This window comes from Ixodes scapularis, unplaced genomic scaffold (genome assembly GCF_016920785.2).
Source record: "Ixodes scapularis isolate PalLabHiFi unplaced genomic scaffold, ASM1692078v2 PGA_scaffold7__128_contigs__length_106722199, whole genome shotgun sequence".
NCBI lineage: Eukaryota > Metazoa > Arthropoda > Arachnida > Ixodida > Ixodidae > Ixodes > Ixodes scapularis.
Genome location: NW_024609882.1, coordinates 13,785,030 through 13,907,410, shown reverse-complemented (window position 1 = coordinate 13,907,410; position 122,381 = coordinate 13,785,030). Strand labels below are relative to the sequence as shown.

The following is a 122,381-nucleotide window of genomic DNA, read 5'->3' as shown; positions in this document are numbered from 1 at the left end:
TGTTGCGATAAGCGCGAGAAAAAAATTTTTAAGACAGCCATTATTCATTTTTAGTAGGGTACATTCTACAATATGTTAAATATAAAAAAAAAGAAATGAACGTCTGGGAGCTCGGCCATGTTTTCTATCAAGATTACAAATGATTCACCCAATAATCGACAAAATATTAAAAAATTGAATCAACGTCGCAAGATATTCGTTTCTTGAACTCAAAGATGAAGCCTTCGGGAGAATGACCCTAATTACAAATACGGCCATAGCCCCGAAATGTTACGCACAGTGCATTGAACAATATGCCATGCTACTCTCTCTCTTATATCCTCTACCGCTATTCGTATGCCAAAATTTCTAGATGATGATTTGTAAACTGCAGGGTTTTCAGTGGAATAATTTTTTTTGTGTACTGCCATTGCGGAGAGTATCTAAGTTAACCGAAGCCTCCGGCCTTGGGCATAAAAAAAGCTCGTTAGGATTGTGTAAATTAAATTCAGTCCCTCTCCAATAGTATGGCGAATTCTGTAGTGTCTGATACCCTAGCTACACTAGCGCCCTTAACTGTCGTTAAGCACACGACACTTGACTCAGACGCGATCGGCCGGAGTTACATGGCGGCGCCAGCTGTCATTGAGCCGCTAACTGAGGGGGTTTCGCCCCAATTGAGCTAAAGATGGCACCGTCCACGGCCAGCGCCAGCGAAGCACTTACTACTGTGAAAGATCGGGGAGGTATCTTGAAAGTCGTAGCAGCAAATATTGTCGGAAGAGAACAGGATTCGGGGCAAGAGCTGCCGTTAGAACGATCATGGCACGTCGCAGAAGCCAGAGCATGCCGAGGGCGGCCATTCTGATGTCGGTGCCGATAAGACTCGCTATGCCTCTCATGCTGGAATCCGCGTAAAACTCATTAATTTTCTTTTTTTAAGGGGATTGGGGGGGGGGGGGGGGGGGGGAGCTGGAATGTTTTTTTCACTTTATGCAAGCTTACTGGCACTACTGGGACCCAAGTAATGTCGCACGCAACGCCACTGACCGAAATGCTTCTTTGTCGCCGCGTAATGCCTGATTCACATGGTGCGAATTTGCCTGCGATTTCGCAATTGCGACGCCGTTCTTGCGGCACAACGCAGTTGCGGTGCGAATTCGACTAATTCGCAACTCCGTATTTTGCCAATCTTTCCTTGCGAACGGCCGCTCTTGCGAAGGGGACGGACAGCCAATCAAACGCGGCTCGTGAAAGACGTCACGGTGGTCATAGCAACGTGGGAATCAAAAATACGAAAAATGCGTCACCTACGTCGTCGTCTTCGAAATTCGCTGCGGGGATGGGGCGGCGGATGTGCTTCTTCCATGTGAATATTTTTCGCCGGGGGATGTAAGCTTCAGTACGGCATTAAAACGAACTGGCGTTTGCGTACCCCGAGAGGGTTGTGGTTGCTTCCTTTGTAAAATTGCAGGCGATAACAATTGACGCTTCTGTTCGATCACTTTGCGTAAGGGACTCGTGGCATAGAAGAAAGATCTTTTCTTCAAATCTGTTGCGAAGGTCTGTCTAGAAACTGAGAAACGCTGAACAGAACCTTGTTATTAAAGCCATTTGATAAAAATCGAGCTTCACATTTTTACGTATAGTGAAAATAACTAATTGATATGTAAACGCGCTGGACGCGTGCTACGCGAGCGACACGCGTGTAAAATGGCTTTAATTACAAAGTGCCGATCAGCGATTCTCTGTTTCTGGACAGACCTTCGTGTCAGATCCCCAAACAGATTTCAAGAAAGGGTCTTTCTACTATTCAATGAGTCCCCTACGCAAATGTCACACGTGCCACGCGTGACATTTGTCATAGAAATCTTGTGACAATTTGGTTTTGTGCATAGTTTGCGATTATTTCACCAACATGATTGTTTTGGCTTTTTTTTTTTTTTTTTGTTTTTTTTTTATTTATATTGTTTCCTTTATCTTCAGTGTTTTTGTCATGTTCGCAATCGCTAATATTGTTTTGAATAAAAAAAAAGCTTAATATTTACGTTAGCTTGTTCGTGCTGACCTACACTGAGGAAGTACAGAATGTGTTTTGCACGTCCAGCGTGTCGTTCATTTCATGAAAGTCGGCCAATAAAACGAATTCTGTGTTTGGTAAAGACCCGATTGGGCAGCGTAGGTCCAACGAAAACAGTAAAATAGCACCTTACCCTGTGGGGAATCAGCCAGTACTCTGTCGATCTACTTTGGGCTATACCTGCTACAAAAAGTGTCCGCCAGTTTGTTCATAAAAGGGGCAAAGACCACAACCAATTTTCTAAAAAAAAATTGACTGATTTGCAGGCAACAGGTCCGGGGTGGAAATGAACTAGAGAGATGACATGATGCAGGGGTGATTCAGAAATCAATTTTTTATTGCTGGCTTTAAATGTTGAAAGATAACAACTAACAAAAGACAAAAAAGATGCACTTACAAAAGAAAAAAAAAATCAAGTACAGGCACACCTTTTTGGCAGACATCAAATATAAATAAAGAGGAACATAACATGTTGCTGGAGTCATGGGGTGCACCGGCGCCAAAAGGCAAATATTTGCATTGTGCGCCGGTGTTGCAAGGCCGCCCACTCGTCTACGCACGCCACCGACGATTCGAGTACCCCTTTTCAATGGCCAGACGAAATCGACCCCTACGTGAAACGGAAGCTACAACGCAAGGCACGACGAGAAGGAAACTCGCCGTGCCTTCTGTTATAGTTTCGTCGTAACCACATAACCCACTACAGCCCACTCCACACTGCAGAGAGGGCAGATGCTACGCTTTTCCAGCGTGTACAAACACACTCCCTCTCAACACTACACTGCCTTCAGCACGTTGCAGATTTACCTGAACTACCTAAATGCACATACTTCCGGAGACTACTCAAATAACTCTCACACACCAAGTTCAAAGGAAGCTGAAGCGGTTTTGTATTTGAGGAAACACACTTAAGTCGGCTTCATTTCACCTCCAGGATCTCGAATATCGAAATTATTTCTTTTATAATTTGGGGCATGGAGGTTGCAGAAAATCATTTTCAGAGTACCACCGAAGGCCCTCCTTCCAGGAGCGTATCGCCATAAAAGGAGTTCTCGGAATCTTCCTTCCAGCAGCGTCCACCACAGCTATGCACGCGTACTCTTGCTATTTTTTTTTTAAGAAGGGCATAAAAAGATGTCAACACTTGTGCCAGTACGGGGGAATACACCTGGCAAGCTAGGGGTTGCATGCGCGGCCCTCGAGTGACACGAGCTTTGCGGCCGAAAGGCCCTCTCATGACGCCACGACGGGTCGGGTGTTTTTCGTGTTTTCTCGCGTTAAGTTACATCTTCGGGGAAAACGAACGCGATATTCATATCCACGGGATAAAACTACGCTAGAATCAAGCTCTATCTCTTTTTGTTTTAAGAAGTGTTCCGGCTTCCCTTTAAGGACTGCGCCTCAGCTCAGGCTCTTGCAGAACCTGCACTGAAAACACTCGTCCCACTTATCCAACCAAGGATCTCAGAGGACTGTGTCACTCCCCCACGGGCGGCAGAGTATAACGTACGTCCACCCCTAGTTAAGCACATTAATAGCGTACATGAACAGGGAGAGTCCCTAATTTCATCCCCCTCCAGTAGCACCGGTCTTGGTACAATACAAATGTTTCACTTTCTCTGTTCAAAGTCCTAGTGGGCCTCACACGGGAGCCGTCTCTCACCAGAGCGCCCGTTCAAAAGTAGCGAACTCGCAGCGGCAGAATATTGTTGTAATGGTGGCCTCAGCTCCCTGTTCCACCGGAAATAGGTCAGACGATCCTCACACACAAAAACTTGAAAACTTCGTGATTTGTCACCATACCGCTGACACTACTTAGGATTTCAGTCCAGCGCGGTTCCTTTGCCATGACACTGCAGCTTCCTTTACCAAGTACCTGCGGTACAGGTCTCTCACTGCGGTGGCCACTATGTTGCATTTTCGGACAGATTGGTCGACGTGCCGCGATCTCAGCCTCGGTAGGTGAAGCAACGCGTTTGTCTGTTGAGAGACCTCCTTGCGCCATTGGCCATCAACGATGTTGCCGAAGTGGTCGACTTCAATCAGCATTGGCATTTAGCATGTGCAACTTGTCGTCTTGTAGGTAGTTGTGCAGTACACAAGCTGCGCGGACGACTCCAGTGGCGTGGTCTGGGAGGAGGTCGATTGGCCTGCGGAAGATGCAAAATCTAGTAGCCAAAATTTCGAATGCGTTCTGGACGCACCTTCTGGAAATGAGACAAAGACAACACTGTGATTTTTGTTATTATAGTGCAAGTGCAACAATTCTAAAGGTTACCTCGCTCTACACAGTCGATAGTTGAATATTTTTAGATAATCGCTGAGGTATCAACCAGGACAGGGCCTCAGAAAGTCCGACCTCAGTTGAAATGCCTCGTCTCCAGTCAAGACGGACGCGGCGATAACATGGGAAGGTGGCAGCAGATTTGGTGGTGGACAATTCAAGGCAGCTTGACTGAGGCACTGTCCTATCCTTGATGCCTTGAAGACTCCACCATCACTTTGGTGGCCATACGCTCCAGCGTCTGTGGCCAGAAACCTCGACTTGCTGTCCACGACGGCCATCAGCACTACAGAGTAGGTTACCCTGAAAAGCCGAATGTTACGTCACTTCATGGGCTCTTCCAAAACATGAAATGTGTTAAAGTAGATTTGTAGACCCATAAACAGCACCTTCTAGTTATAGTACAGGCTTCAAGAATCGGCAAGGGCTTCGATATGTCCGTGTTTTCCGTCAACGTTCCCCACACAATGAGGAAAATTCCGCCCTGTCTCAAAGCCCTTGGCAATTTCCCTTGGTCTGTGATTCTTGATGGGAGCTAGAAGTACAGCACAAAGTTCACACATGGTTTTACGTTGTTATTTAAAAGCCGTTCATGTAATCTTTACCTATAGCAATACTGGTAATAAATGCATCCTCAAATATGAGAAATACTTGTTGACGCTTAACAATTGCGAATATTTTTGTAACTGGATCTGAAAAGCTGTGTGTCTGTCTTTTTTTTTCTCCCTCGCTCCTTTTTTTCTACGTTCAGCTGGAAACTTTCAGAAGCATGTTTAGCCAACTAGCCCAGCTCCAGGCACACACCACTTACTTTTGTAAGCTATCATATTATGCCCAAGTCAGGCCGGTGTCAGACTGCTTATACAAAAGACAAAAAACAGTCTGCAGACATCGATCGAACGCGACTCACTGACGCATCTGTTTCATAAGCCGCGTGACAGGCTGCTCCTTTCATTGGTTACCGTGCGACATAAAAAAGCAGGGAGGCTGCGGTGCCTCAAATTACTATTTGTCCACAGACTGTATTCGTAGGATGCGTAATGTGTGACCCCGTCTTTCGAAGGTGGCGCAGTAATAGCATTGGGGCCCTCAACATCCTCAGGTCTGCAGCCCTTTCTTCCCAAGTTCGTCCCTAGAATCATAAATCAATGGCTCTCTGTTGTGTAAACTTTTTGAGAAACCATTTTTGACAGTACAGCTTTCAACATGATTCATTTAGATATTTCGGCTGCGAATAGTTAGGAGCAGCTGCAAAGGACGAGTTAGCTGCAGTGATTTATACACCCGACTCCCATAATTATCTCCAGGTGGGGTGTGACACACCCCCCCCCCCCCCCCCCCCCCCCCAGGATGTCTTAAGCAATGTATATAAACTTAAAGCCAGCCCCTTCTAACACCCCCTTATTTATCTCCAGGTTGGGGGCGACACCCCTCAGAATTTCTTGACCAATGCATCTAGACCTAAGGCCACCACCTCCCAACAGCCCCCCCCCCCCCCCCGAATAATTGCAACACCCCCTGATTTAGAATTCTGGATGATTACGTGGTTTGGTAGTGTGTAGAAAGAGCACACCGGGCGGGGGGGGGGGGGGGGGGGGAACTTGAATTCATCAATTTCCCAAGACCACCACTGTGAGTCTTGTTGTTCGTCATGATCTACATCTTTAAAGGCGGTATTTAGTGGACGCCGTATTGGCGCGCATTGTTCGCAGCTAGAACTCAAAAAGAACTGCTACGTACTGCTGGCAAAGATAAACAATCTTGACGGTGTGAAATATACGTTGCAGAAGCGTTGTGCAAATCCACTAACAGCACGTGCTCTCAACAGCAACCGGCGCAAGCTATGGCCCCCAGTGAATACCACACGACCGGAATACCACCTCCATTTTCAAGTGTTTTTTTCATTACGAGACGCCAGCGACTCTTTCACAGCATGCACGCGACACTAAGGATACGGTTGGTTTTGGATGAGGCGCGTTTTTATTGGCTGTCTTTTGGAACCGTCGCAGCGGCGCTGGTGACGTCTCGAAAGATGTTTGACAATTGACGCAGCTCCGATTATTTCATAATCGCATTGAACCTGCCTGTTTGCCGCAACAGCGCCGTCGCAACTGCGAAATCGCAACTAAAATCGCTCCATGTGAAACCGTCCTCTTTTCCACAAGTTACCAAAAACGAAATCAGATTTCTTTGCTTACCTTCATGTGTTTTGGGTGAAGCACCTTCCATATATGCGGACATCTCTCATGCACGATGGATGCCACTGTTGACACTCCAACCTTGAATTGCAGTGCAAGATCCTGCATTGACGTTTCCGATGACAGGTACCTGAATAAAAACAAAACATTGCTGTGTACATCAATGTCTGGAAGCCGAGAAACTAGTAATGAGTTCGCCATATAAACCAGTTTAATTGCACCTCGTATTCACTCCAAACAGTGAAGTTTAAAGAGAATACCATTTTACCTCAAAGTGATAGCAAGCCGCACCCGCGACGAAATGGGCTCTCTGACGACATATTGCTTCGTAAGCTTTGTTTCCAGGCGAGTGTGGAATCTTTCAAAGGCGTTCCGCATTATCCGGTAATATCTTCGAAACTGCTCCGGGTCGCTGTGCAGCATGAAAAGGGTCTGCAGAGAAAAAGTATTCCAGAAACCTGCTCGCAGAAAAGCACAAGTCGACTTACCAATGAGTAAAACTCCGATTCTTTGGCTCTGTTTTGCCAGCACGGCCTGACCCGCCATCACCGCGGGCTGCCGTCTAGGAGCAGGAGTTTCTTTTCCGCAGAAGTAGGTATTCCTTTTTACACAGCAGTCTGAACTCGTCGTCATCAGCGGCCATTATGCTCTATGAAAGTCAGGACGCGCTGCTACTTGCCATCTTTCAATATGGAACATCGTCCACGTGACGAAGCCACCGGGACAACTGTTCGCCTTGCGCGACATGCCAAGCAACGCAACAACTAGCTTGCTCAAGCAGTTATGAGCTGTGACTCTCCCGGTGTCCTTGTCGCGTTCGTCGTACTCGTTGTTTTCGTCGTTTTCGTTGATGCGAATGCAGTCGATGCAAACGTCTGAATCGGCCCTAAATATAAGTATACGGCGTACTTTTTACCAGAAGCTAATAAATAAATCTGAAAATTTTATAATTTTGTTAAATATCGAAATTAGTATCGCCAAACGAATTCAAGGGTTCCAACCATGTGCTTCGCAAGTGCGAAAAATCGCATATGTTCTCAATCAATGTGAAAGGAAGCGCGAAATTTCGCATGTGCGGTTCATCGCTTCACCGATTTCGCAGGAGAAAATCGCACCATGTGAATCAGGCTTTAGCCATAACGAAATGGGACACGGCACTTTGAGCTGGATGCAATGAAGACACGTTGCAATGAAGCTATGGTGGGCTTGTGAAGCCACTCGATGTACTTGTTTCACGTTTCCTGTAGTGCATGCAGGGTGGCACTGCATCCACTTATCGATGGGTCTCCGCCCCGCTATAACCAGCTCCGCCTGCTGAATCACTGAGTCACTTTCGCAAGCGCGATCGTCACGCCTTCCCCTTCTAGCCTATACCATAACCAGAGTCTATACTCGTTTTTCTGTGGAATTTCCAAAGAGGGAAAGAGAGCAGGCGTGAGCAGCTTTGATGAGTGCTCGAGCGCGCTCTGCCGTACCTTTGATTGCAGCTGCGCTGTAGCACAGCTCCCGGCCGCCCAGTGGCGCTTAGAGCCTACGATGTGCTAGTGCCGCTTCGGAAACATAGGTGGTATCATGCCTCACTGGACAGGTCGTAATACAGTGAGCGCGTATCCACTCCGGCAGTGCCCGAGTTCTACCACAAAGCTGCCAAAGTTTATGCCGCCAATGTTTATAGTTTATCTTTCCCAATGCGCGAAGATAAAGAGCGCGTGTTTCATTGGTTTTTAATGTCAAAAATTATAATTCTAAGCTGTATTTATCGAAACTACGAAAATTCTTGCAGAGCCGCGCCGAATGGGGAAGAAATTTTTAATGGGAACGAGGCGGACGCGTAGATTCGTCGGCGTATAGCTTTCTGGCTCCCGCATTACCGGCAGGTTTTCCTGGCGTCGCCCGCCATTACAAAGCCGAGCATGGAACCGTCGAGCTTCTGCATCTTCTTTTTACTCTTGACCGATGCGTCGTTGCTCGACCCAGCCTTGCCCGGATCGAAGAAGGCCGCCGGGCTTTTCCAGCCGGTCAGTTCCTTCCACCTGAACCTCCGCCGAATGAACTCCTGAGAGAACCTCTTCACGTCGTCGTCTTCACCCAGGTGCATCTTGACGTACTCTTGGATCTCTTCGCTCGAGTCCACGTCCCTGAGCAGCTCAAAGAGTGTCGGTACGTGCACGTACGACGGCAAAGCCTTGAGCGACTCGTAGCTCCAACGAGTAAACTCCTGATCGGCTGCGCTGCGCCTCTCCCAAAGGCTCTTCTGCTGTTGGACACAATCGGCCTTGCCTTCCAACGACGGGAAGCTGGTCATGTTCTCGATGACGATCGGCTGCTCCCAGGATTCCACGGGTTCTACCGGAAGCTTCTGGCAGACGCCGGCCCACGTTGAAGGCTGCGGACTCGGTGGCAGCCGGGTTGATACAACGGTCGGCTGAGGTATGGGTCGCCGTTGGGACGATGTATTTTCGTAGCCTCCCCAAGCGCCCTCTCTGGGCGACCTGGGCTCGACCGTGGCCGCCGCTTGGCACATCTTTGGATACTCTTGCGGGCCGTCTCCGAGGAAGAGATACGTCGACTTCTGGGCAGAGATTCGTTGGAAAGCAGACTGTGGTTTCGAAGCCTCACGCTGGTCGTGGCGGCCGCCGTGACTTCGTTCTTTTGGTGGTGGCAGCGGCTTCAACACGGCTTTGAAGGGGGCTTCGCATTCTGGAGAGCAGGGTAGTACGGGGCGACGGCCCGGGACTTGGGAAGCTGTGATTGGGCGGCCGGGGGGAAGCCGCGGTTGCTTTCTCTGGTTCTTGGATGGCTTTTGGACCAACCAGTTGTCCACCACATCCCCGCTGCTGGTGGCTTGTCCCTGGCTCTTGAAGGGAAAGCGGCCCCAGTTTTTTATTACTTGTCCGAGCATCTGAAACTCCTGGTCGCAAGTTCGTCTAACGCTGAGGGACATCTTCAGGTCCCCGGATTCAAACCAGGAGGCCATCTTGTCTTCGGGGTAGGGTCCGTGGACAAGTCCTTGGTCATCCCTGAAGAGCCAGAGGTAGCGGCCATCGTTGCCTCCAATCGAGCTTACTACGATCGGTTTGGGAGCTTGTGGAAGAAATTGATGTTGGCGTGACTGCGGTGGCTGCTGATGTGGGCCACCAGTTGTGCCATGCGTCCCTTGGCGGCGCGGTTGGGAGGACCAGGGCGATATGTACTTGGATTCGAATCTCGTATTGCTTTCGTCGATATCCTCCGCAATCGCCTGGGGCACCGATTCGTAGTCTGCGAAGGCGGTTTCGTGGCTCGTGTCCGTGGGGGGCGGCAAGGCGTCCAGGACCGCTTTCTTCAACATTCGTCACACAGGCTGTCGTTCGGGCTCTCGGCTGTGCTGGCTCATGGAAGCTGCTCGCCGAGTTTCTGCTCATCCGAGCTTTTAAGGAAGAGGAAGAAATCAGCGATTCTTTGGTTCGTCCACGAGGGTTCTTGCGGGTTATTACTGGGGATACAGACAAGGCCAGTGCGTGCAGCGCGTGTGCTGCGTATACGAGTGTACGTTCTCCTTGGTACGTGCTCGTTCTAGTGCGTGCAGAATTTGGCAACGTAGCATACGAAACACGACTGGACGCCATATTTGAAGGCGCTTTTCAGAGTTCATGCTCAGAATGAGCTCACATTAATAGGCTGCTAAGACTGTAATCTTGATGGTGTGGAATGCACGTTGCAAAGGAAATGTGAAAGCTCGCCGTCAGCCCGCGCTCAGCAGCCGCGCACTCAGCTGTGGCCGCCAGCGAATACATAAACCTTCCCAGGAAACAGCTTCAGGCCGGTGGCATTTTCAGCGTTCGTCCGTATGACGCGTGATTTGCTCGCTTTCCGAAGCGACAAACATGTGCGTGCTGAACTATGGAGATCCCACGCTGGACTGTGGACTTGTAAACATCAGAATGGTGTATACTTGGGGACAATTTTTCTTTTCACTTGCACGTCATCTTCCTACACAACTGAACACAGCCCCCTGTTTTAGTTTGTAGTTTTAGGTTTACCCAAGTCATAAATTTAATATTAGTCACTTGAATTATAATTATTGTAACCTGCGTGTTAGCCTTGGACATAATAAAAGATTTAAATAAACACTCTGGTGAAGAAGGAAGACCAGCGGAGCTGTACAGTGGAAAGTAATGGCCGGTCGCAAGTCGGCAAGCCAGAGTGGAAAGGCTGCCGCCATCTATGAGCGACGGCGACAACCAGATACGTGGCTTAGTTAGTTAGTCAGTTAGTCAGATGGACCAAAACCCTTTTGAAACAGGACGGGCGCTCCTAGAAGGAGTGCCTCTGGTACCATAAATAAAATAAAAATAGTCACTTCTGATGTGCACTGTTGAGGTTGTTCAGGCGTTCCGCTCTAGGCAGGAGTTTCGCAGTGCGACAAAGTCGCTCCCACGCCACCAGACGGCGTTTTGTTGCGTCCGTCGAATAGATGGACCAAAAGCCTTTTGAAACAGGGCGGGCGCTTCTAGAAGGAGTGCCTCTGGTACCATAAATAAAATAAAAATAGTCACTTCTGATGTGCACTGTTGAGGTTGTTCAGGCGTTCCGCCCTAGGCAGGAGTTTCGCGGTGCGACAAAGTCGCTCCCACGCCACCAGACGGCGTTTTGTTGCGTCCGTCGAATGCGTGCGGTTTTTACGGTCACCGTCGTCACCGCTGCCCTCCTCGGCCTCTTCTCCGTAGCCAAGGGCCTTTTCTACACCGCACTGCAACGCGTTTTGCCCTTTCTGGTCGATGCCACTGCATTGTCCCAAGATGTGTTCGACAGTCCCCTCGTCGCCGCCACAGAGCCCACAGTTTGGGTCCTCTCCATAGAGCTCAAATCTGCGTCTCTGGGTCAGTAGGGAGCCCGTTCGAGCCTGGAACAGCAGCGCGCTGGCTCGGTCTCCCCGGTAGTGTGGATAGGGTGCTGGTTCCTTCTTGTGTTTCCTGTACAGTTGGAGGCTCTGTTTCTTCTGCATTGTCCTTCTCCAGTCCTCTATTCCGGCCCGTGTCACCTCTGTCCGTATTGTCCTCGCCCACTCCCGTTCCGTCGTCGCCAGATGCCTTGTTGTGCCCCCACCGTACTTAGAATCTATGGTCTTTATTCTCTTCATCCAGCCTGTCTTGGACCCCTGATATCGGATGTGGTAGTACATCCTTCCTCTTTTCACTCAAAGCAACCGACGGCTGGCTAACGAGCGATCGCTGCGTTAGCCAGCCGTCGGTTGCTTTGAGCGAAAAAGAAGTTGCCTTCTTGCGATCATTTGACTGCGGGTGATCTGTTTCCCCCTGGTGACGTTGTCCCCTGTAAAAAATAGTGCTTCATCTTTCTCTTCTTCACTTAATATACTAGAGTTGTGAGTGCGCGCCTGTCTGTGTTCTGTGTTCCTTCCTCGTTTGTCCTCGTCTCTTTGTGCGCGATTTTAACCATGTTTAAGGGCAACAGAAATGCAGCTGTAATGAAAAATAGAGCACTTTGGAATTACAACAGGTATGAGGTGGTGAGAGAGATTTGGAAAGGGGTCATGGTGCCTGGGCTTGACTTTTGGAAACGCAGTGCTATGCATGGAATCCGAAGTGCTTGCAGCACTAGAAATAAAACAGCGCGGAGTAGGTAGGCTGGCTTTGGGGGCACATTGCAGAACGCCAAACCAGAGGGTACAAGGAGACATGGGATGGGCGTCATTTAAGAGCAGAGAAGCTGTGAGCAAGATAGAATTGGAGGATCGGTCGAGGCAAATGGATGGGGAGCAATGGGCACGAAAGGTTTTCAGCTATTTATACATGAGGAGTGTAGACACAAAGTGGAGACAGCGCACTAGGAAATTAAGAGGAAAGTTTTTGGGCTATAGCGAAGATACGGAAGAGCAAGTCTCAGTTAAGAAGAAAGTTAAGGCCACAGAAAGAGATCGGTGGCTAGAGGGAATGCAGACAAAGACGGCTCTGGAAAGGTATAGATTAAACAAAACAGTCATTGCCAAAGAATGCATTTATGACAATTCTAGGAGAAGCTCATTGTTGTTTGAGGCGAGGCTCCCTATGTCGAACGGGAGTGCGCAGCTAGGGTTGAGGAGGTCAAGCAGGAGCTTAAAGTAGAGCGAGAGAAACGGGTGGTCCTGAAGAATCAGGTCGAAGTGTTAGCTAAAGGGGAGCAACTCACGGTAGAGTTTCAGGAGCTCATCAGTGAATGGGAAAGAAATTGGAGCGCATGGCAGACGAGGGAGCGGGAGAAGCGGGTGGCGCTTGATTTGGAGAGACAGGTGGAGGAGCTCAAGAAGAGGGAAACATTGAAGGCTGGGTCAGGCGAATGTAAAGGGGAGTGCGGGGACAGGGTGGAGAGCATGGGAAGCGATCTATACTCTTGTATGTTTATGTCAAAGACCGGCATTAAATAGAGAAGAAAAACGGATCGGTGGACGAGTGGGCTAGGGCACACCAGCTAGGAGCACGTGGAGCGAAAGCTCGCGCTGCGGCACCCAGGGATACCCCTGGCCGTTTCAATCTGGATGAGCATCGTACCGGCGTGCGGTCGTGTATTCCTACTGCGTGGTGCACGTTAAAGACCCTGAACTAGCAGTCGGACTGCACTATCTAAATTGCTCATCGACAGTAGGTGACAATATCACCATGTTCTGACAGACTAAACTCCTGCTCTAAAACCGACTAGCGACTAATTTGTTTTGTTCTATGTGAAAAGGAAATGTTTTCTTAGAACATTTCCCGCATGACGAGACTTTGTAAACCTACAGTCGGTCACTGTATCAAAATACCGGTTATTCTTTATTGGACGTATACGGCACAGAATAAACGTTCCCCCAAAAAAGAAAACTTCGCTTTTTTTGCAAAATATGTATGCCGCGAGACAAATTTCGAGGTAGGACAGATTCGGAAACTCCTATTTCGTGGTCGACGTCTTAAAATCGACAGACCACCCAGGAAGTGTTTTCTTTTATTATTTAATTCCTTTTTCGGTTTCTGAGCGAAAGTCTGCGTAGGCCGTTATGAAGACGCATCGCTGAAGTATTCCGCTAATGTGCACAACATTTGGTGTAAGACGGCGCCTGTGTGGTGTCCAGGTGCGCTGTCGATGCCTCAGTGGCCCGGCCCGTGTGGCGCTAGCTCCTGCGGCCCCTCGTCGAGCAAGTCCCATCGCCAGGCAAAGGACGATCCCGGGGGCGAGTCACACGACCAGAACTTCCTCACCACCTGCGTGGGGAGCCTCTCGGAACTGGGTGAGTGCCGGAATGAGAACGGAAGGGCGTGCACACGCTCCTTCTATCGTGCTGCGCGTTCGCGCTCGAGGCTCGCGAGACTCTGAAGCATCATCGAAGGTGGCAAGCTCGCGCTAGAGGAATGCCTGCCATTCTAATCGTGTCATTGACAAATTGGGTTCCCATATTTCATTTCATATCATTTATTTTAGCTCAAAGGCGTTTTCGAGGACGTATTACCTCAAAGGCGATGCGTGCATTCGTAACAACACAATCCCACAATTTTCCAATCACAGTCGATATACTATAACAAAGTAACAAAATAAGCGCAATCAGCGCCAACACAGTTCACCAAAGAGAAGTGACATCGCACGTGCTCAAAGCACTTAATTTTCAACTGCAAGTAACTATATCTACAAAACAATAATTGCAATACGGGGAAACAGGAAGTAACTATGAAAACAAGACGTAAGCACGTGCTGTACTATTCTTACCATAGGCGCTGGCACATTGCTTTAATTTCTACGGGATTTGTGGTAGTAACCATCTCGCCTGGCAAGTTATTCCATTCTGTAATCAATAATATTAAGGGTGGAAACAGAAAGGAATTTGTGTGTGACTGGTATTACTGTACCTTGCAGGAATTGCCGGTTCGAGAAGAAATATAATGTGCGGAATGACAATATGTGTTTTTAAAGCACTAGTTACTGTAGTATAAGTAAAGCCCCTTCATAAAGGTGTTTTCACAAGTACCGCCAACCATTGTTGTGGAAATGCGCAAGACACGTGCCACGAGCGGGTGCTCCGCCGCCATTCGCTTCCAAGGGCCGCACATTTCAGTGCTGCGCCGCCATTTGCTTCCAAGGGCCGCTCGAGACCTGAGCCACGTGCTCTCGCGCATTTGGCGCTACTTGCAAAGACAAACGAAAGCATATCGAGGGGCTTTAAGTATAAGTCATGAAAGAGACATATTCGGTTAATTTTGCTCCGCGCCAACGATGAAGTGAGACCAAAGTTTGCTTTTAAAGCTGGGACACTAGTTCGAGGCTAAAAGTCGTTTGACAGGAACCGGGCTGCTTTACTTTAGACATATTCTAATTTAGAAGAAAGATAATTTTGATGTGGGATGCCATATGATACTTGCATATTCTAGTTTTGAGAGAATAACTGTTTTATATGCTAGCAATTTTGTTGGAGTGGGGGCCAAGTGTTGGGTGCGCCTTAGAATGAATAGCTTTTGCTGAAAAAAATAAATGAATAGCTTTTGCTGACAAAAAAAAATAAGTCATGCATGAAAATTGTTTTTGCGTTGCTTTACGATTTTCTAAGTGCCGTTGGGTGGCCCGGTCGCGTAGAGTGTCCAACTCTTTTTTTCTTCCACGGGAACATTTTAGTTGGCGGAGAAGTGGCCCCAAGCGCCAAAACTGTCCAAACGTACTGCGGAAAAAGCGAGCTTGCGGAGTACCGAACTTTGGGTGGAACAGATTTTTCGCTTAGCATTCGCGAAGTGTCGAAGTGTAAATCCTGACCAGCTCGAATCTTCTTCGTTGTGTCTTCCATCTGGGTATAATGCCAGCGAGTTTTGAAAGCGTCCGTCGGAAAGCGAGCAGACGGCGTGGGCGACGACGGGTGCGTACGGTCCCGAAAAGGGCGCTTGCAGTCAAAGGGCAGCGAACCTCTCTCCTTTACTGTGTTCACAAGTGGACAGGATGTGACATGTCCTTCGAAGGAAACATTTCTCTTAGTGTGTAATTACCCTAAAGTAGCGAGTAAGCGCCCAGCTAAAATTAGTAGATAACCGTGAGATGGGGCGCGGTTCAAGAGTAGAGGCCACGTGACAAGGTAGGCTTTACCGCACCTGATTGCTCGGAGAAGCGGCTGACGAGGAGGACCGGTTAGCGAGACGGGGTGGCTGGGCGCTTGATGTGTCCCTTGCCGCGAAGCGCTTCAAAAGTAGCGGGTGGCCACGTATCCTGACATGGACTCGGCTCTTGGGCCTTATGATGAGCGTGGTCTTCCACGTACATCCTCATTCTGACTTGTGCCCCGTTTCTGCAGGGGAGCTCCTGAGCGGCATGGTGCAGCTGTACAGGCGCAAGACAGGCGCGCCCAGGGCGCCGCTCACCTGGTGCTCAGGGGCGCTCCACGCGCTCTTCCACTACATGCGCTGTTCACAGCTGGAGCACTCGGAGCACGGATCGTCCCGCAGGGCCATGGGGCCGGAGCTCATCTACGAGAGGTCGGCTGGAGTCCTAGCACGCATTTTCTCTGCGAAGCCGTGGAAAAAAAAAAAGAGTCGTTTTCACGCTTCAATGTTCTGCGAACAAATTGTCGATAAACAGGCCGTGAAGATCCATCAAGTGGCCGGAAGAGCCCTTAGACGGCGTGCTGTCTAACACGCGTATTTGTAACGTCCAAGGAAAAGAGATGATCTCGAAAGAATAGCCATTTGACCCGCGGGGGCGAGAGGGATTAAAAAGCAGGAGGTCGTCTTGCTTTCGGTGTGCGAGCCAACCTAAGACAAAAATCCTCTCCTTGATCCGTTCCTGCCTGTGCCATAGACCAGATCGACCGCGAGTGTCACGTTGGTCTAGATTTGGAATTATGTTTGTTCAGTCAATTTCTAAGTTGACAAAGCACAGCTGCTGTTGTCGTCAAAGTTCGTGTAGTCTACTCCATTTCTAGGGCTGGACCACCTTTGGAAATTTTATTCTAAGGTTCGAGGCATGGTTGCACGTTGAGTTTTGTCGAACGTATTGCATTTGCTGCGTCATTAGGAACTCCAGTGCAGTGCCCAGTGTCTAGGAGGAAACCTTGCGCACTCATTCATTCCAAGTGTTTTCTCGCCACAGGCCCTACCAGGTGCTGCCCCCTCTGGTAGAATGGGTCCGCGTGGCACACGCGCATGCGGAACACCGGCGCTCGCCCATCGTGGACCAAGACGACGTGATGCAGGCTGCCAGGTTACTCTTGCCAGGCGTCGACTGCCCCGTGCGAGCCTTCGGGTAGGTTCTGCGCTTCTTTCCAGCCTTGGGCCAGGAAGAAACGGGATATCAAGAAGGAGGACGAGATTTCATTTGAGTTTGTGTGTGAATTGACGCGATAAATCATCATTCGCATCACCAAAACAGAATCACTATTTATTGGTACTGATTCCGCATATACAACTCTACTATACGTAACATTACGGAAAGAACTCGCACGAACAGGCAAACAGTTAGAGGACCACGGAAGAAAGCGCACCTATGGGATAGGTAGTTCTCTTTCCTTGCTTAGGCCTTCAGGTTTCTGGGCATGAATGTAACGCGAAAGTGAGCAATACCACGATTGCAGTGTCTCCATTTGTGTGAATATAGTTAAAATAAATCCTGGACAGTTCAGTCAGGTTCGCAATGCTCAATACTTTTACTTAGTGCTGGGCGTCGATTAAACTGCTTAAACCGAAAAATCGCCACCTTTTAACCCATTAATCGGACTCGTTTATTTACATGCGTAGTACTTTTTCTAAAACGGAGCTGTTAAGGGCTAGTTTCCCCAGTTTCGTAACCGTGGACACGTAAATCTCCACACAACCCTCTGGACAGCTACCGCCATCTATGAGCGAGGGCGGCAACCAGATAATCGGCTTGCCGGTTGTCTGTCTGCCGCCGTCGCTCATAGATGGCGGCGCACACTAGAGCTACGCTGCTCTTCCTTCTTCACCAGAGTAAAAGAGCTACATTTTTAATTTTTTTCTTTTTTTTTTTTTTTTGCTGAGTGTGTTATTAACGGCGCAACATAAAATCTTGATTATGAATAAGCCTCGAAGGTTAGTGGAGAAGAGTTTAAAGGCACAATCACACTCACAGCTTATTACTTCAGCTGCATGAGGCAGGTTCGTTGACACTCTCCGGCAAGAGCGACCTCTGCTGATCCAAACGGGCACTCGCACCTTCTGCGCTTGTCTGCGGTTGCGAATCTCGCCCCTACGGTTCACTTTGGGTTCAGGCTTTACCTAAAGTTTGCCCTTGCTGCAGGTGTCCACGTCTGCGAGGTGCAACCGTTTATTTTTACTTTCTTTTGGTTCGCAAATGTTTACTGATTAATCGGTTAAAAGAATTAATCGCGAATAAAGAAGTAATCGATTAATTGGCAGGTTAAGCGATCAGTTTCCCAGCCCTACTTACTACCGATTCTTCGAAATATTGTTGAGCCGTACAGATGTTTTAGGGAATGTGAAATATTTGTTGAAAGATACATCCTAAAAACCAAAGGCTTCGGAAGTGTTTGGGAGATTGAGGGGGGGGGGGGGGGGAGCGGGGGGAGGAGGGGGGAAGAGGGGGGAATAGAGTTAGCAATAGCAGGGCTTGGAAAAAAAAAATTTTTTAAACAACTTTTTCCCGTTTTGCTGGCGAACCTGCGCTCCGCATAGGCTGCTAAGACCGGTAATCTTGAAGGTGTCGAATGCACGTTGCAAAAGAACTATGGAAGCTCGCCGTGAGCACGCTCTCAGCAGTGGCACACATAGCTACGGATGCCAGTGAATATTCCCTTTACCCTAATAAACTTTTTAGTCCATAAATAGAAAAAGAAACGGTGCAGTGACGGAGAAAAGGAGACAATTCCTCCCATTTTCATTGTAGAGAAATATTTGAAGCGCTCATTATCTCCGGTTCGGCAGACCGCTGCGTCAGCCAGCCCTTTATTAGCTTAACTGACGAGGACATTTCTTTTTTAAAGAGTTGCGAATATGGTTGAAGTTGTTACTGCACCCCTCGTGCTGGTGATTTTTCTCCCGGGCTTTCGTGTCTTACTTCATCCTCTTAAGACTGGTGAATGCGTTTGATCAGAGCCGTGCGTTTGATTAAAACGTTCGATGTCCCTGCTGCGCCAGTATTCTTTTCCTCGTGCATGCCGCACACTCCTGCACCTTTCTTCTTTTCACGTACGTTACATTGGAGTTGTGAGTTAGCGCTTGTCTGTCTTCTGTGTTCCGTTCCTGTCTTTGTCCTCTGCTTTTTGTGAGCTATGTTTTGATGATGTTCAACCGGTGCCAACTCGCCCAGCTTACCACCTTACTACTACATACAAGATATTTTTTTTCGAGCGTACATTGCTCGCGAAAAAGGCCCCTTTTCATTGGTTAACAGTTTTGCCGTTCCGCCGACCGTTTTGCGCTAGCAGACGATCCGGAAGTGCAGAGGGGTGCAACGACCGCTGGAGACGCCATGTCCCCTCCGCAAAGCGCCTTTATACTTCCCGGAGCAGTCGACACGGGGAAACTGAGAGTGCCGCGGCCCACGCGGAGCTGTGCTCGCACTTATGTTAAACGTCATACTTTTCTATAATATGCCATCAAATTCATATTCATTATTTAGTTTTCTCTGTCCGGAGAATGGAGACTAAGAAAGAAAAGCGACTCTGTTGTTGCTTGACGAGCCTCCGCCTTCCCGCAGCAGCATAGAGGAGAGCTAATCGATGGACCCAGACTTTCAAGATTCACAAATTCCACGGGACACTCCCTCGCAAACAAAGAATGAACATTCTGCCGGGATTCTCTCAACACTTCAATACTCAGTCTAACGATTCAAAGAAACGTGGCACAGTGCATTTCAAAATCTGATTACGGTAGTTCGTTCTAGAGTGCGGCACTACCCCCGGCTACACAGTGACCTAAAGAATGTTGAGGGAGTTTGCCTACCTACATCCTTAATGGACGACCCTAAATTCATCATAAGTGACGAACAGTGACTGCAAGTTAACCGTTACAGTAAACTAGGGTGCCTACACGTTTCCGCTCGGAGCGGCGGAAACATGTAGGCACCCTATAGTAACCCAACCCAATGCAGTGTTTAGTACGACAAAGAGTGTATTGTCATTGCCGGACGCGTACTCGAAATCTGCTAAATTGAGGAAAGCTCCGACATATCTTTAAAAATAACATAAGGTAATAGCACTACCACAAAAACTAGCGAGGAAACTCGTGCCGTGGCATGATGCATGTCAGTATATTTCGAAAGATTGCCGGACTACTCTTATTAAGATGAATTCTAAAATGTTTCCATAATTTCAGGGAAAAACTTGTTATTCTTGTTTGCTTTTTTAGCCTGTAGAATTTCCAGAAATTGATTCCTTCCCTAGCCATAAGGTTCATTAAGGGGGAAGGGGGGCGGGGAGGGCGGTAGTGGGAAACGGGGATTTTCGCCCTTCCCCTGAACGTTTACATAAAAGTATCTAAAATGTCCGGGGGGGGGGGGGGGGGAGGGGGGAGGACATCACTGTAGAGAAAATAGGTCAAACACAGATTTATCGAATCCAAAGTGGTGCGTAAAACAGTTCGATATATCGATAATTCGATAGCAAAACTATGTTATCTGAAGCTTCAGCTGAAATTTCGCGATTCTCCGCCGGTGCCGGAGATTGTGCCGTATTTCTGAGTTCGGGCTAACATGAAAAAGACAGAATAAATAAAGGTCCCCTTTGTCCGCTCCCGCCTCGAGGACACTGCAGACTTAAAGCCAGGCAAAAATAAGCGAATTTGATCCTTGGGATCATAAGGGAATTTCATCAAAAAGCCAATGGGTAAAGGCAAGAAAATACTGGGTCTCGCCAAAAGAACGACCAAGGAGGAAATCGACCGGGAGAAAGGACCCCTCCGAGCCCGACACCAGCCCAACCCTGCAAAGGCGAACAGAAGGGCGACACTTGTGGGTCGACGATGGTCGAGGGCAACGCGTGAGCCGAACAACCACCGCGGTAGTGATATTCGCTTTTCCCCTCCTCTCAAGGAAGAACCTCGTGACAAGCGGGAGGTTACCAAATGGAACATCCAAAAACCGCTACATACAGTAGAATCTTGTTAATGCGTATAGTTGGTGGGAACCGCGGGCGCCATCGCTAGCGCGCGCACCTCGCGAGCGATGAAAAGGGGCGCCGCGCGGCAGTTTCCATAGCAACTTGCGCAGGTGCTGTGGCGTGACTGCATGGCACAAAGCAGAGCGCCAGTATCATAGCAACCGGGGCTGGCGTCCCTACGTCACTTCCGCGCGGCTTCGCGGCGTTCGGATCTGGGGCCCTAGTCTAGACCAGTGGTCTCAAACTCATTTGAGCGTGGGGGCCAGATAGCACGCAATGGGAAGGCCGAGGGCCAACGTTAGACAAGGGGGGTCAAATGATTTGAAAGAGAAGGGACCTCGTGCTCTATGCTTTCTGTAAACTCAGTTTCGCCAGTGACGTTTTTAGATATTCTTTGTTTACATGACTACTTTGGACCCTGTCTTGATGCGATGACAATAATTAAAATGACATTGCCCCGCCAACGTGCTTGCATTTTTAAGAGAACAAAAGAGCAAGTACACTTTCGTTCCCGTTGCTCAGTTTACTCAAGAAATAACCAAGCTCAACGTGTCTTCAAAGAACGATTAGATAATTTGGCAGTTCTTGCTTTCCTGGCGATTTCTATTACAACACCCATACTTGTTTTTTTTAATGCTGATATTTTTTAAGGCGAGAATCCCGAGCTGGTGGCTTTATTTTCGGCAGTTGCTCCGGCTGATCGAGAGTTCGCGCAGCCGAGATGCATCCTTCAGCAAAGCTCGCGCTTGCAGCCTAGTAGCGGAATTGTTGTACATTGCAAAAAGCTGCAAAGCAATAATGTGAATACGTTAAGAGAGCGGAGCTACTTTTTGAGCCAGTATAATCGGCGAGATGAGATCACGATGGCGCATGCCATTTCTAGCGCTCGAGACATGGGAACCGGGACTCGTGGCCTGTTACATGCGGGCCGCGTGTTTGAGACCCCTGATCTAGACACTTGGCGAAAAGGTCGGCGACAAATCCGGCGGCTCTAATTGGCCGGCGCCAAGGTCAAGTGCGGAGTTTGCCAATCACGGCCGATTGGCAGATTGGGAACTCTGGTCGATACAGATAAAGCCGCGCGGTGCACCCAGCGGCGAGCGGCAAGTGCAACAGGGGACAGATGAGCGATGAAAACGGGCGCCGCGCGGCAGTATCATAGCAACCGGTGCTGGTCGGTACTGACAAAGTCGCGCGGTCCGCCTGTGGCGCGCCTAGCGGCGAACGGCGCGCGGCACCAACTTTTGTCCGCTTATGTGTTTCGGCTTTAAACCGAATGTAGACGATTTAGCGAGCGATGAGACGAGCGACAGCGACGAGAGTCAGCGACGAGCGACGGAGATATCTCACTGCCACCCGTCGCACGTCGCTCGGTTTTTGGATTTGTAGAAAACGTCGCTCACCGCCTTGGTCGCCCGCTCCCGTCGCTTTTATGCGGTCTGCCTCATTGCGCGACTGACCGAGCGACAGCGAAGCGGGTCGCCATCGCTTGTCTCGTCGCTCGCCAAATCGTTTAGATGCGGTCGATACTTGACGCGCACGCGTGGTCACGAGCACGACAGCACGAGCGACGCAACACAAAAAGAAAAAGTAAGAAAAACAAAAACTGAAAGAGCGGGACGCGTAAAAAAGAACTCTTCATCCGTAGATAAGAGTCAAGCCACCAACAAAAAAGAACGGACCTAATCTCGGAGCAAGAAAAGAACAAAAAAGGCAAAACAAGACCGGCGGAAGGGAAAGGAAAATAAAGATAAAGAAGACGTTCAGAACGTGATTGCAGACGCTTTGTTGACACACTCGAATAGCCAAATAGTTTTCTTATTTTTTGCTTTTGTATTTGGGGGGAGTTGAGGCGGAGCGTTGTTTTTCTCTTTTTTCGCGCCTTTCGCTGGCAACGGAAATAAACAGCGCGCAAAAAATACACAAGGACGAAAGGAAGGTGCGAACGACACAAGCGCTGAACTCACAACTAAACATTTATTGAAAAAACACCAACGAAGTAAACCGCACTATCGCTTCAGCACGTGTCAAGATAAGCAATTTCTTTTTTGTGAAGAAAAAACGATGTTTGGCTGACGCATGCCTCGCTGGCCATGGCCAGAGTCGTTTACTCTCGCAGAGCGTCCAAACCGCGCAGCGACCAGTGTTCGGGCAACACCTCACCGCCAGGGGCGCGGTACGCGGTTCGATATATCGAATGCCCTTGGTGGCGTAGTTCGATACAGACGCACAATGTGCCTTTTACGCGAGATTTTCGAGGGTATGTTTTGGCAGTTCGAAATAGACGATATTTCGACATATACGGATCCGATATAATCAGGCTCGCTTCGAAATACTCGGGTTCGATATATATAGGCTCGACTGTATTAGATTTTTCTCATTTTCTTAAATTGGAGAGGATTGGCTGCTTCCTCGGAAGAACCGATTGCCTCAAAGCATTTCCGATAGGTCTTTTTAAATTGGAGGCACCTGGCCAATGCACCGTCTATGCTCCGTTGAGCCCCGAACTGCAATGGAAGCTTGTTGGGACCAGTGGAACCCGTATATTTTGCCACGCGATCACACTCCCCACGCGGAGGGTCACTGGATAGAAGGATGGCGTAGACCGTCGCGGTGAACGAAGTCTAGGTGAGCAATGCGAGACGTTTGGGACTGGGCGCAGGCACCAGCAGGAGGAGCGCCTGCTGGGCAAGCGCCTGGAGGAGGCCGACTGGGCGCGGCTGGTGCAGACGGAGCTGGCGTTGCGGCTGCTGTCCCTGTGCGGCCAGGGTGGCCAGCTGCTGGCCCAGGCCCTGCCCCTGCTGCCAGCCAGCAGCCGGCTGGACACCCGGGACGAGCGGGGGCTCACGCCCCTCATGCTCGCCTGCGCCCGCGGGGACGAGCCGGCCGCCCGCCTGCTCGTCCAGGCCGGCGCTGACGTGCACGCTGAGGCGAGTCCGGCCTCTGCTCGCTAAGACCGGTCCGTTTAACCTGCTCATACCTGGTACGAAAAGGTATCTACGGACATGCCCCGACTCGAAGACATGCTTCGAACATGTCTGCGGACAGTTTTTCTAGGACCAATGTGGACCGTCGGTCTGCGGACTGTCGTGTTGTATGGATATTTGAGGGTGCTTCCAACCGCTACTTTATTCGTACGTACTTTATTTAACCTTTGTTAAGATCATGATGATAATGCAATGGTGCAAGCGAGCTGGACAGGAATAACGATAATAGACCATTCTCCAGGGATCGCTTTTTTAAGGTCATTTTTAGGCCGTTTTGTTACGGTCGCACCGAGATGTGAACGAAGTAAATGAATTTGGGTCACCTGGCTTTTCTAGGAGTTTCAAACTGGAGGGGGGGGTTTAACAGGTTTCTGGGCTCTGGGGTTGTGTGCACCGTAGGTCTGCATACTTTATGTAGGAAATTCTGGAAAAAGGGGGAGGGGGGGAGGGGGAGAGGAGTATCATCCCTGACGAGGGCCTGCGTGCGCACGGGCAACTAATCTGTGCGAGAAATGTCCGCCATTAAATTGCGCCTGCTCTCCGTGCTTTAGGTTGCTCCTTTTCTTCAATCTCCACTGCGTTTAGCATCCCTGAAGTGGTCAAGAAGTACGCGTACGTCGCAGGATGTGTGTCTGGTCACTATCCTGGCGATCAGTGGCGTAGCCAGGATTTTATTTCGGGAGGGGTTCAACGGCATCTCCTCCCCCCCCCCTCCCTCCCTCCCTCCCCCCCCCCCCCTTCCCCCCGTCAATGACGGAGGGTGAGCTTGCCGACATGGACGCTCAGGCAAAGATTAGGGAGACGCTGTTGAAATAAAACGGGTAACGCTGCATTGTCATTTTTAAAAACGGAGCAGGCTTCATTTACAGGAATACGGGCGGGGGGCTCACTGTTCTACTGTCGTCGTAATTGCGGCCCACCAACTTTAAACGCTTTCTCACAACACAAAACTCCCTTCGCTTTTCCAAGTAGCACCGCAATACCAACGCGTGAAGGTTAGAGAAAACACCAAAAATAGGTATACTTTCACACACACACAAAAACAAATTAAACAGCAAAAAAAAAAAAACTTTTTTCGACACTGAAAATTTGAAGTAACCGGCCACGCACAAACACCAGGGGCCCATATTTAGGGCGAAGGTAATTCTGAACAATCACAATACCAAGATCTATTATCTATTAAAGGTTTAACAAATTCGTGCTACAGAACCAGATGCCGAAGGAAAGAGTGTTCCCTTCGCTAGGCCGTTTTATCTTGCAGCATGGTCCAAAGGCAGCAGCAGCATATCCTCAGGGTGAGGAGAAGTCATCAGTCCGAACTCGTCGTTCCGTCACTCGGAGAAATGACATGACGCTCCACAAAGAAAATACACGCCAAACGTAGAAAGGAATTTGACTAGCCTTGCGCTGCGCCTATGCGTAGTGAAAATATGAAGGTTTGTCTCTTCGGAGTTTCTGATGTTCCGTGCTACGAAGAGATTAAGCTAATAGCAATAAGGAATTGCATTGCATGCCACCTTGACATACAAAGCAGAAAGCAAGACGGACTTCACTTCTCATCCGGGAGCGACGATTTTCGCAAAGTGAGGGAAACTTCACCAAAAATAGGGAAATTTTAGGCGTCCAATGCAAGAGGGAGAAACGTGAAGCGCCCATCACATCTGCGGTATACAGGTGGTCGCCCTCTGTCTGGAGGCACTATTTCAGAACGTCCATCGCCTCCTCAAGATTCTAGTTGCTCTGCCCTTAAGAACGGCGGAAGCTGAGCGCTCGTTGTCTTAACTAAGACGGTTGAAAACATACCTGAGAGCGTCCACTTCGAGTGAGCGACTGCTCGGTCTGTGCTTCGTTTCAGCTTAATTCCAGACGTAGCCGATGCTACAGGCGCGAGCATGTGGCCCTGACCGGTGCTTGCACTGCACGAGCGCGCGTGCTTGGCAGGGACGCTGAAAGCCCGGAGCTCGCGCTTGTAGCATCGGCTGCGTCTGGACCTGAGCTGAAACGAAGTAGAGCGTTTTTGAATGTTCACCGCGACATTAAAGTTCAAGCGGAGGACGTAGGGGATATTTTTTTCCGCGACCGCAGGCGGCTTCATTGTAATGTGTAGGCGCTTGGCAAAAATGAGATGATAAAGAGAACCTGTAAATTTCATTCTAATATCACTAGTCATGGTTACCTATTTATTCGTGCTAATTTCTAGTCGAAAGCACGTAATTCTGATCACAAAAGGTGTACGTGAGTGCAGCGCCACCCGTTGCTTACAGTGCGATTGTTTTTTTTTTTATATTCATTTATTTTTCCTTACATTACTGACATTGGTTTCATATTATCACCGCGTGTTCATTTTATTATGTTCACATTGGTTTGATTGAACTGTGTATTACAGTGAGGAGAGTTTGTCATGTTTTGCGCTGAAATTGCCATCCTTCACCCCACAAATGTTTCGAAATATCCGTTCTCTATATATCTGAGATCAAGTTCCGCATCCCGTCGAATTAACATGAATTAAGCAATATTGCATATTTTATTAATATGAGCATTTTCTACCCCACAAACAATTTTTCCGAAAGCCTGTAAGTTGGAGATGGCCCGTGCTCCCCCGTTGCTCCGTGCCTCGTACAAAACCGACTGCGTGAGGAGGGCAGCGAGCGGGCCCCGCTGGGGAGGAGGGAAGGGGGGGGGGGGGGGTAGCTTTGGCATTTCGGGAGGGGTTTCGACCCCCCAAACCCCCCCCTCTGCCTACGCCACTGCTGGCGATTGGCCGTCGACAAAAAGGGAGACACATCACTCGTGTCGGTGTCCCGTGGCTTCGACCATTTGCTCGGTCTCCACCGCTGTTCCACTGCCTGTACCACGGCGGCATTACGTAGTAGTGACGTCACCAGCAAGGGGAACAAAAGAAACCAGGCAAAAGATCCACGTGTCATTTTTTTTAGGGTCCCTAACCTGATCTTAAAATTTTGATTTTCCTGTAAGTGCGACGCTTTAAAAAAAACCACGAAGCGGTCTTCTGGCGGATAAACCTTTTACGCCCACGAAAAGTGATGGTTAAGTGTAGGTTTTGGTCTACGCATCTCTTTAACCTTCAACAATATTCAGAATCAGACTCTTTTTTTCCTTTTTCTGAATTTTTATTCTTAGGCCGGACACAGCATTTGCGTCTGCTGCTCCTCCAAATACCAAGTTGCATGTTAATGATGTTTATCTCACTCTCTGACAGCTTCCTGGGCGTTTGCTTTCCCTTACAGGCGCCCCTCTGCAGCGCACAGTGCCCACTGGCAGTACCCGAAACTCAAAGCTGGACTGCACTCACTTTCGCAACAACTCAGGGCATAATATCAACAGTGCGGGTACGTTCATTATGGGAGACGTCGCATTTGGAGTAAGCTATAGTTTAAGCTCTAACGAGCAAGCATACCGGCTACCTCAACTTTTATGCCAGTTTAACAACTCAGGCTATCAATGAGCTGTGAAAGTTGATGCTCGAGTATATTTTTTCGGTTACTTTACTATGTAATGGGAAAATGTCTCGCAGATTTCGGGAGCAGACGGGGCTAAGGCTGTGTGCAAGTGCTGGTTGAAAAAAAGGCGTATTTCTTTGTTCAAACTGAACTTGAGATCTTCAAATGCAGTTTTGGGAAGTATTGTTGTGGACAGAAAGGAATGTGCCTAAGTTTTCAGTACTGGACTTTGACTGGTTCGAAAATAGGTATCAAGTTGTCTGCAATGAACATAACCCCTGCTGCATTTGTATTGTAAGTGCATGTCTGCTTTTGGTTTCCAGCTCCTTCTCGAGAAGGGTGCGAATGTTGAAGGAAGTGCTGCTCCAAACGAAGAAAAGATCACAGAAACCCCACTGCAGCTTGCTGTGGCTTTCAGTGAGTATTAAACGCGCATTGATTTGCTTTATGTCCACTACTGTCACGCAAGGGTGTTTATTTCTCAAAGCTTTATGATGAACACAATATTTTCTCTCGCCAGTGACACTGAAAAAGATACCCGTATGTGTAGCGTGTTTTGCTACTGTTGGGTACATACATCTTCCCGCATGAAACGTCTGCTGCTTATTGGTGGATCCTTGAGTTATCGGAACATAAAAAATACATCGTGCCCCCCCCCCCCCCCCCCCACCAAAAAAATAAATATATATATATATAAAAGAAATTAAAACTTTTATCGGTAAATATAAACTATGCATTGCCGAACGCTCATTGTCCGTCCAAATGAAGCGCCTGTGGTCCGAACCTGGTGCCAATGTTTTAGGACTAGCCGTTATCTTAATCAAAAGTTATAACTCATTTTCTGAAAATTTCCATGGGAAAATGGGGCCCATTTTCGTGCGTTTTCGGTAACGCGAGGAGCTCCATGAATGTGAGAGCTCTGTCGACCGACATCTTCCCATTAAAAATTTAAGAAAATTAGTTACAACTTTTGAATGAGATCCCGGTTAGTTCTGAAACTTTAGTATCTGGTTTGGACTGCTAGTGCTACACTTGAGAATAAGCGTTCGACGATGCGTAGTTTATGTTTGCGGTGAAAAAAAAAAAAAAAAAACCTGTCCCTTTTTTTAGACATCCTGTACATACAAGGCTCGGAAAGTCGGTTACAAAGTTAAACGGAAATGAGGGCTTAGATCTAAGGTGATCATCGCATTGTCACTTTGGGAAATTGTAAATTTGCTCTGGTTGTCAATTTTTTTTCGTCGTTTTGGCCGTAATTCTTAGCCTCTAAAGCCAAAATTGTGTCCTTCAACGTGTATAAACCGGTATATTAGAAAAAGCTTTTCTAATTTGAGATCTTACATTTCGATTATCCAAAAGGGACCGGCCCACAAGGGGAAACTAACAAACCACCGCAATATCTTGAAAGCTTAGCTTTAAGAGCGTGTGGAGTGTAGCCGTCTGTTCGTATTGCCCGCAGGTCAACTAGAGCTGATGGCTTTGCTGCTGTCGTACGGCGCCAATCCGTTCTTCTCGACTCCGTTCCGCGACGCTCAGAGCTACGGCGGCGCCCAACCCCGAGGCTGCTACGGCGCGGCGGCCGTGGCCGCGGCTCACGGCCGGCGTGGGGCGCTGCGCACGCTGCTCGCCCACCGGTCGCCGCCGGACACTCGCGACGCAGACGTGCTCTCGCTGCACGAGATCCTGGCAGAGGGCGTGGCTGGCACCACCGACCGCAGGAGACCCAAGGTGCGATTGGAAGCGGCGGCTGGAAGCCGATACCGAAACTGCTGAGAAGTTGCAGACTTTTGAGTCGGATACATTGGATCCTGCATTTGAGACGTTAAAGTTGAGGCTTGGGCTAGTTGGTGACCATATCTGAGAATTAAAACAGCGCAAAGGACGGGTGACCTAATGAAGAAAGGCAGAGCACTAGTCTTGATGTCTTTGCTTGAAACCTTCGAGTTTCTGTTTAAGAAGAGGGATCACGTGGGGCGCTCTCGGTTCTGCAATAGGTTCCAAGCCCCACCGGGGAGCCGGACTCCGTGGACGGGTCGATGTGCAAGTCCAACCGGCTGAGCAAGGCGCACGTCAAGGCTCTCCAGGAGGCCATGTACCAGAGTGCCGAAAACGGGTACCTCGAGATCACGCTCGACTTGAGGAACATTGGTGAGCATTTCGACATGGTTGAAGAATCACATTAGCCGTGCCGAAGCACGGTATAGAACCCGCAGCATAAAGTAACCGAATGACCAGTTTGTGGTAAACCCATTAGGAAATGTCTCTCAAGACTAATCAATTGAAAGTATTCTGATTCACTTCTAGTACTCCCCGAAAGTTGTTGTTTCAAACAAATGTTTTTAACATGCAATCTCGCTAGACATCTGCTGCTAATGCTCAAAAGGTTTGAAGCTGTGGGCTACGTTCTTCCGGTTGTCTTCTACTCAGCCTGGTTCTACTAGGGTGCCTCAATGTCCTTCTGTCTAGGGTGATGCCACCCTTTGTAGTACCACATGGCGACAGGACGCGCTCACGGGAAAAATACAAAGAATTCAACGAAAACAAAATGTCGCCATAGCACAGTTAGCGCCACAAGCGCGTGCAGGGACACTCTATTTCACGCGCTTCTGAACAAAAAATAAAAATAAACGTGTGTGACAAAATGGCGAGATGCCACCACCCTAAGCAGAGCGAACATGAAGGCACCCTAGGTTCTACTATTTGTAGAGCCTTTTCACAAGTGCGCTCCACTTAGAATTATCCGAGTCTGCCATTCTGTTGGACACGAGGGCCACGTTGGCGTTCAGCGAGCACTCGGTTCCAATCCCCAAGAAATGGCCACCGCCTATCTTGCTCGTTGAGCTTTTGAAAATGCTTCATTGAAGGCTGAAGGCAGCAGGACAGATCTGTGTGCCTTCGTCGCTTCACACGCTCTCCCCTTCGTGCTGCAGGCGTCCCTTGGACGCTGCACTGCTGGATGCAGACGCTGACGACGGCGCACGAGCAGCAGCTGGAGAACACCATTGACGAGCTGCTGCAGGACTTTCTGCACGTCTGGCCCGAAGACTGCAGCGCCCAGTTCGTGGACGACTGTCTGCCGCTGCTCTTCTCCATCTTCAGGCACAGCAAGGTGCGCCCGTCTCAACGTTACTAAAACACTCAGTTGCGAAACTCACCCTTGAAACCCCGACCGCTCGCGTCCACCTAGACCAAACTGGATACGATCACAGCGTCGCCCTTTAGCGACCTGTCAAAACGTGAAGGTTGATTTATATAGCTACTGCGAGATGGCGCCACCGGCCCTTGCGCGGCTCGACCTGAACCAATACGTGCATCCGTGCAGTTTCCGGAGTGGCCGCTGCGGGAGAATCAGCGGCGTTGCGATCGCCTTTAGTTCGGTTCTCGAGTACGGATCGGAGCCGCCACTTCAGAGCAGGCTCCATGGCGGTTTTCCAACTGAGTTGTTCTAATAAGGTTCGCCCGTCTCCAGCAGCTTTGTTCTGCTACTCTAGTATAGACATTCTGACTCTGGTTCTCTATAGTCTCTGCAGGTTAAAGAAGCACTGAAAGGAAATATATATATATAAAAAAGCATAAATGAAACGAGCATCTTTTTTTTTTTTTCTACGAAAACAAAATTAGCGCAAAATTTTCGTTATTATACGCAATTTAGGTAAATGTATCCCCCCGCCCTTTAGTGAAATAATTGTAGCTAGTTACGCTCCTTTTCTCGACTCTCATTGGTTGGAGAGAGGACTGACATGTGGAATGTTTGCCGTAAACTTGTTTATTCTTGACGCGGTAGTGTTTTATTCGACCTATATATATATATTTTTTTTTATGTATGAGACACAAACTATTTGGATAGGGTCAATATTGTTTTAAGAAACACCAGGAGATTGTATTTTTCGCTTCGGTTTCAAACAGTAACAAACGTGGCTGCCGGCCTCTCCGCCATTGAGTTAGTCTAATATTCTAGAGCAGTGGTTCTCAAACGTGGGTCCGCGGACTTTTTGGGGTCCGCGAAGGCATTCTGGGGGTCCGCGAAGCCTCACCTCAGCAGTCAAGCCCGTAAATAAAAGTTGTCTTTTATCCGATTGTATAGAAATATTGTAATTCTCGGGTGAGTTTTCTCGTGTATATGTCAAAAACAGAAGTCTACTTCACACTAGCCCATACTTATATTCATTTATTAAATCCCTATCATAATTAACCTATACTTTTCCTTCCCCTCACCATGAATGGGGTCCTCCACCTACTACGCCGATTCACAAGGGGTCCGCGAAACATCGGTGGCTGAGAACCACTGTTTTAGAGGGAGAGGTCCTGTCCATTGGGGCCGCTTGGGAATGGCGAGTCATAGACGCGGACATCGGCGGTCCGAGTTGGCGGTCCCGATGGGCCCTTATCGCTGCCGACGCAAGACCATGCCTTGGCCTTCAAATGTTGGCCGGTAGTGTCTTCAAAATAAATAAATAGGATGCCAAACTTTCAGAACTTTGAAAACATGGTCGCGCTTATAGACATGGACAAGAGGAAGGAGCAAGAAAACACAAGGCGCTACTTTCTTCTTTATTACTCTTGTCCGCGTCTATAAACGCAACAATGTTTTCAAAGATTCAGCTCCAACTTGCCCGACATTCAGAATTTTTCAGAATTTATCGTTATTATTCGACTCAAAAAAATGGACTCGATTTTCCGAATATTTGCAGCGCAGAGATCGCAACCGATGAAGCTTGCAAGCATTTTGATATGAATATAGAATCTGCTTCCACATATGAACACCATTTGCTGATTTTCTGGGATTTTTCAGAACGAAGGTACGACGCTTCTGATGGCCGACATCTTCTCGGTTTGCTACGGGGAAGACAGCATCAAGGAGATCAGAGATGTCTCCCTCTCCGGTGGTGCGAGGATTGGTGAGTGCCGCTTCAAAGTCAGAAATCAGGCCATGTCTATCGGTTTTCAAAGTACAAGTCCGAGATAAAGTAGCCCTGTGCTTTGCTAGTTCATTCTGTGCACAATAGGCCTACACAGTGACTACTGAAAGAGGCCAACGTAAACACAAACAAAGAGATCTTTAACATAAATGAGAGAATGGGCTTCCAAAGAGTTGTGAATATCTCGCAATTTTAAGTAGCCATTGATATGACCTTTCGATTTAGCATATGTGCGGTTCTTCCGAAAGCATGAGCAACTGTTCTTTCCAGCTGATCAATAGAGGTGTGTGCATGTTGACGTAAATGTTTCTGTCTTCCTCTCACGACATGGACACGTGCCCGTCGTGTCAAGTGTCTGCGTGCCTGGTTTTTGAGATGCACTGCTGTATTTTGTATTTATGTCTTTCGCCAACAGATCCCAAGTATGTGAACAACCCGGAGATGTCCGACGTGCAGTTCCGGGTGGAGGGGCGAGTCTTCTACGCCCACAAGATCATTCTGGTGAACGCCTCGCCGCGCTTCAAGTCCATGCTTTCCAGCAAGTCTGCGGAGGGCAGCCCGCCCGTCGTACAGATCAACGACATTCGCTACGACGTCTTTCAGGTGCTGCCATACTCCTAAAAAGGCTCGGAGACTCGGACGACGTAGCTTAGTGCGGCGTTAGTAACACGATCGTATTTCTGTGCGTGCAGTTGGTGATGCAGTATTTGTACAAGGGTGGCTGCGAAGACTTTGACATTGACCAGAGCGACGTTCTCGAGGTGAGTTTTATACGCACCTTCTTCGATAGGCTGTGTCCTAAGAATGACACGGACCGCAAAACTATCAGGATTCAATGCCTGTAAAATATATTTGTAGTTTAGAGGAAAAGAAAACGACAGTGCTGGTGTTTGTTTGTTCCTTCTACCTGTCCCTGTGATTTTAGTGCATGCAGTTTTACTTTCTTTTAGAAGTCAATTGAATAGACATCGTAGAATGTTAAATACTATAGTACTTCGCATTTTAACGTATCGATATTTATGCTTGCTCGCCTTTCTACATCTACATTCACCGCAAATCTCTTGTGAACGCCTTCCCCTAAAAGATTGCCCATCACTTTTTTTTCTTCTTTTCTTTTTTTTTTTTTGCTAAATGTTTATAACACCTAAGCATGGCCGACCCCCTGATTCCCGTCGGACATTGCCCGACGGGAATCACATGAACCGCGCGATCTGTGGTGCGAGCCTTGCAGCGGGTTCCGGCGTTTTTGTCCGCGCGATATCGGGTCCCGTGAAGTCGTTCCCGCGTGTGTATTTCGTCGTAAAATGCAAATCTGCTGCGTCTGCGATCGTCGGTATCCATTCCCGCGAGACGCGAGTTCCCGGCCGGTTCCCGCGTGCCCCTCACACCACGCGAATCTGCTGCTAATTCCAGCGTTTTTATCGCATCGTGTAACGTGAGTTTGCCGAGATCTGCGGTGTCATCTCCCGTGCCACGTGGCGCACGTGCCCCATGTTTATCACTGAAGGCTCGTTCACACACTTGCAACCGAGTACGACCATCTGATACAAGACCGGTTTTTAAGCCTCTTGCGACTTGTTAGGACCTGATGCGCTGCTGCGGAGCTGGCCCTAAGACGTCGCAAGAGGCTAAAAAGCCGGTCTTGTCTCTCTCTGTCCTACTCGGTTGCAAGTGTGTGAACGGCGCTTAAATTGAATGCGATAGAATTCTTTAGCTACTTGACCCGGTTTTCGCGATGCGGGATCTGGACTCAAATGCGTCGTGCGTATGCGCGGCGGACGTATCCGGTGCACCATAGACGCACTCCTTCACATTCGCACCCACTTCGAAGGACCTGACGTCCTTGACGTCGTTCTAGGAGTCATCTTTGAGGTCGTCCTAGAGGTCGCCCTAGAGGTCGCCCTAGAGGTCGTCTTAGAGGTCGTCCTGGAGGTCGTCTTTGACGTGACGTCGTTCAGCTAGCAGATAAACCCACGACGCGCAAACACGGAACGCCAGTACGCACACATTCACATTTGTGCCCAAGCAATTATCGCTTTGAGTTGAGCTAGTTGGTACATGGCCAACAGCTTGAACATTAAACGATCGTACAGAGATAGGACAAGACACACACGAAGCTGTAACGATGGTAGTGAAACAGGTTGAACAATTTAAACGGTTACGGAGAGACAGAAGATGAAACGATTACACAGACACAAAGCAATCATTCAATTTCGAAGTGGCGCGCTGCAGTCGCGCTGACGTCAATGATTGCGTCGTAAACCATTAATAAAAGTAAGTGTTTACTGAAAATTTGCGTCGTCGTATTCACATTGAGCTCCGCCGTGAGTCTCATGACGACTGCTATCGCAATTCATAAACAACCAACAAAAGCGGTTTCTGCAACCAATGTTTTTTTTTTTATAAAGCTTTGCCTTTGCATCTCCAAGGATAGCCGATAGCCCCCCCATGTCTTTCACCATTTATATCTCGGATGGGCTTTCCTAGGGATTTTTATTTTAGATTCATATCTTTTACGTCGCATATTTCATTAGCCCACGTTGAAAAAGCCATTATTTGTCTGGTTATCATCTCAAATGCAGCCAGAGTTAAAATTACTACTCAATGCAAGATCGCGCTAGTAAAAAAGCTTATATAAATGACAGATTTCTTGGTCCAATAAACGCATAGGATCAAATAAGATCATACAAGAACCTTATAAGAACATATAAGAACAGTATAATATTATATATGCAGTTAAAAGAAACTCCTAAGAAGTTTCTTATAACTTTTTAGATAATCTTATATTGTTCTTACATGTTATCTGTTCCTGTATGCTCTTATATGATCTTATTTAATCATATGCACTTATTGGACTGAGAAATTTCTTATGCATATAAGATTTCTTACTAGGGCGCGTGGCTCCACGAACATATTTTGTCAACTGATTAGGCAGAATGGGCGACCGTGAGCCTGTAATGCCAGGCATTACGAGTGCCAAGCTGCACTAACGGCGCGCACGGTGCCTCGCAGCTTATGACAGCGGCCACTTTCTTCCAACTGGACGGGCTGGTGCGCTTCTGCGAAGCCCGCTGCTCGAAAAGCGTGGACCTGGACAACGTGGTGGCCACGTACGTGCACGCCAAGGTGTACAACGCGGTGCAGCTGCTCGAGTACTGCCAGGGGTTCCTGCTCCAGAACCTGGTGGCGCTGCTCACCTACGACGACGGGGTGCGCAAGCTGCTCTTCGGAAAGCGACTCCACAACCACGACGTGCTCAGCGGGCTCCTGCTGACGCTCCAGGCGAGGGTCAAGCAGCGAGGCGCCCACAGCAAGGCTCTGCACAAGCGCAAGTCCGCCAAGGACAAGATCCTCGCGCATTCCGCCATCGCTGCCAAGTAGTCGTCCGATCCTCGTCGTGTACTGCGACGTGGCCGCTTCTTCTAGCGGACGTTTGACGAGAATAGGGGCTCTCGGTTCCTTAACGCCGTGCGGACATTTGTAGAATTGCACTTAGCGCGAGCGCGTGGCTTTGGTAAAGGCTGCGGGTGAACCGAACGTCAATTGGGACATAGTGGACTTGAAAGGAGCGAGCCTGTTTCGCCGCGCCTTCCACAGCAGTGCACGACGCTCCGCTCCTCAACGTGCGTGATGACCGGCTGGAATCTCAGGTATTCATCGGAGATTCGGTCCAAGTTGGGAACAGTGCTTCGTCTGTGTGGACTTCCGGACTATTGCGCCGCCATCGCCGGAACGTTATCGCGCCATCCGCATCGCGTACCGTGAAACGGGCCTTACGAACGTCCCGTGTCCGTAGTGCGTCGAAGCACCGTGGGATCACGTCTCAACTGGATTCCCTGACGTCATAATTGCCAAAACTGTTGTTTACACTGGCCAGAAAACTGGAGTCAGACGTCATGGTTGCGTATGTAGCCCGCTGAATTCTCACTTTTTTCCATCTTAAGGGATGCACATTTTAATGACTTGGTGGGTGTCACTCACCCAAGAGCTAGGCTCTTCTCCTCCGAATTATCTCGATGTAGTTACTCTTGGCACGGTGCGAGAGTTTGTTACCAGTATTTGTTTATCGTCGTCGCCCGAAATTTGGTGATGAAAAGTCTGAGTGTTTTACGAAGCGCACATATGCATTTGCTTTTCATGTTTTGGCCTCTCGAAATGGCAGAGCCCTTCTCTGTAATTATGTTTTGCATCCTGACAGTACGACGGTGTTCGAACCGATATCTCAAAAGACACACTTTTGGCCTGGGGACCAAGGTTAATTGTGCCATCTGTTTGTCACCTTGGAAGGGGCATCAAGTGCTGTAGATAGATTCAGTTTGCCGTCCCTGTTAAGGGATGTTTTAACAGAAGGGTTGTTTGCTGCAGTGCAACGTGCGTCATCAAGTTGCGCACCATGTCACTGCCTATCCGCCTAAAGCCCCTCTGATGACGTGGCCACTGTATCATTCCCCTCTAGACCTAGCTTAGATGGCAAAGTTAAAAAAAAATGGGGCCACTAAAATCTTGTTGCTTCATTTTGATTTGTTAATATTTACTAAAACCTCATATCGGAGACTTTTTTTTTTTCAGGTCGCAGCTACAGTGAAAGGCACATTTGCCTTTCATTTCCACTCAACCAACAGTCTTTAAGCTGCGCTGTCATTGAAGAATTTTGAAAAAGTATTATTAAGGGATACAACAATTATTTTAGTGAGAGAAGAAATCTTTTTTTTCAACAGACTTTTTAACACATAGGGTATTTTTTAACCCTCACTTAAATGTCTTATTTTTGCTACTTTACGAGGTGCCAAATACGCACGAATTATTATTAAACATTGTTCGACATTCCTCAGATTTTACACGGCAGCTTAGGAATCAGGAAGTAATCGACCAATTCTTTAACCCTCAGCATGTTTTGCTGGTTTTTCCACGTTCAACTTTGGCTCACCGGCTTTGAGGTCATCGCCGCACAAACTACCTCAACATTTATTCCCTCCCCTTAAACTACTGTGAATCTAGGAATTGTACATATTCTGATCATATATCCCACCGAAGTAGCCGATTATATTTAATTATGTGCATGTATGTTTGTATACACATAATTGTCACATTTTGCATTGGTTTCATTTTTTTTCAGACAGGCTTAACGCACATGTCCCCGCAGTTGTCATCCTTAATTTCCGAAATTATTTAAGTAATATGCCCACCATTGCATTCATCTTTTAAGCAAGATGGTGGCCAATAAAACAAACTAATTTTAACTTGCGTGAGTCTTAGTTTGTTCTTGCTTGCCAGAAGCACATCTCTCCAAAACGCAATGCATTTTGCTTCCGCCCTAGTGATTATGACTTGTAAGTATATTTTTGCTGTATTTCATTTTTATTGTTATAACCTAACATTTCGTGAATGTGAATGATGCAATAGTGCCATTTCATGAAGGGATTTCAAGGTTATCGCTCTCTTTTGAAGTGTAAACAGCCGAAACCGAAGTCAGGTGAACTTCCAGGCTGTTGTAAATAGTTTTCATTTGTTTGCAGTTTTTTTTTTTTCTTTCTTTTTTTTTTTTTCCAGGTTGAGCGAGTAGTGTTTGGCGAGTGTGGCGTCGGAAGTGTTAAAGTCGATCAGCTAAAACGTTTACATTAAAGTTAATTTTAATGCGGTTTTATTTTTCTAAGACTTTTGTAAGTGCAGCCAAACGAAGTACTTTGGTTTCACGTAAGCCTACAAGGAGAAAGGGAAAGTTTTACAGAGTGTTTTGCAGTTCGTTTCGGAAAGGAAAAGTTGCAGCGCAGGTGAATTGCGCAACAAGCGTTTGGTAGGCTTGACACTAACTTCAGAGAGCATGCAGATTCCTTGTGATGTAAGGGGGGCGGCCGTTTAATAAAACTCGTTGTTGAGTCCATTTCTCGCTTGTGACTTAAGTATAAGAAATTAAAAACTTTTCTGTTAAATTCAAAGATGTTTGTACTCGTTTTCACCTCAAGAACCCTAGTAAAAAAAAAAAGTCCGACTGCTAGCGGAGCATTACTCATTTCCTCCTTTATGGGGAAAATTAAAAGAGCCATGAAAGATGTTTTATTTTCGCTAAATACTACGTAGAATCACTTCCTAACGTTAATAACTCAACAAACTTGCCTCAGATTTATTTTCTAGGCAATGGTAGACGCAAAACGAAATAGAGAAATAAGAGCAAATACTTTACTTGTAAAGTATTGGAATGTTCCTTCGAGGCTTACAGGGATACTGAACCAAAGAATTTAGTGGCCATAATAAGTGGCGCACGTTCTTTCCACGAGCCAGCAGCCGCCGGTGTGCGCGAGCACACTTAACCAAAATGACGTCAGAGACCTCCATTCGCGCTTAAGAGGACAGTGAAATGCATGGGCTTTGATTTGGGCCAAAGGAGAATAAAGACAGGCTTTTCATCTCTACAAGTGAAAGCTACGTGCTTGTTAGACCAATTAATCGCTTACCTTTTACACCAGTCACCACTGTGTAGATGAAGAACTTGACTTTGAAAAAATCGTAAGGGTGCAGGCGAGCTGGTGAATATTAACCATGTTGAAATAACCTGAGACTAGAATAGAGAAGAAGCATGAAATCGTAGAAGGGACAGAAAATAGACAGGACGACGTCTCAAACTCAAGCTGAGTTTGAGACGTCGTCCTGTCTATTTTCTGTCCCTTCTACGATTTCATGCTTCTTCTCTACTCCAGTATCAGGTTATTTCAACATTGTTAACTTGACTTTATTCTCCTTTGGCCCGAAGCCCATACATTTCACTGTCCTCTTAACCGCGGATGGAGGTCTGTGACGTCATTTTTGTTGCGTGTGCTCGCGCACACCGGCGGCTGCTGGCTCGTGGAAAGAATGTGCGCCACTTATTATGGACACTACATTCCTTGGTTCAGTATCCCTTTAAATATTCGGTGAAGTTGGAAGGAAAAAGAAGAAGAGAAAATAATATTTTCCTCAATTGGGGGCTCGTAATAGAAGAGGAGGAAAAAGAAAAGTCAGTTGTTAGTCGAGCGGTGTGTATGGTGTTTTCCTTGTGTGTATGTTTATTATAGTTCAGCTGGCCTTACCTGAAGTAGTGGCTCTACTTTATGTTATCCCAAAGAGGCCAAAAAAGTCGCTTTGAATGTTTTAGGAGCCTGGCTGGGGGAGGGCGGCAAATCAGTCACCCTAAAGACCGTCGTTAATAAAACAACGAAATTGACAAATGTAAGTGAACGGGCTCTATTCAAGTGGATGGCCAAGTACAAGGAAAATGGCAACGTTACGGCTCCACTGTCCATGTTTCGAGGTGGAAAGAATGGTAACCGGGAGAAGAAACTGGATGACTTTGACCTCGGAGCGCTTAGAAGAATTGTGCATGGGTTCTACCTGAGAAAGAAGGTCCTTGCTGTTGCGAAACTGCAGAAGTACATTGACCTGGGGTGCTATGTTGCGCATTTTGCACTCCCAGGAGACTTGGAAGAGGGAAGTGACGTCAACGACTAGAGCAAATGCAGATTGGATGTTGACAGAAGAAAACAAAATCAACATCCAATCTGCATTTGCTGCGTTGTTGACGTCACTTCCCTCTCCCTAGTCTCCTGGGAGTGCAAAAAGCGCAACATAGCCCCCCAGAACCTACCCAGTGTATCGCTCTCGACGCTGCATCGCATGCTAGAGAAGATCGGCTCAGTCAGGTACGGTAAACAGTCGATAAATTCCCATCGAGTGTCAAGTGATCGGGTGATCAAGTACGCCCGCCTCTTCACGGCTTTTTTTTAAAGTTGTTTTTGAATGGCAAATAACGCTTAGAGCTAGCAAAGTACTGGTGACGTCATCCGGATTTTACACTTTCTGTCTGAAGCTAGAGCCTAGAACCTAGAGTGGGCTTCTACAAAGCTCCTTGTGTGCCTATTATGGCTAAACTTTGGCTCCCAAGCCCGGTCTAATAAAGCGTTTCTGCTATCTCCTTCCGAATGCGCCCATTCTTTTAATCTCGGAATCCCCCAACCCAGTGTTACGTCAGGTGGAGCCAAGGATTGAACGCGGTTTCGTGAACACTCTCTTCTGCTACTTACGTTTCCCTCGTGATCTTCTTAGGATTTTTATTGACAGCTTGAAGGTACAGGTGCCCCTCCTCACCCTTTTGATTTTTTTTTATTCTTATATTGCCAACTTGCAAGCTACTTGCCGAGTATCTTCGAAAGTAGTTCAATTACTTTACCAAAGCATTTGTACTCTACTCAAGATTGTCCGTTGTGAAAGTAACTTAAATGCTACTCTCACTACATTTTCAAGTGAGTATTTAGTATCCTAAATACTTTTGTTGAGTATTTGGCACAACACTGGTCGAGGCAGGGAACCGCAGCCCGTGTGCGTCCACAGGTCTCCAAAGCCGGTGGCTTGGAGCTTCCGAGGGTGTCAAAAGCGCGCATCCGCACCCCGCCCGCCATCTGTCGGCTCTTGCAGAAGGTGTTTCCCAGCCAGTTTCCACAGCCTTAGAGGCACAGATGATGATGATGATGCGGCTATTTCCCTTTGAATCGGGAGGACTTAAACAAGGTTTGTTTCGTGCCCAAGCCTGGGAGCGTAAATATATTAATGCTTCCTGACGTGGATCTTCTGCCAGTAGTCCTCCAGTCTCCTTTTCGTGTCTGCAACAAGCCTGTTTGTGTCGTTGGAAGCTACCTTCAGCCCCGAAGCTGGGCAGCAGGCTGCTGTGAATTATCCGATTTCACTGCCAGTGAAGCCCAACGCTTGAGCGAGCGCTAAGGGTTTCGGAAGTCGTGGGCCGAGATGGCTCGAGTCTCGCACAGTCTAGCACAATGTGCTCCACCGTTTCGTCGTTTACCCCAAACACCTTACACGTTGTTGAAGCAACAGTGGTGTCGAAACGACGCCTATAAGACAGCGTCCAGAGGGCTCCGGCACGTGCCTCGAACAAGAAGAGGCTACCCAGGCTGTTGTCATACAGCCGGACTTCCGAGGTTATGTTCGTTTTGTTGGTGAGGCACACCCCCAGCGTCGACTTCGTTTAGGCGTCCTGGAGTCATTGTTGGGTCTCGCAGTCTCGAACCCTCTTCCTAACTTCCGACGTCCACTCCGTCGCCGTCGACGCATCAAGAGGCTCCGAAAAGAAGCCGTACTTGTGTTGAAGTTGGCAGAGGCGCTTCTGGCCCTACCAATTGATAGATGGCGCCACAGCCAGTGCTGCTGTGACGCCGTCCCGTGGCGACGTTGCGAAGTTTGGTTAGTCCAAACCAGTCCCAGGTCAGCGCATGTACCGGGGCACTAAAGCGAACGGATTAAAACGTGCCGAGATAACGTTCAGCCAGCAGGCGCAGGGTTTTTCGGCGTTGGTGCGATCGCGTGACGAGCAGAAAGTTTCGATATGCCGCCGACCAAGTGCCGACGCGAATGGCGGTCGTGTCGGCAAAACAGGCTTCAGTACGCGCCCCACTAGCTTCATACGCGAGCGTCTCTAGGAGCCGCTCGTAGTAAAATTGTTGCGATTTCGCAAAGTACTAGTAAACGACGCAATGTTACCTTGGCGCGGACGGCAAAAGCCGATGCGGCGGCGTCTCGTCGAGCGTGCAATCGGGGGCCACCGCCGACCGATCGCAGCATGGTCGGACTCGCGACACGCTCGCCCGTACTCGGCAATCAAGCCCCGAGGAGGCTCTCGAAGCGTGGAAACGACGTGATGAAGAGGCAAAGGGCGTCCATATCACGAACAGACAAGGCCGGTTGAAACGCGTGCACGAACATAACGTTAGAAAAGTGCTGTCACTCGCCGCTACGAACACGGTGCGGCCGCATCCCTTCCACCTTACTTTTTCGAACTCGACGGCTACGTTGTAGCGGGGCATGCCCATCAAACGATCGTCGGGATACGTAGCAGCTGCATCGAGCCTAACGCAGTTTATCGAGGCTCTCGCTCCGAATGGCCGTCGACTCAACCTCCATGCTAGTTGCCGGTGTTCAACGTCATCATGAAGTGCAAGGCAGAGATTGTTCGCGTTGTAGTGACTGGGCTAAATCAACTGGTTCCGCGGACTACAACACAAAAATTATAGACGCAGTGATGCGATTGCTGCGTCCTCCAAACCGCTTTCCCTTTTACATTTCAGTAAAATGTGATAAATTTGCGACTACATGCGCCGTAAGTTGATTTCTTTGTATCGACACGATAGCCCAGGCGTCGCTTCGCTGATGAATCGTTGGTAGACTCGGGCGGATTTTCGAAAGTTCCAACTAACCCTCGGAATAAAGTGCTATCGAATTTGATCTTCGTATTGAACACTGACAGTCAGTCCTTGGGTGCAATAGTCCTCGTCTTTGGCGCATGTTTGGGTGGTTTCGTTAGCTCCCTCGAGTGCGCTTCCCACTGTGCGTTGCTGCACTGCGAAAAAGCAACGCCAGTAGATGTCCTGCGTTTGCTTGTCGTGCATTGACGCAGCGCGACGAATTTCCACTCCACGTTTCTCCGATTGGACACCTCCGAAAAGTTTGCGAGCGCGCCCGCTTGGCTGGCACTGGTCACGTGAGCGGCAGTGTCGCGCAGTTTTCGAGCAACCATGGAGCGCGCCGAGAGGCGCTTCGGAGAACCGCGAAAGTTGGAGCTTGGATGCTCTTTTTTTCTTCCTTCGCATCCAGTTCCACCGGCACCACTGAGAGATACACGTGAAATATTTTGCGCTATTGGCGCTTCGGTAAGCTAGCAATTATTTACGGTGAAGAGACAAGGTTCTGACGTGTTGCGGTTTTACTCACGCACGTAGAAAAAGCGCAGGATCTTTCACTACGTGGTTGGTTCAGCCGGTCAGAGCAGATGCTCTAAGATTCTACTTTTTGCGCTGTGTGATTGGTTCCCTCAGATGTCGTGCGGATCGTTCACTTGCGGTGACGTCAGAACCTCCGACTGGCTTTGATTGGAAGGATCGTGGGTAAATCCTAAAGCTATAAGCCTCGAGGTCTAGACTCCTTTCGAAATACTGCCATTTGTCGGCAGTTGTGGACTCCCTGCACAATGGCGGACAGAAACCACAAGGTCACGGCACACTTTTTTTGCGTTTGGTTGAATTAGAAGGCACAGACTCGGCTCACAAAAAAGGTGATGATCGCAATTTACGTTGCATTTCCAACGCTGTTTGATAGACTCGTCGGCTCTGAAGTTCCTAGATAAAAGCTTGCTACAAGTAGCGACATTCTTTGAAGCGCCGACTGCGTGACTGTGCAGGTTTTAGGAAGCGAGTGGCGGCGCACACCAGGAGATTGAACTAAATGACGCCATTTTGTTCCAGCGGAATGTGCTTTGTCATTTATATTGATTTTCGTTACTTGTAAAAAAGAGTATTGAGGAACTTTAGTCGGCTTCGTTCGCTGCGCTACGACGTTCGCAATCTTAAGGAATCTCTAGCACGTTCCACGATGTCAGTTGTTCCGCCGTTGTGCGCTGGTTTTGACCTTCTAATAATCGCCAGGTGACTTTGAAGAGCTCGGTATTCTGACATCAGGGCAACCCCTGCGCAAGAAGTAGGCAACCTTGCGTTCTGCATGGCCTTAGTTGAGGTTGAATGTGAAATGCAGCACATTGGATTGCACAACAAGTCCGAGCGCCGCCGAGGCTGCGTCACGGAGCGAGTGTATCACCGGCTTAACCAATGACGCAGATAAAAAAATCATATTCGGTGTGCGTGGTTGGTCTAGCTGGCAAAAGTCGACGAGCGATATGCGGCTTTGGCGCTGCTTGACTGCGTCGGTCGACTGGATGGTCACACCGTTGACTACTTGCTGTCAGTCTTGGGTAAGTTACTTTTCAAAAGTAATTCGTTACAGTTACAGTTACTTTCAGAAAGAAAGTAGCGAAATTACCGTTACAGTTACCGCAACAAAAGAGTAACTCGTTACAGTTACTTTTAAGAAGTAACGAAGTTATTTTTCAGTTACTTTTTTGCAGCACAAAAAATTAGTAAAATTAGGAAAAACTAGAAAACGCCCGTCCTTAAGTTCTGTTTCATAGAATATAAAGGTACGCTTTTTACGCTTTTGTATGCAACCACCTTCAACAAAGCAAAATACTCTTGTACGTCGGCCATGATAGTTCTTTGTTGTTATCCTATCCTTGATAGCACTGACCCATTGCTGGCTCGTTGACGGTTGCGCTGAGTTCACAGAGTGCCGGGACATATTTCAGCTCGTACCCGCCAAGCCAGAAACAAACCCCGCGCAAACAGCAGTACATTTTGCCTCGACTGTTGACACCACGCAGGTGTACTGGCGTAAATCAAAATACACCACTAATCCGGCGCCCCGCGTGCCCTCCGCGTGTATTGTTGTTTCACGGTTGATTGACCCGATTAAAAAGCTTTTGCGCAGAAAAAAAGAAAAACCGCAACATAGATAGTGCTCCAAGATACTAAGATGTAAGTGTTGAGTCACAAAGCACAATCCAGTTTGTAAAAATAGCTAGATTTTTGTTTTCTCAAATTTACACGTGGCTATATTCGAGTCGTGACTCGCGAGAAAGAACGTATACGGAAGCTTGTGCAAGGCCAACTTGACGTTCGAGATGCAGGAACAGACAATTTGGAAAGTGCAAGGAACAGCTAGATTGTACGCGTTCAATGATATATTATCTTAAAGAAACTTCGAAATAACGACAAAAGTAACGTCGTTACTTTCATCGTTACCTGAGAAAAAGTAATAGAACTGCAGTTACAAGTTATATTTTTAAAAAGTAACTCGTTACAGTTAGAAGTTACCAAAAAAGTAACGAAGCTACAGTAACGCGTAGACTGCTTGTTGTCCGAGGAAAACCCAAGACTGCTTGTTGTCCGAGGAAAACAATGCGCCAGGTTACTTACACCGTGACTCCTGTGTCTCAGACATGTCAGGGTGGAGACGTGCACCCTGACAAAAACATTGCGCCACCATCACCCGACGTGAGGCGTTTAGACAGCGTCGGCTTTGCGCTTACTCGACGATATGACGCTGACGATCGATTGACATTCGTCGATACGTTGCTGATGAATAAACTGTTTTAAGGACGTCGCGTGTATTCCTGACAAATTTAGCGGGGAAACTGAATCGGTGGATAGCTCACGTGACGTCAATTTTTCCGCTGAATTGAGCCGAAAAACTTTTTGTTTACACTCATGCCGTCGAGAAACCGGGGAACCAACAGCTCACACGCTCTAAAACAATTACCGCTGGCGCGTGCCGACGAAAACATGAATGAACTCTGGGAGGTCATGATTAAAAAGCGCTACCGGACAACGGACACAGACACAGACACAGCGCTACTTACAACTGAACTTTATTTCCGCTGCAGCTCGGTATATATGACCGGCAACAACACAAACAAGTTAGGAAGATATAAAATACACATCGTAAAAATCTTAAAACACAACATAAAAAGGCTCAAATTCTTGCATCACTCATCGGCACCCAGCCGAAACTATAGTCACGCTTGGTCAAGAAACTGCAATTCTTTTTCGGATAACGATAAAGGGGGTGCGCTGACACGTTGCAGCCCTAATCTAGCAATTTCTCGAGCCTCGAGTATTTCCCTCGTGGTTTTGTTTCCGTTTTTGTTTAGTGCTGTACAATCTGTGAACGTCGGAGTACAACCACAATCCCGGCAATGCACACCGAGGTGTCCTGATATGACGGCATCAACGTTGTAACGCTGTTCCCTCAAAATTTCATTTAGGCAGCGACCAGTCTGCCCCACATAACGACGCCCGCACGATAATGGCACGGAGTACACAATCTCTTCTGTACACTCAACAAAGCAAGTTTCGTGCTTTTTCGTGCAGCCGGGTCTGCTTATGATGTTCGAGGTGGAATTTACCTTTTTACATAAACTCGTCCGTAAAAGAACGGAGATGACACCCAGATGTCGCCACCAGTGCGTATGCACGAAGGTGCTCTACGCTACTGCGCTAGAACGTTTATTCTCTTTTATTTACCGATATCTTCTTGCGAGCAAATCTGTGCACTCAGCGAGTAAAGCCTTCGTTCAGTTAGAGCACAAGCGTCATCCAGTTACAGTACGCTATGCAGGCTACGCCGGGTCACCGGGCATTTTATCCAACGGCGTTTCATCGAATTGTTCGTTATAATGCGGTAATCCAACTGCGTAAGATGCACGCATTGAACTTCGACCTTCCAAACACTTATTATGTGAACCGCGACGTTGTAATTTCTTCCAGAAAGCTACGCTTGCGTCCTCGTGTTCACTGCTCAAAGGAACATTGGCGTAGGCAGAGGGGTGGTTTGGGGGGTCAATTTTCCCCGAAATCATGACCTTCTTCTTTTTTTTTTTTTTTAGCGAAGGAAGAAAAAATTTGAATGACTACCGAAATGTTTCAGCCAGCCGGAGGGTTGAGGACGGCCGTGTCCGTACCCTTGAATTGCACAGATACATCGACTACTACACGCGAGAATGGGGCAAAACACCCCCCCCCCCCCCCCCCCCCCGAAAATTATTCCTGACTATACTCCGCTCTAAGCTGAGACCAGAAGCTCCGCCTTCAGCGCTAGCTCGCTGGCTTCCGCAGCGCTTTGGTTGCGCGTGCCTGCGCGTTCCCACTTGTGTTAGCAAGGGAAGAAAGTTCGCGCTGAAGGCGGAGCTTCTCGTCTCAGCCTAAGTGTGAACGGAGTACACGCTACTGCAAAGGAACACGTGGTACTGTAAGGGACCCGACCAGGAGCAATGCAGCCTTATATTATCGAGACTAGCATAAGACGCCTCTTAGCAAACCTCATCATAAATAGGACGCAGGATTTATTGCGTATACGGCGATGATTTGACCGAAACTATAAAGCGAGGTCATTGCATCAGACGAATGCCGTCTCCCTGCGCAATAAAACGACGGACTTCCTCTTTTTTTTTCATCTCACGGCATGTGATGGAATTTTGGGTTGATGAAATGATATCCGATGAAATGTCCGGACCCAGTGGCAGCGCGAACTCTAAAACTGATCGTCCCCAGACGAGCAACTAAAGGGCGGCAGCAGCAAATAAACTATACTCCCTTTTATTAGGAACCCCGAGCGGGTGCTCAAAGAGCACGAGTCGCACCTCGCGGGCCACTAACCGTATACACAGACGTGAGGGACGCGGAACAATCGAACGCTCCCGCTGACATAATCGCTAACAAGCACGCACTCCTTCCCCAAATATACGAGCATCTGTGCGGAATAATTACAGTCTGTTACCGCATAATATCTGCAGACCTCCAGCGCGAGCTGGAAAAGGAGACGTGTTATCCGGAGTGTTCGATAACACCGCGGCGCACGCTCAGCCAAAGCATGGTCAACGAGCACGCGCGGGACAGATTGTGCTGCACATCTTGTATTGCTCCGCTCCACGGCCCCCAGTCTGCGCGTTTGTATTTTTCTTAGAAATCTTGTTTTCGGAATAATAGCACAAAATGTGATCTCCTCGGACAGTGCTGCAGCTGCGCACTGCTGCGCGACCACGTGGCTTCGCAGCGCGTCTCTTTCGCGCACACGTTCGAGCAAAGAGATTTGACAGCACTGCAGAGAATACCTCCACAGCACAAGGAAGTGGACGCTGAGTAGCGAGTGCTTGATGAACACTATACTCTGTTTCATACTTAGTGTGCAACGGTGTCAAAGCTACTGGCGCCAGCGCGTGGCTTTATCTATGGTTTTGTTTGCGCGAGAACTCGTGCGAATGATCAACGAGATCAAGCACCATGCTCGCGCCAGTAGCTTTGACACCGCTGCACGCTAAGTATGAAACAGAGTATACGGAAGCTTTTAAAGCATAAAATGCGAGTCGTAACGCTACCCCCAATCCCAAAATGTTTTCTGTCCCTCCACGCATTTCCCGCTAAATTTAGCGGGGAAATCTATTTTACGCTACCTATGCACGAACTCAGTTTCCCCGCTAAATTTAGCGGGAAATTTGATGTCACGAGGCCTGACGTTATGGGACTTACAGACCATCTAAGTTTCCCCGCTAAATTTAGCGGAAAAGTGGACGTCGCATGACCTATATACCAATTTAATTTTCCCCTAAATTTAACGGGAAATTTGATATCACGTGACCTGACGTCACGGGACCTATAGAACAAATCAGTTTCCCAGCTAAGTTTAGCGGAAAAATTGACGTCACATGATTTATACGCCAACTCCGTTTCCCCGCTAAATTGGCGGGGAAACTGATGACACGTAAATGACGTCACGTGACCTATACACCAGTGTAGTTTCCCTGCTAAATTTAGCGGGAAAATATATGTAACGTGGCCCCAAATCACCTGACCTTCACTTTTTATATATATAGCATATACATTGATGCAATGTCACCTATACTATAGAAGGTGGCTTAACATGATCACTTCTTAAATACTTCCTTTCATTCATTCCAGAACGTTGAAGGTTTAAGGACGCTCCCAATTTTTGAATATGCAGTCTTAGATTGAGCTTGCTCTATGAAGCTAACCTGCGGTGTACAACCAGAAGCTTCGCCCGGCGGCAGGTTCAGTTTGCGCTCGGTGCAACAGCGACTCTACCGCCATGCGCAGAGCAAATAATTCACAGGACAAAATTCAACTTTTGTCTCCCTCCATGGAAAACAGTCGGCACCTTATCGTTTCATCGAAGGAGAACAAGAGACCCCAGCCCCGAACATTTTGTGCGCCTCAGAGTCCAACGTAAAGGTACTCGTACCTCACTATCAAACTAGGGTTCGCCTGTAGCGCCAGATCGCTGATGTCACTATCAGCCACCACGATGTACTTGAGGCTGCTGCAAGCCGCCAGAAAGGTCAGCAGGCCGTCCCTCAGCGAAGGCGTAGGCTGCTGGCAGTACATTCCCACCAGCTGCAGTCTCGAAAAACTGTTCACAGACAGCAGTCTTTCCACTAGAAACAGGAAATTATCCGTAACCACGTCAGCAACGAACGATGTCAGGTCATAACAGGAGCACAGCAGACAGACGAGGTCGTCCTCGGCTTGAATATCCGGGTACTCCGCCGGAGGGATGAATCGGAGTTTCGAAAGCTTCGAAAAAGGTTCCGACACTGGTCCATGGTTTGCGACTGTCCTGCATTGAATCAAGCCGAATGCCTCCAAGGAAGGACAGAGAGACGTTACGGCGTTTAGGTCGACCTTCACGAAGGAGTGAAGGCAAAGTTCGAGCAGCTGGCAGCCGACTTCGTGCAAGAGACTCAGCGTACTCGTTTCGAAGCATCCTGCTACCTTGGAGTTGACCCACATGATCTTGAGGTACTGGAGATGGGAGAACTCGGTCAAGGAGAGGATGGAGTCATGGCTGTCCACGTAGATGTCCAAGTCCACCAGTAGCGGACACGTCGTGGTCGCTATCTGGACACAGAGGGGTGAAGGGCCGGCGGCGTCCTCCTTGGTGCCGTAGATGTAGGACCCCAAAACCGTCTTCTGCAAGCGGTACCTGGTGTCCAGACGACCGTCACGGTGGAACTGCTTCTCGTGGATGGCGAGCAGGGCCCCCGCGGCGTCGGCCCTGAGGTCAACGAGGAGGGGACAGTGCTGCAGCAGGTGCGCGACGGTGCGGCTGGAGGCCGACGAGAAATAGTCTCCGTAGTAGAACGACCTAAGCCTTGGCAAGAGCACGCCTCCCGTCCTCTCCCACAGAGTAACAACCTCGTCCAGTTCCACGTGACAGTCATAGGTGAGCGAAAGCTCCTCGAGATCGGACAGCTGGAGCAGGTCTACGAGAGACCGCGAGCTTAGCCCGAGCTTGAGAACTTGGAGCTGTCGCGCGGAGCGCAGGAGGCGTCCGATGTTCTCGAAGCTCCGCAGTATGGTCTCTGGTCTCTTACCGCGCACGTAGACCCCGTCGATTTCGATCTCACGCAGAAGTCCGCTGTGGTTCGCCATCTGCTTCAGTGCACTCGAAAAGTCCCGGCTGTGCATCTCCACGTCCCAGAGTGAAAAGTGGCGAAGGCGTCCGCTACATAGAAGGACGTGCAGGTCCTCCGCACAAACGTCAGGGGTCAGCTTGTCCCTGGCTTTGGGGGACAACTGGATCACGGTCTCGACGAGTTCCTCAACCAGGTTGCTGGGGAAGCGACAAAACGGGTTGTGCCCGTTGCCGTCCCTCGTCGGGTTTCCCATCATCAGCAGTTGCGCAACTTTCTTCAGGCAGCGAGACTTGAGCGACACCTTGTTTTCCAGACGCCTGAAACATCTGGTGCCCGAAAATAAAACGGGATTAGCCGAAAATATTGATGATCGAGGTACATGGCCCAAGTTACTAAGCTATTATGATCAGTGATTAACGCCAAAATAGACTAAAAGCCGGAATGTCACGATTGATTCAAATAAGGACATCGCCTTCACGTAGCGGGAAAAAAAAAACTTCAATAGACTTTTCGCTTTCAATACGGGGGGCATCATCAGTTTTCGTCACCTCATCAATAGACCTATTGCTAAATTCCACAAGCATCAAGGATAATGCAGGGATTGGTGTTCCATGCGCCACACGCGCACGCCTTCCCCGTATAAAAGATTCCAAGTAAATAACTAAAATAAGGCGTTGATGAACGCTCGTGCAAGATGTCATTTGTTTTAGGTATTTGCTTTAGAAAAGTTGCTACTGCTGAGGCCAGCACGTGCGGCGCGTAGAACACCAATCCTTGCATTCTCCTTGATGCTTGGGTAATTTAGAAAAAGGTTTATTATCATTAGTGACAATAATCTGTTGATTGTTGCTACAAGGCTGGTAAACTTGTATTGCTTACCTTGTTTCGAACATGATGTTTAAAACCCGAGACTGTGGTGAGCGAAAAAATAGGAGACATTGAAGTCGAAAGACACAGGAGAAGACGCCTCAAACGTAGCTATATCGTTTATTTTCACTCGCTCCTTATATTGCCCCGATGGATTCAATTTGGCGTTTGAAACGCCTTTTCTTGTGTCTTTTTCGTTGAATTCGTAGTTTTCTATTTGTTCCCTCAACACAGTATCGGGCTTTAAACATCATGATTAACTATCACCAGCTCGCCTGCATACTAACTCTCTTTTCATTAACGTTTTGAAGTTGCTCAGTACTGGCTCTTGTTAAATATTTATTCCGGTGATGTCATATTTTACAAAACGTCGCGTGTCATCCCGAGGCTCCGAAATTCGAAATGAGACCAGTCACTTTGAGGCACCGTCATGGTATTGTGCGAGTCTTGGACATTGTGTCGCTGAAGAAACACGCACGCCACTCGACCACGGTTTGCTCAGCGGGAAAATGACCATATACAGTGCGGCCTGCTAATTAACGACGACGTTCTCACCGTAGTGTCGTGTCCCTCATGGCTGTAGATATGGCCCGGAACGGCGACTTGTTGACTCGATACTGGTGCAGTGTCACGAGCGAGCGTCGTTCTCGGCTCGTTCCCCAGGGCAACCGGTGTTCTCCAGTCTACGCCGCCCACCCCTGGTCCCGGCGACTTCGATTCGGAAAGGGTATATTTTTCGCCCGTCATCGATCGCCCACACCACGGTCGGTGTTCGGGCACGCTACCCAAACAAAGAGCTCGTGCTGCGTGTCTTTGTCAAGCTTTCGTCTCGGCAGTTGTCCGTTCAAGAGACACCATTCGGTTGCTTTCAACCTATAGGGTGCTATGATAGAGTTGAAGAGGGGAACGGAATCTTCATGGTTGTTTTAAACTCATACAGGTTGATCTCGCTGCCGTCGTGTCAAGGCGGTCACTGTAAAACGGAGCATGCGAGAAAAAAAAAAAAAGGCGGTCACTGTAAAACGGAGCATGCGCAGGGATTTAATTCACTCCAGGCGAAATGAGACGCAGTTGTGTTGTTCACCGCAGCGCCAGCCAAGTCTCACAGCCTGCTGGACTGACTGAAGACAAGAATGTAAACGTATCATTTCACCAATGCACCGACAAACCTTCAATGGGTGCCATTCAGAGTGATCCAAGTTCCACAGGAAACTGGTCCAATGAAAATGTCGGCTAAGTTTGCTTGGGAGATCTAGCTCTTGTGTTCAAGGAGGCGACTTTGATGGCGAGGCAACGGCGACGACGACGAGCTTGCCTAAGCCCTAGTGTCACTGAATACTGTGTCAGCTAGTACCCATTCCCATTCTTTAGTGCTTCGCCTACAACAGAATCACTCTAGCCGTGTATGTTTTGATTTCCTGCGGCATCGCTGGACAGCAGCAGTCACGTGTGCCGTCACCATCATTAGCACTGTTTCGAACACAACCTACTGTAATCCTGACTTGCTCACAGAATGGCTCCCTATACCCTCAGGGCAATCAAGTTTGGTGTGAGATGTTGCGCCATCCGTAGCTCATCATATTTGCAACACTGGCTCTTTCGCCAGCCTGCCTGCTCGGGGGGCTGTTCACGGGTCAATTTGAAGGTGTTAATTCGTGCGTCTTTTTTATTTTATTTTATTCCTAGCATTGCTATCAGATGTCGCAGAAGACCAAACGTCGAAGCTCTAGGCACTGTTGCGCACCGGACTGTCGCAAGCCCGCAAGCTCAGCAGCCGTGAAGCTTTACAGGTTCCCGTTGAGGCCGTGGAAAATACAACGCCGTCGCAGATGAATGAATGCCGTAAATCGTGTGAAACAAGCATTCTGTTCGCAATGACTGACTTGATATGGATTTCTAAATGCGCTATTTGACTCGATATTTGGAATTAACGCGGTCGAAGCCCGGCGTTGTCTTTGGATTCGATGCGATGACTCTAAAGTCAGATCAGTCCTTTGACACGCTCACTGCTCTCTGCACCGCGGACACATCTTGATCGAACGACGTTTTGTGAACGTTTGATCGTAGTTACCGAAAACCGAAAGGACCGTTTTCTCCGCTTCGCCGCTTCCAGAGCGGACTGTTGCTTGCACCATTAGCATGATCGCGTAGCTGCCCAAAATGGTTGCTCTATTTCGACCAGACTTGTGCCTATCTCAAATACTCTACTCAAGATACTGTATTTCAAATACTTTTTGAAGTTTCTTGGTATCTTGCAAATAGCTTCTATTTAGAGCATTTGATACTGTGCTTTAATTACATTTCTGAGTATCTTGTACTCATTATCTCAAGTACATTTTTGACATTCCGCCATTTTCCGAGCTTTTTGGTATGAAGCAGCGTGGGCGTGAGACGAGCAAACGTGAACATTGTTTCGAACAACCAAATCCTGTTGCTAGCTCCGATAAGCTACGATGACTTAGATTAAGTTCGTGAAAACATCACTTTTGTGCCGATTGTGACTCGTATTTCACCCGAAAGCTCGTACAACGAAGGTATTCCCCTCGTCTTCCCAAAGGCGCCTTTTTATTTTCCTAGAATTTCTCCCCCAAAATCCCCAAACAGAAGGGGTGGTTTTAGGCAAGTAAAGATAGCCACACTGAGGCGCAACGCAGATCGGGAAACGACCCACGAAAACAATGCAGACTTCAGTGTCAAGAAAATAACAAATAGAACAAAATGAGAAGTGGACACAAAAAGACGCTTTTTTTTATTTGCTTGCATATTTGACCCCAAGTTTTTTTGTTTTTTTTTTCTTTTAGTCCTTTTGTTGTCAATTAGGCACTTTTTTCTCTCGCGAACAGCAGAGAACAGGACAGGAAACAAATTACGAGCAGGATGACCTCTCAAAATGCCAACAAAGCGCCCCCCCAACGTTGAGTGCCTTTCTGAACGCAACCTACTTGAAGAGGGTGCGACCAGTGCTGTGGCTATTATGTGGGCTTTCTTTGTTATCCATTTCCGTATCCCAAGTTCGTTTATAATGAACTCCCGATATAGAGAATGTGGACTGTAGTTAAACGATGCGTCTAAAATGCACCGCTGGACGTGATATTCAGTGATGTCATTATAACTGCAATTTTCTTTATTTTTTGTCCAAGAAATGTTTTTTTTTAACTTGTATCAGTGATATCTTGCTCCTTATAGTTGGACTGCATAGAATGACCCTACTATGTTTTCTTTATTGTTCCTTTTTGCAATTTTATGCTGTTGCGTGCTATAAACCATTCTGTTAAACCAGATTTGCTCAACTGTATAGTTGTGTTTGTCACTGACATCGATACAAATTACGCAGTGCGGAAGTATATTCAAAAGTAATTGAATTACATTTCTAAGTATTTGTACTCTACTCAAGATATTTTACAGTGGAAGTAACTTGAGTATATTTTAAATACCTTATGAGGCAGGTATTTAGCTACTTAAATACTTTTATCGAGTGTTTTGTCGAACACTGACTTCGACCCGTGTCTATGTGGCTCTAACGAGAAATCAGTCTACTTAATATTTTAAAAATGTACTTACCCCACGAGACAAGGTTAAACAAGCAGCGTTTATTTTGTTCTAAGTAGAAGTGAACAGCATATTCAATCGACGAGAACGAGCATCAGTTTGCGACGGGCAACTGCGTATGACACCGTGCAAAGCTTGCAGGCAAAACACGCTCCTCGGACATCATAAACGTCTTCAATATGATGACGAAGGGACCGGAAACAAACTGATACCCAAAGTGAGGTCAAATATTTATGCAAGAGTTCACATGAAAAAAAAATGGTGGGCGAGGGTGAGAGGGAAAGGGGGGGCAATTTCAGTTACGCTTTTGGAGGGAGGGAAGCTCGACGAAGTCTTCGCTTTTGTAATTTTGAGGCGTGCACAAGCAACGTAAGAAGAAAAAAGAAAATTGTGCATGTCTAGTTGCTTTTACTTATATTTGGCCGTAATATCAGAACGTTCAATATGCCGATTTTAGAAGTCCCACTGTTTCCTCACTTGGCCACGGTGGCGCTGATGATCAACCGACGGAGGCGCTCTCTGGAAGCCTGCCCAGCGCCTCAAATGAAGTGCCTCGCTCTGCCTTGGGGGGCGCTCATCGTAGGCTTTTTTTTTTGCTTTTCTGGGGTCGCCCATTTTGGAGGTACAATGGGGTCCGGAGGGCGGAGCTATGACGTTACGAAGCCACGTGACCTGTGTCATGTGACACATGACGCCACTGCTTAGTCGCTCAGCGGCTGAACCAATCAGCGGCGACTCGAAAGTGACGTGAGGTGCGCCTCGCATTTGTTTACATCATTGTTGGACAAAATAGTCGATAAAAGTATTTACGTTAAGTTACAAATACCTGCTTCATAAAGTATTTAAAATACAACTCAAGTTACTTTCACAGTAAGGTATCTTGAGTGGAGTAGAAATACTTAGAAATGTAATTCAATTACTTTTGAAGATACTTCCGCATTGCGTAATTTGTATCGATGTCAGTGACAAACACAATTATACAGTTGCGCAAATCTGGTTCACCAGAATGGTTTATTAGCACGCAACAACACAAAACGGAAGACAAACAAACATCGTAGGGCTATTTTATGCCGTCCAACCATAAGGAGCAAAATATCACTGATACATAAAAAAAAATAGTTTTGAGACAAAAAAAAAAGAGGTTGCTTTAGCTATTCGCAACCTTAACGACGTATAAGAGGCGCGCTGGTGCCTATCAAAATGGCTGTCATCTGGATGATCGCCGCAGAACAGCAGTAAAGCAACTACTGTTGCTTTATACGAGCACCCTTACTTTATTTTTTTTTTCGATCATCCAGGAGCCAGGGAGCGCGATTCTCACACCGCGGTACCACCACTGCTGAATATCACGTCCTGCGGCGCTCCTTAGACGCATCGTTTAACTACAATTCATATTCCTTAAATGGGGTCTTCACTATAAACGAACTTAGGATACGGAAATCAGTGAATGGATAAGAAAGGGAGCCCACATAATAGCCACGGCACCCGTCACACCTTTCTCAAGTAGGTTGCGTTCAGAAAGGCAGTCAACGTTGGGGGACGCTTTGTTTGCATTTTGAGAGGTCATCGTGCTCGTAGTTAGTTTCCTGTCTTGTTCTCTGCTTATCAATGTTCGCTTACAAACAGTGTTCGCGAGAGTAATAAGTGCCGGACTGACGACACAAAGAAAAGAAACAAGAAAAACTTCGACGTTTTGCAGTAGCGTTGTCAAATATACGACAAGCAAAAACAAAAGTGTGTTATTTTTGTGTCCACTTATCATTTTCTTATATTTGTTATTTTCTTGACACTGAAGTCTGCATTGTTGTCTTGGGTCGTTTCCCGTTCTGCGTTGCGCCTCAGTGTGGCAATCTTTACTTCGGTAAAAACCCCCTTGAGAATTTTCGGGAGGAAACTCTACAGAAAAAAAGGCCTTTTGGAAGGCGCTTTTGTAAGAACTTTGGTGTGAAATATGAGTCACAATCGGTACAAAAGCGATGTTATCACGGTCTCAATCTAAGTCATCGGAGCTTATTGAATCTAGCAAAAGGATTTGGTTGCTCGAGACAATGTTCACGTTTGCCCGTGCCACGCGCACGCCGCTTCATTCCAGAAAACTCTGAAAATGGCGGAATGTCAAAAATGTATTCGAGATAATGAGTGCAAGATACTCAGAAATGTAATTAAAATACAGTGTCAAATACTCCCGATGAAAAGTATTTGCAAGATAACAAGACAATTCTAAAAGTATTTGAAATGCAGTATCTTGAGAAGAGTATTTGAGATAGGCACAAGTCTGGTTTACATCCGTCACGTCGAAATACTGTGGTAAAAGCAACCGACATGTGCATTCAACGCCTCGGTTCGCGGTAGCGGCCGTGGATACATGACCACGCAGTCACTAAGCCAACGGGCTGTTGGTAAAAAACACTTGGCTTCAATTTGCAGAAGCACCTTTCTGTTGTTCGCCTTCACCAGCCATTCAGGGTTTACAACTCCGTTGAATTGATATCACGCATCAGTCCCCTACACTCCTCTACCAGTCCATTCGCCATGTTTACGCTAGACATAAAAGACATGTACTATAGCTTAGACCCAAAATTACTTCTAGAATGTTTCTGGTGCTATTTACGAGCATGGGACTTCTGATTTCCAGAACTCATCAGGTGTTTGAGTGACAGGTTTCGTGGACTCAACAGCCATTTACCTTCAATCCACCCTGGTAGAATGTGCAGGGAAGATCTTCAGACAGGATAAAGGAGTCTGCATTGGGTCCTGCTTAGCCCTTACTTCCAGTGAGGTTTACCTTTCGTTTGTTGATAAAGTCATAAAACAGCGACTCTTCCTGCTTGAAATTATGCTGCTCGTGATGTTTCGATTATGATCATGCAAAAAGATGTTAGAATCGAATGTTCCGCTCGAACTCTGTTTTGCTCGGATGGAGTTTGACCGCTTGGACGGTAGAATTCGGGCCCTCGGCAACAGGCGTACGGATTACGTCGATTGTTCTACTAGATATTTATTTTGCATGAGCGTGATCGAAAAATCACGTGCACCATATTTTAAGTCACCAAGAGTTAATCCGACACACTTATTAATTTTGTTTCTCGCGACCGCCACCAGGGTATTATTCGCGGCTTCTGGCTGTCCAGACTCGAGTTTGTGGAGACGCCCTACAAAACGCCCAGCCCGCTTTCGACCACTGGCGTCTCCTTTATTTGCTTCCTATACTTCCCAATGTATGGCCAAACTCTCTCTATACACGGCTCTGCTCGTGCTTATATATCTTCAGCTTCGCACGCACAGAACGTGAAACAATTATTTATATTTTTTATAGCTTGATACTGCGCGGGTGTATGCCTTCCCTTCTTCTGTGTTTATTAGCCTTACCTTCGCCTTTACTACTTCTACAAACACGCTCCCTTTCAATCTCTTGCTGTTCACGTTTATTTCATTTTTTTTACTAGTTCTAAAAATTTTATTTGTGGGGCTTCGCAAGCGTCTTTTTCGAACGCTCTCGAAACGCTCTTACGCTGAAGAAAAACGGTCGACTAAAACACATTTCTGGACCTCCGTTCTACGTTCCGGAGTAGCGGGCTGCGCTACGCTGGAAAAAAAAAATCCCATACAAAGATGAAGACAATAAAATATCTATTGATACAAGGCAAAATATTGCACAATTGTCACCATCTGGAATAGTCGCCTTTTCAAGGAACACTCCTGTTCAACTAGAAAGACATCCGTAATAAAATTTGCTACTGCACATTTCTTACCATATACCTCGATCCTACACACAAAAAAGATCCTAATCTTTTTTGACCAGGATGTCGTCACAAATCATACTCATTTGCTGTGTCTGGGGATCCGAAACAATCGTTTCTTCGATCACGCAAACCTATACAAAAACAGCGGTGCATGACGTGGTGAGCTAGAAATTTTGATGAATTAAAGTAAAACCAGGTCACTCAACTGGCAAAGATTTGTAGAGAAAAAAAATATATTAAGTGTGTCTTATTGACAACAATCCAAGATATATCTATACAATGGTTCAAAGCTTATGCTCCAAGCTTTAATAAAACAAACGCAACGCAACAGCTCATATTAAATCAGATGTCTTACCATAAAAAGTTTTCTTCGTCCTGTTGTTTTTTTTTTGGGGGGGGGAAGAAAGTGGAAAGCGTTCTGTTTTTTTTTTTTTTTTTTTTTTTTTTGGAAGAGGTCGGTGTAAAAAAATGGAAGGAGCTGGATATGGCTTGAGTTTCTTGAGGCCAGTCTTTGCCAAGATCACTGGCTCAAACTGATCGTTCGTGAAGTGATCCTGAAAAATGAATGCAGCATCGCATATTTTTAGTTGCCATTTGTGAAGCACCGATCGTAGAAATATGCTCTACAAACAAAAACGCGAGCTGCTCGATCGTTGGTGACTCGCCATTCACTGACGCAATATGCTCGCGGTGACACTGCAACCCTCTTTATTTTAGTGGCACCCCAGTCTCTCACGCGTCGTTCTCAACTCGGCCGACTCAAGGCAAGCGAGCTAAGAGCGAGCGAGTCAGTTTCTATGATCATATACGCGTGAAAAGACGTGTCAAAGTTCTTCGTGCCGGTAATTTAGCTTCGTGTTTGTCCCGTCTCATGATCGTACTAAGCGATCTACGTTGGCGAGATCAGAAGAGAAAGGTAATACGACTCAGAGTTTTACAATGACTTACCTCGCAAAGTCTCCTTCGGAGTCAGTCGAAACTTTTCCGACTGAACCGGTGGAGCCATTGTCTTCGCCGCTGAAGGTTTTCTCCTCCCATCGAATCGGGGTGGCAAAAAGCTTTTTCCCTTTCGCAACGCTGTCTGTACAATCCACGGCGCAGCATGATGGCATCGCGTTGCCACCGAGGTCGCGATAAAAAATTTAAAAAAAATCTCCCGTAGAATATTGCGCATCCGCCCATTCCCCATTAAGCGCCCATTACCAAACTCGTAAGATCTGAGAAAATATGCCCAATACATTTATATGTAAAATTGACGACCGGACAAGCGCCCATCCCCCATTTTTAGCGATTATCTCCAAAGTTTGAGTGGGCGCTTGCCCGGTATTTTACGGTACGGCCGGGCCGTAAGCAACGGAGCCACCGCTACGCCTCGCCCAGTGATGGCGTTGGTTTCTACTTTTTAGCAGACCACCGAATCACGAGAGGGGGGGGGGGGGGGGGCGGGGGGGGGGGGGGGAGGGGTTTGGTTTGCCATTCTACTCAAAAAGCAAGTTGGTACGCCGCTGTCGACAGAGATCTGTCTGGTTGGGTTAAATTATTAAACTGATAGAGAATTCTCCAACTACAAAACTGTAAAAAGAGGTCCCCATGTTTCGAAGCCCGCTTGACTCCTCCTTTAGGGGTCGAGATGTTTCGGTGGCGCCCTATTATGGTGTCCATCCATGACGTCACGACCAGAATTTGCCTCGCCGTGACGTCACGAGTTGTTACCCTGGCTACTTACCATCAGTTGCGACGACAAGTTAGATGGTGTGCTTAAAAAGCACAGTGGAAGCTAGGAGCCATCGCATTCCAAAACTACCACCGTCGAAGTTGACAGTCTGACAATGCTCTTATGCCCGCCAGCTGTGCTGTACCCGTTCCGAAGTGAATAGATAAATACTTGAAGGTAGACATCTTCGACAGAGATTTGTCTGGTTGGGTGAAACGATTAAATCATAAGAGAATCCTCCAACCACAAAACCGTGACTGCCCTATACGACCTATAGATAAAGCCCCTCTATTCTGTAAAAAGTGGCGCCATTCATTGTTGTAGAAATGCTCGAGACACGTGCCGCGCGCCACTTCTGGGAAGAACATGGCGTCTGAAATCTAGCTTAGTGCGGCTAAAGTAGTGCGGCGCTGTGCCGCCATGATCTTCCCAAGTGCTGCACGTTGCACGTGCCTTGTGCATCGACGCACCTTGCACTACTTTTGAAACATGAGCCAAGTAGGCTTCGAAGCGTCGGTACTTCTTTTTACGGTGTTGTGGTTGGAGAACTCACTTTTAATTTAAAATGAAAAAGGTCTACTAAAACTCTCTACAAAGCGAGTTCGTACATTGTGAAATATTCGCGCCTTTCGTGGAGTATGCGCCGCACCGTGGGAGGTCAGCGCAAAACTCAGTGGCTTGTGGTCAGTCGGGACGAAATCATTTCGTCCCCGAACGAGGTGACGAAAGTGCTTCATGGCAAGGGCCAGGAGCTCCCTTCCAAAGGTTTTCTATCGGACTTCTCTTGGAGACAGTTCCCTCGAGAAAAATGACAGCGGATGCCAGTCACTTTCGATTTGCTGCTGTAGAGAAGCTCCCACTGCGCTATCCATTCCGAGTTGGAGTCAGTCCCATTTAGAAACAGCATGGTCAGATATACATATATTCTGCTTTGGATGACTATTTTTGTCTATATTGTTTGTATCTTGCGTATCGGTGTTTTTGCATGTGCTTCGTTAACTTTTCTTATTTTTTCTCGTTTTTCCAAGTTTATTTTAATGACCACTTCAATGAAATTCCTTAGCATGGGACTAATAAAATGTCCAATAAATAAAAATATAAAAATGAAAGAAGTACTGAGTTCCTACTGACCTTCAGGACGCCCTTCAGCGAACTCCATTATTCATACCTTTTTCTCTCTCCAAAGATAAGGAAGGTTGGCTTACAACACGCTTTGTTTCTTTCAAAGGATCACTCTATCAAACAACCAACCTCATTATCCTTAGATGGGAAACGTTTTCCAAGTATGGATCATTAAGCTCGTTCAGGGGCTCCAGGAGTTCAGTACTTTGCTGGTTGCTGTTTGTAATATTGGGGTTTCAGTTTGGGGTCATTCAGGGCAGCTTGCAGGCCCATTTCTTCATTATAGAGAGTTGTCGTTGACATAAAAGTGACTTTGTGATTAAAAATAGCGTCTCGCTAGTATGCACACGTCCGTTCCCCTCAAAACTCGTCCAAATTTAGAATTCCTTTTATTCGAACGAGCGTTCAGGAAAATGGGACAAAAGGCGACTCATGTCGCCTGACCCCATCCCCATGTACAGTTGAGCGGCACAGCAGCAGTAAAAAAAAGCGTAACTGAGTATAAATGTTAACAGATATGAAATTCTATTTCACATTGTACAAACTAATATAACTGTTATAATTATGCACAATAATACGCACCATATAAAACCATTTAAATCGTAAAAAAAGATATTTCAACATTTCATGCTGTACCTAAAAGATATGTTCTTGATATAGTTTTTAATTTGGGTATTGTTTCGGAGCTATGAATCATTGCTATTACTTCTATTATGGGCTGGTGTTTAATATTTGCGAAAATTGATGAGCTTTGGGCTTTGACCTAACCAATTCCATCGTTTCTATATTGTAAACTAAGCGCTCGATCAATATTATTATTTTTTGCCCTAAATGTGATTTTTTTCGATGTTTAATTCTAACGTGTTACACACTAGCCAAGTACTTAGCTGTGTCATCCATTCGTTTGCCAACATATTGAGCTTATCTATGTTTTTAGTACACACAATTAGCGCGACAGGGGACGAACACAGGAAAGAAAGAGAAGAATTTCGCTGCAGTTATGTATGTTTGTTCCGGAAAAAAACATAATTTGAGCCTTTTGCATAAAGTAAGATCTCAGGTGTAAGTGTTATTATGTTCACGATATAATTAATGTACATTATGCGAGTCGTCTATATCGAGACCGAAAAAACATGTATCTACTTAGTTTGTCTCCGAAATTTTGAAACTTCGTGTGTAATTGTCCTTTTTTCTTGTCTCAGGAGTATTATGGGGCGTTGAATACCCAGAGTTTGTGGCAGGCATCTCCCGTAGGAGTGCGATGTCATCCTGTATCGAACTTCTTCCCATGAGCCAGGTTGTAGCGAAGGAGTGTTCAGCCCCGCCCTCTCGACCTTCACCGTGTTGCAACGGTTGAAACGAGCCCATCCTGGAAGCGGCGGGGCGCACATACACCGGTTGAAGAGCGAAGCAAGTCGGAGTGGGTGTTTCACACCAAGACGCCAGCTTAGAGAAACGCCTCTCATTGCAGGCCGGCTGCTGCGTGACTCTGGTAGCGTCTCGTTATAACTCATGAGCAGACGTAAGCCGTCATAACTAGGATTCCGTGTTTTCGGAGCTTATTTCTCGTCCAATTCGGAAGGTGTTTTTCGGAGTTTATTTTTTGTCGAAAATTCCGAGTTTATTGAAATTTATTTTTGTTCATTCCCAATTCTCCGAAATCCGGAGTTTAATTGCGCGGTGTTTTCTATTAAAAATAAATAAATATTATCCGGATGTAAATGTACGCTAGATTAAAACTAAATAAAATAAAGCCCGCTCGTGTTAATTAATATTTCTTTCAGCTGGATTTGGCATTGGTGCCATTGCCATTGGCAATTCTAATTTGTCCCGAGACAAACGTTGCACACGAATGATGCTTGGATAAACGTCGATACCTTATGATCAATAAACTCCCAGAGGTAGCTGAAAAGCTCGTATTCATCCCATCCCATTCCATCAACCTACCCCGCGGCTGCGCTACGTGGATTGGTAAATGATGTACAATAGAGAAGTTTCAACTGCCCCTCTTCCCCATTTTAGAGAATCTCTATGGTCTATAGCTTTCACGGCTACAAAAACACAACCTCTCCTTCCTCTGAAGCACAAATTGTATGGCTCAAACTGCAGAAACCAAAGCAGTGGCTTTTGTCACGACCCGAAAGTACAGTGACCCGGAGTCCTGAATGCACCTTGACGAGAAAAGCGGTAAGACCCCGTTTAACAATGGTTCGTGAATTGAAAGATAGCTGGAGTGGCATTTTCCCCGGACCATTGACCCTGGGCGCTGATCAAACTTCGTTGCAAAATGGGGGGGAGGGGGGGGGGGGGGGGGGGAAGGGAAGGGGGTGTTGACAGATTATTATTCAGAGTTTTATCAAAATATAAATCCGAACGAATAAAAATTTTACCGGCGGATGATTTTCGGAGTTTTTCGGATTTAGCCGCGGCTCTTAGACCGGGTGAGCCTGGCCACCCCTGCCCTAAAGAATAACTCTTCCGAATAATGGTGAACAGTATACGCAAACATTTGTTCCTCTTGCTGCCAAAGAACGTACATGGAAGAGAGCAGGAATGCGCAAAACTCATCTAGCAAAAGGTAAGGTTGGTTTTGTACGATCCAAACGAGGAGCTCAATAACCCCCGGACCCTTTTCTCCCGACTATAAAGACCTGGTATTAAAGAGTCCGTCGCCAAATGAGTGGCTGGAACTTGTGGTACTCCAGTGCCTCCGTCCGTGTCTCGAAGAGCCCTCGTAACAACCGATAGGGGACCTTTAAATCATTATCGGGAGGCCTATCGGCGAGGCGACGATAAAGCACCGTAGTTCCGTTCGGTCTTAGAAGGAATAGAGATGCGATAAAGCTCCCGACCTGTGCGGACACTTCCACGCGAGCGCGCACCGGCCCATTTTGGAACGTCCCGGAAAGGGCAAGGATACCAAAATGTCAACCCGCGGAGTCGCCGCCCGGTGAGCAGGATTTCTGTCGTTTCGACCTTCCAGCAATCGCGAGCGCTATTCGGAATGTCGCGTATACATGTACGAACATTAGCGCGGACTGATTAAACTCACCGTAGGCAAGCCTTCGATGCTGGTCCCACTGGGGAGCGGAATAAGATATTAGGGACCTTTAGCATACCGTTGCCGTGTTCCGCGTACCGCACTACCGGAGCCTTTGAAGCACGCTTTAAGCGCGCGCCCCGCGGTCCCGGTACCGGTAGTAAGGTACGCGGAGCACGGCAACGGTTTGCTAAACGTTCCTATTAAATTCACTAATCGCTGTTCAAATACTGCGCAGGCGAGCAGGTACCAGATCAAAGAAACAGACGAAAGGGACATTGCTGATTTGCAGCAGTTTTCTTATCCTTTTATTTTTAACATGGAGTCACAAACTGAGTCATTAAATAATGGTTATCGCGCAGGCGAGCTGGTACATGTCGTAACACTAAAAAAAACAGAAAAACCAAAACAGACGAGATACTCAAAGAACGAACAATCCAACACCGCCTCAAGCACTGCTGACTTTATTTTCAACAACCTCTTTTCTCTCGGACATAGAGTCCCACATCGAGATAGTAGCTGAAATAATAGTTACCGCGCCGACGAGCCAGTACGTGATCACTTAAAATAAACAAGAAAAAGAAACACCGCCAACAGCTCTGCTTTTGACGGTTGACCAAGGCCTTCGAGGGCGTTCGACAAGTCCTAAGCACAACGTAGGAGCGAGAACAGTTTTATTTCTCAGCCCAGCCGCCCTGAATGTCAACGCACTTCGCACGTCGCTTTCCAAATTCTCTTATTCCTGAAGAGAAGTGTTGACCAGCCCTGTGTTCATCCAGAGTACCGTCACAGCGAGAGCTGCGACAGGCCACGGTGAAGTCGGAGGAGTTCCGTAAACAAAAACGTTCGGAACAAAATAGATATCGGACCACTTTGTTCCAAACTCCTTTCCTTCTTTATTTATTTTTTTGTTTTGTTTTGTTTTGTTTTTCCGAGGGCGTGAAAGCGCGTCTCCCGGCACGAGCGCTGCCGGCTTACGGTTTTTTGGAAGGGGGTTGGTTGACGTCTTGTTCTTTTCGGAAGTTCGGTTTTCGCTGGAATCTTCACTGTGGGTTTCAACGATATGTTTGCCTCCCACGTTAGTTGAAGTTCTTATTTCCTCTCTCAATGCATAGATTAATGTTTAGTTACGGTACAAGAGAGTATATCTCGAAGCGTGTTAAAAATATTCGTGTATCTCCGAGCGCAAAGATATTTTTCTTTAAATTGCATACCTCAACACTACCTGTCAAGTGGTGGCTTCAGGAAAAGGTTTTATTTATTTTTTTTTTTTGTTTTGTTCCATGGACGATAAACTGTTGACTATGTAACAAGCCTGGGACCATCGAACACTGCTTCGTTTCCTGCAATGACGCAGTATTTTTTTTTTTATTTTATTCAACGAGCACTGAAAACGCATACTGATTTTACGGAACATAGTATACGATTTCCTCCTGTCGAGACACACGAACTCGCTCCATGTGATTTATTCGTGCTTCTAGGCTTGCATAGCAAGTGGAAGTGCCGCGTAATAAACAGAAAGGCTGAACCACCACCTACGATACGTCTCATTTTATTGAAGAAGTTGCCAAAGTAAGGACAGTATACGAGAAACGCGCATCGGTGCAAGAATGGTTCAGTCTCTTTAACGCATGCCTATAAACATACCTTTTAAACCTATGTTAACGTGTCAGTCCATCATTATCGTATGAGTGTACTATGATACATTTCTGAACGTGTTAATACTCTAGTTGGTAGCGCGAGGTTTTTTTCGTACTTCATGTTGACCTGTGTATTTTCGTACCTCGCGACTCGCATACCGTTGCCTGTGAGTAGCTGGAATGTATCGTGTTTAAGAGCGTATGAAAGGCACGCGCATCGGTGTCAGTATGGTTCAGTTTCTTTAATGCATGCCGAAACCTACTGCATTTTTAAACTGTTCACATCTCAGTTCATCATTTTCGTACGAGCATAGTATGATACATGGCTGACCGTGTTAATACTCCAGTTTGCGGCGCGAGGTTCGTTTCGTACTTCCTGTCCGTCTGTGTAGGTCTCGTACTTCGCGACTCGCATACCATTGCGTGTTTGCAGCTTGAATGTTTTGTCCAACAGGGAGTGAGAACTGGGCATTTTGAATTAATCGAGTTGACGTGACGTAATAATGAAATGTAATTGTGTTTTGGTTGTTTTTTTTTTTTTATGCGTGAATTAAATATATTTTTAAGAAAACGCTCTGGCGCACCTCTATATGGTTACGCCTTGGCTTCGATTCCTGCGGACGGCGGGCGATCTTTTCCAAGGACTTGGCAACATCGTCGACGGACACCCAGCGACCTACTACACAAACTACGACAACTACAACTTCCCACCACTGAAAAACAACGGACGTCATTTCCAGTGGTGAGAAGAGCCCGTAACCAACGTTACTGGATGACCTCTGTTCGACTCCCATTGGAAGGGGTACTTCCTCCCTTCTTTCGCTCCGCATCCCGTCGTTTCAAGTACCACCTCAATTTTCGTTTCTAGACTGTGTGCTCCACAGAGTACGGTGACGTGCTACCTAGACGCTGTCTTTTGTAACATACATATTCCATAGATTGCACTGCAGTTACCATAGCAGCCATCCCCCAAAAAAACTGTGGCGCGTCGAAGGACGGGAGCCGAGCCGTCGAGGGAGATGGGGGGGTACTTCTCGTGCAAGCCGCGTATCTATGGGAAATTCCAGAACTAAGCTACCCTAGTAATTTTCCCAAATCATCTATTGCTGAAAAAAAAAAAAACTTTTCTCACGCCCCTGGAAATGATAATCAACTACCTCCTTGAGGTCATCATTGTCGATAAATCGGCGTCCTCCGAGGTTTTTCTTCAAATGTCGAAACAGGAAGAAATCACTGGGGGCAGCGTCCTGAGAATAGGCTGGATGGTTTGGCGACTTCCAACTCGCATTCCCGCGTAGTGTCTTGTGCAACGTGGGACGTGCACGCTGGAGCATTATTGTCGTGAAGAAGTAAATTCATCTTCTTTAGTTTTTTCCGGCATTGATGTTCGATGGCCTCACGCAAACGAACCAGCACCTGGGTATAATAGGCCCCGGTTATCGTAGTTTTGGGTGGTAATTGATCGGCGCAAGATCATCCACATAACAAAAAATTGTCGCCATGACCTTGCCCGTAGATGCTGTATTGAATTCAACGGGCAGATGAGGACTCTCGCGCTCCCAGACCATGCTTTCTTGCTTGGACTCGGGGTTCCACTGGTGGATCCACGTTTTATACCCCTTCATCAACTGCCAGTAAAAGCAGCTCTCCTCACCGTTCATCACTGCTAACATTTTACGACAACATTTCACTCGATTCTTCTTCATTTTAGATGTCAACATTTTGGGAACCCGAAATGCCTGTTTCTGGGAGGCGTTTCGGGGGCTGTATTCCATAGGTTTTCGCACAACGTGTAGGAAATTCGGGGTGGTGGACTCAGACTAGGGGTGTGTAGGCGTGTTGCGTAAAATATAAGTTGCTGCCTGCTGGCTGTTTAAAAGCACATACCACAAATGTAGCCCGATGGTGGAGGGCGGGATATGACGTTGCAAGCGTGATTTTTTCTGCGGCGGCTGCGGATTTCGCGGCGAGTCCCGCGCATTTCTTCGACAATTGCAACAAACGGCAACGCACCTGGGGGGGAAAAGGCGATATGAAAAGCCTCTGTTTTCAATGTCTCCTCGGAGCCTCCGCGCTATCGCGCGTGAGACGGGACGCCGCCACACAAGTGTGCGGCCTTTGTCCCCGCGGGAGCTCGAGTGACGTGCGCAGAGCGGTGCACGAAGCCTTCGGACGCGCCGGTTCTGTTGTTGTCCCGACGTAGTACGTGTGGTACGTGCGTAGTACGCCGGTGACTGACATGGTGAATTCGGGTGGTCGCCTCTCTCCTCTGACCTCGATTCAGCAGAGCGCCCCCTCCTCGCCGCCAGAGCTACTCGGGATCCTTTTCAGCCGATCACAACTGCTGGCTTCAGAGCGCTCAGAGATTCTCAGACCAGTCACGGAAGTAAAACTTCTTGACATTGGTAATGCATTAAAAACAACACGATCTTACAGCGTACGGTGGACGATTGAGCAAAATTTACGCTCGCAACGTGATGAAATAACTGTTGTGACGTAAATTGTTTTACGCATCGGCATGTAAAAAAAAAAAGAAAACAGCAGTATGCGAATTGATTTTCGCAAAACGGAACGAAAGCCAACGCTTCGAAAGAGTTGTCGACTCATCGCGTTTTCGTCAGTGAACGCGCTGCGATAGCGGTCATGCGTACGACAGAACAGGCAGATATACACGAACTCATCTCTGTGACGTCACAGCGCGGTGGTGGCGCGTCGGTCGCACTTCCGGTCTGGGGCTGTGGGCAGAAGTCCCCATGCCAGACGTGTATTCCTGCGTTGTTTTGAAAGGAACCAGACAAAAACCTGCCTTCTCGTCAAAACGCCGCGACTGGGGCCGTACCAAAAGTGTCGAGAAAGGTTTGAAGGTCAGTTTTCACGCGCTCGGCTCGTCCGAGAACGTGGATATTTGCCTTGAAAAGGGAAAACCAGACGCCGTCGGACAACGATTGCTTGGGCGGGAAGCACTTTGGGTTGAATTCACGGATACTTGTGGGCATCAGATTTATTTGTTTTGTTCTAACATGAACGCCAGAAAACTGTAAAGTTGTGCGGACCACCTGTGGACTACGTTCAGTGCGTCTTCAAGTTCAAACGGTCGCCTGATTGTTCGAATTGTCGTCTGCTCTTTCAAACGTTTCTGTTTGTCGTCTGCTCTCTTAGACGACGCCGGTCCGCATATTAAATGTTGGCCCGGTACTTGCGATAAGAAGTGAGTGCAGGCCTCAAAAGACTTAAATTTGAAGGTTGGTAAGCAGGCTCGATGTAAACAGTAGATACAAGGAGATGTTGGTCATTGTTACCAGTGACCAACACCGACTTGTTATGCCTAATTCAGTTGGTCCGATTCTGCTTGCGACTTTCAGTATCGTCGTTGACCATCTCAGCTACGGTTCACGCTTTTGCAGCCCGAGCGGCGTCGCGACTGAAAATTCCGAGCGAAATCTCATCATGCGAATCAGGCTTTGGCGTACAATCTGCGGCGTCCACGCGGAATGAATCGCCACAAGTCACATTATTCACGCGAAGTTTTGCGGTGTAACGAGCCTCGGTAATTTCGCTGACGCCGCTCAAGATAGTCAGACATCGCCAGGAAGACGTAGAATCAACAATTCGTACGCGAACAAGGGCAGGGGGACTCACACCGACGCCGACAACATCGCATTTCAATGGTTTGTTTATGGGCGACGGCGAGCTCCTTGCCCACACCCCCATCGCGCATGCGCGGCGCCGGTGGCGTCCGCTAGGGGCGCTCCGGGCGCTCCGGTTTGTTTGTATACATGAGTTGGTGTATAAAATGGTTAATAAACCGCATTTGTCTCACGGCGAAATATCGTGCAAGCGTCGCCATGTGACACAAATCACAGTGCATTATATTCGGCTCTCTCTTTATTTTATAACACAAACCTTTGAACGCACTTTTACCAAACCTGAAAATTTCTTGAAGCGGCCACAAAACCCGGTAAAACAGCGGCGAGCTCTGCGAGCTGTTTCTTCTTCGGTTAGGCTTAGCGAATTCACCGCCGTGAGATGAACGATCTCGTGAAAGCACTGGGAATACTTCACACGTCGACTTTTCCTGTTACGGTCGCAAAGGAATGTCGTCCCGTCCGTCGTAATCCTCGTACCGTCGAATTCACAAGCACTTTGTAGAACCACACATCAATCGACGTCATGCCGTACCCCGCACATTACCACAGACCACTGCCGGCCATCATCAACAAAACCACGTGATCCCCGTCCAAGTACCACGTGACGCCTGCGCCGCTCCGCACTCCGGCGGCTACAGACGGAGTGCCAGAGAGCGCTCTGAGAGGGAGAGGCGCCCTCGGAATGAACCACCCGATCAGGGCACAGCACTCTCTTTCAACCACCCGATCTCGCGCGCTCTGGAAAGAGCGCTCGAGAGCGCGCGGAAAGAACCACGCGAATTCGCCAACAGACGTCATCAGGGCGCGCTTGACTGCTCTGCCGTCCTCTGCCTCGTTCGTGGGGTGTCCTCTGGCACCACCTCGGCCGTGACGTAAACAGCGGTCACCCGATCCGCTTTGCTGAGCATTCACTGGAGAACACCAAGAATCAGGAAGAACTTGAAAATCTTTTTACAGCTTAAGCTCCCAGTGGCCGTTCACCGGTTTTTCGACGGCGTGAGCGTAAACGAAAAGGTTTCCCCTAAATTTAGCGGAAAAACTGACGTCACGTGACCTATGCACCAATTTAGTTTTCCCGCTAAATTTGGCGGGAAAAAATCACAACCTTAAGATAATTTATTCATCGACAAATTATTGACTCTAAATTAAATTAACGCAACGTCATTCCAATATCAGGTCAGGCGAAATGACAGTTACAGTATGTAACGTTGTCGCCTTGCTTTTTTCGGTGAGGTACTGACAATATGTTTACTGTAATTGCCTGACATTCCGTTGGACTGCCCTATCTGTAGCCTGTCTTCGCAGAGCGATTGTCTAGCTTGTCTCAAAGTCGCGTCACCTGACTGTGCTCACCTGAAATTTCCCGAATGTTCGAACCAATATCACGTCGGCAGATGTCCCGGCGTTGAAAGATCCTAACTCTTTGAATTGTAGCACGTGTAAAATCCACCGTCGAAGACAGTCGGTTAGAATCAACAGAGGTGTTTCCGGTGCAAGCAATGGAAAGACTGGTGGTTCAAGTGGACTAGGCCTGGATGTTTCGACTGTGAAAATAACTGAAATGAGCACAACACTGATAGCAGTACTAAACAGGAAAGGAAAAAATGGAGAAAGCTTTAGAAGCGCGAGGACCAAAGTGTGAGAACCTTATCCCGAAATTAGATGAAAACGAAAAGAAGGTTTTTGGAGTGAAAACAACCGTCAACAAGCTATCAGCGCAGCACCACGGGATACTCGCGAACTCTCAAAGCCAGGCAAAGCCAGACTTGTACACGTTACTGAAAAAAAGTAACAGATTACAATTACAATTACTTCTCTGTAAAAAGTAACCGATTACAATTACGGCCTCAAGAAAGTAATTGAAAAATTACTTTTACTCTAAATAATCGATTACTTCCCACGTGACTTTCCATTCAACGTTTTTTTTCGTTTATTTTTTTTTTTTTTTTTGTAGCATAACTTTGATGTCTCGCGCTCAGTTGTTCCGAAAAAAAAAAGAAGAAAAAAAAAGCCTTGACCGTTTTTGTTTACAGCTGAATATCCCTCTCGTGAGTGACACCCAATCCCTCTTGTGAAAAAATAAATAAATAAGAAGAGCGCTGTTTAAATACATTTCTCACAAGGGGCTAAATAAGGTCATTTTTCATACGAAGACGTAGTCTCCAGTGTAGTCAAAAAATAATGTACCCAGGAAGCATACATGGGTAAATTACTTCCAAAATGTAATTTAATTACAATTACAATTACTTAGCTCCCAAAGTAGTTTAACTACAATTACAATTACTACTACGCGAAAGTAGTTCATTACAATTACAAATTACCTTTTAAAAGTAATGCAATTACTTTACAATTACTTATTTCTGAGTCCCCCCCCCCCCCCCCAAATTACCTTGGGCCATATAAACTGTGAACGAGTTGTATGGCCGCTGTATAAATGTCACGCATTGTACTTTCCTTTTATGAAATTTGTTAAATGGATTATAGAACTTAATATTTTGGAGTAATGGACTCCTGCGTTCTTATATTCCCAAAAAATAAAAAATAAATGGCGACAAAATTCACAGGTGCGAGGTGAATCTCCTTAGAGCTTATGCAAATGGTATCCAAGTCAAACCAACAAAAATAAACTTAAAAAATAATACAAGGAAACAAATATGCGACAGTACTGCTATCATAAAACTCACGTAAAAATGGCTAATAAGAGAAACTTGTAAACGACGTCAAACGTTTAAAGAATACGACAACTTACGAAAACATTTCAGCCACGATGATTCGCTGCCTCTCCCCGTCTGTGGATTTGTAACATGCCGGATGTGGGTAACCGTAGCACGCGAACTGTGGTCGCTTCCACAAAACTAGTGTCACAATAGCAGCAACTCTATTGTCAGGGATTCTGGGTTAATTCAGTGCACGGTAATACCCAAAAAGCGGCTGAGATAGATAATAAATTTAGGATCGTCATGTAGCTAATCATTAGGATATCAATGATTGTGTCGATATTATGCGTTTCATAAAGAAGACCGATTCGAATTTAGCATGGCAAGAACAACCTCGAAAAATTAATGATACACTGAAAACGACTTTATTTTCGCGAATTTTGCGAATCACCCACAATTCGCGAAAAAAAAAAAAAAAAAGTCCCGGGAGCAATTCCGGTAAAATGTAAACACATTGGAATCTATATTGCGACCCCAGCGCGTTATGAAAATTAGAATCCGCGAATTGTTCCAAAACTGCGGTTTCTTGGACGCCTCGATTTCATGAGTTACTTGAGCGTGTTTCAGCTAGAAGATATAGACGAGCCATTAATATTATTTTTTATACCTAAGTATTATTGAAAGTGACAAAAAGTTGCCTACCTGCAAATGTTTCCGCAAAGTGGAGGTCGCCTTTCGGTTTGTTAAATTTGTTTTCAGAGACGGTGCGGAGAGTTCGCACTTCACAATTATATTTTTTACATTGCTGCTAATATGTTTAAAGAATTTTTCGTAACAAGGCCCTGGCAGCCTTTCCTTTTCCATTGTAGGTAAGACTGTTGCTGGTTCTCAATTCAAAGTAGCACTGCGCGCCTCGGGACGGTTCCACAGGCCAGGACGAGAGGACAACGCGTGGAGGGTCACGATAGAGATGTCAAAAACAAAGTGCAAGCCAAGCCCTTTATAAAAAAATAAAGCCTTCAGCGAACAACAAATGTAAAAACAAGCTCCCTACAGTCTAAAGTAGCGGTTTGTAAGTTTTGGAATCTCGTCCAATCAGACTGACGAACGGTTGAAAGGGTTAGGCAGAGCGAACACTAAATAATGAAGATTTATACAAAAAGGTAGACGAGGATTGGGAGAAGGAAGAGCAGTGTAGCAACAACAGTTGGAAGAAAAGCAGGGTGAGTCGTGTTAATAAGACCTGCTGCTTCTTTGCTTCTTCGCCTCGATGTTAGAGTAGCACGACTTACTGTTAGTGGTACCAACATACGAGATACAGAAGGACGTAAAAAGCTCATAAAGAAAAGAGAATAATTTCACGAACAAAAAAGTCCCCAAACTTGACTGAAATATGTAAGCTAATATGCTTTGCGGCGAAGACGGGTAAGGAAAACCTCGAGCCTCCCCGCTTCGACCGGATGATGTGATCGGAGCCAACCAGCTCGACTTCGACCCCCGATGCCCCCGTGTGGGAATGAGAAATAAGAAAGACCCCTAGAAACAGGAGCAGCAGGAAGCGAACGAGACGAAGAGTCAGATTCAACTACGATAGGAACGAAAACGGACGCGAATGTAGCCCTCATTTATCAAATTATTTCTCGGATTCTTCATTAAATCGTTTTACAGTCTACAAAATCCTTCATTCCGTTCTATCGGTATGAAGGATTTTGTCCTCTCTTTCGCATTCCTCCTTTCCCTCCTTTTGAGCAGGTTGGGATACACTCTCTCCACTGTCGCTTTGGCTGTACTGTCGTCTCCGTGGCCAGGGGGGAAAAGCGCCGCCGCCGCAAAATCTTGCAAAAGTAATTGTAATTGTGCCTGAAATTTAGCAATTACTGACGCTAGAAAGTAATTAAATTACAATTACAATTCCTTTTAGCCAAAAGTAATTATTACAATTACAAATTACCAGGAAAGTAATTAAATTACAGTAATTCAATTACTGTAATTGAATTACTACCCAAGTATGCCAGGAAGCGAAGTATAGTGAAGTGGCCGACTAATCGAAAAAAAAATTGACCGTTGCCCAGAGCTGAATGACTCCAGCACATCTAAACCCTGCCTCCCCCCCCCCCCAACCCGACCACCACCCAAAAAAGCAAAAAAAAAAAAAAAAAAGAAATTGAGAAAAATTTATATTGGGTAATTTTGCGATCGATTGCATCAAAAATGTAATTCAATTACAAGGGTCGTTACTCCTTAAAGGAAGTAATTGGAGCGTTACAAAATTACGGTAAAATGTAATCGATTACAAGTAATTCATTATTTACTTGTAACGTGTTACGTACAAGTCTGGACAAAACCTATCGAAAGATCAACAAAAAAAAACCCATCTGGACGCGCTCCTTATTGAGAAAGAGGTTCAAATCGTACGACGTCAAGCATTGAAACACATGGGATGAGGGAAACTGAAAATGAAAACCTCGTAAATGTTGTGACAGGTATTCCCTGAGAAACTTGAGCTTTCAGCCCCAACAAGCCAAACCATCGAAACTGCGCACAGGTTGAAAGCCAGAGAGAGAACATCTCCTTTTCTGGTAAGGTTCACGTAAAGAAGCGCCAGAGATCTGTGGATTCAAAAACGTTTTTCCTTGAAAAATTAAGAAATATATGTGAATGAAAACTTCGCAAACACACTGAAAAACTCTTTCTGGGACGCAAAAACCAAGGCAATTGGGGAGAAAATGCTACAAATACGTAAAAACGCAAGAAAAAAAGCCTGGAAAAAAGAAAAAGAAAGAAAGAAAGAAGGCAGTATGATTCGAATCGCGAACGAGAATGACCTCAACAAGATTATATAAATGGTAAGGACGTTTCAGTCTTTCCAAGCGTAGGACGCGTATGTACAGTCGGCGCTCACTATCAGCCTAAACGTCTTGCATATACACATTCGAAGAAAGCATTGGGATGAACTGAACATTTATCCTGCAGAACGATTGCCTGAACTTAGCGTGATAATTCTTACTGAAATAAATGTTGGTAAACAAACTTGTAATATGTTTAGTTTCAAAGGTTTCCATCGCTGCCATCTTTGTATACATAAGGACGTAAAGGAGCAGCCATCCTGATGTTGGTTAACGATTATTATATAACGACCAGCAGCTCTCCTCAACCGGTACAGTTGGGCCACCAGATGCTCTCCCTAGCTCGCTCTTTGCAGCGCCGCTGTCCTTGATGGCCTTCGTGTAGCAGGGCCAGGATGTTGTGACGCAGAGCGGCAGGGGTTACAAGGCGACAGTCTAAACGAAGTAGACCATCGGAGACTGCCAGTCTTCCTCTTTCTTTCCAGTAGGGCACTAGGTTGGGAGAGAGCTTTCTTTTGTCCGGCCACCCCTCCTGGCAGTAGCGGGCGACTGAGGTACACTCAGAGTCTTCCGTCTGACGCTGACGAACTTCTTCTAGCCGGTTAGCGATTGTAGGGGGGAAAGTCTTTGACGACTTCACTGACAAAAAGCTCGATGGATCGTGCCGTCGAGGAAGGATGCTCGTCACATGGCGCCCGGGAAAGTGTGTCTGCCGTGGCCAGAAGCTTGCCTGGCACGTGTTTCAGGTCGAACTGGTAGCGTATCAACTTTATACGCATACCCTGAATCCTGGGTGGCAACAAGTCGAGATCTTTTCCTCCGAGCAGGACGACGAGAGGAAAGTGATCTGTCTCAACGGTGAAGCTTAGCCCACGCAGGTACTGGTCAAACCGAAGCGCGGCCCATGTCACGGCGAGAAACTCCTTTTCGGTTTGGCTGTAGCGCAGTTCTGTAGGTATAAGTGACCTTGACGCGAAGGCTACAACCTGACGCTCACCCGAAGGTTGCTCTTGCAGGAGTACCGTTCCAGGACCGAAGGAACTAGCGTCGGCTGACTGTTGTTCTGATACCGTGCGACGCAGAGGTCGGCGGAGAGTAGCTGCTTCAGCTTGGAGAAGGCAGACTGCTGGGCAGGGCCCCAGGTCCATACGGCGTTCTTGAGCAGCAACGTCCTCATCGGCTCTGTCACATCTGAAATGTGTGGCAGGAAGCGACCGATGTGGTTGACAAGACCCAAAATGCGACGGACGCCTGCGACGTCATCTGGCAGAGTCATGACTTGGATTGCCGCCACCTTGTCGGGATCTGGAGAAATGCCTTGGGCCCCGACGACTACCCCGAGAAGCTTCACACTGTTGGTAGCGAACGAGCATTTTTCGCGGTTCAGCGTGACTCCCGCCTTAGTCAGCCGGCCAAGGACTTCCCGGAGACGGCGGTCATGTTCCAAGCGGGTTTTGCCAATAACCAGAATGTCGTCTGTCATGTTCGCGACGCCCGCTTGGCCTTCCAGAATCCGGAACATCTGCCGTTGGAAATACTCTGGGGAAGAGGCGATTCCGAACGGCAGCCGCAGGAAGCTGTACCGGCCAAAAGGGGTTATGAATGTCGTATACTCTTGCGACTTGGGGGACAGCTTGAATTGGTGGAATCTTGACGTCGCATCCAATTTGGAGAAAACAGTGGCATCCCCCAGTAACCCAAGACATTGTTCCGTTGTGAGTAGCAGGTGGCGTTCTCGCAGAATCACCTTGTTGAGGCGAGTTAAGTCGACGCACAGCCTGTAGCCACCCGAAACCTTGGGGACGACCACCGACCCGGTGCACCAGTCCGTTGGGGTCCGACGCGACGAATCACTCCGTCAGCCTCAAGCTTGTCCAACTCTGCTTTGACAGCATCATGAAGCGGCAGAGGAATGCGTCTTGACACACTCAGGGAAAATGGCAGAGCGCCTGGCTGCAAGCGGATCGTGTACTCTCCCTGGAGTGTCCCTACACCGCGGAAGAGCTTAGGGTCTAAGTACAAGTCTCCTGAAGGCTCCGAAGGCCGCGAAACATGGTCAAGAAACTTGCAAACTCCCAAGGCCTGGATTGCAGGGAAGCCCAACAGTGGAATAGTCTCTGTTGCCAGTACGTGCAGCAGATGCTTGACTGACTTGCCGTGCCACGACAAGGTTGCAAGGAAAGTGCCCAGGACTTGCAGACTGTTGTTGCCAGGGCCTTTTAACTCGCCCTCTGGCTTCTGGAGCTTGGAAGGGACACCAGGAAAGGTGCTGGGCACGACTGAAATTTCCGCGCCGGAGTCCACCTTGAACGAAAGTGTGTGGCCATCGACGAGCACGTCGAGGAACTTCGCGTTCTGACGCTCCTCAGCCACAGCGTGTAGCTCGATGGAGTTGGCTAAAGTTTTCGGAGGTTTCGATGATTTCGGTGCCGAATTCTCAGAAGCTCGCTTTTTCTTGAGGCAAACTGCTTCGAAATGGCCAGTCTTGCGGCAAAAGTTGCAGGATGCACGGCGAGCCGGGCAGTCAGCGCGTGGGTGTGAAGCACGCCCACAAAAAGGACACAGCTGACTAGTCTTATCAGCCGGAGCCTGCACCGACTTCCCTTTGCGTAGACGGGCCGCGTCAACAGCGAGCGAGGACGATTCTGTAGCGTCACGAGCCTTGAGCTCATTATCTGCATCTTCGTGCTGGCGAACACGTGTGAGCGCTTCGTGCAGGGTCATCCGCGGATTCCGACAAAGCTGGTCCGAGAACTTGCTGTGAAGCAAGCCAACAAGGAAACGGTCACGGACGAGCCGTTCTTCGACGTCAGCAGATGGGTAATTGCAGCGCTTGACCAAGGTGTGGAGTGCGGTGAAGAAAGCGTCAGCCGTCTCACCTGGTTGCTGCATGCGACGGTGGAATCGGGCGGACTCGTAGAGCTCGTTGGGCGGATGGACGAAGTAGTCGGAGAACGCTTTTTTGACAGCGACGACGTCCTTCAAGTCGGCCTCCCCCAGCGCGGTGGACGCGAGGACTACCCTGGCTTGCGGACCCAAACAGTAGAGCATGGAGCGCACTTGAACCTCTGGCGAAGCGGTGTAGAGTCCAGGTGGGCCAGGCGCTGGGGTTGTCGAAGTCGAAACGTGGCGAAGGACGTAGCTGGACCGTTTGTGGAAACGAAGCGGCGGACGAGGTAGTGGGCATGACGGCGGACTCATCCCCGGTGGCCATGCCGAAGGAAGGGAACCAGGACGGCGGGGGAGCCCGGCGAACAAAGTCCGATCAGGCCGCAAGGTAGGCCTTGCCTTAGAACGCTTCTGACACCATGTTGGAAGACGAAGTACGAAGCTGTTCAAGCCAGCCAAAAAGAACCTTTATGGTCAGAGTGTCTGCGCTTATATACTTTTCTAAAGTCGCCACCAGCGACATCTATAGTTCAGACTAACACTAGGGTGGCGACCCCTACACTTTTCTTTATCGTCTTTCGCGTGCAAGCATGCGCTAGGATTTACCTCTCTAAAGGGACGAACTCGAAATCAACTAGTCCCTATTGAGTGACTACAAGCACAAAACGGTCTTGGATATAGGCACACTTGGCTGCCGTCCCATTGCCATTTGGTGATCGCAATATGATATTATGCTTACTGACACGCGTAGTATATATACTACTTTCCCCAAAACGTGCTTCGAGCTAAGTATATCACATGAGGCAGATTGCCCACTGTATATGCATGCTGCCCCCCCCCCCCCCCCCCCTTCTTTTTCAGAACAAATCTGCCTTTCCGTTCAACTTTGACTCGACTCGTCGTCACCAGATCTGTGGCGTCGACGACGTGGCGAGCAGAGCTGCCCCACGTCACGGCAACATGAGACCGATGTGTAGCGACGGATGCACATACAGTGCGCGCTCTGTTTTGTCTATGCTCTTGTACCATCGAACGGTTGTCGGTGAATTCTTATATGCGCGAACGATTTTGTCGCTTTACCGACGAGAGACGAGCCAGTTTTTGTTTTAAGCAATTTAGCGGCGTGTACCGCGGGGCAGCGTTCGCACTAGATTGCTAGCATGCACAGATATCTATATTCAGTTAATGTTTGCGTGCCCGGTACAGCCCCTTTTTTATTTTATTCATTTATAATCAACCAATATACGAGCACAATGAACCAACCAGCAGCACTATATATACACGGCAAACACGAGACAGCATCCAAGAATAAAATCAACAAATGGTATATTATGATATTCTAAACACTTCAATTAACGTTGCCTTTGAACACACAAAAAGGCGCTACCCACTATAATACCCACTGATGTCTACTGTAGTGGGCTGGAGCTGAATCGCGGGTCGAGGCTTGTCGAGCTAGGGCACCATCGGCGGCCATTGGTTGACACCAGCAAATGCATTAAACCATATGGGAAAAACGTAAAAAAGTGAGAGTTCTCTCATTTGCATTATATTTTGGACGACCAAACTTCAACTAAGTTTTCAAGAAATGGTGAGAACTTTTTGCGTAATAATGTCAATACTTCCAACACTGAAGTTTTAGGTGGGAAAATACATTTTTATTCTTCGTTGACTTCTTCCACGCGCCCCACGAGCAGCCAGTGGGAGCCACCCGTCATGCAAGCGGCCAGAAAAATCAAAGCAGACGATGTATGATGACAAAACTACTCTCGCTCGCTAAAGCAACTTCTCCTTTTAAAACATTCTCATAAGAAACTGCGTTCGTGTTACTAGTTAGTTTAAGCAAAAACCGGGTGTTTCGAAGCACCACGACAACGATTCCAAACAGTCGAGCAGACGACAGAGACAGGCACGCTGTTTGTGTAATTTAATAATCTTCTCAGCAGTTACTGACGACTGCAAATTCTGCTTTACTATTCCTGTGAAAACTCATGAAACGTTTCTTGAGAAAACACTTCGCACAAGCTTTAAAAAGTACCGTTCTATTCATTCCTCCAGTAGACTTGCGTGCATGTAACGAGCGGTGTCAAGCATTGGCCACCGGTGGTGCCACCGTCTGGATCCCGATCCGCGATGAACCCTACTACAACAAAGACCAGTGAGGATACCGTAAACAATTAAAACGTAGCACAAAAACAAAATATGTACCCCTAGAGACATTAAAATACAAACATGAACAGGGGGTGCGCTACGCGATCACACTGCACACGGCGCCTCTCTGCACTTCTATTCGGCATGAAGCGGATGCAAATACAGATTATAAGCCCAAACAAGAGAATTGAGCACGTCCACACACGCTACATCGAAAACTAATTAGACAAACTGGATCGAAATCATTAAAAAAACAAAGTCTATTTTTTTTAATTCTCGTGAGCACATTATTTTGCTACATGTTCTCGTGTTTCTGCATTCTTTGCGCACTTACATTTACGTTGAAATCATAAGGCAGGTTGGTCATTCATTGTCTCTTTACACTTGCGTTTCTTTTTCTCCAATTTTAAGCTTGCAAAAACAACAACAAAAAAAAAAAGTTCAGGTTTTTTTTTTTTAGGTATTTTAGGGGTGTCCCGGGCCTGAAAAGTTTGCGCAACTCTGACCTATATTTAGTGGAAAAACCATTCAGTTTCTCTGCTAAATTGAGCGGGAAAATATACGGCACGTTACACACCAATTTCCTCATCAATTCCCTATAATGCATTATAGAACAAAAATAAAAAAAACGTTGCCAATTTTTTTATTGTTTTACAATTTTTTCCTTCCGATTAGCAGTTTGAGGCAGTGTAAGTGCGCAGACAAGAATTAAAGAGGTCATGAAACGATATCGGGTTGGAATGTTCGTGACTTTGCAGAAGTGTACTTGTCCTAGCCTACCCAAGTATGCTCGCACATACCACCACTGATTCAGAAGCTTCTTTGTCGCGGTGAAATTGCGCGAATAAAAGGGTACTATTACAGCGGAGCTGTTAAGGGCTAGTTTTTTTCTTTCAGTCTTGCTTTCGCAAAGCTTGATGATGTAATCGTCGGATAGAAATCAGCCACCTGACGACAGTCGAGCGTTGCTCATGAATTGGACACGAGAACTGCGTGAGCACTCTATTTGGGCTCGTAACAATTAATGGCTCCTCGGACACTCGGGTAGTGGCTCGTGTCCGACCACTACGGTGATGAGAATAGCCGAACTCTAAAGGCCGGTTCAGACACTTGCGTTTGACTGCGTTTGACTGCGTTGCGTCGAGAACCGAAAGCGAGTCACCGGCACAACTGTGCTTCGTGTGAAGCCTGGAATCCAATTCAAGGAATCATCTTGGCACGCGATATAAGCAGCAGGGATGTCCTGGTTTTTCGCTGCCGCAACGCAGTCAAACGCAGACAAACGCAACTGTCTGAACCAGGCTTAATAATGCCTGGAGCTCAGCACGCGTTTTCTCTTTGCCAACCTCAGCGAGAGGGTATGACTGTAGTATGACTTACGTTGTCGGCATGGGTTATGCACCAGGCCACGTGGCCGCTTGTTCTGGCTCCGAGTTGAGGGGGTGAACGATGTTCAAAATTCTCGAATTCTTTTGGCGACTGCCATTGCCTAGAATGAAAAAAAAAAAAAAAATTCTGTGGACAATTAAGGACGTCTTATGAGTGGTGGTGGCGAAAGCATGAATGTCGTTCTTCCGCTCCCTTAAGACGTAACGCGTGCCCGCGAGCGAGCGCGTCACAGCGCGTAAAGGCTCTGTTATACTCCGACGTAACGCGCGCGCAAGCGAACGCTGGCCGAAGTCGGCTACGTCACGTCAGTCACGCCGCGCGCGTCCAAAATTCGCACACCTTTCCAAAAAACACTCGACCCCAGGGGCAACAAACCGTTTGTGAGCCCAGTCACTGAGTTTGAGGCTAGACTCTCACCGGCGTCCCTCCTAACCCTAACCGAGTGGACTGTGATTTCAATAGGCGCAGCCTGCGTAGGTGCAGTTTCAAACGCTGCTGGCGGCTCAATTCTCGTCTTTTCCCGCTATATTTTGTGTTTCATGGTACATGTATTTTCCCGAGGACATTGAGAAAGCATTGTGCCACATTTAAAAAAACAAAAAAAGTAAAAAAAAAAAATAAAAAAAATCTAAACTATTTTTGTTGGGTACACGCGCGACAGAACGAATGTGACTGGAATGAATAGTTCTAGTTATTTGTTTTTTTCTTGCGATAAGTTTTGACGGCACCGCGGGATTCGCCGCATGTGAAACGACAAAGGGCTTTGCTGTCAAAAATTAATTGCAACAGAAGAGGGCCGAAAGGCATGCATTTTTCACGCTCTCAAATAACGTGTTCACCGATGGACAGGGCACGGACATACAATTGAGGAAGTGTTAACATTCGTACGTACCACACGATGCAGCGTTATCCGAAACGAATTTATTTGAGAAAGATCTCAAATAACACAGTCACAGTCGACGACAGTCACATCTTGACGATCGGACGGAATCCGGGATGACTTCGTTTTGGGGCACGTCTTGGGGAGAGCTTCCTTTTTTCACAACCGCACCAAGGCAAAGAAACAAACGTGACTGACCCGTTTCTCACCCCAACCCGGACAACTGTTTTTGGAGATGGCTGAGGATTTTACGCGGATTATCTCTGGGAGGGGGGAGAACAATGTTCGCAAAATCGCGTCGAGGGTCGTTCGACGTCCTTCACCTCCTTCGTTTCCCGTGAATGTCGAGCAAAAAAGCTTGAATGGCAGGCACTTGCCAGCCTTATTTCTCACAATGGAAGATAACACCGAAAGGGTACGCAGCACGCATAAAAAAAATAAGTGGAAACTTTCAAGAGAGGCGAGAAAACGTCGAATGCAAAACCGCAAAAACGTAGGTAGAGAACCGCGCTGAGCGGGTCTTCACAGTCCCAGAGAGTGGCAGAAACTTTCTAGCTGATAGAGGGCGCGAGAGTCGCACCAACCGCATCAGCATCAGCAACATGGCGGCGGCCTAGGAGCGGTTTTTGGAAAGGTGTATACTCCGGCGGCCCTGGCGACTCCCGCGGCTGTGCGTCGGTGGACCGCCGGCATGGCGCATGCGCAAATCTGACTACGAAGGCACGTTTCCTGTGAGAGTGTGCCACTTCCGGTTCCTTTTCGTTTCGAATAGAAGACGAAAATTCTCGCGCTTCTTCAGCGCCAAGTTCGAGCGATGGCGTGGACGTACCTTGCACGACGAAAACTCGCGCTTGCACTGTTGGTGCACCGCCTGCGCCGCAAGCGTAGGCGGTCAATGCACATCTTTGACAAGATCACGGTCTACGGTACTCAAGCTTCCTCGTGTCGTAGACACACGGGTGAGAACGAATTGCCTCGATGAGCTTCTCGACCGACCGAGTCCGATTCTTCAAACATGACGCCACACGGAGTGGTGCTCCTGTCGTCTGCTATTGCTCACATTCGCCGCGCTTCCCGCGCGACGCCTGCCGGGAGCCAGCGCGTGATGCATCCTGGTCCGGCGTCGCCGGCGCGGCCGGCGCGGAATACCGCATGCTCCATTTCGGCGTCGAGGCGGTCAGGCTGCGTCGAACGCCGCCGGTCGCGCCGGTTACGCCACGACGCCGGAGTATAGAGCGTCGGGTTTTCGCCGACGTGACGTCGCTGTGACGCGCTCGCACGCGCGCACGCGTTACGTCGGAGTATAAAGGCTCTGTTATACTCCGACGTAACGCGCGCGTAAGCGAACGCTGGCCGAAGTCGGCTACGTCACGTCGGTCACGCCGCGCGCGTCAAAAATTCGACCTCTCTATACACGAACTCATCTCTGTGACGTCACGGAGCGGTGGTGGCGCGTCGGTCGCACTTCCGGTCTGGGGCTGTGGGCAGAAGTCCCCATGCCAGACGTGTATTCCTGCGTTGTTTTGAAAGGAACCAGACAAAAACCTGCCTTCTCGTCAAAACGCCGCGACTGGGGCCGTACCAAAAGTGTCGAGAAAGGTTTCAAGGTCAGTTTTCACGCGGTCGGTTCGTCCGAGAATCTGGATATGTGCCGTGAAAAGGGAAAAGCAGACGCCGTCGGACAACGATTGCTTGGGCGGGAAGCACTTTGGGTTGAATTCACGGATACTTGTGGTCATCAGATTTATTTGTTTTGTTCCAACATGAACGCCAGAAAGCTGTCAAGTTGTGCAGACCACCTGTGGACTACGTTCAGTGCGTCTTCAAGTTCAAACGGCCGCTTGATTGTTCGAATTGTCGTCTGCTCTTTCAAACGTTTGTTTGAAAGAGCAGACGCCGGTCCGTGGACCAAGTGTTGGCCCGGTACTTGCGATAAGAAGTGAGTGCAGGCCTCAAAAGACTTAAATTTGAAGGTTGGTAAGCAGGCTCGATGTAAACAGTAGATATAAGGAGATGTTGGTCATTGTTACCAGTGACCAACACCGACCTGTTATGCCTAATTTAGTTGGTCCGATTCTGCTTGCGATTTTCAGTATCGTCGTCCACCATCTCAGCTACGGTTCACGCTTTTGCAGCCCGAGCGGCGTCGCGACTGAAAATTCCGAGCGAAATCTCATCACGCGAATCAGGCTTTAGCGTACAATCTGCGGCGTCCACGCGGAATGAATCGCCACATGTCACATTATTCACGCGAAGTTTTGCAGTGTAACGAGCCTCGGTAATTTCGCTGACGCCGCTCAAGTAGCCAGACATCGCCAGGAAGACGTAGAACCAACAATTTGAACGCGAAAAAGGGCAGGGGGACTCACACCGACGCCGACAACATCGCATTTCAATGTTTTGTTTATGGGCGACGGCGAGCTTTTTGCCCACACCCCCATCGCGCATGCGCGGCGCCGGTGGCGTCCGCTAGGGGCGCTCCGGGCGCTCCGGTTTGTTTGTAAACATGAGTTGGTGTATACTCCGGCGGCCCTGGCGACTCCCGCGGTGCGCGTCGGTGGGTCGCCAGCGCGGCGCATGCGCAGAATCTGGCTACGAGGGCGCGCTTCCTGCGAGAGTGCGCCATTTCCGGTTCCTTTTCATTTCGAATAGCAGACGAGAATTCTCGCGCTTCTTGAGCGCCAAGTTCGAGCGATGGCGTGGACGTACCTTGCCCGACGAAAACTCGCGCTTGCACTGTTGGTGCACCGCCTGCGCCGCAAGCGTAGGTGGTAAATGTTTATACCCTACATCTTTGACAAGCGCACGGTCTCGTGTCGTGTCGTGTCGCACGGTCTCGTGTCGTCCTCACCTGTGTTCCTCGTGTCGTAGAAACACAGGTGAGGACGAATTCCCTCGATCAGCTTCTCGACCCCCGACCGAGTCCGATTCTTCGAACATGGCGCCACACGAAGTGCTCCCGTCGTCTGCTATTGCTCGTATTCGCCGCGCTTCCCGTGCGAGGGCTGCCGGGAGCCAGCTCGTGATGCATCCTGGTCCGGCGTCGCCGGCGCGGCCGGCGCGGAATACGGCATGCTCCATTTTGGCGTCGAGGTGGTCAGGCTGCGTCGAACGCCGCCGCTCGCGTCGGTTACGCCACGACGCCGGAGTATAGAGCGTCGGGTTTTCGCCGACATGACGTCGCTGTGACGCGCTCGCGCGCGCGCACGCGTTACGTCGGAGTATAACAGAGCCTTTAACAGAGCCTTAACCGGCGCGACCGGCGGCGTTCGACGCAGCCTGACTGCCTCGGCGCCAAAATGGAGCATGCCGTATTCCGCGCCGGCCGCGCCAGCGACGCCGGACCAGGATGCATCACGCGCTGGCTCCCGGCAGCCCCCGCGGCGAATACGAGCAATAGCAGACGACGGGAGCACCACTCCGTGTGGCGTCATGTTTGAAGAATCGGGCGTCTCGGGTCGTCGAGAAGCTGATCGAAGGGATTCGTCCTCACCCGAGTGTCTACGACTCGTAGACACTCGGGTGAGGCTTGCACTCTCGGGCTTGCACTGTTGGCCTGCGCTTGCGGCGCAGGCCAACAGTGCAAGCCTGAGTTTTCGTCGTGCAAGGTACGTCCACGCCATCGCTCGACCTCGGCGCTCAAGAAGCGCGAGAATTTTCGTCTGCTATTCGAAACAAAAATCGTGCTCCCGAAATGTGACGACAATTTCTAGGCGTGGTCCACCAGGTTTCCGTACTTGTTCTTGTCCAGGTTTTTGTAAAACTCATGCAGCTGAAATTCGCGATGAATAGTCCTCAGCGCCGGTAGACACTGGAGGTCGATAAGCTCCAGTTTCATCGTCGGATCACAGTCCTCCAATCCCAAGATGCGACCCCTAACTATCCCAACAGAAAGGGAGAGGGTTGATAGAGTCCGTGGTGAAAGAGGGAAGGGATCTGTTGAGAGAGAGCAACAAGTTTTCGCGTTCCGTGTACAGACATGTTGAGACAGATCCGCACCATGGACAGGGATAGCTGCACATGCTGTTTTAGTGTTCTCAGCGGGATTAGTGAAGAGGGAAAATTTGAATTGAGAAATCGTAGCTACTTCGCCGAAGACAAAGAAGTAGGTCAGAGGGTTTCACTGCTGCTTGCCAAGCGGAGCGGGCGCTCAATGGATAGAATGGCATAGTAAACGAATTTCTGTGCTGAGCCGGGCCGCGGGCCGCTAAAAAAACGCTCGCGGGCCGCATGCGGCCCGCGGGCCGAATGTTGTGCACCCCTGTCTTAGAGCGATTCGGTTCCGAACGCTTTTTTTTTTTTGGTTCTCTAGCGCGTGACATATTGCCTCCTTGCACGCGCTCTCGCATGGCGTTGACTGTGCTGCGGCAACATTTTCTTTTTGGCAGTTCCTTTGCATTCTTCCTGCACGTTAAGGACCCCAGGCTAGCGGTTGTTCCGCACTGGCTAAATTGCTCATCTACAGCTGGGAGACTCGTCGCCCCTGTGAGGCAGACCAAGTTCTAGGCTGTATAAACATACACACAACCCAATTTTTTTTTTTCCTGCGAGTGCGTGCTGTCGGCACTTAGTACTATAAAGGATTTCATTATCCTAAACAGGACATTGATGCGTCCTACGAATCGTCAATTATCCTTGTGGAACCTTTCGAGAACGTTTCCCTTCCATCCGAGGAAAGTTCCTGGAAGGGTGGGACGTTCGACAGCGCGAGGCACGACACGACCTGGCCCGCGCTCTCCCGAGTCAGGCCTCCTGATCAGTTCCGTCACGTCGACCTTGATGACGGAAGCGAAGAAGAAGCGGCGCAGGGCTTCAGTTTGATAACGTGTATGAATGGCGATTGCGAGATGCGGTTTAGGTCTGTGATGTTTTGAAAGCTGCGACGGCCTCCGTAGATGTCCACGTGCGGGTTGTGACGCGCGAGATACGCCTATGTTGCGTAAGAGCTGACGGTTGCCAGGCCTTGGAGATCACGAGGATTGGGATTTGCGAAGACTGCTTGTCTTTTTTCCTACCACTACGCCATTTTCGCTTAACTTTCCTGGACTGAATGGAGAGTCGAACCAAATCCAAGAGGTCTGCTGTAATTTCTTTAAAAAAAAACAACAAAAAAACACTAAAACAAAACAAAAAACTAACTTTTTTTTTAACACGAAGTTTGTTTGTTTTTTTTCGACGAAAAAAAGATATATGAGCAGTATCTATTTTTTAGACGCAATTATATTGGGAGCATTCCCTCGTGAGCATAGCATGTGAGTACGAATGCTGAACGCGTGCTGATGTTGAGCTTCCACAGCTCTTTTGCAACGTGCATTCCACAACATCAAGATTGCCGATCTTATGAACCTCTTAATGTGAGCTCGTTCTGAGCATGCGCTATAAACAGCGCCCCCAAATATGGCTTCCAGTGATTAACCCTTATTCTCCGTTTCACTTTTGAGTGTGAACGTAGCAGAAGCTACAAGAGCTAGCTCCGGCCTTTGAGCGTCCTTGCTATGCACGCGCGCTCGTGCAGTGCAAGCACTGTTCAGGGCCACATGCTCGCGCTTGTAGTGGCTGCGTCTGGGCTTTTTATAAGTCCTGCCCGGCTAAGCACCTTTTCTCGGCTCTCATTGGCAGGGGAGATGATTGACGTGTGAAATGTTCGTTGTAAAACTGCTTCCCTGTGCCGTTATTTTGAAGTCCTTTTTCTTATCCTTGCGAAACAAACTATATAGATAGAGTCATATGTTTCATAGTTTTTTCAACTCACCGTTGTTTTGTGAAGCAGCGACAACGCTGGATCCGTGCCGTACGATGCAAGAAATTTGGTTTTCGATCATGCCTGCCACGTATCGGCACGGCTCACGTATCCTACTGCCACTTTGCGCGCTGTGTTTGTTTTTGTGCCAGTAACGCCTACATACGTTAGTGCCGCGATGGGACGAACTGAAAATCCATCCCACACACGCGGGTATGCAGGGCCCATTTCGCTGGAGGGTTGGAGGGATGCCCCACAAAGAAGTTTCGTCCCTATTGTGTCGATGATCTTTTCGGACCAGTATGGCAGCAGTCTGTACTTCATGAAGAGAGATTCGGACGGTACATAAAGTGACAAAGTGCAACCAGCTTCTGCTGCGTCCCGCGATTACAGCGCAGCAGGGGTTGGTTGCACTATTTCTTCACGGCGCGCGGTACCGTCGGGGCCGAGATGCGCTCCGATAGCAAATCGAAACTTAAAAACCCGTCGAATTTGTACGGTTTTTCAGAAAACCGTAAAATGCTGCGCGTGCCTTTTATTGTTCTGCAATTTTTTTATTTGGTGTTTTTCGACGATGCTGAGCAATTTTCTAGTTAAAACTGTGCCCTTAAACACAATATTTAAAAAAAAAGTTAATTACGCAAAAATAATTAACAATCTAGTTATCCCGGACTTTAATAATTTTCCTAAATAGGCCCTGTAGGACCAAAACGACGCAAGTCTTTTTTTGTTGCGACGAGTAGTTTTCGCAATGTCGAATTTCTTCACCTTTCGTGAAACACCCCGTATATATATTATATTGAACGACGTAAGTGTATAGTTATTGAACTTGAGCACAGTTCGAGAGTTGTTGCACGACCGTCACTATCTTTGGTTTTAAAGTGTGCAAAAAGGTGGCATAATTTCATTTAAAAAAAAAGTGGCAGGCTCGTGTAAGACAAAGCGTATATACGTACTTATACTGACCAATGTAAGATCAACCTTACATGTACAATCTGTCTGTGCCTGTCCCTCTCAGTCACGCCAGTTGTCGGTCTTTGTGCGTGTGAGCGCACGCCTACACGTTTTTTTGTTTGTTTCCTTCGCATTCTGATCTGCATGAGGTGCCACGTAAGTAGAAGTGGAAGAGAGAAACAAAACTCGCTTCAGCGATTAGCGCAGAAGAGCACCGCAGTTTGCTCGCGTTCATCTTGTCATAATTTTATTTGCATAATTGTTTTAATTAAAACAAAAAAAATTACAGACAAGCAGTAATAAAAACGTATTTATAGTATTAGCTTTGCGAAAATTTATTTTTGTGTTAAAGGTGTTCTTGTGGAAAGTCATCACAGTGAAATTGGTGTTGCTTAAATCACGATTGAAAAGCATCTCGATTTTAATTCTCCACCCTGAACTCAATCACTGCGTGGTAGACTAATTTCAGGATTACAATGACCCGTTGATTTTGCGAAAACGTGCGGTGGTTGGACCCTCTAGAAGCCTGGAATGTTTCTCGTGGGAAGTCAGCCAACGGTGGGATGGATAAAAGATGATACATTGATTTCCTGGGATCTATAAAAAGCGGAGAAGAGCTAAACGACCTCCTAAGCTCTGCCCCAGCCCTCGTGCAACGTCACCCCCGATGCTCGAAGCACCAAAGTTTCGTCCGAGCGCGCATCCGAAGCCACAGCTTCGCGCGCCAAAAGCCGCCACGGCCCGGTGAACGGGCGTCTCACTGTCGAACGCCAGCTCTCCCGCTAGTGGCGCTACGGGCGTTTTTCAAAGCGCCCCCTATGGTTCCCGCACGGAGTGTATATGGTTAGGGTGGTCCTTGCTTGCAAACCGGCGGAAATATCTCTGATTCTCCTTGTTTTAAAACATATTTAATGGCAGAAATGGCATCGATAAAAAAACAATGCATGAAAGAAGCCCCAACCTATCTGTCCCCCCCCCCCCCCCCCCCCCCCCCCCCGTACACGCCGCAATCACTTGGTGAATACATGTCCTGAAAAAGCATATTTAAGCGGACCTTCTTTCCCCGGTCCATGATTGGAAAGAACTCCCTGCTCAAATTGTATCTGCTCTTCCTTCCTCGTTTTTTACAGCACAACAAAACCTACTGTTCAACTAGTTACTGCATTGCTAGGTTGACTTTTGTTAACATGTTTGTGCTCATGTCTGTGTCTGTTTTCTTATATTACAAAGTTGCTGCGTTGTCATTTTTATTTCACATTCTACCGCGTCTTCGAATATTTTTCAATTATTATAGTGTTCCATATTTTGTTTAAAAGTTTGTATTGTCTAGGTCCCTACGATACTGTCCTAGTAAGGGCGGTATAGGTATTCAAATAATTTTCACGCATTAGTGTTCCGTATTTTGTTTAAAAGTTTGTATAGTCTAGCTCCCTACGCTACTGTCCTAGTAAGGGCGGTATAGGTATTCAAATAAAGATGCGTGCCGCCTGCTTCGTTGGTGACAGAGCGTCCGTCGCTCGGTTTGTAGCGCCAGTCATCCATGCCGCGCCACGTGGCCCGAGAAGTAGGATTTTTTCCCGACGCAGGCTGTGTTTATCCATTGCCTCCTATGCAAGGGGAAATCCTGCACCTTCGGCGCCAAAACAAAAAACAAAAAAATATAATGGCGAAATAGCTGCTGTCGCTACGATGCTAGACGAAGTGCGTGAGCATTTAGCTGAGGGGTTCCGACTCGGCGAAGGATGGCAATTGCAAGCTCGGAGGGCCATTCTGTTCTCCCGGGCGTCGGCGGTTTCGAATGCAGCCACCACAGCTTCCCTCGGTCGCCGCCTCCAGTCCGCGTATGTCTTCGAATAGCCCGTTTCTTTCTTCCGGGTGTCGGCGGTTGGGCGCAAAGGGCGCGAGAGAGAGAAGGCTTGCGAATGCAACGGCGTCGTCGCTGCGTTGTGCCACCACCACGGCCGCTCGATCCCCTCCGCCCCCGCGTCATCGGAAGCCTGCTAGAACACTCTTTCTCTCTTGTAAAGGCCCGTCCAGTCCAAACAACTCTCTGATATGTCGTGCAACATTTCGCTTCCCTAGGTTTTCTTTGTTTTTTTTTGTTTATAGGGGATTTTTTTTTTCGTCCTTCACGAGAGTTTTGAGCAGTGGCGTCGAAACAGGGGGAGGCGCGGAGGGGGGGGGGGGGGGGGGGGGGAGGGAGTCAGGGGAGGCGGCCGCCCCCTTAGGCAGTTCAGAAATTTAATGAAAACAATACGGGAGAGGGGGCGCAAAATCACTGTCGCCTCTTCACCACGACCCCCCCATGTCCTGAATAGTTCCGATACCTCTGGTCTTGAGCATGCTCATCACGTGGGGCGCCGCCATCTTGAAATATCAACACTTCTAGTATGGGCGAAAACATTGCTTTGCCGTCGCCACGCCAATATAATGCATTTAGGATATAAGCGTAGCCGTCACCCATTCTCTATTTGTTCTCCCTCTATTCTTTTTACTATGTATAAATATTTTTTCCTCGCCCATACCGGATATGCCTACTTGGCGGTCGGGGGCGACAGTAAGCAAAATAGGTCCGTAGGCTCCGCTCACGTGGGCCCGGGCAGCTGCTCACACGCTCTGTTGGCTGTCGGTCAATCGCTCAAGGCCTCCGCGTCTGTTTAAAGGGAGCTGTGCAACGAGTTTAACGTTGAAAGAATTGGCATCTTTTATTTTTGACTTTGCTTATCTTGTCACAAAGGACAGAAAAAACATCTGGGTCATTCTATGTCAAACGTCCCAGACATTAGGGTCGACCACCTCCAATTTCTAAAAAAAAAAAAAAAAATACATGGCTTTTTGTTGCAATGTCCGTAGCCATGCCCTGAAATATTTTTGACGACGAAATTTTTTTGATGACGTGGGCGCGGTTTTAACTTTTAAAAACAGCGTGACACTGGGCATCACTCAATAATTGATGACAAATCAGCTTTTTTATGCAACACCAACAATATTTTTTTTCTTAAATTTGCACGGCTTTCGACTTACAATGTGGTTGGGCTTGTGCAGTTTTGTTCGGCTTAAACATTTAAAAAAAAAAAAACAGAATTGTCTTTTGATTCTGAAAGTTTAATCAAAGTATTTTTTGTTTAAAGCGAGAAAACAATATTTTGAAGTCTCAGAGCACGCCACCGTCGACGATAGCTGACACGATTAGACCCAAAGAAAGAACTGAGTTTGCTGCCGCTTCCCCTCGTCCGACTTTCCGGCTGCAGGGGAAGAAACGGCGGGTATCGCGTAATAATCGGAGGTGCCGCCAGTGCGTAGCCATAGCAGGCCCGTTGTGCCCTTTGTACCCGAGGCCGGCGCGAAACGCGATGACTAAACGACGGGTGGCACCAGGTGACGTGGACTTCTCCATGCCATGCTAAAGATCCCAAGGCCACCTCCGATTTTTAAAATAAAATTAATGGCTCTTCACCGTAATATTTGCGGTGCCCCTGTAAAACGTTTCTGACGAAAAACAAATTTCATGGAGTGATGGCGGTTTGAACTCGTAAAAACGGAGTGAAACTAGGAATCATTTAATAACTGATGAGAAGTAAGATTTTTTTACGGAACGCTGGAATATTTTTGCCTAAAAATCATACGGTATTTGGATTGCTATGTAATAACGATGGATCGTGAAACTTAATATGCTCGAAGCATTAAAAAAAAAAAAGAATATAAAAGCATTTCTTTTAGTTTTGTTAAAACTATCTTTTTGCTGCAAGCGACTGTAAAAATTCTCATTTACAGCCCTGTAGGTATACTGAGCACAAAAAAGGTCTCAGGCCGTAAAATTAAATATCTAGCAGAAAACAAAAACAAATCAATTTGTGCAAAATTGTGTTTTCCCGTTTAAACAGCCGTCGATTCTTCCTTGAGGTGGCCCAAAGAAAAATACGAAACATGTTGACTTTTACAAAAGAGTTTATTACCTTTCGTCCTTGAAAGTTTAATTTTAAAAGAAAAGTTACCAAAGAGTAAAAAAAAACATTTTGAACTTGAGCTTTCGCGCGGCAACCTGGCGTCGTTCCTTGCGCCTCTTTTCTGAACAGCACTCCACCGCCCTCTGCACAGCACTCCACCGCCGAGCCCGGCAAAGCGTGCGACGGTGTCATGGTGTGTTCACGCTGGTAGACTGCAGGACCTTGAGTTGTCGGGTACATTTTGGTGGGAAGAGGCTTTTTTCCCCTCTTGTTGCTTTATGGATTTTCCTCTTCCGATTGTTTTGCGCGGCGGTGTCCTCCTGTGGTCTTCCACTGGGTTGATATCAGTAGATGCTTAGCTCTGCCAGGTAAGAGCATCCTGTTTCTTACGTACACATCGCAATCGCTCTCTATTGTGAACGTCAAGAGTCAGGACATTATTTAAACAGCAACACAAAAGACCAGTGAACGGGCAATCTCAAACGACGAGGCGACGTGGTGTTAAACGAATGCGCGCCGTTGCAGGTTCACTCCTCGTTTGTGTTTAAATCGGCTTTGAGACGGCAAATTCTTTCGTCGCTGAATAGTTCCGCTTTTAACCGCAGTATGCGCGACGGCTAGATTTCGCGGCGATATTATCGCGTTTCCCTTTTAGGTGAAGTCCACGTCAGCTGATGCCGCCCGTCGATTAGGCAGCGCGTTTCGGAGTGTGAGGAGCCGTCCTCGGGTACAAAGGGCACAACGGGCCTGCATGATATAGCTACGCACTGGCGACTCCTCCGATTATTACGCGATACCCGCCGTTACTTCCCTTGCAGCCGGAAAGACGGACAACGAAAAGCGGCAGAAAACTCAATTGTTTTTTTTTTGGGACCTAATCGTGTCAGCTATCGTCGACGGTGGCGTGCTGTGCGGCGAAGAGGCGTTAGGAAGCGACGCCGGGTTGTGGTGCGAGAGTTCAACTTCAAACTTTCAGAATCAAAATACTATCTATTGTTCTTCCAAACCCACCATATTTTGTATTTTCACTTGGACCACCTCAGGGTGAAATAAACGGATGTTTATGCGTCAAAACGCACTTTTTGGCAACTCCAGGATTTTTTTTTTTTTTACTGCGAGATATTTAATTTGGCGGTTTAAACATTTTTTACAGATTATATAACTGCAGGGGCAGCCGGTAAAAAGTTCTATTAGATCCCGGGAGCATTTATATTTTTTAACAAAATAATAGAACTGTTAAAATTTAACAAGCCCAACCACATTGTAAGTCGAAAGCCGTGCAAATTTAACAAAGAATATCGTTAGGTGTTTCGTAAAAAAGCCGATTTTTCATCATTATTCAGTGATGCCTCGTTTCACCCTGTTTCCAAAAGTTAAGACCGCGCTCACGTCATCAAAAAAATTTTGCCGTCAAAAATATTTCAGGGCATGGTTACAAACATTGTAAAAAAAAAAAAAAAAACTTTTTTTTTTTTTTTTTTTTTTAGAGATAACGCGAGCGATGTTTTAGAACATCCGGTTCTAAGATACGGGAAGCAGACGACACGGACGACGATCGCGTTGCTTCCGTCTGCTGCTCTCGCGGAGTGATACGCGATCGGCACATCCGGCCATCTTGGCGAGTCGGCGAGCTCTCGTTCCGAAGCGATGGGACGGCATTTGCGTCGGCCGCTGCGTTCTTTACCCCAATGATTTTTACAGGCGCGTAGAAAGAGCCTCATTAAAATGACAGGCTGTAGTGTTACAAAGTGCACAAATCGCGCGGACAGCGGCAAGAGCTTGTATGGGATTCCGACGGCGAGAAACGCCGCCTCGTTAGGCTTTTGCGTATAGGAAGGAGATCGTCAACTCCCAAGAACGCAAGAATGGCTCGAAGGGGAAGGTCCTCCAAAAGTTGGGCAGACAGTGGACTCGCGATGCTATGTTCCGGCAAAGCGACTTGACGACTTTACTTCCCCACGACACGGCACCGCAACGACCGTGGAGCCATGGACAACACACACCAGAACGACGCGCGAACCGCGTGCGCGCTTTTTGCAATCGAGAGGGAAACAGGAAACGACGGGACGACGATGACAGCGCATGGGCGGCTCGTCGCCGGACGCCGCACTATTTTCCTTACGCAGCGCGCCGCAGCACACCACAGGCCCACAGCACGCCGCCTTGCGTCTGCGTCCTCGTATCCCCTGCAAAACCGGCCGTGGCTTCCCGCAGTGCTTGGCTCCAGAATGCAATCCCCGCGCGTCCCCCATTGACGTCACAGCGCACGTGACTCGGAAGATGGTGAAGGACTTGAGAGGTGCCAAAAACCTCAATTTTCGTCATTTTTTTTTTTTTTTTTTAATAAAAACTAAGGCATGACGGCAAAAACGGTTTTTGTTTTTTTTACTTCAGAAGGGTCGAGAACACGAGGGGCGATGAGGCAAAGGCTTTTCGCGCGAGCCACGAGCCGCGGAGGAACAAATAGACAAGCAACAGGCACACCATTGGCAGGTTAAAAATCAGGTAGAGGTAGTCAACGCGGACACGGCTAGGCAAGTGTCACAATCATGTAAGCGATGTTAACGCACGCAGTTGCAGTACATGGCAACAGTAAAGTAGTAATTTCCATCGAATGGGCATTATGGGGTCGGCAAATCAGCTCGCGACGCTCGTGTAGTCACTCAGGATCGCGAGCTGATTCAATCCTATAATATCATTTAATGGAAATATGATTAACTTTGCCGTTTGCCTGAGCTAAACTTACTGCTTACAATCAATTAATTCACTTCTCTACAGGCTCAAGCTACTTAAAATAAAATATAATTCATTTCTTATTCAATAATACTCGTACCTTAACACAGGTAGCATGAACGCGGTGAAGGGAATAAAATAACATTAGTATAAATAAACACTGTGGGGATTGTGATCCCTCAACATTCTGTCGCGTCAGCGTTTTGGCATGCCGTGGCGGCCGCGCCGACGTAGCGAGAGGTGGCGCTGCTTACCACTGTGAGTGGCTTCCTCCTCTCCCCCTTTGGGGCGATTTCCGTAACGGACCCCCGCACAAAGGAGATCGACGTGTCGCTCCTTGATTGGCCACTTCGCCCTCGCCGTTATGAAAAAACCAGCGGACAGCAGGATCTCGCTCTCTTCTTCCTGGGATTCGGCGGCGGCGGCAACGGGGACCCGTTCGGCGCACCGATGAGCGTTTAGCCCGTCCTTCGTATCATTGTGAACGACCGTTCGGCCGTGGGCGATCTCCACACCGACGGCGTTCACCAGCTTATAACCTCTGTTTCCTTGTTGTTTGTTTCGTTGTTAATAAACAGAGTTTATCACCGTTACCAACGTGACTGGTGTCTGATTTCGCTCAAAGAGCAGCATGCCACGCGAGTACGAACCCGCTTCGCGGTAGAGCGTCTCGCCGCGAACGTGGAACTCCCAAAGGCAGTGGCCCTAAGGAGAACCACAACGCACCTTCAATAATAGCACATAAGATGGTTATTCTCCTACCAGTGAAAACTTAAATGTTACCGAGCATATTTACCAATGTCGACGGGGCCTTTTCTAGAGTTTCCACGGCGCATGCGCAGCAGCAGCAGACAGGAGTCCGCCATTTTTGGTGGCGTGCTGCGTCCGGCTGGGGACTGCGGGAGGCAGCGGTGGTCGCGCGTTTCCAAGTTCTCCGACGTGCCCCAACGCTGTTCCCTCGTCAGCAACGAGGACACGCATTGTCGCGGTTTGTGTTTCTTTAGGTTTCTTTCTACCACAGCCGGCACCCGACGAAGCGGCTGCTGTGGATTCGGGCGATCCGGTCAAACAATGTTTCGTCGGATCGCTTGTAACAACTTTTTTTTTCTCTTTTTTTTTTTTTCTTTTTTTTTTTTTTTGCGTTCGCAATGTTTTTGCTTGCGCCATTTTCAAACCCGACTCGTGAACGCTGGCTTTAAAGCGCTCCCGTGTTTCGAGATGCCACATCGAGAAAGGTTCGTGTTTTTGTTCCTTGGTTTGTTATGGAAATACAAGTCGGCAGATTGATCAGGGATAATGTCGTGTCGTGTACGGGCCGCGCAGAGCGAGCGCCTCACAGTTTGCATCTCTGCGATGGTGCTTTGACTGGTCCACGTTTTTGCTCGCTAAAGTGACGGTGTCGCGTTGCTACGCACACTGCCCGTCTGCTTTTTGGTCGTTGTGAACATTGCAATCGCCCACAGTCTCCAAATATTTATAAATCATCGATGTAAAGCGGCTATGCTGAACAGTTTGTTGCTATGCGCACACCCGGAAAGCGAAACGGGAGCAGCTTGTTTCACTACCACGACCGCATCTGCTGGTTTCTTGGTTAAATAAGAAAGGGGAAGCAACCGACTTCATGTCCTTTGTTCCCCTTCTCCAGGGATTATTTTCCTCATTACTGTCCAGCTCGCTCGCACCTTTGCATTTCATTGCATCATAATCACGACTTGATGTGTCGTCTTCATGTATGTATCGAGTAAAACAGTTAGTTTGCAACATTGTCTACAGGCTCGACACTCAAAACAGACAGGTGTGGCCGATTTCGTGTTCTTTTCTTCGGCACCTACAGTCAGACACAGCCGTAGCCTGAAGTGGGGCGACATCATTGCCGAGGCTCACTCAGAAATAGGCGGCTGCACGTAGACATCTTAGATATTTATATATAAAAAAAAGAGTTTTAGTGGTTAATTTGATCTTGGGGAATTGTGGACTACTAAGCCGCAAACGACTTAGCACTCCCCGAACGTATCCGCCGTTGACCCGGCCAAGTTTGTTGGTCACGTTTTTTTGTTTTTTTTTACTGGAGGGGAGCAACACTTTGAAATTTCCGACAAGGTCAAATTCACTACTAGAATACACCTTTGATGAAAATTCGACATTGGTACGTGCAGGCGTCCGTTTTTTGGACGATTTAGAGTGAGCCTTCGTATTTATGAAAATACATCCTGTCACTTAAAACTTTCGAGCAGGTTAAACAAATGGCTTGCAGTTATAAAAAAATATTAAAAAAAAAACTTGTTTTAACTATATACTTGGTTTCGAATATTTTCTCAATTTACTGCCGATACTGCGAATAACATAAACCCTAGTTTGATGTAACCGTTTGCAGTTTCTCATTGGTCGAAGAGAGCTTCAACTGCGCCGTCAGTCACAATGGGTGCCACGGAGAAGTATGTCGTGGGTTCATTCAGAAAAAAATGTACAAACGGACGAAGTCTTGCGTAGTCGACGCATTCAGCGAAAACAAATGTACTCGTCGATCGCGTTAGGTAGAGGAAAAACAAACTCCGAGCGCGTTTACCGACCGCGTTCAGCATAGAGATCATATACTAACTCTAGAGGAAAAGGTCCGCCATTTTCCCATACATTCTGGCTGCCGCAAGCGGCGGATCATGCAGGCAGACCCTCGGGGTCCCAAACACGGTTACATCATCAGAGCAGTTTCGTGAACTTCAACAATCGACGAACTTACCGGTGGAAAGATATTCGCGTTCCTTTCGAAGCTTTCTTTTTGCATAGCGCGCAGATGTTCGGCCTCGCGTTAACGCTAAACTAAATCATATACCCGGCTTCGCCGGTAAGGTGCGGCTGGGCGCGGTTGAGGAATACGAAACTGCGCAACCACCAGATTACCGAGATTTCGACAGAAGGGAAGTTAATGCAGCGTAATGACTATATTGCTTTTTATAAGCGTTAGAATAGCTCAGAATTTACTTTACAACGTTAAATTATCACTGTTTATATTGCTGAGAGTTTTCACTCTTCGCGTTTACCATGGCAACGTTGCTTTCTTTCTCTCGTGTTCTGTCGCTCTCTTTCGCGATCGTTCACTCGGGACCCCGGGTGTCGGCGCACGGGATTTGCCACTCCTCCTCACCCACCTTTACCCCCCTGGCGTTCAGAGAGCCAACATAGCTTGGAGCGGGCAAAACCGGAAGCAAGGCAGGCCATCAAAAACGATTCTCCTGCTTGCCGACAGATGCCGCCCAACATTTGCGGAAAAGGTCACACGGTTAACCACGAAGAATGAGATTCCATTCTATCACGAGATTAAACGAACCGACTGCAGCACTTTACTTGCGTCCTACATGATCAACAAAGCCCGTAAGTAAACTATTTTTCACATGTCGATCGTATCCATACGTCCCCATCCGCCACGAAAAATTTGAACACGACTTTCGAGAACTCTTTCTTTCTATCGAAGGAAAGATGTCTATCAAAAATCGACCAGTGTCATCGTTGCCTAGTGGGCACACATGTCACTCACACCGTACCAGGACCGCGAATCCACGTAAATGCCGTAGTATCAAGAACACAAAAGAACCATGCACAAGAGCAGCGGCTAGAAGCGTGGGACGAAAGGCTTGACGTCGTCGACCCATCTCTTGCTCGTGTGCGCTCTTTGCGGCGGTGATTGGACTTTCTTTCTTTTCCCTTCTCTTCTAAAATGTCTCGGCACTTTTTCTCAGACGGTCAGCAGCTCACGCAGAGCGTAAATTTACCAGAATCGGAGCCCGTAGGAGGGAAGAGAATGGGCGCGTTAAGTTAGTGAGCTCCAGACTCCGGGCATCTGCGCTCGAGCGCGCGGGTTCGGAGCGTAGCTTAACGGCGCACTTTAGTACCGAGGCGCCATCTGACGCCTATTTTTTTTTTATCGTTTCCGGTTCCGGTTTTTCGGCGCGCGCTTAAACATGGCTCTCGTCTCGTCGAAACGTTTGTTCGACGACGACTTCGACAAAATAACTGCGCAAAGAAGGCAGCAACAGCAAGAACTGGCATTTGAGCTGCATGCTGTTGGTGCGGCGACTAAAGGTACACCGAACGCCTTCTAAATTCCCAAAAGCCTTAAAGAATGACGGCTGAATGGCCGAATTTATTGGCTCGCCTGATACTGAAATTGCGGTAAGGTACATGAAGAACTTTGACAAGCATTTGAAGGATGTATGCATACCTTTCTACACCACCACCATGCTCTTTTATTCTTTTTTTTATTTTCCACGATGACGGAACGATTGCACGAGCTGCCAAGCGATCGCCGTCGAAGTATCCACGCATCCAAGCAGGCGCGACTTGCGCGTCCGAGGGAGTCCCTAAAGGCTTCGGCGCAAGCACGAACGACGCCGAGAGCTCCGAGCACTGCATGGTAGCGCTGAACGAGCAGCCCCTACCCACGACCGGCCTACCTCGGTGCCGTTCCTGGCTAGGCCGGAGCCTTTCGGCCGCGGGGTTCGGTTGGTGCGGTCGCGGTCGGCGAGGTTTGGCGAGGCGAGCACGGTGGCATCCTCGGAGCGTTCAAAAGCGAACTCGCTCGCCGGGGATTGCGCACACCCGACGCCTCTGGTCCAAAGTGGCCCGGCGCCCCGGCCCGGAGCCCAAAACGCTTGGGATTTGATGATTCTTCCGCCTCGTGCGAGACCACCGCACCACCATGTCAACCATGTGAAACCACCGCGAGTAACCGCGAGACTGGCCGCGATAGCGGAAACGCCGTCATCTCACCGGAAACCGATCAGTTCGAGCTCTCGCGCACCATCTCCAACGACGGAGCTCGCGGAGCGCGCTCCGCCACCGTGCACCGGAAGTGAGACGATGTCGCTTAGTTTAGCTCGAGTGCACTCCGACCGCTGGAGTGCGCTCGAGCGCGTTAACTTAACGCGCCCAATGTCGCTGCCGGAGCCGGTTTACTCAAAAAGTGCGGGAAGCTGCGGGATTGCACTGGGGCCGCGTGGTTACAGACGGGGTAATAAGTGATTTCCCTACACACCACCTAAAAAGGAGGGATTTTTTTTTTTTTTTTTTTCTGAAGGCACCCCTTTTATTTGTGACGACTCCTCTATTCTCAACAACCCGCCATTCCCCCCGCCCCTAAAAATTTACACACAGTAAAGAATGCGCCCCTCCCTGAGGGTCGCAGGTTGTTTTGTCCCGGTCCTTCCTAGAAGTCGTAGGTCAGGGCCGGGCGATCGTGGACAGCCGCGAAGGATGGTCGCTTCTTGCTCGTTGCTGGTGGCGGAGCCTCGAGGAAAGACGCTCAAAGTCGGGAGCAACGGTTAATAAAAACAAATGTATTAAAACGACAACAGCAAACTTGGTTACAGGACTCTACTGTCCGCTCACGGCAGTAGAAATACCAAAAAAACCGCGCCTCGGCGCAAAGTGCCCACCGCGCACGGTGAGGCTCAAAGAAGCTGCTCGTCGCTCGCGACAAAGCTACACGGACCGGCGGACCGCGGAAGATAACTTGCTCCGCGCACGGGCATGTTCAAACTCAACGTTTCCTCGCCAGCGCGGACGAGAAAACTCCCCGCTGACACAGGGCCTGTCCAATCAGGACGATTATACAATTCTATTGGCCCCAGTGCCCAGCGGGTCCTCCACCAATTACAGAAAAGCCACAGAACTCTTTCTTTCCCTTTTCTAAGAAGAAAAACAATGCTAAACGCCTTGGGGAACTCTCCAATCGGGGCGATACTTTACTAGTTTACGGGGAAAACACCCCCGCTTCGCCGCGTCAAAACAAATTGGCGCCGTGTCCTTCGAAGTTAGCGAGTAAAGCGTAATGGGGAGTTCAGGTGGACCCAGACCGGCGCCCCTCATCGCTAAAACCTCATTGTATCAGTCTCCCAACTGGACAAACCGTCACTGTGAACGCGCCGTGACGACAAAGACGGGGAGGGTGCCTCTACCTCGCGGCGACAGGCAAGAATGTCTGTCTCCTTCCCGGGCCAAAGATTAAAAAGGGCTCAAGCCGCTCATCCCCCTATCCTCGGGGCGAGCCGTCGGGGTGCCCCCATCCGAACGGTTGAAGGTCGATTACCTCACTTTCCAGGAAACGATCAAATACTCAAGCGACTCCTACAGACACCTCACCTAATTTCAATTCCTGGGGAAACTCCTGGGGGTAATCATAAATATAAATTTGGCACTTTCAACCTCGGTAACGCGTTGTATATTACGTTTATATTATGTATATATAATAAATTATACAAAACTGCGCGTCTAAAACGTATAATAATGCCGAATAAATGCGCACGAACAAACCACGTGACACGAGTGAGCAGACGACTCGGCCGGAGTAAAAGGAACCAGAGCAGGCGCTTTTTCTCGACGAGGCCTTCCTTCTCCGGCCATTGTGACGTCACGACTCGGAGAGCTACGGCCTTACTCGTCTCTCATCCCACCCCTTTCCCCCTTAGCAGAGCGAACGATGAAGAGGAGACGACCTCCTCTCCGGCGTCAAAGTGAAAAGGGGTCAGAGAGGACCCTCAACTCTTTGAAAACATTGTTTTGCCGTTTTACTTTACCTATTCCTATTTTCAGGTTGAAATGTATTATTCTTTTTTCTTCGCCCATAACGGATATGTCTGCCAGGTGGCTGGGGACACGAGGAATCTAAAAAGCTGTTCGAATGAGAGCTTCGGTCCTTCAGCGAGGATCAAGTGGTACTTGACGACGAGTCGTAAACAGCGTGCGCATGTTCGGTTCAGCCCCGCGTTTGTTTTTGCGCACTATCTGGACTGCCTTTGTTGCGGGGACAATGCGATGCTCTTATCAGGTGTTCCATTTGACAGCTGCTTCTTCCCGCCACGAGACCTGTCGGGGGCATTGGTCGACGCACTCAGGATGCGCGGCACCGCGAAGTTACGTCATCAGTTACGCCATCTTCGAGCGATCAAAACAAAGGAGCGATATCTGTAAGACCTTCACAGCCCAGAACAATGAAGCTGCGGGTGACCGTTAAGGCTTTAGAACACTCGAATTTAACTTTGGATGGTTCTTGATGCGCTTTGAATTTCGGTTAGCCCATACGGCCTAGGAGACAATCCGTGGCTCCAGAAACAAAACACGAAACTCTAAACCGTAATCGACTGCTTCGGCAGAGTATATAAACACAATACAATTAATTGTGATCCTTTATCCGTTCAGTTATTGCCGTGTGAGCTTTGCTACGGTTAGGTTTTCCATGCAAGTTTTCATCCGGTTACCAACTGGCCCATATAAGCACGTTATCCGGTTAGTTCTGAACTTTCGAGCTTCTCTCTAGTGAACTTCTCTCCAGTTAGCCATGGTTAGCTTTTCTACGGTGCGCTTATCTCCTGTTTTTTTAACGTGGGCCTTTCTAATGGGAGCTTTTCTGCCGCACCCATACTAGAGGCCCTAACAATTTTAGTCGCCTATCTGGTACAGGAGGTAATAGGAAGTTTTCGTAGACCGCGTTTCCCCCTCCGCTAAGCCCTCCAGTATGAAGAAGCCGCTACTATTAATTTTAACATCATTCAGTCGAATGATGAACGTAATTCCGAAGAAGCGTCTGCGCAACGACTGCCTCGAAAGAACGCAAAACGAACATGAACGGAGTGGTCTGAGCCGTCGGCAACCGGAGCGATTTCTATTGGACGGCCAATGAAGGGCTGAGATCGTCAAGCGAGCATGCGACCTTGGGCCCGACTTTCGATAGCGGCGCGGACTCCCCTTTGGTCCTTTCAACGCCGGACGGCACCGATATGCTCGCGCTGGCCGTGACCTGCTCTCGGACACTGTGCAAGAGAGTGAACGTCCAAGTCCTGCTTTCGACTAGACTACTGTGCCAGTACACCGACTGGAAACGGGAAAAATACCGGTTGGTAACTTTCCGCGCGAAGAATGGGCCATCCGAGTTTCCTCCAACACTTGCCACAAGGTGAGAAACCATGTTACCCTTACACAAATCTGTAGTTACATTCTTTTGAATATCCGTTGAAAATTTTCTGGAATCGTATTGAACTTTTTTTTAGTTCGAATTCTTTTTTGACGGAACCGCGAATTAACGTAAAAAACGACACTCGATTTTTTTTTATAGCTATTTTGGATTTTGTTAGGAAATAGAGTCCATGTGGTACATACACATTAGAAACGAACACAAACACCATAAAGGACTCAACTTCTTTTTTCTTAACAATAACATTTATTTACAAAATTTTACAGACTAGCATTACAGAAGGAATCTCTATATGTACGCTTTACACACGCGTCAAATTACATCCGCCATTGCTGACCTTCTCTTTCCCATATGCCATTGAAGCGGGCGTTGACAAGCCTGCACAGAGGCCAATGCTGGGGAGAAGGACGCAGTAGAACCTAAAATAGCAATAACCTGCCCTGCTGTGGTTATGATGAGGTAAATGTAATAAGAAGAAACAAAAACTGAAGGTCGGTTATGGCAGCCCAGAGGCACAGTTACTGCAAAGCGTCTATACCATATTGCAACATTTTCCATATAATCACATAAAGTTCGAAAGATCGGCCGTTAATGCCACTAGCACACCCGGCCGTGTACCGTTCAGCGCCTTCGCACTTCGAAAAGCCCTAGCCAGGTGCTATTTGCTGTTTCCGCGTTTGTCTCTGCAGTCGTTTGGGCGGTTCTTGCCAGCGTTCCAGTCCCGACTTTGTCACAGAGTCACAAACCTCCCCAAAATGACGCCAGGTTGGTCTGCCACCCTCTACCACGTGCAGGTGTCCGTCCTTGACAACCAAAGAGCCCATGTAGTCCTAAAAGAGTAGTTATCTCCCACAGCCTGGCCGAAGGACGCACCTCGAGTTCTAGGCGAAGGACCATGAAGCACTGAACAACAGAATCGAGTCCCGTTAACTGCTCCAGAGCCTTATATAGCCTACATGTTGAAGAGGATCATTTGGCCGGTGACCACCTCAGCACTTATTAAGATTCCAAGTGTCCAATCTCCTTCTCGGGGGTCTGTCAAGGAGAAGACGGTGTTTCCACGTTCGTGGGCCATATCTCTTACTAAAAAGCATTGGCACAACTAATAATAATTCGGCGCAGTCGCTAAAACAACATCCACAAAAACGGCTCCTAGGAGAAATGTTATCGCTTTTCAGTGTTTACGGACGAGACAGAGAGGGGGAGGGGGTTAGGTTAACGCGTTTCAGCGGTCCGTCCGGACGTTACGCTAGGCACAGCAAACTTTTATGTTACGTGGAACGTAACTTTATGTTTATTTTTGTCACGTCAGACGTGTTATCAGAATGTTTTATTAAATAGAAACAGGAAAGAGAATGAAAAAGGTAATTTGCCGTTGTCGTCTAATTAAAGAAAAAAAAGTTAGATTAAAAGAAAAAGAAGTGCAAAACAGCTTACTATCATTTTTAGAACTCTTACAAATATGTCAACAGGGAAATATCCGTAGAAAATGTTTTTTTCCCTTTCAATATTTAAAAAAAAAAATGTGAGCTGTTATTCTTCGAAACTTTCTTCCAAATGAAGAAAAAAAATGCCCTCAATATTTTTAATAAAATAATAAACAAATTAATATTTCTTTATAAAACAATATAAGAATAATGTCAATACATTTTCTTTGTATTTCTTTTTTTAGGAAATAGTCTACAAAAAAAAACGCCATTACATTTTTTTAAAACAAGTCTACAAAAATCCATTATTTTTTTCTTTTGAAAGTTTTTGACAATAATTAAAACAAAGTGCGTTTATAAGGAAATTCAGCAGGATCCCGGAAAGTCAGTAAGAAGTCTAAACAAATTAAAAAAGAATGTCGAAAGCTGTTGTTGTAAGGGTAGACGGCGTCTGGAGGGAACTCGGGGAAGACTGCCGTCTCGATGCTCAAGTCTTGACCACGACGGGTAGTTTCAGCTCCTCTGTAACTCCTTAGCTTGTTCGCAAAATAGAAACCACAAAAGTAAGAAGAAAAAAAAATGAACAAAATTTGTGGCTTACATTATGTGAGCAAGGAGTCCTGTCGACGCTTGAAAACTGCATGTTCGGGTGCATGCCACACGAAAGGAAAACATTGGCGATAGCAGACTTTTCTGCTTGCAGTCAGGCGAAATAATGGACATCTATTCCGACATCCTGAACTTCAGCTTCCCTTTACTTTCGCGGCTTTAAAGGGACCACGAAATGAGTTTTAGGCTGGAATAAATTGGAATTTTAACTAATCGCATATTCTTTTGTGCGCCAAAATAAAACTGGTGCACGAGCGCAGAAAGCTATAAAGCCCGCTTTTCGATACGAAAATTTGAAAATATAGCGGACTATATTTCGTGCCTCCTTTCCTTCGAAAGCTGTCCGCCTTTTCACTGTAATGCTTCCGCTGTGCCCAATCACGTCAGCCGAACCCGACTCACGCATTCAACACAAGCACTGCGTCACTCGGACGTGTGTCCAAAAAGCACTGCATCACTCGGACGTGTGGTCAAAAAGCACGGTGGAAGCTTGGAGTCATCGCCTCCGGTGCACCAGCACGTCACGACCAAGTGATTTCTCATTTCGCTTTTGAGTCGAGGATTCAATTGAAGGAGGAAGGAGATGGAAAATCATTTCATGGTCCCTTTAAGAACTGCTCTACAGCGTCACATGGGACTTATGTTCGAACATGATGCGATAACGGTATCGGCGGCGTATAACAACTCGGTGATGCGCAGAGAGTAAACTCGCGAAATACACCCTCCGCCACTCTTACGGCTTATTAGCGCATAGAGCAGCGCACTTTCCTTCCTGTGCCAGTTCTTGCTAGGATTTCTTGGCCGGCGTCCCAACATGACTTCCTGTCAAGCGTGCAGACGGGTCACAGACACCTCGACGTCAACACACACGTCCGCGTGACCTTCCAGACGACAGAAGCCGTTGTCCTCAATCTCCGAGACACGTAGGCTCCCGCACCTCTTGTTTGGGGGGTGAGGGAGAAAAAGAGATTTTGAGTGCATGCTCGTCCGTAATTTCCAGTTCCGGAATTCTCCCGAGGGGCTCGGCCATCCTCCTCCCTCTGATTGCTTTTGGGAATTCTCCGGGACCCCAAATGGGAGGGCCAGCCCCGATTATCTGCGTGAAACGTCGCTGGTACGCCGGTTCAGCCGGAGAGAAGGAAACAAGTAGTTGGCGTTGCTTTACGACTCACGAGGGAGTTTAGTCTTGCGGCCGATCTTGTTCGGAGAGGCCGGCGCTCGTGGTGTGTTCTGCATCGCTCGGCATGGGTTCCTTCGTCAACTTCCCCTGGGAGAGTGTCTTGAAGGACCTGGCGAGGCGCGCCAAGTCCAGTTTAGCACGTCCAGGAAGCGTGGTTTTGCGGCGACAAAATTGTGGGTGAGTGAAGAGAGATCTGCTGCAAGGATACCTGTAGAGGGTCGACGGACTGGCCCAATTTATTACGCCGGAAAAGTGAACAAACGATACGGTTTAGCTTTAGAGACAGCCAACTGTGTAGCTTGACATCATTAACGTGGCGCCTCTTCTTTTCAATAACATCCGCGGTCATTCGTAACGTTCACGGGCTTCGTGCCTCAAACCAGGGGCTCAAGAGGTATATCTGATGTGTGGGGGCGACGTCTGAAGGCTCATGTCGCATCGTACACTTCACCTCTCTCTCTGTCAACGACCACTGACGAAGCGTAGTGCAGAGAAATGAAGGCTGCACTTTGATCGAATACTCGGAGATTTATTAGTGAGAACGCACATATTGGATAAACAATGAATGACAACTTCAAACGAACGGGTTAACAAAACTTCCGAAGAAAAAAAAATAAATGACGCCAGCTACTGAAACATATAAACCATTTTAAACACGATGCACAAAATTGTTGGCACTTTCCGCACATGGTTTGTCTTTCGCGTCGGTTTAGCCTGTGGCGCCTCGTCCGGTCTCCGCCTATGGTTTGCAGCTTCAACATGCAACAGTCTCACGGGTGGTGGGAGGGGAGAAGAGAGGGGGAAAGGGGGGGGGGGGGAGGAGGTCGGAACAGACGAGTGTGGGGGCTTGCCCTCACTGGTTTAGATCCTGTAAAAGCAAAAACGGCAAAAGCCCCCCGCGCCCCCCCCCCCCCCCCCCCCCCTTCCCAAGCTCATGAGCCATAGATGATACAGTAACGGTCCAGGCGAGCTGGTGAATGTTAACCACGTTGAATAAACCTGAGACTGGGCAGAAATGCAGAAAGGTGTTGGACTGGGCCAGAAATGAACACATAAGTCGAAGGAACACAAAAGTCATACGTGTTACCAAGTACTATACTACCATCCTCCAGAGATTTTACTTTCGTGGCAAGTTGTCGGTGTGGTGCATTGAACGGCGAAAAACCAAAGAACAGCGGCGGATCGCGGATATTGAACGGTGGAAAATTTCGAACCGGAATCCAGATGCGAAATTGCTCGAATACGGCGCGAAATTGCCCTTTTCGCAGTTTTCGCAAGCAACTTGCGGAAATCCCGTCCGCTTGAGGGCGGCGACGCGTTGCCAACGGCGCGATGACGCGGATGACGTCATAGGCAGGCCTCTTCAGAAGATGCTCGAGTTGGTCCGGGTGTCATTTGTGCGTTATGAGCCCCGGTGTAGCTAAGCTGCCTCCTTCTGACAAGGCCATGTATTCTCATATGGGCAAGGAGATTTCCTTTCTAGCATTCCACCCGCAGCACAGGTAACACGAAACTCGACGACAACCTGATTTGCCTTTGTTCGAGTCCCGGCAGCGTCGGCGAAACGTTTGCCGAGAGCGGTGGTGTCGCCCGGTGAGCCGAGATCTGGCGCCGACCCCGTAAGCTTTAGTTGGCCGTGCAATTTGTGTCTTCTTAGCGTTGGGAAAGCGTGTCGGCAAACGACTAAATATCGCAGGAGGGCTAAAGTCTCGACGGGGGCCGGTGGCAGAAAATAAAAGGAAAAGTTCGCCGGACACTGCGGATCAGAGATGGGCCGGACACGTTTTCCTTTTCCATGCGTCACGAGCCATCGTTCACGCTCTTTGCAGCACCCGTGTGCGTTCCGCAGTCCCGATCATGCCGATGGGTGGCCTAGCCCACCACCAACGTTCGGTGTCAACCACGTAGGCCTGGAGGGCAAACTCCGCTGCCGTCGACCTTTCGATATTTTTGTTTCTTTTTTTCTTTTCCCCGGAGGTTTGGCACAGCATGATAATACAGCTAGTCGTCAAAATGTTCCCAGACAGTGGTAGCGACTCACCGACGCTGACCTCCAGGCTGCTGCGAGGATTTAAGGCCGTTCAACGGGGTTTTTTCATCTTGAAGTTCAAGTACGGCGAGACGCTCCGCGTGCAACTTCGGGGTCGCGACAACGGCCGCTAGATCACGCCATCCAAAAAAAGAAAAGAAATATATATATATATTCTTTTTTTGTATCGTTTCAGCGAGCCGGATGAAGTTTACATCACCGAGGACATGCGGGACAAGGCGTACAACATTTGCCGGGAGTTTTTGAGCGGTACTTGGAAAAGCATATCCAGCAGCGACATGGTCTTCAAGTCTGTGAGGTGAGGAGTGCTCACTTTGTTGGCACTACGCGCCAACAACGTGGCGCCCTGTCACACGATCTTGTGGCGGCGAGTGAAAGAATTGCGCAGTCAAACGTCGTAGAAAAAAAAAAAAAAAATGACGAATATCATGGGCATTCCAACGTTAGCAGGCAGCACTGCATCCGTGGCAATATGATATGATAATGCTGAGTTCATCTTTCTGTTTAGTTTCCAATTTCAGTGTCTTTCATAATGTCACCTCTCTACCGGCATTTTAAGTTTTTTTGAGCGGTTCCCAAGGTGCAAATAACCAGAGTGAAAACTTTCATGCTGAGGTAAATGCCCAAATCTGTTCAACTATTGAAATTTCCAATTGTAGGATGTTGACTGAAAATTCTCCAGTTTGACGAGCAAGTCGTTTTGACAGTACGAAATATGTATAACTTTGTCACTTTACTTGAATTCTTTAAACTGGTTCAATGAGAGTTAATTTTTGCTTCTTTTAGGCCCGATATCACGGCTATGTGATGTCTCAATCGCACATTGCAGGCCCCATAACTTTGCAAAGTACTGCGGTACAGTGGTATCCCATGTTTTCTTTTCATAGCTGGTAGCTTCGTACGAGGTTTCATATCTTATGCGATGAAAGATAAATATCTCGGGGGAGGCCAATTGTGCGGACTCAAGTTTCGAGTGTTTGTCGATTTAGAACAAGCCGCCAGAAATGTAATCTTATTTTTTGCGGAGGCAGTAGCAGGTTTAAGAGCGCACGTGAGCTTATGGCCCTACCTCAGCTGCGAACCGTAAGTTCACGCTTGCACCTTTTATCGACTGTTTCGCGATAATGTATAAAAAGCTGGGGCTTCTTAGGACATTATTGAAGTGACGTAACCGGGGATATTTTATATTGGCAGAAGATTGGAGGGCGAGCGATTTAAATGCCGAGGTCTGTCGGGGCCGACCCGGTGGCTTCTCTGACGACTTTTTTACGATTGGGGTGCAGCGGCGGCCTGAGCAACCTGCTGTACTACTGTTCGCTGCCGGAGACGCACACGCCACTGTACGGCGAGCCCAGCCAGGTGCTGATGCGCATGTACGGCCAGATCCACAGCGAGGGCGGGGAGTCGACCGTCACGGAGAGCGTCATCTGCACCCTGCTCTCGGAGCGCAACCTGGGGCCCAAGCTGTACGGCGTCTTTCCCGGCGGCAGGCTCGAGGAGTACATACCCGTGAGTGGCAAGGGGCGTCGGTCGGAACCATGCTGCCCGCGACGTGTTTCCAAAATGTATTGTCTCAGCATCGAAAGCGATCCTGGAGTAACAGCAAACGGCCTCCCGGGAGCTGGCACGTCGTGCTCGCGGATGTTGGCAAAAAGGGCTAGCGAATGCGAGGGTCGTCTGCTTTGGTTTTCGCCTGGCCACAGGACTGCCTACGGCTCGCAGCCACTGATTCCAGCTTTGCTGCCACGCCATCGCCAGCGCCACACATTTTTCGCCTCATTAGGCAAAAATGCCGGTAGCACCCCAGGCACCGTAGTCAAAAGGGCTATGGTGCTCGGGAGAGAGTGAGCGGCGGACCATTCAAAGGAATCCGGGCGGCTCTCGTAGAAAGAGTGAAGTTTATTCCGGAGTTGTTGAGAGACGTTTTTGTCGTAGGCTGAATTCATAGTTTTTAGCGAGCTCGACGACAAATATTTCGCTCATCACTGCGTCGCAAATCATGCACCGCAACTTCCCCAACTACCGTTTCGGCTTCGATACCGACGGCCAAATTTTGCCGGCGTCGGTATTTACGTTGCCTGGTGTCGCGTTGGATAATTGGATCGCGCCTTCTAAGGGTGTGTGGTGACGCGTAGTGAGCAGACTGGCCCAAAAGCTTTAGTTTGCCACCATTCTCGTTTTGTTTTTTTCATGTTGCGACGAGGGTCTTTTTTTTGCCCAGGCACGTGCTCTGACCATCGAGCAGCTCAAGGACCCTGAGATCTCGCTGTTGATTGCCAAGAAGCTGGGCAAGGTGCATGTGCTGCAGGCACCTCTGGTCAAGGAACCCACTTGGCTCTTCAACAACATGCAGAGGTAAGAGTGCCTTGTTGTCTTTCGGGGTGCCAGAACTTGGGTGCAAAACAAACAGCGAAAGGAAACTCGAGGAAAGCAATTTCTGTTGTTTATTTGAGAATGCCAAATGGCCTGTCCAGTTGTTACGAAAAACAGTCACTGACAAGATGAGAATGACAGGGAGTGCCTTCAACAGCGCTTCCCGTGAGCCTGGAGCATGCATGCGCAGCTGAAGCGAAAGGCAACGAGCGCGTGGCATCCCAAGGAGAAGAAATGGGAACCGACTAATATTCACCGATCCAAGTGACTTGCGTGTCATTTTGACTATAGTTATTTGGCATTCTTTCCTTTACACGCAGCATGTACGCCGCATGACACAGTTACTGCGAAGCAACATTTGCATCTTCTTGTTTTGCTCGGGCGGCCCGCGTAGGCACATTTGAGTATGTCGATATTTTTGACGACGGCGTTTTGGCTCGCAAAGAATGAGAAAGACCTTGCGTTTGTGCCCGCTGTGTCGTGCTCTGGACATCCTACACTGTCCAACCTCGCATCTTTTAGCGGCTTTTGGCAAACTATGCTAGAAACCTGCAGTCTGTAGAAACACCGTTAAAATTTTTGCTGGCGAAAAAATGCGAGGCTTGTGGTTGGACCAGTTGGTGCGTGTCGAACGATAAAAAACGGCACAAAATAAACCAGGGGAAAGAACGAGAAGTAAACAGAAACGGTGCTGACTGACACCTGAAATTTATTCCTACATGTTACGAAAAAGTAAACGTAAGAAAAGGAAAGAAAAACTCAACCCGACAGGACCACCAGAACGCACCTGCAACTATGATTAAATTTGCCACATTTCTCGATAAATTTCACTTTGTCGCTAGCCAAGGCCTCGGACGGAGTGCTCACGTGCGTGTCTGCTCCGTGAGGAGAGACGAAAAAAGCTTGGACAATTTCTCTCGTTACTTCGTTGCAGTGACGAGCCAGAATCTTGATTTGAGTAAACGGCGGCAAACACATCCACTTGTCTCGATGGACGGCAAGTTGCCCCAACAGTGCAGAAAGAAGGGAAAGCTCTCTTGCCCCAGCATTCCTACATATGCTTCGCGACATAGTAGAAAGATTGGGTGCACAACCCCAGTTGCGACGTACTGGGTGCGGTGATTGATCTCGCACTGGGGAGCACCGGAGTACCCTGTGCGATTGACAGCTTTAGGGTGACATTGCTGTTCCCAAAACCGCAGGGTACATCTAGATGCATACTGCTTTTTATCCTATTCACAAATGTGTGTTGTAGAGGAGTTTGGATGTTGCTGGGAGTAAATATGTAGCCTCTCGACTGCGTTGCATTTGTTTATTGAAGCTTAAATTAGTACAGGAGGGAGTCTTCAGCCGTGATGTAGCTAGGGGGCAGCTTATGGGGCTTTAGCCCCTCCCAAAATCCGGCCAACCCTTAAATAAACGCCTGTATTTTGACCCCCCCTTCCCCTCTCCGCACCCCGAGTCGTGGACATCCCAGCCACGTCCGCCCCCCCTCCCGAAAAAGACTCCTGTCTGCACCACTGGTCCTCGGTGCCACTCTATATACTATTTGATTATGTGGCACTTGTTCACTGCTTGGTTCGATTTTCTAGCCTATATATGGCGAGCGTAAGAGGATTCTGCAAGTGTGCTCGTTTCGTTTTTTCTACTGTCGACGATGGTGTCTGACATCTGCGTTTTTTTTTCTCATTGCTGGATGCGTGGCACCTACTTGATTTTGCCTCACGTGGACTAAGTTATGTACATAAAATGTAACAGTCTGCATGTTGCTTATTTCTTTTGTTTGTTACAAAACATTTATTGTATTCTTTGGGCCTTGAAACAAGTCCTACCATACCTTCCGAGAGGAGGCGTCTGTAAATAAATCGGTGTCTAAAAATGAACTCGGACATTTCCCAGCGGGTGTCGGGGCAGGAGTTCTCACGAGTGACTTGAATCCCCAGGTGGCTCAAGTATGCGCGGAGTATCAAGGTGGACTCGCTGCCAGTCAAGGACTACACAAACGCCGTCAACCTCCTCTCGGTCGACCTGGCTGCAGAAGTCGGCTGGCTCAGGTAGGCGCTCTCCGCAGCGTTGAGACCTGCCATTGCGCGAGTGGAGGCAGACAACAGTGCTCTTACCACCTTGACATTTTGGTTGTTGCGTAAGAGTCGACTTGGTGCTGCTAGTGATAGAGTAGTCCTCTACATTGGAGTGCATCCGACGTCCCACAATTAATTCTTTTCCTACATAAATCGCGTTCTTGCACTATTCAGTTGACATTTTTCACCGAAAGCAGCGAACCTTAGCTTTGTATGAGTCCAGTGTATGCGATTTTGGTGCCTATTGGCGACTCTGTCTATAGACCTTTTTCGCAAGGGTGCCGCCATCTTGAATTGTCTTCACTTCCAGTATGGGCGAAAACATTGTTTTGCCGTCGCCACGCCAATAGAAGGCATTTAGGACATAAACGTAACCGTCAGACATTCTCGTTTTGCCTCCACGCAATTTCTTTACTATTTGCAGGTTGAAACATTCTGATATTTTTTCGTCGCCCATACCGGATATGCCTACTTGGTGGTTGGGGCGAGAGTAAGCTGAAAAGGTCTATAGGTGGCCCTGCTAGCTTCCAAAATAATAGATCTCTACTCACCCCTATGTTGACGGTGCAGTAGAAACTACATGCTCATTGATCCAGTCATATGTGATGGCAGCACGTGATGGCACGGTTCCCCGGGTTCCTAGGAGCATAGAGCATTATTCCTAACACAAGAATTGGTGTTGCTCATGACAAAAATCTGTTTTGTCGAGACCGGGCTTGGCAGCGAGTGTTGTGGCATCTATTTGAGAGTATTTAGCCGTGAGTGATGTCCGATTGCTCTATTGCTTCACAGGGAGCTCCTGTCTACAGTGTGTTCTCCGATCGTGTTCTGCCACAATGACCTGCAGGAAGGTGAGAGATGGTTGGCCAAAATGGCAACTCATGCTGTGATGGACCTTGTGAGACCTTGGAGTTGTCTTTCTAGGAAACATTCTCTTCATGGAGGGTCCTGGCCCCAAAGAAGACAACATGGTGTTCATTGATTACGAGTACTGTGCCTACAATTACCGGTAAGGCCACAGATGTTTTGTAGTGCTCAGTTTCAATGCAGTTCAATCTCGGTTTAGTAAGCTACGCTACAAGAGAGCTTTACTGGATCGGCATTTTTACTCTACCCGCTTCGCAGGTTTACTTCACTATAAAGAAAAGTTAAAGCAACCTTGTAACTGTAGTGAGGCTGTTCAGGTACTGAGATATGTAGTACAACTACCGCTGTCATAAAGGCTTTACTTTGTCTCGGTGGGGGCGTTGTGCTGTATTCTTTAAAAAACAGTTGCTTATGTGTGATAGCTTGAAATGCACGCTTTTGTTTGGAGTGTCTACCAGTAGCATGTAGGTACCTTGCAAGGGCCCTGCTTAGGCTCCCGTTGTATTGCAGGGGGTTTGACATTGGGAACCACTTCTGCGAGTGGATGTACGACTACTCCTACCCCGAGCACCCCTACTTCAAGGTCTTGCCGCACGACTACCCCCGCCTAGAGCACCAGGTAGGTTCTCGTAGGAAATAGTTAGCAGATGCGTTTCTCTAAAGAAATCTGGTGCGGCTTGGAACTTGAAAGCTTGACGAAGGCAGTTTCCAGCGGTCACGGCCGGGCAGTTTGTTTTCCCCGGGTCTTTGAAGAGTCGAGGAAACGAAGTGCGTGTATGTTCCAAACCGAGCTCGTCGCTACTAATGTCCTCGGTGGCAACGACGAGTGCTCTCTCCGAGAAAAGGCGCCCCATACTGCAATATTAGCCTCGCCGGCAACGGTGGACTGAGGGAGCCTCTTTGCGTGCAGCGGGAGTTTGTGAGCCACTACCTGCGGTCGTACAAGATGTGCCAGACGCTGAAGCCCGAGGACAACACGCCGGGAGCCATCAACACGGTGGAGCACGTGCTCAAGGAGGCCCACATGTTCACCCTGGCCTCCCACCTCATGTGGACCCTGTGGAGCATCTTCAACGCCCACACCTCCAAGATCAAGTTCGGCTACTGGGTGAGCGGCCGTCGGCCTAAGAGCCCCGGACGGTGACGGGGGGCAGGGGGTAACGAAGGTGTAACGCCGGAGTTTCCGCACCACTCGCCAAAGGCTGGTGTTGGGTCGGTGTTTGGTCCAGACCCGCCAATCGAGTGCCGGCCGGACATTGACCCGTGCCTCGTGCCACCGCACCTAGCAGGTGCTGGTCATGCTCCTTGACGTTTCTCAATCCCTGAAGAGGAAAAACTGCGCTTAAGATTGCTGCATTCCACCGAATGAGGCAAGAAAACTGTATGGCTTGGTGGAGGTGCAGCTCCGCTCAATACGTCGAGCACAAAGCGGAGAGGTTTAAGCGGTCGTTTACGACGGATGGGAGACACCGGTTCTTTAGATGAAACAGTAAAGTGCTGTCATCGATGCTCCTCTACTTGTTTTCACCTCGAGAAAAATTTAAGTTTGGTGCACCGTTCATACGCAGCGCAAAGGAGTTCTTACAAGATTGTTAGAAGCGATGCTTTTGGCAACATGATAAGATAACACATATCTATTTCAAAAGCAGCTACATATGTCTTCATTTCTGCATAAAAGGAGTCTAGACTCGTCAAGCTTTCCCAAAGTACTGCTTTACCGGAAGTATGGACCCAGTCGAGCTTTCCGATTGGCGCTGCTGGACGTGGCCAAGTCGGCCATATTGACACCCGAATAAAATAAAACATAAGAGATGTACGTAAAAATCCGACCAATTATTTAGACTGGCTCTACGGCATTAGGCGCATTGATATTTAAAAAAAAACACTAACACCTCTCGGAATTTTATTTTTTATTTTTGCCAGGCAATTTATTGTAATGTCAAAAGACTACCCAATCAATATTTTTCTACGGCGTCGCATATATTTTTAATAAAGTAAAAAAGTGCAACTGCTTGAAACTGAAACTGGGCTGGGGAGCAAGAAAAAATGTAGAGGAGGAGAGAGTTGCCAGAGGTCACATGGCAACACCCGACTGCGTTTTCCTTTTTTTTTTCTTTTTCCTTTTTTTTAGCAGAGCAATGCAGATGAAGTTGCTCGTTTTTCATCTCCTTTGCAAAGTCAAGCACTTCCTGCGTGACATCTGCACATTTTTCAAACTCTTACCAATCCATGTTTGTAAGGTGAACAATGTCTTCAGCTAGGAGAAGGGCCGTCGACTCTGTGAGGTCTCCGTGCGAATCAGCTTGGTGGTCGGGCGTGTCATGGGGAATAAATAATAATTGTTCCGATCGGTGAACAATTTCTCTTTCGAAGCTAGACACATTGGCCGGTACCGCAAACAACAGTTCTAAAGTAGAGGTTCCACAACGGTCGTCCGGCCTGCGACTCCCACAATACGACGCCATGTTCAGAATTACGCGGAGGATGCACAGTGAACTTCCAGTTATCTGTGCAACTTGCTTTTTTTTTTTTTTTTTTCATTCAATGTATTTGTGAGCTTTTTAGAAGCCACAGAAAATGGGTATCATTTTTTTATATATATTTTTAGTATTGAGTGTGTGCCTTCGATGACCCGCAACTTTGATTATATTTAATGTGTGTTTTTAACCATAGAGAACGGCACGTGACCAGGGAGAAGAGAGTGAGCGCGACTCAAACTGGCCAGTTCTCGATCGGCGGTTTTAGGGCAGAAAGAAAACGAATTTCGAGCCGCTAATTGTGTTCTGGGTAGTTATGTCATGTACAAATAAAAACGTTGGTGAGCATAAATAGCCTGTTAATGTCCTTTTAACTATTTTCTTACCATGGGAAAACTTCCCAATTTTGGAGGGTCCCAGTAATTTTTTTTCTGACATACATTTGCTTTTCAAATTTTTTCTCTTGTATTAAAATTTGGTGCATAAATTCTCTTTTTAATTATATAAGTATGATATAGAAGTCTAATAAATTATACAAAATTTAATTTCTGGAAACCAAAATTATTGTGTCCAACACAACAAAAGTGAAAGATGTGCAGATATCTCGGAAAAAGAATGACAGCTAAAAAAAATTCAAAATACGCCAAATTTCAATAGCAGCACAGATAAACAAATTGCAATGTTCAAAATAAAAAAAAAAAATTGTTATGTTTTTTTACATAGTCTTAACCATGGTGGTGTGCACACCATTCAGTGAAGCAGCTTGTGGATGTGGTAAAACAAAGGTAAATGTACCAGGTACTGCAGAATTTGTCTTGTGCTCAATTTTGCACTCATAGTAACACGTGTCGCAATTGCGCCACTTCTCCATTTCTTGGGGAGGCTTGTGATGCAGTTGTTCAGTATGTACAGTGGTCATCACGTGTATGACGCGCCGGTCCTTCCATTGAAGATATAATACATTTTGATCCCTTAGCAAAGAGACATCACCTTTTTTGCCTTCTCCCATCTGAAATCCTTGAACCCCGCAATCTTTTCAACGCCATGTTCGCAAAAGGGAGCATCTTCTCCGAGTGCCATCTCCTTGGCTGCGTGGTTATTCGTGATAAATCGCCATCTCGTGGGGAAAAAGATAGCTATACAGAAACTGAAATTAGAGTGTCTAATCTAACCACCAGATGCATTGACAACAAGCACAAACAGCCTGGACTTCCATGTGAGCCCAGCGAAGAACATGAAAACTTAAACCAAAAGAAGCCTTGCCGACATGCAGTTGCAAATGTTTTGGGCTCATTTGACAAATCATCGCTGCCAGAACTAAAATGTGATGATCTGACATCATTATCTTCCGAATGTCTCGTGGCAGTACCAGCTACAAAATGACCGCAGGTGCCCTCGAATCGCGTGGCTTCAAACGCTTCCGAGGAGGTGCGCTCTGTGAAGAGCACTCTTCCTCGGCTGTGCATTTGATTGTAATAAACTGCCATCTTGTGAGAAAACAAGAAAAAAAAAAAAGGCTATACAAAAATCAAAACTAGGGTGTCTAATCTAATCAAGACCAGCAAATTGAAACTCAAATGTCTAATCTCGTGAGACCAGCAAAAAAAGAAAGAAAAAACCCAGAATAAGTTTTACTGGCAGAATTTTTGATGTTACGGCTTATTTGACAGATCATCGCTGTCTGAACTAAGTCTGGTGATCCAACATCATCTCCAGACTCACTCGTGCTTGTGTCGGCAGCAAAATTGACTGCAAACGCCCTCAAATCGCGAGGCTGGAAACGCTTCTGAAGACTCCGTGTTCGCAGCGAAGAGCGCTCTTCTCGATTACGTGCTCGTATTTAATAAATCATTATCTCGCGGAAAAAAAGAAATCTATCGGGAAAGTGAAACAAGTCTGTTTCCCGTAACCACCCGATGCTGTAACTTGTCCAGAACATCGTCTGAGCCTTTGCAACCGGGCTTTCAAATCGTGGATCTCGTGTTATCAATTCTGACGGGCGTGGCATGGAAAGAGTCGAGGTTTTCTCTACCAGTAGACCTTTTGCTGAATTGCCCAAGCATCAAAGAGAAACCCGGGAGTGTGGGCACATTGTGCACCTGTAGGGAAAGCGAGCGCATGCAGCATGTACGTTCCCAGCATCATCTTTGATGCTTGGGTAATTCGGCGAAATGTCTATTGATCTAGCAGAAAGAATAAAAGGGGAAAAGGACTAAACACTATCAAGTTGCCCATATTCTAGTCTGCAAAAGGAGACTGCTGGTTCATTTTTCCACTCTGGTGGTGCTGGTGCTGTCTCTCAAATGCTAGGCCTAGGCTTTAGTTTGGGTAGAGGTCACTTTCAAAAGTAGGCCAGGGGTCTTTGGAGCTCTGTAAACCCTGCAGTATGGTACAACAACCGGCACTGCAAAACGTTGCGAGGGTCTAGGGAGCACGAGTGCAGAGCGGGAGGATAGGGAGCAGTCTAGGGACAATGGGACTAGGGAAACGGTGAATTGGGGAAAGACGAGCAACCGTAGGAAGCTGGGTGCGAGAGTGGGCAAACGGTGGGATGTGCACGAAGGCAACGGTTAGGACGGGACAATAAAGAGTGGAACCTACGACTTGTCTGGAGTGTGATTGGAAAAGATAGCAATGTGCACTTTTCTTACATCATAGACTGTAAAATACCGAGCGTGCGCCTGTGTCACAATAAGTGCCCAACCCAGACTCCTGAGCACATCTGGGGCAGTTTGCTGGTGGTACGGGTATTCCGCTCGGTGGGTACGAGGGATCTTGAGGTCACCTGGCCGGTTCCTTATAGGGGCAAAAAGGGTCTAGCGTTCCAGCCGATTCCACTCGGCAGACGTGAGCCTTGCCTGTTGTTTTCTCGCTTAACTCAACCTTCCCCAGAAATAGCTTTACATGCCACCCCTAAAGCACACAAATGTGATTTGTTTCATTTACATTCCAAGGCTGATTACCCAGGCTGGTTCTGCACTTAAAATTGGACTCAAATAGACGAAGCGAGGACAAACTTATGGCAGCCCTTTGCCTGGAGCGCTACTCAGCGTCAACTATCTTGTGCCACGCTGTCAAAGCTAGCATAACTTCCACATTGGCCTAACGCTGTCAGGCTACCTGCGCGAGCGCAACATTATGTTTGTCGTCTCTCTCACGAGAGCATGTGCCAAAGAGGCGCAAGTCGAAGCCATCCGCTCTTGCAGCAGTGCTGAGCTGCAACACTCTAGAAGCTTCGCTAGACTCGACAACGCATCAAAAAATATTTGACGGCGAGTTTTTTTTATCGGCACCTTGTCCCCACGAAGCCAGTCTTGCGACCAGAAAATCTTTTTTGCGGGCGATTTTAGCCACCAGGAAGGATGCCCGCATCACGAGCAGACCGCCCCCGTTTGAGCAGTTGGCACTCCTACGCACCAACTGCTTCTCCGGGCACTCTGGTGCAATGCAATGAACGTGCGTGCATGGACCCTAAGCAATAAAGCCGACCCTACCTTGTGCCCCTTGTTCATTATTGCTCTCGGCCCTTCCAAGTCGCCATTCTTCGGTTTTTTAAGGTTATCTTTTGCTTTATGGCTTGCGGAAGGAAGTAACTTTTGCAGAAATGAGACTTTTCTGATCGTTTCTGTGTCTTGCAGACACTACCGTGCCATATTGTTAGGTATACCAGAGGTGGTGGGCTAGAAGTTGCGACGATGGCTCTCTTTGCCCAATGGGAGAGGCTCTGTCGGTGCTGCAGAGCGTTGCCAGCAGCGCCACAAGTGCATTCTGTGAGCCACTCTTGCCCAGACTGAACCACTCTGTAGGAGCGCAGGGTAGGGCTGCTGCCAACTTGCAGACGACACCTCGCTTTGTGAATTGCAAGACTGCTCTCGATCGCACGACGGTTGCACATCTTGTGTGACAGGGAAGTTATGCAACGGAGCACGCTACATTTGATTACAGCTCGACCAATCTTTTTGATTGTGCAGGGCCACCCTCGTAGCCATTGATTTCAGTGCTGCGGTGCGGTTCTGAAACAAAGTTTTGGGGTTTTGGTTCCTTGGAAACACTTTGTGCCTCTATGGTTGAGAATTAAGGGGAAACTCCTCTTTCCGTTTTATCCCTGAGCTCTTAGCCTTTCACGGACTACAGTTCTTGTTCACTGCCATACACGAGAATGGCCTCAAATTGTGAAAGCCACTCCCAACGAGAACACTCGCAAACTTTGTTTCAGTATCGCTACATTTTGTCAGAGCAGGTGCTTCGTTGGACACATATGCTCGTCTTTTGTTTATTTAACATGGTGGTGACGTTGGTGGTGCTGCGACAGAAAAAGAACAAATCTTCCTACTTTCAGGAATATGGGCAGGCTCGGCTGGAGAGCTACCTCAAGCTCAAGCAGCAGCTGTTAACGGCGGCGTCGGAGCACCAGCAGCAGGTGGACTCGGAAGCGACGCCGGCGGCAACGACATAGGGGAAGCGACGACCTGTGCTTGCCGTCTCCTCGAATGGACAGTCCGGACGAGACGCGTGCCCCGTTTGTTGTGCCTGACCGAGATGGAGGCCGTGTGACGCTCCCAGACATCTCTCCAAAGACCCGACGGAATCTTTTAGTGTACGAGCATTTGGTGCTCTCTGGGGGAGGAGGTTTTCGTTCTTGGAGAGTGGGACCGGCAGAAGAGAGTGTGAAACCAGGACTGATGTGACTTCATCCCTGTCTTCTCATATGCTGCCATAATTTCAGAGAAGACACTTTTCTGTCGGGGAACAAGACCGGGCAGGCAAACTTCCCGTTTCACGAGTCTGTGGTAGTTCTCTCTGAGCGCGCTTTGTGCACCGGCTCGATGAACGAGTCTAGTGCCAGCATTGCCGTTTCCTAGCGCGTCGGATTTGCCCCCCAGCCGCGGGTGAGGGTTCGGCGAGGGTGTGCCTTACTGTAGCATTTGCAGAGACTGCTTTTCTCGCTCACGAGGCGGGGAGACGCGACGACCGTGCGAGCTCGCCGTCGAGGTTGCGAGAAGCGGGACGAGTTTTACCTCAATCTCAATGAGCATTGGACTCTAGTCATAGGTCCCCCTGCCGCAACTGGCTCTTTGTGTTCACAAGGAGGCCTCCCAGTGGCAACTGCCCGCGTGGGAGGGCTCCACATTCCACTAGTACTCAGTCGTGACCAAAGTGCTGCCAATGGGGTGGGGGGGTTTCTAACGAGCTTGTTTGCAACACCTGCCATGACAAGGTTCAGCTCTTCCATTGTCCCACGTTAGGCTGCAAACTTTCTGGAAAGGAAGTGGCGGACCAAAATTGTTCCCTTTTTTTTGTTGTTTGCTCTGGCTTCTTTGTTTAGGGCCAACTTTTTGCGTGTTCAGAAGGTGCATTCATAAGCGGCCGACAGTTGGCCAACTTCATCCAGTGTGGGACGAACGGCTCGATAGTTTCGGGCAGCGTCCCAATGAGAAACGCCTGTCCTAGCTGCACGTTGCTCCATTGATACTGGTTTTAGTGTGCAAATGCATCGTCGACTAGGCATTTGATTTGTATTCGTGAATGGTGTTGGCCACTTGGGATGGTGCGAACATGTCCTGTCAATCCTAATTGGACCTAGTCTTGCAGGTGGTTTTTTAAGTGATGGAATAGACCCTCGGGTGAATGTTGGAACGTATTTGTAAATAAATGAAATGCTGCAAAGTATGCATCTTTCTTTTGTCATGAACAGATTGTAGGAGTGTATATCGGTTTATTTCACGTATGGCACATTGTCTGTGTATGTACCTAGTGGTGGACCTAATCTGCTGAACTTCAAAGCTAGCAGAGTTTGGCGCATTTTCGGAGGAAAGTTTGGCAAATATGTGGCAAACGCATGCACTCGTGCGGGAACGCGATGGGGCCATGGATCGCAAATGGACGTCATGCGGTCATGCGGTTACCATCGTACAGTGTAGTACTACCAGTGGTTACGGCGAGGTGCACAGTAGGCGACATGATAACTGTGTTTGTCAGCCCTTGCGAGCATAGTTTTCTTAAATATTTCTGCCTCAAGAGCAGAAGATTG

At 47.9% G+C, this 122,381-nt stretch overlaps 3 protein-coding genes across 6 annotated transcripts; 2 read left to right on the top strand and 1 right to left on the bottom strand.

Moving 5' to 3' along the window:
* Positions 1–13,630: 13,630 nt before the first annotated feature.
* LOC8052033 (ankyrin repeat and BTB/POZ domain-containing protein 2) lies at positions 13,631–37,843 on the top strand. The gene is made up of 13 exons (XM_029995285.4): positions 13,631–13,781; positions 15,819–15,999; positions 16,613–16,765; positions 23,257–23,524; positions 26,830–26,931; positions 27,366–27,459; positions 28,502–28,770; positions 29,037–29,190; positions 29,973–30,151; positions 31,835–31,940; positions 32,377–32,564; positions 32,654–32,722; positions 34,974–37,843. Exons 1-13 carry the CDS (start codon positions 13,637–13,639, stop codon positions 35,340–35,342), a joined length of 2,277 nt encoding a protein of 758 aa, XP_029851145.3. The 5' UTR covers positions 13,631–13,636; the 3' UTR covers positions 35,343–37,843.
* A 10,770-nt stretch (positions 37,844–48,613) lies between these two features.
* LOC8052032 lies at positions 48,614–51,257 on the bottom strand. The gene is made up of 2 exons (XM_002434009.5): positions 51,238–51,257; positions 48,614–50,141 (listed from the first exon to the last, which is right to left on the bottom strand). Exons 1-2 carry the CDS (start codon positions 51,255–51,257, stop codon positions 48,614–48,616), a joined length of 1,548 nt encoding a protein of 515 aa, XP_002434054.5.
* A 12,388-nt stretch (positions 51,258–63,645) lies between these two features.
* LOC8052031 (choline/ethanolamine kinase) lies at positions 63,646–122,020 on the top strand. 4 transcript variants are annotated; one of them, XM_042286571.1, is made up of 10 exons: positions 63,646–63,760; positions 108,728–108,850; positions 109,836–110,061; positions 110,774–110,907; positions 112,869–112,979; positions 113,799–113,857; positions 113,931–114,015; positions 114,384–114,492; positions 114,784–114,981; positions 120,690–122,020. In XM_042286571.1, exons 1-10 carry the CDS (start codon positions 63,735–63,737, stop codon positions 120,804–120,806), a joined length of 1,188 nt encoding a protein of 395 aa, XP_042142505.1. In that variant the 5' UTR covers positions 63,646–63,734; the 3' UTR covers positions 120,807–122,020. The 4 variants fall into 4 exon arrangements, with proteins under 4 accessions (XP_042142505.1, XP_040076678.2, XP_040360619.1 ...); XM_040220744.2 differs by lacking the exon at positions 63,646–63,760 and adding an exon at positions 103,078–103,268; XM_040504685.2 differs by lacking the exon at positions 63,646–63,760 and adding an exon at positions 106,511–106,679.
* The last annotated feature ends 361 nt before the right edge of the window (positions 122,021–122,381 follow it).

Coding starts and splice junctions, on each gene's coding strand:
- LOC8052033 (XM_029995285.4), top strand. CDS start 13,637: ATGCCTCAGTGGCCCGGCCCGTGTGGCGCTAGCTCCTGCGGCCCCTCG. Junction 16,766..23,256: donor TGCCCCGTGCGAGCCTTCGG/GTAGGTTCTGCG, acceptor GACTGGGCGCAG/GCACCAGCAGGAGGAGCGCC. Junction 29,191..29,972: donor GCTCGACTTGAGGAACATTG/GTGAGCATTTCG, acceptor TTCGTGCTGCAG/GCGTCCCTTGGACGCTGCAC.
- LOC8052032 (XM_002434009.5), bottom strand. CDS start 51,257: ATGAGGGACACGACACTACG. Junction 50,142..51,237: donor ATGAGGGACACGACACTACG/GTGAGAACGTCG, acceptor TTCGGGCACCAG/ATGTTTCAGGCGTCTGGAAA.
- LOC8052031 (XM_040220744.2), top strand. CDS start 103,093: ATGCTCGCGCTGGCCGTGACCTGCTCTCGGACACTGTGCAAGAGAGTG. Junction 108,851..109,835: donor ATGGTCTTCAAGTCTGTGAG/GTGAGGAGTGCT, acceptor ATTGGGGTGCAG/CGGCGGCCTGAGCAACCTGC. Junction 114,493..114,783: donor ACCCCCGCCTAGAGCACCAG/GTAGGTTCTCGT, acceptor CTTTGCGTGCAG/CGGGAGTTTGTGAGCCACTA.